This window comes from Motacilla alba, chromosome 1A (genome assembly GCF_015832195.1).
Source record: "Motacilla alba alba isolate MOTALB_02 chromosome 1A, Motacilla_alba_V1.0_pri, whole genome shotgun sequence".
NCBI lineage: Eukaryota > Metazoa > Chordata > Aves > Passeriformes > Motacillidae > Motacilla > Motacilla alba.
Window position 1 is genome coordinate 26,054,461 of NC_052031.1, and position 144,179 is coordinate 26,198,639.

At 38.5% G+C, this 144,179-nt stretch overlaps 2 protein-coding genes across 2 annotated transcripts; both read left to right on the forward strand.

The window, feature by feature from the left end:
• The first annotated feature begins 63,894 nt into the window (after positions 1-63,894).
• On the forward strand, positions 63,895-92,560 carry BMT2 (base methyltransferase of 25S rRNA 2 homolog). Its single transcript, XM_038154361.1, has 5 exons — positions 63,895-64,138; positions 75,610-75,751; positions 82,439-82,612; positions 86,003-86,117; positions 89,330-92,560. Exons 1-5 carry the CDS (start codon positions 63,910-63,912, stop codon positions 89,957-89,959), a joined length of 1,290 nt encoding a protein of 429 aa, XP_038010289.1. The 5' UTR covers positions 63,895-63,909; the 3' UTR covers positions 89,960-92,560.
• Positions 92,561-94,235: 1,675 nt separating this feature from the next.
• TMEM168 (transmembrane protein 168) lies at positions 94,236-117,030 on the forward strand. The gene is made up of 5 exons (XM_038154448.1): positions 94,236-94,317; positions 97,409-98,674; positions 107,486-107,628; positions 110,070-110,344; positions 115,117-117,030. Exons 2-5 carry the CDS (start codon positions 97,481-97,483, stop codon positions 115,662-115,664), a joined length of 2,160 nt encoding a protein of 719 aa, XP_038010376.1. The 5' UTR covers positions 94,236-94,317; positions 97,409-97,480; the 3' UTR covers positions 115,665-117,030.
• The last annotated feature ends 27,149 nt before the right edge of the window (positions 117,031-144,179 follow it).

Below are 144,179 nucleotides of genomic sequence, written 5' to 3' on the forward strand. Positions count from 1 at the left end.
GCACACTCTGTCCAAATAAAATCCAAAAGACTGGCACTCCATAAGCTTAATTCACAGTCCTAAAATATCATGCCATCCTTTCTGAAACTAATGTAAACCATCACATTAACTCCTTTCAAAAATTCCAATGAAGGGTTTGGCTTGGAGATGGAATAGATTAAGCAAGCATATTGACTGCAAGTACTTCAAACAGCAATTTTATTTAGAAACAGGGGTTTTCAGCTGATGCTCAATGCATATTATTAAATGACAAGTTGAAAAAATACTTTAAATGACCTGCTTCTGGCTCAAGATAGCTTTGTACATATTCTTCATTCAGGGTACCAAGAGTACCAAGCACCTTCTCAGAGTTCCTGGAAATGTGACTTATTTAGAATTTGTAAAAAAAAAATATGTAAAAAGAGCTTATTGAATTAAACATGATATATTGTATTTATATGTATGGATGGTAGCATAATGCTTTTCTAATTGTTTATTAATACCTTAAAATCTGGCTAATACAGCAATGTTAATAGTAACTATCAAACTTGTTTACTAATTCTTTAATTTTCTTCAGGCTACAACAACTCTCTTCTTAAGAAAGTGCCTGAGCTACTGGCCATAGGCATTTTTAGGATAAAGGGATTATTAAAATTCCCTGTCATAACAGTGCACAAAGAACTGCAAAAGAGAGCACACAGGCAAAGCCAAACATGGATTCACAGGAGGTAAAGCTTGAATAACATAATGTCCTTCTATGAAATAGACTGGCCTGGTGGATAAGGGGAGAGCAGGTGGTTTTTTCACCTGGACATCAATAAAGCTCTCTCCCATGGGCTGGGTGGAGAGACAGCCAGCTGGATTTCTGTGCTACAAAGCCATTGTGGGGGCCAGCAGCTGGCAGTGCACCCAAGGGGTGATACTGTGTACAGTTCTGCTCAGTATGGGCAGGATGGTGGGGCAGAGCGTGACCTCAGCGAGTTTTGCTGGTCAGACAAAACTGGTGGGAGTGGCTGATGCACCAGAGGGGTCTCCACTGGAGAAATGGCACAACAGGGACATCCTGAAGTTCAGCAAGGGGAAGTGCAAAGTCTTGTACCTGGAGTAGAACAAGCCCAGCAGCAGTACTTGCTGGGGACTGACAGGTGAAAAGTAGAAAAGTATTTGGGTGTCCTGGTGGACACCACATCAACCACGGGTCAAGAGTAGTCATTGTGGCAAAGACTAATCATAAATCCTGTGCTGCATTAGGAGGATCACTGTCAGCAGGTTGAGGGAGGTAATCCTTCCCTCTATTCAGCACTGGAAGGGCCACCACTGAGGTATGGAGTCCAGTTCTGGTCTCTTCAATATAAGAGAGACATGGACATGCTGGAAAGAGTCCAGTGAAGGGCTATGAGCATGATTGAGGAATTGCAGTATCTCTCCCATGAGAAAAGGCCAGGAGTGCTGGAAATGTTAAGCCTAGAGAAGAGATGGCTCCAGGAGATCTCATCAATGTATATAAATAGATGAAAGGAGGATGCAAAAACAGAGACAGACTCTTTTTAGTAGCATCCAGTGACAGAATCAGACTCAAGGGGCACAATCTGAAACACGGGAGCTGCAGGCTGGCCATCACCTTATGTGAAGGTGACTGAAGCTCAGCAGAGGTTGTACAGGGAGACTTAAGGGGTTTTCATATTCAAAGACCACCTGGAACCAGTACTGTGCAACATGCTCTGGGTGGCCCTGCTTGAGGAGGGAAGTTGGACAAGGTGAACTCCAGAGGTCCCTTTGAACATCAGCCCTTCTGTGGCTCTGTGATTCTGTGAACCAGAACTCTATTGTCATGGTCAACAAGTGTCAAGAGAAGAGTTGTCATGTCTTCTGCAAAGACTCTCTTACCCAGGGATGGTGATGCTGACAAAGTTGCCCTTCTTATTGGCTATACTCAGGCAGTCCCAGAGGCAGTGGGAAGCTCAGACTCTGTTCAGCCTCCTGATAAAGCTCACCCCATCCAGACCTCAGCACAGACCTCAGACAAAAGGCCAAGTAAAGATTTTTGCTTGAAAGTTGTTTATTTATAGAACTGTGATAAACATCTGAGGATAATAGACACAGATTCATTAGCTTTCCATGCCATAATGAGCGTTTCTCAAATGATGGCAATTGGTTCAAATGTTTTTCTCGTTTTCCTCACATTTCTTTAACAGATAATCACATCTTAAACATCTGATCCTAAATGTTCCCTCCCATAGACCTAAGTTCCATCATCGCAGTCTGTTTTCAGACTCAGGATCTCTTCTTATCAGGTATTACATATTTTTCATTATGCTTTAGAAAGAGAGAAAAAAATATGGTTTTTTTCACAGTTGGTAAAAATTAGTCAGTAAGTCAGATTTCAATGCAGCTTGCAAGTTTTCTACAGATTTCAAGTGCGAAGGGGATAACTCCCCATTAAAAGATCTTTGACATTGTTCCATACCCACGGCATTAATGTAGTATTTATTTCCATCAAGGAATATTTCTACTTCCATTTCCTTTTTCAGTTACTACAGTGACATGAAAAAGTATGAAGTTCCATCTTCATTCAAGATGACAGTAATATCAGTCCCTATAGCAAGGTTCTTTTGTCATTTCATGACTTTAAAAAATCCACTTAAATAAACAGCAAGGAAGAAGTGTCTAGAAAAATTAATAACTCACAAAAAGATTGCATATTTTTCTGTGAACTGCCATTTACAAATCCCTAGGATGGTTTTCATCCAACTGTGATCATAACAAACCTTTCCATCTGTGTATTTTTCTATGAGAAATTTTCATCAGAATTATTCCCCAAAGGCCTTACAGGCTCAAAAATCTCAACATAGCTGCATCATTCTCACAGGAAAAGTGATAAAAGAGTTTAAGAAAAAGTCAAGATTTTCTTAGGCTTTATCAGACATTCCAAATATTTTTTTCTTTGAAAACACTGATGTTATCAATACTATGTCATGATGTTCTTCTAAGTTCTAAAATGTGTTTTCTTGCATGCAATTTGTGTGGAATATTTGTCACTTCAAATCTTCTAAATTTGACACAACTTTATAAACAAGGATGATTATTCTGAAAAATAATAATTCTACATTTTTATTTTATTTCTATTATATTTCCTGGAGGCACCAAAAGTTCTCCCCAGAGAGCTGCAAATTAAACACTTCAGTATTCCAGAAATACTGGAATATTGATGTAGGTAAAATGAGGCCATAAGAAAAAAGCCTGCTGTTTCCTAAAGTATTTCTTGTTCATGTCAAATAGTTGCCTGTGGTGCTGGATACAAACATATTTGACAAGTGATTTATGGCAAAGTCCCAGAGAAAAAGAACTTGTTAGAAGAAAAGGATCTAGATATACTGAATCTCAATTCTTTTTTAACCTTAAAATGATCATTTGACTTTTATTGATGGAATTGGAACAGCTATAGTATATTACAACAAAATTTTGTATATAAAGGAAAGTCATTACAGTTTCTTGAAACCAAAGTCTCAGTGAAATGAAATTCAAGAAAGCACTTCAGTGCACATCTGAACCCATTCTTTTTTACAGAACTGATTTGCAAAAATGAGGTTTCGGTGTTTCCTGGTTCAGTACACAATTCCCCTCTCTTCCAGAAGCTTGCAAGTGAAGAGGTAAATGGAACTAAGGGAAAGAGAATCTTTCCAAGAAACAGGAAGACTGAGGAAGGGAATAAGCACTATCTGAAAAAAGCATCACAGCTTCTTTTAAAAATGAAACATCTTTTAAAGCAGGCCATCCAATAAAAATATGCATTTTCCTGCTTTCTACTGAAATAAACACATTGAAAGAAAAACATTTAGGTAAGTTTTAAACTTTAAGAGTGTGCCTAGGTGAGGCACTGAGTAAACAGACCAGCAGAATCAAAGCATGATGCAGGTGGGGAATTGCTCTTGCAAGAAGTAGGGCTTAGTTGGAAGAACACAAAGACAAGCAATGTGCTCTGAACTGGACAGATATATTAATCTAAATGAGATATCTGACTTAATACTTTTATTTATTATTCTCTTTTGAGTCAGCCAAACAAACATTTTCATATTGGGTGTACCTTGCAAATCCAGTAAGACACATTTCTCATGTGAGGCACTTTGCCAACAATGGAGCACAAAATAGTGTGTCCTATATCTAAGAGGTAAAAGAGACACTTTGCCAGATGACATCAAAAGGAACCAGTATCAAAGCTGGACATTAAAGAGTCAATCAGCACAGAAAAATAAATTTTCAGACACCATAGCACACAAGCAGCATTTAAACACCTTGGCCAGTGCATTCCTAGGACCAGAAACAAATCCTTAATTAAATGGGAGATGCTGTCATTTTTGCCACATGATAGAAGCACATCAGTCATGTGTTGATGAAGGGGCTGTGGAGGGAAGGAACGAAGTGAGCAGGGAACACATCAGAGGCTGGTGAAACCGTGATTTCAGTCACCATCCCACTCCTTGCTCATGCCTTGCGGGTACTTGGAAAAGAGGCAGCAGGAACAGGCTGTGGGCTATGCAAACTGTGAGGCAGACTGTATCCATATGATGGGTCATACTTTGGGCTAAATTATCAGAGTTTTAAAGAAACAAATTGAGAAGCCTACAGGTGCTGCTGAGAAGTGACACTTTTTTACATTGCCACCTGTCAGAGAGAATACAGCAGCACCTTCTTGTTCTAACAGAGCAGACTGCATTGAAGTCATGTGCTCAAGACAGCACTAAACCAAATTGATAAAATAAAGGCCAACTAATCCCATAGTACAGAATGAATTTGCAGTGCAACTCAAAAGTAAGTTGAGATAGAGAGATAGTCTCACCCATGCACTGGGACATGGAAATCGGAGTTCTTAGCCCTCACACTGGTCTCCTGGCTGATTTTGAGGCAGTCATTTCACCATCCCACACTTCAATTTCTACAGCTCCAAAACTCTCATCCAAATGAAGTGATTTTGAGATATGATTTTAATAATAAAAATTGAGATGAAAATTTAAAAGGAGATGCAAGCAGTGTATATGACCTGTTGCTAAAATCTTTATTGGAGGTTTAAATTTTAAAAAGTGTTTTACTGCTCTTTTAAGAAAACATTCAAAGGGTGAAGCAAAACTTACTGATCAATAAGACTTAATCTAATTCAAGGTCATTCTAAATGCAAGAAATAATTAAAACCAAAACAAAAATAACCCAGCTATGGTTGTGACAACAGAGCTTCATGATTTAAAATAAAAACTAACAAAACACAAATAAACAAGATCACATGTCTTAAACCTATTGGAATTACTTTGTTTACAGACAAAAGACAAAATAAAGGAGAAATTGCTTATATTTATGTATTTACTAGTTTTATTGTGGTTCTGGACTTCTGAACCTGTGAGAAAGAGCTGGTTTTTGAAAGTTCAAGGCACTTTCAGCTGGAAAGGCACAGTGATGGATTCTAGGTTACCTGGAACCATACAAAAGAAATATCTGGGGTTTGGAAAGTTGGAAAAAATAATAATAGTAATAATAATTTTTTAAGGGTAGGTTTCATTTCAAAAGGCTTAGAAAATAACCCATACTTCTAATCCACATCCTTGACTAATCTTCACAAAAAACTAAGTGGAGATTAGGAGGATCAGAAACATGATGACTGTTGGAGACAGGGAATGACGGCAGCTTTGTTCAGAGGCTGCTGCAGAGAGAAAGGGTCTGGGCACAGGTCTTCTCCTGTGTGTTCATAAAAACCCCTTGCATGCTGCTAAATTGCAGCCCTTTGCTTTAGATAGCCTGCAGGCCCTGCTAATGAACTACAGCATGCAGAGTGCTATAATGTCATCACAGGCATTAATGTCACAATTTCCCCTTCAACACTGTCATAGAGCTCATGAGTGAAGCAGTTTAATTTCCAATAATTTTTGTGATCAGTCTGTAGTAAGAGGTACCTTTTTACACTCAAAATTTCATATTGCCACAATAAATAGGCTACAATTTTCTTTCAAGAGCTAATTTAATTATTTAGACTTGTAGAATTACAAGTGGTGCTACGCCTATAAAATTTTGTAAGATACAGTTTTCATTTCTGGAAGAAATATTCTAGGAGACTTTGCAAATACATTTCTGGGAGCTGTGATTTGATTTTAAAGATATTTTACAGAGAGTGGGATGGGGGAGTGAGTTGGACGAGATGAATAATATGGAAAAAAAATTATATTGCTGCACCAAAATGCAGTGGTTTCCAAGAGGAAGGTGATCCTCTGTAATGCATTTTATAGGAACTCTGTACTCAACTGAAACTTTTTCTGATGTCTAGGGGGGTGCAGCAAGTAAACAAAAGTGTAAATTTGATGTTTACTCAGCATTTATACAAGGGGTTGTGCACTGTGATACAAAGCAAGGAAAGATTTGATTTCTGATTTCATATTAGTAGGTCATAAATACATGGAGCTCTTATGACCAAGGAACCACCATGATTACCAGTTCCTAATGAATTCTTGAATTTTATTTGATGCACAGATTTTTGTTTCCTTGACAGGAATGTTGTCAGACTAGGTTTCATTAACCACGTTTGCTTATTAGACATCTTTGCTCATCAAAATCCTGAGTTAATTAAATGAGTCTCAAATAGTGAAAAAAATATTCTGTCTAAAACAATTCAAAATGTCTGGCTGGAGGGCTCCTAATGAGACAAGATATTGACAATAGAAAAAAAAAACCCTTGCCCCTGTGCAAGATTTTGAAAAACATTTTTAAGCATAGCTTAAAATTGCATTAAATAAAAGAAAGCCTGAAAGCTCTTTGCTGTGGTATTTTTTTAATAGCAGAATTTGCCATAATTTTGAGACAGTCAGGTTTCCCAAATTCCAAAAAGGACATGAGTGTTTTCAGCCTAACCTTTTTGAGGTTCAAGACTCTGCCACAAAGCACACGTCTGTATCATTAAGACAGCAGTTCTCAGCAAGTGACAGAAATATTTCCTTAAATACATCAGCAACAAAAGGAGGGCCAAGGAGAATCTCCCGCCTTTCCTGGATTTGGGGAGAAACAGAGTGAGTGACAAAGGATGACAAATTAATGCTCTTCTTGCTTCAGTCTTTAACAGTAAGACCATTGAAGTATCAACCCCTCTGAGCTGGAAGACAGGAACAGAGCATAATGAAGCCCCCATGATCCAAGAGGAAATGGTCAGTGACATGCTGCATCACTTAGAAACAAACAAACCTATGGAGCTGGATGGGATCTGCCTAAGGGTGCTGAGGGAACTGGCAGAATAGCTCACCAAACCACTTTAGCAGCAGCCACAGGTAACTGGGGAAGCCCAAGGTGGGCAGGAGTGTTGATCTGCTGGAGGGTAGGAAGGCTCTGCAGAGGGAGCAGGACAGGCTGGATTGATGGGCCAAGGCCAACTGTATGAGGTTCAACAAGGAGAAATTCTGGGTCCTCTCCTTGGGTCACAACAACCTCAGGCAGTGCTTCAGGCTGGCAGCAGAGTGGCTGGAATTTGCTCAGTGGAAAAGGACCTGGGGCTGCTGGTTGATAGCCAGCTGAGCATGAGCCAGTGTGTGCCCAGCCCCCCTAGTGTGATCAGCAGTAGTGTGGCCAGCAGGAGCAGGGCAGTGACTGTCCCCCTGTACTCTGCTGAGGCTGCACCTCAAGTGCTGTGTCCAGTTCTGGGCCCCTCACTGCAGGAAAGGACAGAAGAGGGTGAAAGGTCTGGAAGGGTGAAGGGTCTGGAACACAAGTCCTGTGAGGAGCAACTGAAGGAGCTGGGGGTGTTCAGCCTGGAGAAGAGGGGGCTCAGGGGGGACCTTATTGTTCCCTACAACTGCCTGAAAGGAAGTTGTAGCAAGGTGGGGGTTGGCCTCTTTTTCCAAGTAACAAATGACAGGACAGGAGGAAATGGCCTCAAGTTGTGCCAGGAGAGGTTTAGATTGCATATTAAGAACAATTTCTTCCCTGAAAGGGTGGTCAAGCACTGGAATAAGCTGCCCAGGGAAGTGGTTGAGTCACCATCCCTAGAGGTATTTAAAAGATATGTAAATGTGGCACTCAGGAACAGGGTTTAGAGGTGGACTTGGCAGTGCAGGGTTAGCACTTAAACTCTAGGATCTTAAAGGTCTTTTCCAACCCAAACAATTCTAGAGTTCTATGATTCTGTGAAATAACACCTGACTTTCTCACAACAGAAGTTGCTGAAGGACAACCAGCATTTTCTCAACTCTTTTAAAATGCCTTTAAAATAAATATTTATTCCTATTTTTCCAACTATAAAAAATTATGGCCATTTTCCCTTACATTTTTAGAAATAGTAGCATTACAGCATGCCATGGCTAAAGCACACTGATGCTGTCAGAAATTATTAGATCAGTGAATTAAAGATGTCAAAAAGTATCTCTTAACTGAAGGGAAAAAAATTTAGTGTGAGACATTTTCAAGCCAGGAAATGACCACCTTTTCCTTAAATGAAAATATGCTGTTAACTTAGGAATCCTCAATTAAATTAGAAACTCATAGCAACACAGGAAAAGAGATGGGCTACAGAGAGATACCTTTGTTAAATAGATTTTATACACATTGTGCCATGTACGAGAATGACACAAGGGAGATTTTTGTTAAGGTTTATTTACCATAACAGCAATTTACCCATGGGATCAGTGCTTACATGAAAATCACATCCCCATGCCAGCCAGTCTCCTTGGTGGGGGATTAATTCTCCCAGCAAAGTCAGGCAGTGGCTCTGTCACTACCCTCTGTGGACTGTCACTGTGGGGCAAAAGCTATATTTTATCCAGGTTGTGCAGGAGCCAATAACACAGAGCATCTCAGCCTCTGTTTTTCCTTGAATGGACAGTTCCCAGTAAAGGTAGGAAATGCAGACCACGCTCTCAGGGGCCAAGATTTGGAACTCATCGATGCTTTTGTTCACAGTAGATTTTTCTGTCTTTCTCTAGACCAATTTAGTTTTATATTATTCTTTATTCTGTCATCCTTATCTGAGAAAAATAATAGAAGCTAGTCTTTTCCAAAAAGCCACCTCAGACTCTTACATTTCTTTCATTAAAACTGAGGCCTCTATTAAAAGGGCATTGATATTAAATTACAACAATGCTCCTAAGGAGGTACATACATTTATCTGAGCACCCAGAGACATGATTAATGTGATTTCAACCAATGACAAGGTAATGTAAAATTAATATCACCCTCACATATGTTATTTTTAGAGTATCTACACCAGTAGCAAAAACATCATGGGGAACTGGGCACAGCTTTCACAAACACAGCATAAGATGTGAAACCTAAGAAGAATATATTAAGTTACTGGCATCTGTTTGTCTAGAAATAGAATCATCTTACAGGATGCTCTGTATAGACAAGGAAAACACACACTTTTGAAAATGAATCAACATTTTCAAAAAAAGACACTGATTCTGTGTGTGATGTTCTGGCTGCTCAGTGTGGACGCATGGATGCTGCTTTTCTCCTTGAATGTCCCTCCACATTTCCAGCCCTCCATCCATCTGTTTTCTGTCACATATAAAATGGAAAGCATGACCTCATATACTGGGAGGTCCCAGACACCAGAGCCCATGTATTTCTCTCCCTTCTTGGTATCTGCCCAGTGCTGAAAGAAAATAACCATTTTGAAATATGTTGATTTTAACCATACATTTCTCGTAAATGTTGGAACTTTTATTTTACTCACTAAAACTCATGTGAAGTGATACCTGAGACCCACAAAATTTCCCAGGTTGCTGAAAGGCAAGCTGTCTTACAGACCATAGAAAAAAATATTAGCACGATCTCCAGAACTTGCAACTACAGTCACAATATGAATAAGCATATTATTAGTTTTCTTAAGGTTCACTAAAATCTTCAAATGCAAAACTTGTATCATAGGGTAGGATACAGCTGGTAAAATCTCAGGAAATTCCTGTTGTAATTTTTTTCGTTTTCAAGGTAAATTAAGTTTCTACAGAAAAGTATTTTGTCAGGATGTTAATGCCAACAACTTACCCAACTCCACAAGACATGACAGTATGAACTTATATTTTCAAAAAAAGGTAAAGACATGTTTCATGGTATTACCAAAGGGCATAATTCTTTAATTCATGTTTCTGAGACTCTTTTGAAAAGTTCTGTGTGCATACATTACTGCTTCTATTAACAATATTAAATTATTTGTATTTAAACAGAAAAAGAAGAAACCATGCATAATATTGGTTATGAAGGTTAGGCAATAGATATTACAGATGTCTACTTATTTCATTTGCTTGCTAATATTTTATCATGAAAATTCAAATGAAATTGTGATAGCAGTATATTCCCATATATTGGCTTACATCTTCCTCACACATTTCTTTGCAGCTCCAGCCCAGAAAAGTATCAGTGTGATAAATTCTACTGAATTCAAAATGATGAAAACACAAGTTCAAATCAAAACATATGTATGAGGTTTTACCTAAAAAGAGATGGATTTGTGCACCTTTTTATACAACATTAAGGGAAAAAATACATCTATTGCATTAGATGCCTAATAATTTCAATAACTCTGTAGGATCATAATACCTGTGCTTGGTAGGACTCTGCAAAAGCCTGGAGATAAGCTGGTATACTCAAGTTCAATTGCAAGAATACTGTGATGAAAGTTGTAAGTGAAATTACAAGTTTGTCAAATAAGATGAATTTTACTTCTTGTCTTTGCACCATATTAAGTTTCATCCTTTCACTCTAAATGAAATTCAGTCATGACTAAGGACAGCATGTGGATACTGTTCTGGAGCAAACATTAATGAAAACAGGGTTTTTCAAAAAGACTGTCCCGTTATCACAGTGGAGCTGGGTTTTGTCACTGAGAAGGGCTGTCATGTCCTGTGGCACTGTATAATCAGACACCAAGAGGACCACTGATAATCAATACCACCCACTGAAGAGGTTCTAAAAGGTTTGGAATGTAATGGACTATGATAAACCATTCAAAATTCCATACACTGTGTTAGAACAAAGTCTGGAAGAATGCTCCAAATTGAATTCTGTGGAACTTTATCATTATTTGTGGATCATGTTGTACCTGTGCAATGCTTTAACTGCTGTCTCCTAACTTCCATAGAATATTGCAAAAAGCAAGGTAACCCTGTTCTTTTGACTCAGCAATTTGTGGACCTTTTCCACATGTTTGTATATAACTGTTAATCTATTTTCTGGACAGAGTTACACCGATTAATCTTTTTCTAGCAATTTTCTTCAGGTTCAAGTAAGTATCTCATGTTCGAGTCAAGTTTGTGCAACCAAACCGCGCTGCATGTTCTGTTTGGTTTGGTTTTCCTAATCATTTCAGATTATTGTTGATTGGTTCCTAGGCCACAACCAGAAATACTAGAACATAAGCTCAAAATACTCATTTCTGCTCCTCAGTGGGAAATCAACTTGGGAGAGATAGCTCAGAAGTATATCTGTGCAGATGAATACGGAGTGCAACATCTTCTCAGAAATAATCAAAGTCCCAAAAAAGAGACTGGAGTCGGTTTTCATTCCATCCTCCATAAGGTGAAAGAGGTGTTAATGAAGGATTTTAATTTAATTTTCCTCCACAATGGTTCCTGGGAGAGTTATGTTGTTGACGATGTACGGTAAGACAGCAAACTTCAGTTATGTTCAAATTATTGAAAAGTCAAAAGTAGTCCCAGAATTTGGTTTCTGTTATAATTTATTATTATGATTGCTCTTCCATTAGAGTGTAATTGGACAGGTCAAAACTGCACATTAATTCACAAATTAATTAATTCCCAAACACTTAACAGTTAAAACTTGTGACAGACCTTCTGTTTGTATTAAACCCACATGAAAATTCATAGATTCATGTCAAGTCATTAAAATGTTGTGAACAACCAAAGACTATGTCTCACAGTGCCTTTAGGCCTCCATTTCACTCTGCAAAGATGTCATATTTAAGATTCATTTGTGGTCCACAGTTTTTCTGCACGAAATCTCAGCGTTACTGTTAAAGTAGGAGACGGATGGACGGATGGATTTTTTTTCAAAAATGTGAACGTTTCATCTCAAAGAATATCTGATATCAGCTATAAAGCTGAGGGCTCATCCTTGAATAGGTCTAACCCTTTCTGGTGCTCTGCCAAGTCATTCTTTATCAATTACATTCTTTGTTAATTACAATTTCCACCTGTTTTGCACGATGGAAAACTCTCCAGTTTGAACAACTGTGGTGGCCAAGGGAAGAGGAGAGGGGAGCAAGCTGACTTGTGCACCTTCATCTGCTGCACTGCTGCTAACAGAGCAGAGGCAGTTCTTACAGGTAGCCTTGGGGAAATACTAGATATTTTCCTTCATCTCAAAACAAAGAACACATTTCTCTTCAACTGATGAGAGACAACTATCTTCATGTTTAGCATTCTTCCATGAACAATGTTAGACTGGGATCTCCAACCATCCATTCTTCATTCTATTCCAAAGAAATCAGTTTGGTTTGAATTGCATCATAACAAACATAACAAGTTTTGCTGTCCTTTCTCAGGCTTTTGTAAATAAGTCCCCTTTTTTGAGTAATCATGTTTTAGACATAAATTTTATTTTTTCTTTAAACTCTGGCATCACTTAGCTCAGATAAGAGAAAAATTAAGTGTGAAATGGATTGCAGATTCATCTGACCCAGTAATCCTGGGAATGTTTATGTGTTAAAAGCTTTGAAATGTTTTATACCCCTCCAAAAAAAAAAAAAAACCCTCACAAACGGTAACCTTGGGCTCTAAGTCCATTTTTATGGTGACTGATACAAGTAAATGAAAACCCAATGCTTTTTTTCTTGTCTGCTAGACTTCCCTTCACTTTGTAACTGAAATTCAGGCTGCACTGAGACAATAGATGATTTGTCATTGATTCACAAAAAATCTTTGGATTTTTTGCAGCTTCAATGTCTGTTTTCTCAGTTACCTGGTTATGGTGGGAAATTCATATAAAGTCCACATGTGTATTAAAAATATGAGTTTTCTTACAATTAAATTTGGACCAACCTTTGTATTCAATTTTCACTATTTGTTTGTGGGTTTACATAATCAAGTAGTCAAATTGCCATTGACACAGGATTTCCAAAATTGGAAAAATTGAAACTTGCCATCTTCCCTAGCAAATACTAGAGATTTTAATTTTAAAATCTTTGTTGCTGTTGTTGTAGTAGTATCAGATTTTTAACTGAACACTTTATTTTTAGGAACATTTTATGGGCCAAGTTACTGATATTTCAGTAGACCTTACAGCTCTAATAAGGGAGTAGAGTCATCCCTATTTCCCAGGGATATAAAATCTTCTCACTCTAACCTCCCATATTTTCAGGCCATTCTGTTCCATTTAGTGACTCCCAGACTGAGCACAGCAACTTATGGTCTGAAAAGAAAACTAGAAAGTTATTCATCTCTGCTTCAAAAGTAATAAAAATGATGAACTGAAGCAGAAACAATGAACTGTCATAGGGGAGACTATATTGGAGCTGAATATTGAACTGGGTTCTCCTGGGTCTGTGCTAACCATGCTAACACCTTACCCTCCAATGCACTCTACCCAAGGCAGCTTCCAACAAAAGAAAAGTGAAACTTCCTGAGATTTTAGACAGTTAGAGCTCATGAAATGCTCTGGACTAAATGCCACCTTGGCATGCTTGAAACTGCAAAAGAATCACTCGCGCTGAACTCCTTTTAAAATTCACCTAAATACAAGGGGTCTAATTAAGACACTGGTCAAGGGCTTTTCCCATGGATTGTTTACAAAATTATAAACTAGAGGCAATCAGATGATTGAATCCTGATGATTATGAAAAATAGGTCATTTGTAGAATTTCCACTCAGGGGTCCTGTTTTTTGCCATCTGACTTTGCAAATACAGCCTTGTGTTCCTCTTCATTCACAAAATGTGTATAAGGAGCAGGCTTCCAACTAGACTTATGCCAAGATAAAATTCTGTCATGCACCAATTTGCTTCATTCCTGGAAAATTTCTTCTGGAGGGGGAAGGCAATCCCAAACACCCATCTACTCTCGAAGCAATAACAATGCAGGAGCACCACGCATGGGAGGTAGAATCTACATCAGATTGCCAAAACTACTGTGTCTTTGCTTGGTAATCCTCAAAGGGCACAGCATTTGGTGGATATCTGAGAGGACATGAGAAGCTTGTTCATAGCTTAGCCTCTGTCTTTGTAGATCAAAGAGCAAACATGTTTGGCTTGCTCTGAAACACACACAATCTGAAAAGTAACATTTTCTTAGGAAATTAAGACGACTAAGTATTTGTATTAGAAAACTATATCAGTCTTAACCTCTATATTCTACCAGCAGAATGTCTTCATCAGGCTAAAATATTCTCTGCATCCAGTTGAGGAATGTGGCTGGGCAATGGGAAACTCTGCAGGAGGAAAAGAGAATGATATTTTCCTTTTTCCTTCATATACCAGTTCATGTTATCTGTTTCCATGCTCCCTTTCTCCAGAGCAGCAGGAGAAATAAACAAAAAAAAAGACAAGAAATGTAGCCCTTAGTAAATCTAGTGATACCTAACCAGAGAAAGGTTTTCATTCCAAGTAGGGATTGTAATTTCCCTCATACAAAGCCCTGAAGTGGTGCAGAGAAGATGTGGCCATTTCAATTTGGTAAATAGACATATGGGCTTTTTTCTTCCTTAAGCCATCAAGAATAGATACAGGTTTGTAAAACTTTGTCTTGTAATCTTTGCAAGTACATGTGCAAGACAAATTTAAGAAGCTGAGACTGTCTAGACTCACCTCAGCAGACTGTGCCTTTCCACAAAGGCACTATCCATCAGCTGAATAAGGTAATCCAAAACCAGCAGGAGGTGATCTGCATTTTTCTACATTCAGGAAATAACTGCACGAAATGAACTTAATTGTTCTCCCATTTGCTCAGTTTTCAGATGAATTCCTCTATGATTTCTCTTTAGAGCATCCTGAATGAGAATCAAACCCATGGTTTCACACAGCAGCAATGAATCCAGGTAAACTGGTCTGCCATTCAACGGTGGTGAAAATGGGAATACTATTTTGGAGCATGCTATACATGCTATGCAGCTGCTATATATGTATTATATGTCCACATGCCTTCAGTCACAGTAAGGGAAGGTTATTTTCAGCAGGTGGTGCTTGTGAGGGATATCAGTTGTACCAGGTACACAAGCCCTTCTCCTGCTCCCCCAGCAGGGCAGGGATTACACAGAATGCCTCTGCAGGTCCATCTTGTCCTTCTCTCAGCTCCTCCTCACAAGAGCTGGGATCCAAAGCAGCACTCCAGTGCAGCAGCTTAGGGTCCTGAGGAAGTCATGCATGGATGTCTGCCAGGACTGAGACTGGCTCCAGTGCCTGTTCGCAGCTGCACAAAATCCAGCTCCCATAGGAAGCACCAAAAGTGAATGCCTTAAAAGCATCTTTATGGAGATTTTTCCCATAGTCTTTTGGGTAGAAATACCTCTGAAATACTGCAGAGGCTTTTCTTGCAAAAAATGTTCAACACATTCACCTCCTTGCCTGGGGGAACTGCTCTTTAGTACCCAAGAGCTGTTCATGAGTGGATCTGTACCTCTGTGCTTATGTCCTCCTGTGAGCATTTGTATTTTTTCTCAGCTATTAACACCTTGGTTAATTTTCCAAGATTAGAAGCAAGGCCTTAAGAATGACAAATGACAAATGCTACTGAAGATAAAAAGGGAGAATTAAGAAGACAGGTCCCAAAAACATTATCTGTTTTGCTGGGATTTGGTTCTGCTGAAGAGTACTTCCTAGTGGATAAGAATAAGAAGTCATCACCTTTTCCAGATGATAGGAATGGATAATAGCTGCACTCTTCTGAGTCTCTTCTGAGTTTCTGCTCTTTACTTTTTTCCAAATGAGTTCCTTTTAAAAATGTCACATTGTAATGCTGCTCAAAGGCTACTTAATATTCTTCTTTTCTTAAAAAAACTGTGTATTCTCTGACATCTGAGGTTTCTCTAATCAGCTCTGAAAATGGCCCTTCTTGTACATTGTTGGGTTTTTTTACTAAATTAGAAGGAAACACACAAAAAAACTCCTCTAATCTGTATATTTCCCATTTGACATGAGGAAATAATGAGCTTTGGAAGCAACACTTTAATTGTTGAGATTCTTCTGTTGACTAAAATATTACTAAAGATAAAGGATTTGCTGTAGTCATGTTTATAAAAAGTACTTACAAATCTAAGCATTGTACAGAATCTGACTCACTATCTTCAAGCTTAGAAGCACCAAGCATGTCATTATGAACTTCCTGCTCATGATATGCAACATTATCATGTTTAAACTGGTTTTAGTGGCATTTTTCAAACAGTGAAATAAAACCTGTAAGAAAACAGAATGTGTAAATCAGTGGAAAATACTATATTTCACAGTGTTTTACTCCAAACAGGGATAAAAATGTAAAATCAGAATTATATTTATGCAGAAGTAATATTATTTCTTGATATTGGAACACCTACTGTTTGACATAAGAACATTAGAAAATATTGATTTGAAAAATATTACATTAAAATGGACACTTTAGCATTCAAATCTACAGCAATTCAAAATTATAGTTGAATTGAGAATTTTGTCTCATAAAGATGAGCCATTTTTCTTCACTTAGATTTAATTAAATTTAATAAATTTTAAAAAATATTCCATTTAAAATGGTGAAACATGTTTTTCTAACACTTAAAAATTAATAAAACTATAGTGAGAAGATGTTTAACTGAAAATAATTATGATCCACTTTAAAGTAAAATAATCCTTGAAATACCTGCACAGGTGCAAGTTTTTCGTACATTTTGAACCTGTAAAACTGAAATAGGGCAGAATTTTGCATGTGTACAATTTTAAATGGTATGAACATACCTCCTAATTTCCAAAGCTGCAGGTTAGGGCAATAACCATATTTAACTTTGCTTATGGAGGAACAGAAGCACTGTTGAGGGTGTTGAACTAATTTTAACTGATTTTTTCCAAAAAGTCTACTTACTGTCCTTCTCTCCACAAGTATACCTAGAGCTCTGGAAGGCACAACACTCCAGCTCCATTGCATGTGTCCTACAAAAGCCCTCAAAACCACCAAGCACGGGAGCTGTGGTGTATAGATGCATCCATGACAATTTGTTGGAGCGAAGAACAAAAAGCAGGATAGTGAAGAATGTACAGGAGGAGCATGGATCTTTGCAGATTCTGCTGTTCTCCAGTACAAAGTGCAAGAAGAGCAACACCCACAAAGTTTGCTTGAGTTCTAGAATAAACAGCAAACTGGGTTCCCTACTACTCCTGCAAACTGTGATGAAATTCCCTCCATGGATCCTAACGAAAAATTCCATGTTGCTTCCCCAGAAAAATGAATGAGGATTGTATCAATAGCCTCAAATAATAACAATAACATAGTTGAGACAAATGATAAATTCCATTTTAATATTTTAATAATTTTAACTAATATATATTTAATGATTTGTTAATTTTCTTTCAAGTATGAAAATTGTAAAAATAAAAATTTTACCTTTTTTTTTTTTCTTAATTGTTATATTTGTGTTTATGAACAGGTGGTATTCTATATATGCCATAATTTCAAGAGTTACTTGGTTCCTACCAGAACAGGTCCATTCTGATAGGTATGAAAAGCAAGACAGAAAGCAAAATCTTTGTGGTTTATTTCAGTCTTTACAAGTCCTAGACACTGAATTTCTTGTAAGCTGAAGGGAAAAGGATGATGAAAATTGCAAAGATCATAAGGATGTTTGGTCTGTCTGAATGAAAATGTCACAATTCCCAAAAGACAGGAAATCTTAAGCTTATAAAGAATTCACCCTCAGTGAAAGAGATGAATACTTTAAAGACTCATCAGCATCTCTCCTGTGACATGCTCTAGCCTTAAAATGAACTTTGGTTTGGCAGAGCTGCAGAAAAATTGTGTAAGTGCTAGAGCAGCAGCAGTGAGTGGGTTAGTAAAAGGGAGAACAGGCAGCGAGCAGGGAAAAGCAGAGGCATTTATACGTATTATTTATTACATATATCTAAGATAACCTAATTCCACCCAGTACCTGCCACAAAGCACTGTGAGGGATCTGTGGGCACCCCCTGGGCTTGAAACGGCTGTTTCTCTTTTATTGAGTTCATTTCCAGTCTGCTGTTTCTTCAATTTCTGATACACAGCATTTAACCATGTGCAGCAATGGGAACCTGAGTTTAAGTGAGCAGTGAATGGGTTCCTAAAATTTTATTAGGTTTGTCACTTCAGGGAGGGGTGTACATACATTTCCATAGAAAAGCACTTACCAGAGGCACCAGGAGCTGAAGCATAGAACATTAGACCAAAGAGGGAACTAAATGGACAAACTTATCTGAAGACTTCTTTTTCTTTTGCTAAGCATCAGATCATATCAGCTTCTCTTCTTGCCTCTTGCAAGCACTTTCAAAGCATACTGGCAGTATGCCAGTGTGAAAGTGCTCCAGTATTATTTTGAATAAATTCTGTACCTCTTTAAACTTTGAATCCAGTCAAAAGAATAGTTCTTCAATAACAATGCTGCATTTCTTCCACTCTCTACTCATCTCCAGAGCCAGACTATTTGTTGCATGATGCTCTGTAGCTCAGCCTGAGCTAGCAGCAATCTAGAACCATTACAGCAATCAGATGTGATCTGCTTTATCACCAGCAAAGGTGTTCCTGGAAAAATTTCAGATTACCACAATTCTTATACTAAGTTGGTGAAATTTTACATGATATTTTAAAGCATGTCTTGATTTTCAGTTCTAGAGTTGTATTTTCAAGCATGAAATCTATGTGGCTTAATTAGCAATTTTGTTTCATTGAGCAAGTGCATATTTTGCCCAAATTATGAAGGTTCAATACAGAACATCAAGGTTGCATTTCTAGCAAGAAAATTTTGCACGTGTAGCCAAAAGCCAAAATTTTAAGCTGATTTTTACTGCATGATGAATTAATAAAAAATTAGCTGTGGCCAAAGAGAAAATTTTGATCGCCCATCCTTATGGCTGAAATGTCTGCTGACCCCTCCTGTGCCGAAGCAGCCCCTTTACTGTGTTCCCACCACTCCCTCTGCTGGCAAAGCTCTCATCCAGGCTGCAGGACAGCAGCTTCCCCTGGTTATCTCGCTGATGTTTCACGTGGATTAAGACACAAGCTGGTGGCTTCTCAACTCATTCAGACAGTGCAAATCCCATTAAAGTTTTCTGCTTGAGTTTTAAGAACCATATTTTTTTTTTAATTCTGTAAGAACTACCTCTTCAACCTAATAAAGAAGCCAGCATTAAATATGCATAATATTGAAAAGACTGTATAATAATGCTAATTTGAATAAATAATTTGTAAATACAAATAATATTTCTGGTTTATATACTTCCTTTTCCTGTAGTCCACCACTATATATACACCTCAGAAATGGTCCTGTTTTTTCTCAGGCCAGGCTGCTAAGGGCAAAAGCCTCATCACAAATGCAAAGACAGGACTTGCCATTCCCAGTTACTGTCCAGCTAAGAAAATTAAACCTGTATTTGCTTCCTAAGTGGGGAAATTTACAGCACTGAGTTATATAAAAGAGCCTTAATGCCTATTAACTCACTTCTACTTTTAAGGTTTTTCCCTCCCCTCCACTGGAGACAGCACTGCCCACCTGCTGCAGCCCTCGCAGACCATCCTCCCTACCTGCTGCATAGCAATGTGGCAGCCTCTGTGTATAAGAAATCCCAGAAACACGGTAGGAATCTGATGACAGAAGACCTGCCATAGCCTGGCTGGCCAACCAAACTGGTTTGGTACCAAAATCATCTTACATAATTAAGTCACTTTAATGATGGCTAAAATAATTTTTAACATTGAATTACAACTTCTTTCCCTTGCCACTTGTTCTTCCCTGTACCCATCTGACCTCATCAACCAATGCCAATGGCTAAAATATTATGAGAAATCACAGATTTTAAAGAAAAAGTGATCACCCTCAAACTTGCAGCTGAAAAGAAGATAACACTTCTGTTTATCCCAGTGTCAAATCAATTGTGTTTATTGGTTACATTACAGAGATCGTTAACAGGGGTTTTTGCTATGGTACTGTGTTGGTAACTCACACTCCAAACCCACACCAAACATGTAATTCCTCCTCTCATCATGAATAAATCATTTTAGCTGAGAACAAAAGGATGATGTGCAAAAGCAGCATGACTGACCCAAAAGGCAGAATGGCAAGTGGTATGTCTGAGAAATGAAGGGAGAATGAGATACAAAGCACTGAGTGATGATGGACTGACTGGTGCTCAAACTAGAGCAGGCTGCTGTTAAACCATAGTGTGCATTACTGGGAGGATAAGGAGGTCTCTTTATGTTACCTCTGCTAAACAGGCTCCTACTATTTTTAACATTTTAATTCAGGTTGTAATTCAGGTCTCTCCCTCAGACACACACGCGTCCCTGCCGATAGGTATGCCCACAGTATGTGTGATATAATTTTCCCTTGCCTAAAGTGAAAATTTTTATGCAGTGATTTCTTATTCCAAGGCTGTTGTTATTCTAAAGAAAGGTAGTTCCAGTTACATGATGGTAGGGAATTCATTATAACTAAAACTCTGGTCTTTATTCTGTAAGTATCTATGCATGGGCTTTTTATGCTTGAATTTTATTTATTATAAATGAATCATACCTATTGCAGCTCCCACGAAGCAGAAACATGCCTCCTCCAGTGATGTGGAATGAGAATAATGGTGCAAATGGAACCTGAAGCATCAGTCCTGTCCCTGTCTGACAAAATAGAGGAAACCCTTGCAGCATGTTTTGTCCTCTTCAGTTTGTCCTGTATTAGAGCTTCTTAGAGTAAATTGAGGACTGCCAACAATAAAAATAAAGATGGGCACCAGAGACTATTCCCAGAGCCCAATCCCATACCAATATCATAATCATTTGGTTGCATTTTTCCATCCTGAAACTTTTTCTTTGTCCAAGTGGTTGTTTTTCTAGCTGCAGAGTGATTCAACTACAGCTGAAGGCAGAGCTAGCTAAACCAGCTGAAAAAAAGAACATTCTCCTGGTAGAGGGACAGTGTGGATCCAAATGGCTACAAATGCAGGAACGGATAGAAATCAGAATTTCCTATCCCTGGGTAAGTGCTTCCAAATGTCAGCTATAAGTATGACCATGTTGATAATGAATTAAACAACAATATTTGCTGCAAAGTCTCTGGATTTTGTCTCAGTGATGGGGAGCCCAAAACTGAACTGCTCTGTTCAGTGTGGAGTTGTTGGCATCTCAGTCTGGGAATGGGAAGAACCAAACAGAGAAAACACTGTAACAGTGAGAACGATGCAATGGCTAAAATCCAGAATTTAGAAGGAAGGCGGAAGAGCTGGGATTGTTGGTGGTGCTCGTGATAGAAATACGGGTATCTCAAAGACTGACTGCTGCTAAGAGGGTAGGATCTGTTATCAGTATCTGTGGTGGTAAGACAAGAAACAGTAGCCTTTAATCAGATAGTTGGGTGAGATAAAAAGACACATTTTCTTGCAGCAAGGTAATTATGCACTAGAACAGCTCACCAGGGGAAACAGTAAATTCTCCATCACTAGAATTCTTGAGCTACAGGTTGGATACAGATACAAATTCATCCAGCCTGGTGCTAGCAGAGGATTTGATGACCCTCAGCTCCCATTTCTAATGTTGTTTTTCTAGGTGTTAGGATTTTCAGAGCACATCTGAGGGGTGAACTGAGGTAAAAAGTCACCTTAACTCTGGATTGCAGTAGATGTTCTTCAGGGAATATATTTTGCACATGTCCAAGTGAAGTAGGTGCCTGTATTTAGGTGCCTGAGGAACTTTCAGAGTAACCTTGAGAACATCTCCACAATAAGGCAAGGACAAAGATGCTCTTTGCAAAGATGATTTAGACTCAACGTAAACTGAGCTGAGCACAGTAATATCCATTCTCAGTGTATTGGCATGTGGCAAGCAGAGAATTTTAGACTTCAGTGAAGCACAACTAGCTAATAATAACAATTGCATACTTTAGTTATGGATGTAAATTTGTGTGGGTTCCTCAGGGCCAGTAAAGCCAAGAATCCAAAAAATTTTCTTTTCCCAAGTCTGCAACAAAATCATGCATTTATATACACAAAAACACACAGTTAATTCTAGGTGGATAATTTCTTACCCAAGTGGTAAATGTGTACAACTCAGGCTTAAATATGGTATAATTCAGGCACAAACTCCTTTCCATACCTAAGTAAGGCTAAGTATCCACAGTCTATCTGTTCCCCTTTTTCTTCCTGCTCTGCTTCATTAACCAATCCAGCTCTTATCCCAAGTGCTCCAGAGGCAGCTCCTCTTTTAGATTCTTCATGAGTTCAACTGCTTGAATAAACAGAAACCATAATTGCCTATTGTACATATCAGGATTTCCTTCAATATACCTGTTTTAAGTACAACATTGATGGTGCATCCTTAAGTAAAACTACAGTGTTCAGGATTATACAGACTTACCCATTTCTCAAAGGATAGTGTAAGTATAGATTCATGGTCCAACACATCCAAGTATTTTTCTCTGCAACTCCCTGAGCCATTACCTGTCAACACACTCTTGGTAAAGTGGATCTTGTTAGTGGATGTAATTTTTTGTACAAAAATACCTGTATCAGTGGCACCACATGTGATGAAGATACACAGAATATCATTTGAAGGATACCCCTGTTCTTCTGTGACTTTATTCATCCAAAAGGTCTTGTGGAATAGACATAATTAGCATTGATCAAGTATTTTATTTTTTCCCAGAATTAAAGCACTAATTGTCACATTACATCCCAGCCATTACTTCTAGCCCAAATCCAATCTCTCCTTACCCCTACATTCCTTCTCTTTCCCCAGCCAGGAGCTGCAGCCCAGCCGTAGAGCTGGGACAGCAGCAGGCCGAGGGGGAGGGCCTCACTGTGGGTTTGCTGCCATTGTGGAAGGGTACTTAGCAAGGCTCTGGCCTCATTCAGTTCCTTTTGCCAAGAGCCTGGTCTCTGACCATGGCTCATTCAGGCACCAGGATGCTATATTTCCCTCCGTGTGCCCTCCTCATGGCTGGGTTTTTAGCTCCACAAGTCACATTTTATCCTGCACACATGGCCACGAGTTGCAGCTGTGTGTGGGTGGATGCTGGAGTGCCAGAGCAGACCAAATCTCCATCTCATTAAGATTTGTGGTCATTCCTACTAATGCAGCAATGTTACTGAGACACTTGGAGAAGGGTGGTTTGTTGACATATTGCAAAAGCATGTACTTTTGCTAACAGGTAGTTAAACTATTAAAGGCAATGTTCTCATTCCTGTAAATGAGCTCACTGCCTTAGTCTAGGAGAAACGATGCATATAGACAGGAAATTGATTCAACAATTTCTTTTTTTTTTATAAAGTCCTATTAGTTTGCCAAGGTTGAAGGATCACATTTATATATAGGTTGCTTCTGGGAACAGACTTACTTTGAGTTTGTGGTCAGATAGGACCAAAACCTGCTTCCCGTAGGTATGTTTTCCCATCTGCCAGGGTAACTTCTTTCCCTAAGTTACTTCTGAATAATCATTTATTCATCACCTTCTTTTCTTTTTTTTTCTCTGGTCACTGGATACTTTATTTTTCACTTAGTGCAATATTTTTAATGCGCATTTCAAATCTACTTTTTAAACTCCTTGGTGATTTAATGAAATTCATATGACTTTGATTTCTTTCCAGAATTGCAGCCTAAAACATATTCCCTGTCCTCTCTTTGATGTTTTGCTTTAGGGGAATGTTCTTTAGATGGACTATTCTTAAATGACACCCTCTGTGGAGACTCTATTCCTTTCTGTAAGTACATTTTAAGTTCCTTCTTAATACTGAACTCTAGTATTCACCTTTAATGTCACCTTGCTTATCACATCAAAGTAGCATTTGTCCGTAGTGCTCCACTGAGGTGTAAGAACAGTATGTCTGACAAACATCCAAAGATGAGTATGTGAGTACATTTCAGTGGGGTATCTCCTGAAATCACACCCTGCTTGAAACAGAACTGACTGCACTCCTTTCCAAATTAGCAAATTTGTGTCCAAGCTGAAATAACAGGATCTCTTACCAAATTCTTGTCTAGAGGACTAAAACTCCTCAGAATACCCTGTGGTGAGATATATGAAGCCTGGAGAGAAGTGAACTCCTCTGAAGCCTTGCAGACTGTCTCCTGGGTGGGAATGGCAGGCTGGAGCAGCTCTGTTAGTCAGCACTGCCTCTCCAAGCACAGGTCACAGAGGCCCCCGTGCTGCTACACGTGTGCTGACTGTCCTTTGCGCTGGAGTCTCGCTATTTTTGAATCATAGGAAGGTCAGATATTTCAGATCACAATCTCACTAGAGATGACTAAGTGTTTTCATAACATATGCATTCCTCAGTAGCCAGCTACCACTGTAATTTCTGCTGTTCAACCCCTAAAGACTGATTCTGAAATAGCCTCTTCCCCAGGCAAGCACCTCCCAGCTGAAGAGTTCAGAGACCCGGGCAAGGGCAGACCAACGAGTGCTGCTGCAAAGGCACCTCCAGGGCTGATGTGGTTGACATTGTTTTGCTTACACTTTCTGCTGCAAATCAAGATGACACTTAGGAAATTAATATATAAAGCCCCTTTATTGACCCCCTACATCCCGTTAGCAGCTCAGAGACCAGCTGGGAACACTTGCTTGCCAAAGCTTCCCACTAACATCCCAAAAGCATGAAGCTTTTAATCGGACCACACAGAGAGAAATTTTTAACCTTTTTTCCCCACACCTCCTCACTTTTCCCTCACCAGTGTTTCTGGCCTTGGTGTTTTATAATCCAGTAAAGATGCATTCTTAGAAAAAATTGTCAAATCAATCAAATTCTAATGCCCCATTTGAATCCATTCAAAAAAACCAGCATACACGAAATAAGGGTTTTCATTGAGATTTTCAGTGATTAAATATACACCAGAAGGATGTCACAGGGACACTGCACCAAAAATTTAATGTTTGGAGCGGGAAGTATATAATATGTTCTTTAATAGAACATTTTCTCTGCACTTTGACCTCACTGCACTTATTGGTAAAGACAATTTTTTCAAAAATAATTGCTATTGGAGCTGTTCATAGTATTAGTTTTCATAAATTCATCCAGTTATAATTAATATGTGCCTTTCAAGGACCTAAAAGGGAAGGCATTCAATATTTCTTGCCTCTAATTTTGGTATGATCTGATTTTCCTCTGGTTGCCTTTCCAAACACCTGGGGCCAGCCATATGAGTAAATTAGATTGTGCTAAAATGCATATTAATGAAGCTCAAGCAATGACTCCCTAAAGGGACAGTAAAACTATATATAGCTTCTTTTTTTCCCCCCTCTCTGGGTAATGTGCCTTTCAACACATTTAGATCCAAGTAAAATCACGCCATTCTGGGATAGCCAAACAAAACAAAACAAAACAAAACAAACAAAAAAAAACCACCAACAAAGAAACTGTTAGAACAAAAACTGAGCACGTTTATTTGAAGTAGCTAAATGATCACTCCTTTCAATACTTGCATTTTAAAATAGTTTGCTATTAAAAATTAATTTTCTATTAATTGATTTATTCTATGAGAAAAATAGAATATCAAGTTATTTGGGTTAGTAAGAAGTGGCATACTTTTAAATTGCCTATGGCAACCTCTGCATTCTCTTCTCCATTATAAAAACCCAATTATTCATTATAATGGATAGCTTTGGAGGGCGACAAACAATTATCACATGTAACACAGACTGAAGAGTTTTGGAAAAGGACACAGTACTAAATCCCAGGTTAGAAAGTCCAGCGGGGCTATCAGGGATTGTCTACAACAGCATTTTAGCCTGGACAAGGTGAGTGTTTTTTAAGTGGATCATTGCTGGCTGTGCCTTGGTTCACACCACAGAGTGGTCAAAGAGCACATGGACCTGGTTCCTGGAGGAGAAACTAAACTGGAAGATCCACACAAAAGGCACATTGAAAGTGCCCTGACTGCTAACAGGCATTCAGCTCACAGAAACAGACTAAGACTGAAATGGAAACCTCCTAAATGTGTGGGTACGGGGTCCTCAGAACCACTTTTAAGCCGGGTGGATGCAGAGGAAACTGCTTGAATGACTAGGGAAGCCCAGGTTATCATGCCAGAAAAAAATTGTGTTGGTTATTAAAAAAAGGATTAGAAAGGATGTGACTCACTTATTAACTGCAGGAAGGGAACAGAACTACCCAGTCACAAAACAAGCTGACATGAAAACAAATATTAATTACTTACATGCTAGAAATTAGAAGGAAGATCTAAACACAGATCTAAGGATTAGAAAGAATATCTAAACAAAACTGAACTTTTGCAGCAACCTTTCAACTGGAATAACATAGCTCAGGAGAGCTCCAAATGTTTTTAAAATGCCGTTTGTGGAAGGAATTGTATAATATTTTTTTATTTGTATAAGTGTAGGAGGCAGAATATGAGAGTTTAATCTGTTTGAAAGTGATGATTCATTTCTAAGCATTTTCAAAGCACTTGTCTAAGTTCTCCTTGCTATAATCAAACCACTTTTTAAACAGGTTCAAGTAATTTTAAGTGCCTTTCAGTGTAAAAAGAGGGGGAAATATAAGATAACTTACTACTAAAAAAGAATTCAGCAGATCTTTAAGATGAAGAATAATATTTCTGCTAAACAGCGTATTTGTTAATTGCTTACAGTAATATCTGCATTTCTCTCTTTTAAGGTACTGTAGTACCTGTATATAACGGATAACAATTTCAAACATTGTCTTTACAAACAGTGTAATGGTCACGCAATTGCAGCTGCATGCCAGTAATTGCTAGTCATCAGTCCTGCCCAGTTATGTATTTATTTTTATTGCACATTGTAAAGCATATCAGAAGAGGCAATCAGGAACAGTGACACTCAGGTTCAGTGGCTACTTTTCCAAGAGTTGCCTGTCAGCCAGAGGCTTTGCCATGATGATTTTCAATTAGAAAGAGGAGATGTGTATTCAAGAACCTTCCATAGAGTTATTCAGGTTTTCATTTTCTTCTGAGCACCCCTTCAGAGTCAACAATTGAAAACACAGTCTAAAACCTCTCTCTGTATTTAATGAAATTTACTTCTTTTATTCCACTCCTCTCTCTCAGTGAAATGAAAATTTTAACTGTGCCAAAGCCTTACTTGTTACTTCAGGAACAGCATTCAATTTTACAACTATTGACATTTCATTTTGAGAGTTTTATTATTACCATTATTTGCTTTCTTCCCCTACTGCTTGTGCTGTTTCCTTCTCTCTCCTCAAATACCACCAGCTTGTTTTTCGCTTTGAAGACAATCCCAGCCTCCCCTTGCCACTGTGGGTAATGTTTGGAGCCCATTGATTTCCACACCAAGAACTGCAGGAACACGTATCTGCTATCTGCTCCCCTCTCCCTCCTCACTACTACTTATCTCCAGGAGCAGGCAAAACATGTCTGTCTTCTCCTGAGGCTGAGCAACTGTTCTTGAGGTAGGTATCCTGGTAGGAAGGGATCACTTGTTTCCCCTGCTTCCTCTGGACACCCAGGACACTGGCAAAATCTGACTCACTTAGTGAACACTTCTGTGTGAGCCATCCTTGCTGTGGATAAAACCGGAATTAACACTGTCCCCTCCAAGAGGTAATGATTCTGCAAAAGTGTTGGCATTACTCATGATGAAATGGGAAATGAAATGGTAGAACAAAGTCCACCCACATATAGGTGCACACACCAAGAATTCTCTCACCCAGAAGCAGTCCACATTTCCTGTGAAGGAAAATATGGAATTTCAGTATGTTCTCCCAGGAATGAACCATTAAATCAGAGCTCTCACAGAGTTTCCTGAGACTCTGCTCTTATTATATAACCAGAGGATTGTTTAATTAGGCTTTGAAAAATTAAAATGCCAAAAATAAATTTGTGTATATTTTAATAAATTTAGAATTTCAAACTGAAAATAGTGAAAAAGCAAGATTTAGCTAAGATTTTTTTACTACATCTGACAGCATCTTTCTATAAAAGTAACTCCAGGTCAGTTAAATTGCTCTTGGAAAAATTAAAACTTTTGCATAAATATGTAAGACCTTTAACTTCTCATCTTTTATGTTTTAATTGCATGGCAAAACATTTTGCTAAAGTAATTTTGTGCATTTAACTTTGAAGCAGTTTTAAAAAGTCAATGACATGGTTTGAAAATATAGCACATGAAACGATATTTCCATCAACATGCAGCAGTTGCCATAAACAGCCTTAATTTCCAGTCTAAATTAGTGCTCTAAATATATTCAGACAAATTAATGCAATGGAAAATTATAGAACCCAAATTGTATATTTATTTATTGCAACATGTTTCTCTTGCATCTCATCTGCCATTCATACAAGGTTACTTCAAGTTTAGCAATTTTTCCCCTTTTCATGCTCAAATTGAGAGGAAGACATGTCTCCAAATGTTCCTAACTGAGTTTAAAAAACATATTTTGGACTGATCTGTTCAATGATCAGCAATATTATTTCCTTTACATCATACATTATAATTTCATTTAAATTGTTACTGCTGTGTTCAGCTGTTCAGGACTTTAAGTCAACAATAAGTAAAATTGCTTTTTCAGATTATGTGTGGGCTGGTTTTGAAGCAGCCAGCTCCAGAAAGTGAACTGAGGTGCAGAGAACCACCAGTACATGTGCAGGGTTTTTTTCACTGTCTGTCTCCTGGTAACAGCTTTGCAGTTGGTTTTGGAGTGGCACACAGTCTGAACTGGGGCACTACTGAGACTGGCTTCACTGAGAGAGGGCTGTATTCTTTGAGGACAGGATTTCTAATAGCAAAGAAAACCCTCTTAGATAATGATATACCATTGCTCATCTCAGGTTGGGACAATAGAAACAGATTACCTCCCCCAGCAATTGCAAATGCTGAAAATCAAAAGTGGTGGGTGGTAAAATTTATTTCATTGTCCTAAAAAAGAGAAGGCTTTTACTATATTAGAAAGTAAGGCCTGGTTTCTATGGGACAGCAGACTGTCCTCCGATTTTCCAGATTATTTTAAAATGAAGCCTTTTTCTCTTCTTTTAGACATTGTAGCTTACTATAAACAGAAACTGTAATTGTTCAGTATGCCACCTGTTTGACAGAAGGGAATGAGGAACAATTGCTGGCTGTGGATTTCACATGGAGCTGGAAAAGACAATGAAAAATGTAGCAAGTTATGTTTTTTATGGGAAAATTTTAAAAAAAAAACCTATTTATGAGCACCAGAATTAATAGCTCTCTTTGAGATATATTTTTTTGTTTCAATTATGTCTCACAATTGAATTACAGTAGCCTCACCTTTCTGGCACTTCTCAAATCTCTCACTTGTCGCACTACAACTTGGTGTGGGGAGCTGGGGGTGGCAATGGGTACCAGCACACTGAGGATCTTCTGCCCCTGCCTGTCCATGTGAGCCAAAGAGAACTGCTCTGCTCATCCCTGGGAGGAGAAGGCTTTGTGAGCAAAATATGTTGTGTGCTGGTCCCTTATAGGAACTCCTTAAACATCATTAAACTGATTGCATTCCCAGATGTGGCTCATGCTGGTTGAACAGGTCAAAGGCTGGTTGTGAGGAGCTGAAGTAATCACAAACATGAGACTGGGATAAAAATGCAGAAATAAGAGAATAAGATACATATAGTAATAACAAATTAATTAAAAATACAGTTGAGTCACTGCAAAATCTGCTGGCTCTTCCACATCACCTCTGTCCCATCTTCCAATCACTTCAATGGTCCCTCTGCCTGATTAAAATACTCACCTTGTGTCATCTCTGACATCAAGTAAGAGGAATTTGGAAAATCCCCCCCAGGCTTTTTTGGTCTTTTGTCAAGACCAGGTGCCTCCAAAATATCCAGACTTGCCCTGCACACCAATTGGATTTTGAGATCCTCAAAACCACAGAAAGTTTGTGGTGAATGACTTCAAGCTGGGAAACCAATCCCAGCCTTTCTCCAATCTCTTGGAGCAGTGCATTTATAGCAAATAAATAGCTGTTGTATTAAAACTTTGATATTAATATCCCATCTGGGGAAGTCCCTATTGGTTGTGCGATTGACCACAAGAAGCTGGAAGAGCCATTACTGCCAGCACACAGGTCAATCATGGGCACAAAAAAAAAATCTTTTTATGGGTAGCGTAGGGCCACCCAGCTCCAGATGTACAAAGACTCCTTTTTCAGATGCCTTATATGCAAAAGCACAAGGAAAGCTATGCCCCATACACTTTTCATGCAGTGCATGGGATTAAAACCTGTAGCAGAGGTAGCAGAGGAAATTTTATCTTTTCTCTGATATATGGCAATCCTAGCAGCTGTGCTGCTTTGCAGGTCCTTCCAAACCTGTGCCCAGAGTGATGCACTGACTTTGCAGCCATGGTATCATCAGGAAGGTCTGAGTGAGACACACTGAATCACACCACACATCTCCCCCCAGGGTAACCCTTGGTTTGGCCAGCAGCAGGACTGGGGTTTGTGCCCAAGGAGAGGTCCAATGCCCACCAAACCCAGGGTAGCAAGGCCCTGACAAGAGCCAGAGAAGCACACCTTCCTGTGCTTCACATATGCTTTTGGAGCTGGCATGCTCTGGGAAATGAACACCAGTGGACATTTTAACCATCAACCACGGCAGTGAAGATGACAGTCAATATGTTTCAATCAAATTTCCTCAGAAAGAAAAGTTGGCCATGGAGGAAAATGGAGCTGGGTTTAAGCCTGAAGAAATTATTTAAGGAACATTTTTTGGGGGTTTGCAAAATGTCATAAAAGCAGGTACATAAGCCATGTACAGCAGCTGCCATAGCATTTCAGTCCTTCACACATGCCATCCTAAATTGCTCCAGAATGGTTTTTCCCATTACAAAGGTAAAACAAATGTACCAACATCTCTTAAATAAAAAACACATTTCCCCAAAACTCCATAAAGCAAACAAAGTTGAAACAGTTTTTCAGATGGAACTCTACTCAAGTACATAACTGTGGTACTGGGTTGATGGTGGCTGGACACCAGGTGTCCAACAAAGCCTCTCCATCTCCCTCCCCCTCAGCTGGACAGGGGAGAGAAAAAAGAATGAAGGAGAGATCGCTCATCCACTACTTTCATGGGCGAAATCAGCTTAATTTATTGACAGTCAAATCAGAGGAGGATAATGAGATATAAAACCAAATCTTTAACACCTTCCCCACATCCTTTCACTTTTTCTATGTTTAATTTCACTCACAATTTTTTCTCCATCCTCCTCCACAGCTGCACAGTGTGACAGAGCATGGGTGGTCAGTTCATCCTACATTGTCTCCGCTGCTCCTTCCTCCCCAGAGGGAAGACTCCTCACACTCTTTCACTGCTCCAGGGTGGGATCCCTCCCATGGGAGACAGTTCTCCCCATACTTCTTCACTGTGAGTCCTTCCCATGGTCTTCAGTTCCTCACAAAACGGGGTGCAGTCCTTCAGGAACAAACTGTTTCGGCTTGGGTCCCCCCCAAATCACAAATCCTGCCAGGAGCCTACCCCAGCATGGGCTTCCCATGGACTCCCAGCCTCCTTCAGGCATCCATCTGCTGCAGTGTGAGTGCTCTACAGGCTGCAGGTGGTTCTCTGTGCCATCCTGGATCTCCATGGGCTGCAGGGGGACAGCCCGACTCACCAGGGCCTTCCTCACAGGCTGCAGGGGGATCACTGCCCTGGTGCAGCTGCTGTTTGGGCAGGCTTTTTGCCCCTTCAATACATTATCCCAGAGGCACTACCACCATCGCTGATGGCCCGGCCTCGACTAGCGACGGGTCTTTCTTGGAGCCAGCTGGCATTGGCTCTATCCTACATATGGGAGGCTTCTGGCAGCTTCTCATAGAAGCCACCCCTGTAGACCCCAGCTACTGAAACCTGGACCTGCAAACCCTACACAGGAATCTTTCCTGCCTCCCACCTCCCTGCCCCCCTAGCTTACCCAAAAACAATGTCCTGGGGAAATGAGTCATTCCTGTAGGTGCTCTTTAAGATTGTTGTGTTCAGGTTTTTGGTGAAGTATGGCAGAAGACATAAGAACCACTGGGTATTTGAATTAGTGTCAGCAGGTCAATTACCACAAAGAATTTCTGGTCTAGTTGCTTGCAGAAAGATGTGCACTTCTTAAAATCTCAGCTATTTCCTGTTTAATTTATTTGCAAAGCAAGACATAACAGGGTAAAAAAATCAGTTGAACACAACAATTTTACTGGAGTTCACCTGCTACAACAACGTGTATGAACACAAGGCTTCTAGCAAGACAAGCAAGCAATCCTGGAGCTGTTTTTAAAGATATCTGCTGTTTGCAGCAATGTAGGATGAGCACACAGTCAGTTTAATAGGTTTCCTCCTTGACCAATTATTTAGCCTTTTCTTTTGTTTTCCTGGAATTTCGGGTTGGTTTGTTTGTTTCCTTTATTTAGTACAATCACTGCCTTTAATAAAGGGTGTATCCCCATACTTCTGCATCTTTGAGTTTGGAACACCATAAATCCCTGCTTTCTTACTCCTGTTTCAGTGGCTCCTCTCTATCCCCAGTAGGTTGTCAGGCAGGAGAAAGATGAGAAGTTAATAGAAGTTCCAGCAGATCAAAGAATAGGCCATGTCAGGTCTCCACTGCCTCCACATCCAATATTGTGCTGCAGTCCCCAGGGACCAAAGCAGAACCTTTTATATGAGAACTTGCACCAAAGAAGTTCCAGAATGCCAAAAAATGGATGAAAGCCAAATACAATCTGTAGGCTTGGGATTCACAGGAATAAGGGGAGAATTGCACACAATACAGAGTTGCTGTATTAAAAAAAGGATATAGAAAATAAGATGTCTGAGTAAAATTAGCTAAAACTGCATTGTAATATTCAAAAGAAAAATAGATCCTTTGAAAAAAATTTCCTTTCATAAATCTTGTATTTATTTCCATATCCTTTTTTTTTTTGCTTTTATTCAAATACTTTATATATACTTAAGATGCAATTGATATTTAAATTTTTTTTCAATCCCTGTGAGGTTCAGTAGACAGAAGCAATTCAATCAGAAACAGAGAATGATGTGAAAAGCAGTGAGGGAGTGCCTATTCATTCAGTGCACAAAAAAATTAACATCCACAGGACAGCTGTTAAATAGGGAAGATATTTTTTCATTGCTTCAATAGTAAAAACCAGACTGATTTCATATGAAGCAAGCATGATATGCTCAAGAAAGATGGGTGACAGCTGAAATTTACTAAAAGGCAGCATGGGGGAAAGTGTTCCACCTTTTTGAAATGAAAAATACCACAGTAAACGACTAAAGCTCTTCCTTTACTCGCATTAATAACTTTTTTTTAAAAAAAAACCAACCTTATTTTGCCAATAGAACAATGCACAAATCTAGCTGCACACTTGAAAAGTAGAAAACGTGGAGTAAGATGTCATAATTAGTCAAAAGATGTCATAATTAGTCAAACTTACCTGTTTATATCCCAATTAGAAGGAAAATATCTTACTATTAATGATCAGCAATTAAGTAAATAGCCCAGAAACAGCCTTCCTTAAAGACCATAGGGCCAACTCTAGTGGAGGGGATCTGGACAAGCAAAGTAGCAAAAGAGACACTGCAAAATTTGCAAACCCACAGGAGCCCTCAAAACCAAGACAGGTACTGTCACTAGCCAGATGGAGTTGGGTACAATTAATATCTTCTATTGCCAATGAAAAATTGAGTAGGGGGATAAGAAACAAAGGCAAAACTGAAACAAATTTCCCCTCCCTTCTCAACTTCACTCTTTCATACATGCTCTTTCACCTCCTCCTCCCCAGCTGTGCAGAAGGATGGGGAATGGGTATTGTGTTAAGTCCATCACATTCTTGCTGCTTCTTACTCCTTACACTGTTCCTCTGCTCTAACATGAGCCCTTTCTACAGGTGTGCAGTATTTGTGAAACAGATTGCTCGCTGCTGGGACAGCAGGGCAGGGCACAGCACGCATCAGCCTTGAGTCACTTCCTGCCTCCGGACAGCTCCTCCAAGCTCAGCATGGCCGAGGCTGGGGCTGAAATACCAGATAGCTACATGCCAGCCTGCTTCTTGTCAGAGGAATTTCTTGTCAAGATGCTGTGACAGCTAAAGCTGGAAAGTAGAAACAGGAGAAGCCACAGGCTGGGGAGGCCTTTTCCAACATGTTGAGCAGAAATATGGGTCTGGTCAAAGCAACTGGCTTCTTTGCAAACTCTGAATGGTGAGAAATAGCTGAAACCTAAACTATTCAAATAGCTTCATCTTCTAATGCATTGCCATGATACACCTTATTCTCAACAAGAAGATTCTGCATAATGAATTTATGATCCTTAGAACAACTGTCTGGAAAGAGAATTTAGAAGTAGGGCTCATCAAAATCCTCTCCACAGCTCCAACATAGACTGGGGTAAAACCACCTTTTTCCCATGGGTCCCAAAACTTTTTACAACATTGAGGTCACATATCAGCCAATGCAACACCAGATGTAAACTCTCCTCCCTCAAAGGGAGGACCACATTTTCAGGACAGTATAACAAGAAGTTTTATAACTGGTTTGAACTGGGATGAGAAATATGGCCTATTGTTCTTCATCATCTAATCAATGCTTCTGCCGGTTGAGGGCATTAAAGTGACAATGTATCTGCCTCATACTTGCATCAAAATATAAAGAAGACATCAGCAGAAAAAAGCTTATATTCTTCTTCATATTACACTAGAGCAAATTTCCTGTATTTTGGAAAAGAACGCATATTTGCACAAAATCCACAATAATGAAAAAATAAATTTAAAAATTAGATTTTCCTCCCAAGCCCAAAATGAAATATGGAAAAACAGTTGGGGGGAAGTTGGAAGGGAACATTTACATGAAGTACTTTTCCTCAGAAAAGTGACAGAAATTTAAAATAACATCTGAAATTCTGCTCTTAAAATTGCATTTCAGTTTCTCACCCATTTTGACATACTAATTATAGAAAGACAAGTTATTTTAATTTAAGCTTGCACATGAAAATTCCTATAAAATGTACAGATGTAACACCCTGATGTGTTACAATGGTTTATAGGATGGTTGGCTTTGTGTATGGTGATGACATTATATATGACATTTATATTCTAATAAAGTGGTTGGTAATAATAACAAAGCTTATATAGCCTCAGTTTTAGGGTTGTTTGATAACAAACATAGTGTAGTTTTAAAAACTTAATAACAAATCTACATAGAGACAGTGTGCTGCCAAAGAAAAATGGATATGTGTTTGCTTTGTGGCAATGCTATAAATTGGGGTTTTTTAAAATCCTATTTCTGGGCTACACAAGCTTTTTACTTTTTATTTTCTGCTTTTTTGTTTTGCTATTATAGGAATACATAAACAAGAAAAAACCTTTTTCTTAAGTACACTGTTTTCATCAATTTAAAGATGCATATATCCTTAGTTAAGAATATACAGTGCTGGTAATACTGATAAGTAAGTTATATGTATATTTCTTACTCTTCTACTAGAGATTAGTTTTCATGAACAAGAAACTACTGGAAAATTTTCATTTTTCTCATGTTTCCTAACCAGGATGGGGAAGAATGCAGCCATGCTGCCACCAATTAATTTTTATACTGTGAATAAAATAGTAAAAAATGTTACAATTTTTAACAGATAAGGAAAAAAAAACCACAATAAAAACCAAATCTATAAAATCAAAAACCCTGAATGCAGCTTCAACACTATGAAACCACTATGAAGCCACTATGAAAACACTATGAAGAGTTTTCTGACAGTTTAACAGCTGAAACACAAGTGAGAAAAGAGAGCATGTCACCCACAAGTAAGCAAGGGAAGATAATGTAAGGAAAGATAGCTGATGATTACCATGTAATCATGGCTGGCAAGAAAGAGACAGATTTTACATCCGGATTTCTGTTGACTGGAAGACTCAGCGAAAGCCCATTTCAGCCCAGCTGATGGGATCTGTAAGGAGGAAGAAGCCACACACACCACTGCCTGTGCTCCCTGCTCGAGCAGAATGGCTGCTCAGCAGGAAGGACAGAAAATCTGAAGCCCGAACCCCTTTCTCATTCCGAGGGCGCTGAGTGCAGAGCCAGCTGCTGTTCTGTGCAGCACAGCTGGATGTGGAGGGGGCAGAAGGACAGTGCTGCGGGGCACTCCTCACACACAGGACAGGAGGGGCTCTGGGAAGGAGCTGTTTCTCCTGGCCAGGGAGGTGCCAGCACGGCTGAATCCACTCCATGCTTCAGCTGGTGGTACCAGAGGGCTCTGGAGCCCTGCACCCATCGAAGCCAGGCCCCTGACACACAGAGCCCAGCTGAGCTGGAGGCAGCAAACAGGACAGCCAAGCCACCTCTCCAGAGACAACAAGTGATAACTCACCTCACAATCCCTCTGCTCCCATAAATACATAATTTTAACTTTCATTTGTGAAGTAACCTTATAGATTTACTTTGTTTGCAAAAAAACAAAAAACCCAAAACCCAAAAAACCTGACAAACTCCAAACTCTTTCCCAAAATTTCTGGGATGATTATCTGAAAATAAATAAACCATAATTTTACTGTTCTTTTACGTTCTCTCTTATGTGTCACCCACAAATTATCTGTGGATGATTTTTATATAAGTTAAATAGAACCAGTATATTCATATACCAAAATGTATCCCTTTGATGCATCCCTTTTGAGTTTCACTGTACTTTTTCCTATGAGAAGGTAGAAACAAGGATATGTCCTTTTTAGAACAAGGATCAGCAGATTTATTATGACTGCATTGGAGTATTCAAAGTGCCTATTACCCACGATATAGCATTTAGTTTCAATAAAATAGATGAGGTTATTTAAGTCCATTAAAAACCAAGAACACAGATCCAAGAGTGGGAGAGGCCTGAGCTGAAGAGTGCAGCAACAGTTGTTTATTAATTAGTGAGAAAACAGAGCCATTAAACTCCAGCAAGCTCAGATTCCTGTGCCAACGAAACCAATCCAAACTGTAAACCAGGAAAGTTCAGCTCAGGCTTGAGAAAAGTATTAAAAGCTCCAAAAAATGATTTCAGAAAATTTTACTCTTAGATGGGTATGGCCAAAAAAAAAATTAAAAGTTTGAAGGGAGAGCCTGGCTGAACTGTCTTCTCCCAGTTACTTTTAGCTAGCAAGATAGTCTGATAAACTGGTGTCTGCTAGAATCAGATGCAAAACATGTTAATTCTTGAATTAATTTTCTACACAAGTTGAGTGGAATCTGAGGTATAAAATAAATGTTATACTACCCTTTATGAACCAGTCATTCTTATTAGGGCACAAAGCAATTTAGGTGATAGGCTGAAAATTGACCAGGGCAGAATGCAGAAAAGACCCAATCAAAACAAAAAGCAATTTGAGTTTACTGAATAATCTATGGGAGCAAATGACAAATTAAAAAAGCTAGAGAAAATTATATGTAGGTTTTGCTATCACAGCACAACTGGAAGTGCTGAAAGAAAACAAACAAAACATTACCAAATAATTAGTGTGGTAACTTCACATTCAGCCTTCAATAGTGAAGGATAGAAAAGATATCAGCAGTTTAAATAGGTTTCTGCATTAACCCAGCTGGTTTTTTGTTAAATAGAGGAAAGCTAGGACAAACCAAATGGCCCTGCCAGGTGGCACAGGTGGCACCTACAGCTTGAGCAAGGGCAGATGAAGACAAACAGTAACTCAAAGCTGTGATTGAGGCAGGCCCATGCCTCAAGCTTCCTTTTCCCTCTGCCACTTTGCTTGGAGACATGGGAACTCTTGCCATGGGAGAAATAACTGATATAAGTTCCTCCAAATCAAAGATTAATTAAAAAAATTGGTTTTTTTTTATTTTTTAACAGGAAGATTTAGGCACACCCACACTTGTGTGCCCTGGCTCTTGCATATTATCTCCGAGGCAACTCCTGCATGTTCAAGAAACACAGACACTATAATGAAGGTGACTGCTACAAAGATGCTGATTTCAAGTCTTACTTGCCACCATCAGAGCACATAAGTGTTTCATTAATGTGTCTTTGCTCCATCACTAGTAACATTAGCAGTGCCAGTCTGAAATACAGCATCCCAATTCATCAGCTATGTACAAAGCTGTGAAAGCATATTAATATTATTTCTATTTTGGCATATACATTTCACAACACCCTAAGTAAACTCTGAGTGCTCAGTGGGCACTTACTGGAATTCCCAAAGGCACTTTGGTGCCTCGGCTGTTAACTGGAAGGATAACTTCACAAGTTTGATTGCAAGTCAAGCCAGGAGTTATTCTTCAGACCTTCATAAAGATTGCACCACCATAACACAAGCAAACATTTTTCTCATCCAGCATAAAGTCTGCAGGCATAAATATAACCCAGAGGGTTCTTTTGAACTTGCAAGGCTGAAGACTGCCTAGAGAGAAAACAGAATAGGCTTTTTTCCTTCACAGTTCTGAAAACAAGTTCTAATCATTTAACTACTAGGCAATAAATTGCTGTAAGTGAGTAAGGATCAAACTGAAAAGACACAGAAAATGATAATTTGTAACAGGATTATCAGTGGCTGATTTATCTTTGAATATACATTAGAGTATATACATTACACCAAAAACAGAAGTCCCTAATGTTAACATTTTGGTACCTATTTCTCATGGGAAAGAAGCCATATTATTATTATATTATTATTGAAGTACTTAGTAGAATATTCACTGCAGTTGCTTATTTAATTTCTATTTTAGGTCAGTCTTCCTCTACCAGAAAAAAAAAAAAAAAAAAAAAAAAAAAAGACCAGAAAGAAATGCTTATTAGGGCCAGGAGCTTTTTGGAAAGAAATATAACATGTGAAATTAATTTAGTCTCTTTCTGTTTTGAAATATGTTGCAAACAGATTGTGATTTTCTTCAACACATTCCACAAAACTATTCAAGGATTCATTTCAACAATAATTGACATCCTGAACCTCATTAGTAAGTAGTTTGTTGCCAGTAGTCAGTATTAAAAATGGACTATTTCAATAGATTTGTCATGTTGCTTTGTTGGGCTTTTTTTTATACCTTGATTGCACTGATAGAAATCAGACAATAAATTTACCCATGTGAAGTCAGGAATTCATTACTATGTTTCACCAATACTTTTCAATATTCAGTTAGTCTCCATTTTGGCGATTACTCCCACTAGCTAACTTAGTTGCTATCCCTGCAGAAAAATCACCAAACCACTATGAAAATAGGCTACATGAGTTTCTTAACAAATGGGGTAACTGAAACATCAGCCAATCTTAAGTCATTGTACAGCTAAATTTGTTTTTGTAGGTGTTTTTCCATTTTGTGTATTCCTTTACCTGAACATCACAGAGGTATCACTTTCTGTTTGTAGAAGTGACTGCAGTGGTAGAGAAGGCAACACCAGGTTTCTCCACCTGCAGACCAGAGCAGTGTTATCAAAAGCAAAGTGGGGCTTTACTGTCAAAGTTCCAGTGACAAATAAGGGAACTCAACAGAAACAGGAGCTCTCCAAGAGGGTATTCCATAAAATCCTATTTAGTTTTTTTACTTTTATATATGTAACTTCCAGAGAGCCGTGCTGTGCTGGCTTTTCTTCAGAGGGAGGGAGGGAGCTGCAGCACTTCACCTTCTCTGCTGCTGTGGCTTCAAAGAGCCCATTAAGAGCGCGCCCAGAGCTGTGCTTTGATAGCAGTGCCTCATTCTTGAAGAGGGGCAGACAATGGTCTGCCCTTCAGCTCATACAGGCAGAATCCCCCTGGATCACACAGACAGACCTGCCCTAGGTCAGACTCTGGGAAATTGAACTCTGCAGCTTCTATTATAAATTGCAATTTAGCTCCTTGTAAAGTCACTGCTACCTTACTAAAACAAGCCTCAGCACCCCAAAAGTCACTTCAGTAGCATAAGACTTACTAGGCTCAGTGGATGCACTGCCCATACAGGAGCTCTTTATAGGGCTGCCAAGCACGAATCTAAAATGTACCACAGGATTATGTTTTGGCTGAAGTTTAAAAAACTTCGCAGGTAACAGTTTCTATCCTCTCTCTTATTTAAAAAATTAGGAAAAAAAATCATAGGATTTGGCTTAATATTTAATTGTGCTGTTGTTTAGTTGGGTTTTTTTTTTTTTTTTGCATTCTCACAAATATCTGGAGTAACCATTAAGTCATGAAGACTTAGTAATCCTCATCTGCAAAGGGAGGGTTGCCACATTTTAGTAGTCCTCCTCGTAACTATGTAGTACTGTAGTACTTTGTACTTCAAGTCAGGTGTGAGCTGAAGTTCAAAAAAGTGAACTGGATGGGGTCACCTAGCAAAAATTCAACATAACATTTCCCTTATGATTTCTAAAAGGGGGTTCATCTCTTCTCAACAAAACACTGTGAAGCTAAAAGCAATCCATCAGTCCTTATTGTTTCCTTCTGCTAAGATGTTTTCTTCTTCTGTTACTCTCTGTACTGGAAGACAGCAATTAGATTTTGAGACATCTAAACACTGATGTCACACCAAGCTGCTACATGAATTACAGCTGTTTGTCAGAAGAGGGTGTCTCCCCATTCATCACCCAGCCCCTCATTGTGAAAGTCAGAGCTGCAGCTTGGATTTCAGCTTCTCGTGACATGACTGTGCCAGCCCTCCCGCAGGCTGCACAGACCTGACCTTTCAAATGTAAAAATAGAAAACTGAATTCCCTGGAGAGAGAATACAGCTAGAATTTGAGGCAGGAGGATATTTACTTTGTTTTTCTATCAATTAAATAGATTCCTTAGACTACATATGCCCTTCAAACTCTCTTAAATTAATAACATTAAAATCTTAATTGATAACCAGCCCTTTCTACTTCCCCCAGGCAATTACAACAACAGAATTAGACTCCGGTAACTCAATTAGACATTAGCCTATCCAAGGACTCTCCAGGAGGTCTCTAAGAAAGATTCTCCATGAGGCTGATGAAAACAGCATTAGGATTGCTTCGTTGAGGTCAAATAGCGTATGCTTTCAATAATCACTGAAGGCACAATCATGCCTCGTTGTTTAGTCTATAAACCTCTCCACTTGGCACTTGAATCTCTCATCCATTCTCACACAGAAATTGTGTAGATCTGCTAGGTGCACTGTGAGGCCGATCTTGTGCATTTTTCCCTTCAGTCCTGGTTCTTCCCCAGAAAACAGGGCTTCAGACACATATGTGAAGCACAAGGGGCCAAGTAGAGGCAATCCTGAGCCTTATTTCAGCAACCTGCCTTGCTTTTCCCCTTCTGCACATCCCCCCCTTGCCACTTGAATGCAGAAGCAGGGCTTTACCTCACATATAAAACACAACATGAATATGAAGGAGGTGTAAAAAAAGGGCAGCTCCAAACATCTGCACAGGCAAGGCTTCAGACCTCAGTCTAAGCAAACTTTGGCCATTTTTAAATTAATCCTTAGTCCCTGGCCTCTAAAGGGAGCTCAGGATAAGTCACAGAATCATCAGTGCCGTACATTGGGAGAGGCAGGTGCCTCCAAACAGTGCTGTTCCCTGGAAATGTGATGTGTTACATGTTGGTTTACATTCACTAGCTAAAACCCCGTGTCCTTCTATGGAACAAGAATTTTCTTGTTTTGGGGAAACTCCCCACCTCTGTGTTGCCACCCTAGACTCACAGCTATCTGCTCTCCAAGAACCTCCTGGCTGTGGTCATTGCCCCCTGGTACCCCACAGCTGCAGAAGGGGCAGGAGGTGCCTCCCCTGGTGAAACAGGCAATAACCAGTGCAGTTTTCCAGGCTGAGAAAGCTGATGCCCTGGGCTTGCTCCCAATCTCTGGGCAACTGCTCCATCTGCTCAGCTGTTATGCAGAAAGTGGGAAGCACAACCAGACAGAAGGCAAGGCTTCTAAAATTATGTGTGTTTGCAGACACTTAAAAATGGGTTGGAGTTCTTGATACAGGCTCACAACCTCTTTTTTAAGGCTAGGCATTAGAACTCCAAAAAGTTCAGACATAACTCAGTCCTCAACATCCCCCATCACTAACTCAGAGGAGATTCCTGTTACACAAGGGCTGGTTCCAACCCCATCCTCAGGCACTTAATTCTTCCTGTTGACTGGATGAGGAGCATGGATGCTTGAATATATGATTGCAATTTACTCCAAGCACTTAGAATTAAGGCACTGGAGCACCTAATTTGTGGGTATTAAGCCCTTTAGTATATCTGCACACCATCAGTAACTTACTGACACAAGCAAAATTGATATACACGAGGGTTAAAAGGATTGATAGAAACCTACATTACAGATCTGTGTCAGATGAACCAGATTGATTTTTAAATTCACTTGATTAAATGGATGTACTTTTTCAAGACTGATTCATTTAGCAGTTTCTCCCTTTAAGGCTTCACTGGTATTTCACACACAGTGACTAATTACTTTTCAGAACACTGTGTACTTGTTCTCTGCTTCTGTGGACTTGAGTGACTTCTGCACAGTCACTATGTCTGGGTAAAGTGGGTATAAAGTACTATTCTGCTTGACAGTACTCCATAGCACTCTGCAGGGGTGTGTGAGGGATCACAAAAGGGGCAAGAGAGTGTCTGACAACTGCTGTTGGAGGTGGAGCTGCAAACAGTGGGAAAACACATTGCCAAAGCCACTCCAGTTGGTGGGGCTGTTTTTCTTGGCTCTGTGGGGTGAAAAAAGCAAAGTCATGGTAGGAGCAGATCCTAGAGGTGGTTGAGCCCTGGCTGTGGAGAGCACAGAGGAGGAGAAGGAGGAAGAGGAGGAGAAGGTGGAAGAGGAAGAAAGGGAAGAGAAAAGGGAAGAAATGCAGCCCTTCACCACCTGCCCATTCCACCACTGCTGTGCCATAGGGCACCAAACTGTCTCCAGGACACCAGTAGGATTTGTGAGGGACACAGATGACAAGTGATGATTAAACACCTGATCTTCTCCTTTACAGCATTCTTTATGCTAAACTCATGAACTCTCTGCTTTGCCACTGTGCCTGGGGTTTACTTCCCCCCCCTTTCTTAACTTCATAAGCAGTTTTTGTGCAGCTATGTCTAAGGTTTTCATAGTTTACTTTTTCTCCCATGCTTCCCTCATGTATAAGTGGATTTCATTACAAAAGTCCGCCATGTCTTCCAAAAATCTGCTGAACATTTCAGCAAGTGCGCATCAGTGTAAAAGTTTGTAAAGTCTTCTAAAACCTCCTAAAACTTCTCCTTCACATCAATGCCCACAGAACCTGGGCAGGCAGCAAGTTTGGCTGGCAGTTACACCATTGTCCATTCTGCTCACTTCCAGCTTGTGCTCCCTGCTACTATTTTAAAATTTATTTATTTATAGTTTATTTTTTATTTCTGTGCTGTGCTTTAGCTTACACACAAACTGTTTACTTCATGGGACAGGGGCTGAACTCATGTTCACAGAATTGTATAGTTTTAAGGTATCTCCAGCTATGAAATACCTGGTTTTTACCATCCACTGTTTCCTTATGCAAAAGGAGTGTACTCAGATGTTCAGATGCTCCCCTCCAGAGGAAAACGGGGCTTGTGGACCAGCGTCAAAGTGTGTTTGGAATGGACAATTAGTGCAACTGAGAACTCTCTTAGGCTGTGCCTGCTTTGACAGGCAGGGAGATTTGCATTCACTCCCCTCATGCTTACCCCAGTGGCAGAAGCACACAGGATGCAGTTCTGAAGAGCTGACACAGCTGGGCATGAGCCAACACAGCCCTGGCTTTAGCCTACACTTTCTTGTCTACCATGGGCAGAGTAACTACCCTAGACAGGACTCCAACAAAGACATTCAGATCTCTGAATTCATCCAAGTTATGGTAGCCATATGCTGCCCTAAACTGATTGTAATAATTCATTAAAATTAATGCACCATACTAATGTATTTGTCTAATACCAGTAGTCTTATGCTGCCAATGCTGTCATGAGCAGGAGGAAGAAAGCCTGTGGCCAAAAGAAGCCCTGTGGAAATGCGTACAGAGGGGATCTTATTTCTTAAGCTTCATGACTTTGCTTATTGTAGTGGTTAAACTCACATGCCCCATAATGACAAGAGAAGCAAAAGTGGGACAAAACCTCCCCAGAGATATGTCTCCAAAGCACTGAGATATATTCTTTTGCACTCTCTTTAAGTGTAGGAAACCTGTCTGATGAGCCTGATGTTAGCACCAGCTCACCCAAGCTCACACAAGAGGAGCCTGGTGGCCCTAAACCTTCTCAAGCCAGACTGCTCATTTCAGAACTGACCTTTGAGGTCCAGCTACTCTCTTGCTTTGGAGTTGCTAGAAATGTTAAAATTCACTTCAAGTGTGTTCACAGATCTTCTCATAATGTTCTGTACTTAACAAAGAGTTCTCTGAAAAATTAATTTTCGTTTTCTTCCATGTAGCCAGGCAGTTTAGAGCTACAACTCCTCTGTTATTTGAAGGCAGCTTGAAAATGTTTCTGAAATGTCTAGGGCTGTTAGTGCTACCACATGCTCCCTGCTAAAGATACAGGAGCCATTTGCAAGTATATGTGACCTCTATTCTGACCAGTACATGGCTCAGTCTAAGGGAATAAACAGTAATAGTTCAGTGAAGGAGAGATACGTGCCAAGACCAGCTCCAACTGGGCTCTGCTGCTGACTGAAGGAATGAAGTTCCTGCTCCAGAGTACTCAGCTACAGGAGGAGATATCTGCCCACATTGGGATGATGTAATGCTTACAGAACAAGGTAACAGTGTAAACCCTTGTCATACTCTAATAACTGACTTGAACATTAGATGAATAACATGTGAATCATAGTGGAAATAAGCATTTTTAAATTGTTACAAACATGAGCAATAGAAAGAAAGGTAAGAAAGGTCATGCCTGATCTCAAAGAGATGAAGCTACAGAGACAAGGACTTCTCAAGGTAATGTAGCTAGAGAGGATGGGAAAGAGAGGGTGTGGATAAGGAAAAAAAAAGTATGAAAATTTAACTAAGAAAGGAAAAAAGCCAAGAATATGAAAACCTTTTCGGAGGTAAAATTACAAATTTTAGAAAATATGAAATGTTGAGGAAATTCAACACATGCCAGTTAAAAAAAAACTAAAACCAAACAACAACAAAACCAGCACAAATAAAAAGAACAGAAATAAAAAGCTCCCCAAACATTTGCAAGTGGTTTTCCGACAATACTCTTGGATCTTCCTGTTAACACTTTGTGTTCATTTCTAATGTACTTTTAAAATCACAAGATCTGGTTAATCAAATATGGATAACACAGACATTCTCCTTGCTAAAAATCCCAGGAAAAATACTGTGTAAGTTCTAGAATAGGACTGGTATCTGCTTTTCCCATTAGTCTTACAATTACAAAAGGTAAATTAATATGATTTCAATATATAATGATTTTATTCTCTTATTCCCAAACAATAATCCATTAGAATTCCTGATCTAGTTTGTCAGACACCACTCGTATGAGTTGAAAACACTTGATAAAAGACATTCATAACATTTAAATAATCACTGTGTGATTAATCTCAATTTTGAGGTTGTTCTCCTTTTGGATTGACAAGGTTAGCACTTCCAAGGTCCCTCCTCTTTGTTCATATTCTGATTGGACTAATGACTTTGACACGACATAGATTTTGTTGTCCTACTTTCTACTACAGATAGTAGCTCACCTCTTCCTCCAGCAATTAAGATTTATCTTGGAAAATTACTAAACTATACACTACACTGAACATAAGTCAAAACAATTTTCCATTCAGTTTGCAGGCCCCAGAGGAAACTGCTAGCATGTGCATATTGCACTCTCCATAAATGAGTGCATGAATTATACATCAACGTTATACATCTCAATTCTTTTTAGATTATGAGGTTTTTTATAGAGTACATTAAGATTATACAGAATTTAGCATGCAAAGTCACACAGTCTTGCTTACTGCATAATAAAGGTACCAGATCATATCTTCAGAGAATATCACTATACCATTTACACAAATAGAAACAATAGAAAGCTTCAAAAAGCAAAACACAAGGAGTTCACCTGCATATCAGAAAAGCTCCAAGGCCCCACTGACAGACCATCAACTGAAAACAGCAAACATAATTGTATCATCATAGGCCTTAGGTGTGTGAGTGACTATCCAGTCTAGTCTACTAGAACATCTAAACCTCACACCTTTCCCTGAAAATCTGTGAAAGTTAGCAGCAGATGTGGATTCTCCAATGCATATTTTTTTTCTAATCATAAGTCAAAGTCAGCATAAACCTTCAAGGTTATTACACAGGCTACAATTTTATGATCCTGGAATCAAATATTTCAAGCAAGGGAGAATCCACCTTTCTGAAGAACTAATCCAAATGATCACTGTTTTCTTGGCATAACATGAAAATATCTATTTCCAGAATGTAAACAGCTATATTCTGAGAAGCAAATTTCAAGGACTGCAGAAAGAGCAAGAACATAAAAAACAGAATCCACGTTAGTAATGCTGGGCAAATGGGAAAGAAGATTATGAAGAGCTTTACCATTATGTACATATGTGAAAGAGTAATAGGGTGAGGATTGGGGCAGAAATTACCAATGGTTGAGAAATTACTACAGTCATTTGATATTGAACAGAGTCAGGAAATCCAAGCACGTGTTAAGAGAAGATGAGCCATTAATATAGGTAGACAAATTCAAGTAAAAGAAAACATGAGGACATTCGCATTTGGATGATGTACTGGGAAAAGAGAATTTGACTGCTTTTTCTGTATTTAGGGAGAGCAACCATTGAAAGAATGGATTTGAACATAAATCCCCCTTAAAAAATGGATTTGAAAATCAATGTCGGGTGGAAAAAGACACTTTCAAACTACAATCCCCAAAAGTCTAATTTTAGCATTCATAAGAAGGACTGCCACTAATTTACCAATACCTTTAAAGCAAATGGATATACTGAACAGTAAAAATTGAAGACTTTTTAGAGATCAGAAATTACAAGCAGAAAGGCAAATCTTGAAAGAATTGCAATTGGTTTGAATTAAGTGAATAGGTTTAATGGGTTTTTAATTAAAAGAATTGTCATTCCAAAATTACAGTTTCATTCCCAGTCAGAATGATACATTTAATGTGGAGTAAATCCAAACAATTTTAAACCTGTTTTTTATGCTTGCCCCACAACAATATCCATTACTCACATGAGTCTGGTAAGTACCTTTCATTCAGATGAAGGAAGGAGTAATTAAATATTCCCATGTATGATGACACCTGAAACAGAAACTCCTGCCTAAGGTTAAAGTCAGTACTGTAAGCAGTTAAGCCAGTTCAGTCAAAAGGCTTCTCTGATTTCTCAGTTGATTGCCAGGCAATGGGTAGAGGCATAGATTTTTTTAGCTCTTTAGCTTTTAGATCCATATTAGAGGCTGAGGAAAACCAAAACACTAAAAGCAACCCAGCACACAGCACAAATTTTGTTCATCGGGAGCAAATGCAGGGCTTAGTGCTGTACAGAACCAGCTGGAAAGTCATACTTGGCTATCAGTTAAAAAGTTGCTTGTGGAAGTCTATTTGTACACTGAGTTAGGGGAATTAAGCTAATAGAGCTGCAAAAAATAATTACCAAGGATTATCAAAATCTGCTAATTACTGAAGGAAGCCAGAAGAGCTTCCAAATATTGGCAAACCATTTATACCAAAGGACAAAGAATTACTACGAAGCCATTGTTCAGAAAACATTGTTCATTGTTTCACATAAAAAGGCATAAACCCCAAGAAACAGAACCTTGCAGTCCTCCTCTGAACTGGCCTCCTAGGTCACAAGGCCCCCATGAAAATGCAGTGAAGGGGAGAAAGATGCATCCACATATCTAGCAGATATTTCTATGCTTATGTCTGCATAAGGACCTTTGCTCCTGCCTTGGACCACACCTTTGGAAAAAGACAACTGGAACTAACAGTAGGCCTGGCTATGCAGCACCGTTCAAGTATTCGAGTTTTTATGTCATTTTTTGTGCCATTCCTTCAAATCATAAGACACAAGAAAAAAAAAAAAAAACGCAAAAAACCAACCAACCAACAACAACAAAAAAACCAAAACAACAACAAAAAATACCTGAAAAACCACAAACCACAGCATCTGTCATTTACAGTGTCCCTCCTATTTTTTGCAATAAAAGTTGCACATGTGTTCATTCATAATCAGGTCCATGAGCTTTTATACATGAAGGCAGACCTCAAGTTCCTCTTCTCTCTAGCACAGAGAGTAATGAGATCAGAAGTGATCCTGGATCAGTGACCAGGAAAGTGCTGCCTCATCCCCTGACTTTTCTGTTGTGATAGTCAGATCCTTTGTACCCGAGTTGACAGCTGCTCTCTTAACCCAGATGCATACCATAAAATGTCTTTAAGGGCCTTATAGAAGAGAAAGGTGACCTTGACCCTAATGTATTTATTTAGTGGAGAGAAGTAAAACTGTGAAGGTAAGATAGGTCACATGCTCATGGAAATTTCTGCACTTGATGAGATGTATTTTTGACAGCACTGAAGAAGTCAGGAGAACAACCCCCCTGTCTGGGATTCAGCCATCAGCAGGGATGCATAGGCACCTCAAGGACACAAAATACCAAACAGCAACAAGATTCTTACTTTCTGCAAGCTCCCACTTGTGTCACCAGGAATAGATCTTTCATGATATTATCCCTGCCTTTGTTGTAGGTTGTGTGTAATAGAGGAAGTGCTGGGAAAAGGATGGCAGTAGAGTTTGAATGCATCTGACATAAATGCTACTTCATAAATAAAACAAAAGAAAGCTTATTATTGTTTAAGCTCAATCATAATTTAAAAAATCAAAATATTTGTTTTCTAAGGAAAAATATCCTCCTCAAAAGGAGAAGTTAGTAATTGAAACTTTGTTCAGCTTTCCAACGTTGCTCTTTTCTAATGTAAAGACTTCTCACAAAACCAGAGTTTTTAATTCTCCCACTGGATATTTGATAAGAGATTATTATTTACTAACTACTTAGGCCTAGAAGCAAAAAATTTCCTTCCAGATTTTTACTAATCAAATTTTTTTACTTCCAATTTTACTTATCAAATTTTTTTTTGCTCCTTTTCTGGGAATTTGGAGCAAAACTGTTACTAGAGCATGCAATTTAAAGACTGTATATTTTTCTTGGCATTAGCCACATAACCTGAACTTGTACACTAAAGCAGCACCAAAATGTGTCTGGCATCATGTTGGTATTTGTCATCCATTATGTGTTTTTTTCCAGAAGATATATTAGAGATGTAAAATCAGATTAGGTAAGGGTCTGCTTTTCCCAAATTACTTGTAAAGCAATTGGACAAATATATAGCTTAGGTTTTTGGGGGTTTTTTTGGTCTCATGTTATAGGCAGATCCAGTATTTTTATGCATTACATAATAAAACCACTGTAAACAGTGAAAACTCATGAAAGCCTGTGAAAACTTTGAAGCTGTTTGGAGTTAGTAGATGAATTCAGTCTGGCAGCTCCTAATTACATCATCAGCTGTTTGCCTGGTTTTAATCCATGATGTTAACATCTTACTACCCTAAGCAAATTGCTAATACCTCAAGCTAGCAAATGTATTAGTCTTTAGTATTCTACCCATCTACTAATACTTAGTTCTAGACCTGTGTTTTAAGTAAAGCACATTTCATGACTGATATCCTGCTATCTCTATGCATGGCTATATGGAAATGGAAAGAAATATGCATATAGATGGAAAGAAATATGCATTCTTCATTTAGGTTTGCTCAGTAGTAGTAATGTTGTAAAATTATGGAAAAGAATAACTTGTATTTTTAAGATCTTCTGGCAGACAAGCTGATATGGGGGAGTTTAGTGCCTACTATCATCCTGGTTTTGATGCATCTGTGACAATTTTCTGTGATGCAGAAAATACTTCAGGGGCCTAAAATGGTACATAAAACCACTCTTGGAAGAGGGCAAAATCACCCAAGCTCATTTAGAATTAAATATGGGACAGTTGTTTTAATTTCAGGACATTCTCTTTGTTTTACATCAGCAACAGTCTCACATGACTGAAATATCATAGGTTATTCCAGGATAAGGAACCAGAGTGAAACCTCAGCTTTTTCTTTTTAGACTTAAATTCCTTTTTAATTCCATCGGAATCATTCCCCAAAACCTTAGGATTACTGTCAGCTGTCCAGGATTCCATTAAATTTCAAAATTATTTTTAAGCCAGGACACAGTATTCCTAAGTGTAAGCAAAGTCGCATGAAACAGAATTATTTTTCTGTCCTTAAAAGTCATATTCTATTTATATATCTGGTACAATACTAATTTTTTGCAACTTCATCACATTGTGAATTCCTGTCTCATTTGCTCTCCATCACCCTCAGGTCTTCCTCTGCATTTCAGCAAGTTATGATTAAGGAACTGGCCTTTAGCAAAAATAACTAACTCAATCAACACTTACCCAGAATTTTGGGAATTCAGACAATCCAACAGAATATTACTCAACTCTCCCAACTCCATCTTCTCCAGTCACACTGCAAATAAGCACATTTACTCCCACCACATAGTAATCCTGTTATAATTATTTCTCAGAAAACCTTTGCTGTGGGTTTTTGCTATTAAAATAGTTTGCTATTTTCCTCTTTGTTGAGAAGAAATAGAGAAGAACATTTAAAAAAACCTAAGCCAGAGGCTCCAGTCCTGTCAGGGACAGGTTAAAAGTTCCTCCAAGCACCTGCCACAATCCTGCCATTATTAGCCTTTGCTCCAGCACCTTTTCATTAACAACTCCCACCTGAAGCACTTCGTTACCATCTCTGGTTTCCCTCCACCCCCACACAGCTGGAAAATTCCTGCTTGGTAGCAAGTGGACCATTTTCTTCTGCTTGGCAAGGGCACTACACTATTAAATTTGGAATATGCTGCAGTTATATTTTAAATTGTATTCCTGCAATCAATAACATCACAAACCTACATATAAAGCAGAGTAAGATGACATTCTTAGATTACATGATTCTAAAAGTTGATGCTTCATGAAAATCAAGAAAATAAACCCCAGTTTACAATATTATTTACTTTTTATCAACAAGCTTAACTGCTGCAAATTCAACTTCCTGATTGGAAAGGCAGTCTCTCCTGCTGATTGCATTCCTACCAAGCAGCAAACCTGCAAAAAAGGAAACACCACGGTCAGCTTGTTTCTACTCATGTTACACTGCACATGCTGATAAAGGCAAAGGGATCCTCATCCCTGGAAATTTTCCAGACTTGGCTAGACAAATCCATAGCTGATCTGATTTAGTTCCAGAATAAGTTCTGCTTCAAGCAGGAGAGGGGGTAGATGGCATCCACAGGTTTTTTCCAAACACTTCTGGGAATCTGGTCTGTCTGTGAAAGTGGTAGGAAAGTCAATTGTATCCGAGTGCTTTAAAGATGTCAGATACTGAATGAGGCAAGAGGAGAAAATTAATCTAAAAATAAAAACAGAGTCAAAGGATGCTTTGTTTTTCCTGTCTCACAACAGCAACAGCCAGGAGAAGGCAGAAAATACAAAAGATCTTTTTCTCTCTGGCAGCTTGAGTGGGTGACTCACAGCAAGTAATGAACTCTTTGCATACTGCTCCTGTCAGCATTGAGTGAATTTGCCTTTGAGCCTTGACCTGAGCCATGTAACTGCAGACAGAAAGAGGGAGCCTGGCTTCTTCCTAGAAGTTTCATCAATAAGACATAATACCAAGGACAGCTGAGGACAGCAATCACCGAAACTTAGACTTTGCAAAGCACTTAAAAACCAAGTGACGAGAAAGCAGGTTGAGAAAATTCCAGCATTCTCATCTCCCACAGCTGCTCTGAATTGCAGCCTGCTGAGTCTCTCCCAAGACTTTTCTTCCCAGAACTCAGAGTGCCTTTGGATCCTTCTACACCTACCTACTTCAAGCCAGAAAAATATATGATGTGTGTTCTCATACTTCTCTAGCAGCTAAGTTCCCCACCAAAATTTGCAACTTTCCTTGTGACTTCTAACTTACAAACCAAACCTAAAGATTGAACAAAGGCAGCGGTTGCTTGTGGGAAGCAGGACACAGGATCTGAGTATGATTTTGTAATTAACTCATTTTTGGTCAGCTACTATATAATGTAATTGCACACAATCACCGAGGCACTGATGGCACATTTCCCTGAAAATGTTGTTCATTTTCACAGTGCTTATATACCTGGAGAAAGCTGCTCACATTCACACTCTTCCAGAGTAATAGGAAGACAAGGTCTTGCTGCAAAGATTTGGGTTTAAATTTCCACTTGTGTTTTCAAGGACTGATGCACTTGTGTATCAGCTAAACTTGCTATTACATTTACTAGACACACGCAGTTTAATTGTATTTCATTAGACCTTCATCCATGGGTGCTGGCCTCAAGTCTCCACAGCTTAGACACCACCATACCATGTCTTGCTTCTCCATAAATAGGATTTTTTCATATGTATGTAAAAGCAATGAGCAGTAGGGCTGTGACATCTGCTCCAGTGCAGCTGTGGCTCCAGCTGATTTTCTTCCCCCGGGTAAATGAACAGCAGAGTACTTAGATTCTGGGGAGAAGGTGGTGGGAGGGTGAGTTCACTGTAGACAATACCTTCATAAAGGCCAATAATATCAGGTATTTGTTTTCAAACAAGTTGTTTCACAAGAAGTATAATTTAAGAAGCATTTCCACAATTTCTCAAGCTTAAGAATGACAAACCTTTTCTAGTCTTTACTGCACACAGTATGTTACTGCTTGCACACCAGGCAGAACAAGAACATCTTTTGCCTGCTTTGCATGGCTCAAGGCTAAACACAACCTCTACATTGTGCAGGCTTTATGACTGGAAGTTTCCCTGATGAATTCACCAACACAAAGACCAAAGTGACTGTTAATATTCAATGCAGGGCTGGTGGAAGCTTCTAGGTTCATACCCTGAAATGGCTCAGGAAGTGGCAGGGCACTTTCCTCTTTCCTGAGAATTCCCTCCTTAATATTTAAGAATAAAATATTTTGTAAAGAGAGGTGCCTTTATTTTGTGCTGAAACAGTCCTTCCTAAGAAGTCTCTTCCTCACTTAGCCTTTCTAACTCCCTACTTCAAATCTACTTCAGTTCAGTTTAAGAGCAGCAAACTTCAGAGTAGCACATAAGTAGGATGATCTATGGATGCTGAGAAGAACACACATGTCCCAGGCTCCCCTGTGACTGTGGTGAATTAGTCCTGCTGAACACAGTGTTTCTGTTCATCACTCCTAGAACAGCCTGCAGACACCACTACTGACCCAGCTGCCACACAGGCATTTGTCCATTTGAAACTGTCCCTGACAGATATGAAGCTGAACTGAAAACCACTAATAAGAAATGAAGTCTTTTTAATTCCAGTTAGGATAGATCTGAATCTGTGACTCTGGCATGAAACAGAATGAGTTCTGTGAACATCCTGCAGGAAGTTCTAAGGAAAGCTGCATGACACCAGTGGTTGCCTCCTTTCTGGCAGCCAGTCTCTGTTCAAGGTCAGGTAAGGGCACAATAAGTGAATACAAAAGTTCAAGGAAAAAAAGAGGCAACACCAACAAGACTTGGAATTTTAACTGAGATGAAAGGAGTTTATGCTTATCTGAAAGATGCAGATGTTGGTAAATAAACACATATGTTTTCATTTGAAGACAGAACCATTGATCTGTTTGCCCTTGCTATGTTTTCTAATTGACCACATCCGGATGATTGGATTTAATAGTATTCCTGGCATGGGATCTTTCCTCCTCTTGGTTTCTATTTCTCAAATTTTTACAGCATATTAGAAAACAGTTTGCAACTCCTTTTTCTGATTGCAGACTACTCTTACAATAATACCTCTTGTTATTTTAAACACATTATGAGCTTTAGAAAAATGTTCTGTTCCTCTCTTTTCTGTCTCTACTATATTTATTTGGTCACTTTCCATAAGCTGGTAAGAAATCTACAGTTTTTACTTAGAGGAGATCTGCAAGTACTATAATTCATCTTCACCAGTATTAATCAAAAAATACTTGTGAAACTACAGTCTCATAAGTATTATATTCACTTCCATAAATTCAAGTCAGTCTGGTGAAATCTAGAAAGACAGCTATTTAATATAAGTTTTAAATTTTGCTCCTCTTCTGTGGTTCATTAGGTCACTTCCAATCATGTACAAGGCCCATTGTAAATTTTGCTTTTTTTAAAATAATACTTGGCTAAAGTTACCATTTCAAGCTACTTACTCTTCAAAAATGAAGTATGAAAACCTGATTTATGGTCAGTTGTTCTTGTGGCACTCATGACCACATTAAACACAATTACAGGAAAGGTGAAGTGCCAATAATTTGTATATAAGATTGAAAAATTAGCTTGGTATTTTTTGGTCTGTTTTATTCTGTTTAGTCTGGAGCCAACTGTTTGTAAAACTGTGGTAAAAAGAGTATATGCAGAGTATATGCATATATATATATATATATATATATATATATAATATATATATACACTATATGTATTTATTATATTATTAGTATAATTAGTATTTAGTATATTACATACTTAATAATTAATATGTAATTAATTATATTAATAATATATTATTAGTTATACTTAACAATTAATTATGTAATTCGTATATTAATATCTTGGTATATATTTTAGTATATGCAGTGATCACAAGTCACTTACTAAGCATATTGACCCAAGTCTTGCCACTGAGTTGAAGAGATTCAAATTTAGACCTGATAAGCACCTGCTGTCAGAAGTGGTAGCTGCTAATGTCAGTCATCTCCAAGACCCAGCAAGCACATGTGAATTCAGCAATCTCCAGTAGTGAAGGAAGACCTCAAACTATAGTCATTTGCTTGTCACCTTCATTTAGGTACCAGGTTCTTCAGGAAAAGGAGTCTCAGAAACATTCACAGATTATCTGGTAACTTGATATATCAGATCAGCAAGTATTATAGTCACTGAGCATGTATCCCAGAGTGGAGAGAATTTAGAAGATAATTTGTTTAAAATAAAATTCCATTAGAAATCTGACTCAATGAAGATTAGCCAAGTCTTTTGGAAGTCTCTTACCCCGTAACAGTAACACAGGCATTTTGTGAAGTTCCTCTCTTCATAGACTTAAAAATCTCACAAAGTAGATCAGATTGCAAAAAGGAAATCCTAGCAACAAAGTCTCAGCAACTGAGAGCTTTAAAAGCTCACCCTTGTGTTGGTATTTCTCTTATTCAGGATAAAAGAGGAAATTGTAGGAGTACAACTCAAAATAATAACAGGATCAACCTCTGTATTCCTTCCCAACAGCCCAAAGATTACATGGTTCTATTACCTTTAGAGGGTGTGTTAGAAAAATCCCTACTTTGTATTTTCCGGCTGAGCTTCTTCAGAAAGAAGTCTAGTTCATGTCCTCCAAAGGCCTTAAGTAATGTAACCTGAAGAACATCTAATGTAGGAGATTCACTGGCAAGGGCAATTCACATCATAGAAACATTTATGTAGTGCTCTTAACTGCTAATGTTGGCAACCCATTCAATTCCCAGGAGCAAATGTTTCTCACAGCAAAATAAAATTGGCTAAGGTCCCATTCATGACCATCTGCATGAAATGGCTATTGCAAAACTAACGAGTCAGGTATGAATTTGAAGTACAATAGCCATTTGTCCTTCTCTCACTGCTCAGTCTCCTGCAGGTTACGCTAGGGTGGCTACAGAAGCTGCTGCTCACAGCTGTCTCTCATTCAGAGGTTTTCCCTCCATTATTCATGAAGTAATGGCTGGGCCACCACAAATTACACACGAAAATTAAGGAAAAACTTCAGGCAGAAATCACAACTAAGAATGTATTTTTGTCCTAGGTAATCCTAGGCATCCTAAGGAATGTCAAGACTATAGAATAAACAATACTTGTAGATAGCCTGAAAAAAATGTCAACAAGGATTCATAGGATGCCTCATGCTGGATTTGAGAACAAGGTGAAAATACAAGGGCCCCCAGGAGTACCCACCAAACATGATCTAAATATAACCAGTGTCCATACCAAATCCAATGTCTTTCACATCTCATTGGAGATGCTTCTTTCATAAATGAGCTTTCACAGGCCAACAGAATTCTATTTGTCCCACACAGGCAACTTCTTCTGAAATAGCTAGTTGTGTAAAAATAAATACTCACATAGACAACCCTCCAACAACTGTAAGGTCATACAGATCTTCTGATATATCTGTTAGTTTTTAGACTTCAGTCTGAATTGTAAAAAAAAAATGGATGTAGCCTTTTACCAAAGGAATGTACAATCTGCAATATTTTTAAACCAAAAATTTCTTTCCACGTGTTCACACAGGAGTGAAAAGAAAAGAAAAAGAAAAAGAAAAAGAAAAAGAGGAAAAGAAAAAAGAAAAATAAAAAGAAAAAGAAGTTAATAAAAAGACTGGCTTCAATATTATTTTTAAAATAGATTTTTGGTTATGCTTCTAGTTCTGGTTCAGGGACCTCTTAGGTAATGATGGGTAAAATTCACCTTCATGAGTACAAACAGAACTTGAAAGCTCACAAGTTATTTCAAAAAATTTGCCACAACTACTTTTTTTGCTGCTCCAAAAAAATAATGATTTCTATGTCTCTTAAAAAATACTGTTTCTATTTATGTAGAAAAGCCTCCAGGAGACCATTCTACCTTCTAAAAAGGCAAGGACATCAATACTTCAAGTACCTGTCAGGCTGTGTGATAAGCCACAGGCTGCATTTTGCTGATCATGCTAGGCTCCAAAAGAGGCAAATACTTTATACTATGTAATTATGCTCCTGCTGAGAATACGTCCTGCTAGCTGACAGCCATTTCTCCTGGATTTAAAGGAGTCATTCAGAAAAAATCCACCTGTCATGTTTCAGCAAGCAGGAGGGCTGTCTCTGCTTTTTACAACCTTCTTACATTACCTCCCATGTTATAATTGTATCTGTTTTGTAGTACCTTGTCATAATGGCTTCCAAAATGAAGTCTTCTCCTTGGCGACCAGCGCAGAGAAGTGAGTAGCCAAAACAGACATTTTTACTTTTCATTCTTTATAGTATTTCGTTCTTTATTACCTTCATTCTTTACAACATCTCCCTGTAATGAAGTCATCAAAATTTGTAAGGAGCGTTTGCACTGGTTTGGAAACTTTTCTGACAAAGAGTATCACATGCAATGTGTTTCAAGCAACATGTGAAACAGCAAATGGGAGGACTTCAATACTGGATCCCCAGCAAAATTTAGCCTCTTTTGAAAAACAGAACACATTTTCTGTAAAGATAAGGGATTCACTAGATTACCACAACTCTGAAGAAATTAAGATGTACTGCCCCTGGAAGAGCTGAAAAATATGTAGATGTGGTGCTTAGAGACATCATTAGGTGGCGGACTTGGAAGTGCTGAGTTAATAGCTGGATTTGATGAAATAAGAGGTATTTTGCAATCTAAAATTTTTCTAGGCATTAATGAGTAATGTCCAGGAACACCTTTGCACACAGAGAGAGGATATAGACAATTTTATCAGCCAAAAATCTGAAAGACTTTAGGTGTTAACTAAAATCTGAACATCAGTAAGAAAGGTATGTCGCTATTAACTGCTACAGTACCTTTCTGTTCTATTTCCTATCTTTTTCAAATATTACAGTCTATCAGTGTATCCTCAATAAACTGAAATGGTTATTTAACTTTATCACAACCTAGCTTTAAATAAGCATTTCAGAACTGCCTTCTTCTTCTACTGTTTGTAGAATTATAATTCATACCTCAGGGCAGCTGCCATCAGATCATTCTTAAGCCATAGCAATGGAGATAAAATTTTGACAAAATCTAGTGTGGAGGACGCTCACTTCATGGTATTTGTGTCACTGCTGTTTTATTAGATGTTCTGGAGAAGTAAAAAGAAACCATTCTTCAAACAGATAATATTTATCTGTGGTGCTCATATGGGAAAATTAATGCAAACCTATGTGTACTTCCAGTCAAAATTTCTGAAGCAGCGTTAATATTAATGACTTCATTTCTCCCTACCACCATTCTTTAGACTCCTTCAAAATGACAAAAAGGATACTAACCCTTTTAATTTTATTGATAACATCTTAGATACTACTGTCACTGAGGCCAGACTTAACGAAAGCTAACACAGGATCTGTGCACCAACCAAATACCATGTGTGCAGGACAAGCTAGAGCTTTGGCATTCCTCGCTCTTTCTGAAGTGTATCACACTGCCTGCAATATGTTGTCCTGAAGATAAAGCTCTGTTTGATGTTGTATGAATAGACTTTGTTGTTCTCTCATCTGCTTAGCAGAAAATTGACTTGAACTTCAGTAGAGTCCCAAATAAGCCACATGACAGCATTCAAGAGGCAGGAGAGATGAAAAGGAGTTGGGCAATCATTGGAACAGACAAGAACACTTTATTCATCCTAGAGATGTATTTCTTTTATAGGTCATATCTAAAGATACCTGAAATATCTTCTCCCACACCCTCCCAGGACTTAGGAGGGGAGAGAAGGAGAAAAGTGAAATGACACAGCATCACATCCTGATCTATACACAGCATCACAGAAACAGATTATTCCTCACAAATTTATTTATTTTCCTGACTCAAAAATTCACATGAACCTTAGCCTTTCTCTCGGTAATTTTTTAGCGTACACTACTAAATCAGACTTTGAGGTCATCTTAGTTTATGAGTCAGGCTACCATACCTGCAGTACAAGATTACAGCAAACTGCAGTATTTCCCAAGTTGAAAATGACCTACTGTACAGCTATATTGCTGTTGAGAGGTACTAAAATTATACACAGCTGACCCACACAGGAAGGCTGAAATTTTAATCCTGAAATTTGACTTTAGACTATCTAGTCTTAGTCTTTAAGACTATTAGGTTTCACAGATGCACAAATAATCAAACATAAAAGCTTTTGTACTAGTACCAAACTTTCTTAAGTTACTGTGTCTGAATTGATTATACTGCAAGTTTATAGAGAGCAGCTGACAGAAACATGAACCAGTGCTAAAACCACATACTATTTTGAATGACACTGGAAGAAAACCAGTTAGACCTGCTGGATGTTTTGACATCTCTTGCTAAATCGAAGTGATTTTATGAGTTAATCCTTCATGGCAGCAAGAAATCAGCTAAGAAGAAACTAGATCTAGATAGAGTGGCTAGTAGTCTTTGTTAAAGTTATCATGATACTGGCTCTGGTTATTGAATAATTCATACATTCCAAATAACACGGGAATGTGCTCAGACTAAAATCTATTTTAAAAAACCAACAGATTTTAAAGGGAATTTAGGATTGATTTTCAAAAAAATTATGTTTATATTTAATGATCTTTGTTGCTAGAGTATTAAGTATGTTTGTGATGCTCATGTTGCAAAGAAGTTGCAATGAATACAGCAATTATTAAAAAGTGCATTGTCTGTTCAGCAATAAAGTCTTGTTTTACTTTCTACTAATGCACATAACGTCCAGGATAATTTAGGTATAAAGTGCTTTGCTGCTTTTCAGTTAATATTTCAGTAGTTTCATAAAATTTAACTCCCACTTTGCTATTACACAAGTGAAAGTCTGAAGTGACTTCCAAATTCTTAACTTTTCCCCCCTGTGTCAAAAGAAACAGCTCCTTTCCATGGACAGACACAGACAGTACCTGCTGGCCAGAATGGAGTTAGAGAATATACTGGTTATCAGAAATGCTGGCTGCTGTTACAACTATTCCTGTCATTTTGCAACACAAGCTAGCAAGTAAAAGACACAATTTCAGTCAATTACACCTTTTATCAGTATCTGATTCTCATGATCTTAAAGATACTTAATTAAATTCCACAATGAGCCCCTATTTGGGGGGTACTTCCCTATTTGGGAAGTATTTTAACCCTTCTACAAGCTGGGTGTCTCTACCCACTTGAGGAGCAACTTTAATTTGTCATGCAGTAGAAAAATCCTCTGCTTTCTAAAAGCAAAGTGTTTATTTATGTAAATATTGGGACTTCAGATGCAAACCAAAGTCAATATCACACCTATTTTTTTCCAGTAGAATACACAGGGTACTAAGTAAAGAGACTACGGGTGTGTACTTACTTTTAAAGGTGTCAGTCTCCAGAAATGGAATCCAAGATCTGTAGTTATAAAATTATTGTTATGGGGTAGCAGTTTTAATTACTATGTAACTTTAATTACTAAATTACTGCAGTGTGTAGTCTGGAGAATGCAATAATGGACCAACTCTAAATAACCGCATCAGTGCAAATTCAGGGATGTGATTTCCACTTTTTAAACCAAATTATGTTATTTTCATGGCTTATAAGACTCCACAGTTAATGAAGAAGAAAATCTTAATTTCAACCCAAACATTCTACTGCTGCCTGTTTGTCTGCCATTCAGATACATACAGCAAAACCATTTCCGCATCTAACAAAGTCCATTTTATTCCTTTTAAATCACCACCGTGTTGCAGTGTTCCATTAAAACAATTACATGCTTTCAGTAATATTTTTGCAGATTACATTGCATTAGAGACTCTTATCATGATGTCATCACACTGGACAGATTCTTCTCTTTGATGTTGTTTTCTCGGTTCTTTTTCAAACAATTAGCATCTTTAAGATAGAAGAGATGGAGAGGCTGGGAAGACCTGATTATCAAAACTGCCACTGAAAAAGACAGAAGCAAAGCATTGCTGATTCACAGCTCACAAAGTTTCCATGTCGCTTTTCCTCCACAATTTCACTGGGAGAAAGACTGAAACTACAGGCTACTTTCACCCTTCCCTCAGGAAGGGAGAGCACTTCCACTTCATATAATCTCATGGTGAAGATGTGGGTTCAGATCCCTGCAGGCAGAGTAGAGATGTGAACTGGTTTTCCCAGATCTCCTGTGAATGTTCCAGCCACACAAGTACTGGAAAGTACTGTCATTATTCGTCCTCCCAGTCTGTGAACCAAGACTCTTGATTCCAATGCTCTTCATGAAAAGTGATGGACTTTAAAATATTTCAGAAATGTCAAAAGAAACCAGTTTTCCCTAAAGTGGCTTTTAAAATTAATTAATGTATTTAGAAAGTAACTAGAGGATCATTAATCCATTTTCTATATTCAAGGTAGTAAGTCCAGCTGCGCAAAACCATTCTTTCCCAGAGAGTGAACTTCCATCCCCCCTATCAGGACACAAGTAGTTTATTGCTTTTAACCCCTTAGAGTAAGTGCATGCATCCTTATTGCTCATTCTATTCTTATGCTTCAGGGACAAATACATTTATGTTCATCTTAACTTGTTCCTTGAGTCTTCCTGTAACGTGTTCAAGAAATGTATAGGTCCGACATGGTTTTTCTCCACCCTGACAGAGCACTGGGACATCAGTTCCATCGGGCCTTAGAGAACCAGTCCTGCTTTAATTGCCCACTCCTCTGCCCACCAGTATCTCCATGGAGCGCTCTGGGGAAGCATTTTCTTCAATCATTTTGTGTTTGAAACCTGTCACTGGGACCCAACTCCCATCACATATTCCAGGGAAAATATCTGTGTGTCTTGTGACTGTAATGCCTCTTCATCAAATTCATAATTATTTAATTGTCATTTATCAATTGACATCCCATAAATGCTCCCTACTTGCTCATTGAAACTAAACGTCTGTGTTACTTCATTGTGATAAATTAAAACTACTTCAAATTTAAACCCACTTTGCTAGTTTTAGAAAGAAACCCTGAGAACTGAAAAACAACAGTGATAACATAATTCAAATACTAACTTATTATTCTGAGACAGTCTATTTCACATAATTTCATCCCAGTATTCCAGTTCTACAATTCTAAAATTGGAAATTTTATTCCAGTTCTACAATTCTAAAATTGGAAATTTTAGATTTCCTATTCTCCAAATCACAGACACACTCATATTTTGACTGTGTAATCTACACTTCCAAGCCTGGAGGCTCATGCCTGGGAGTGTTGTTGCCACAGCAGTATTTTTCAGGCATCCTCCAAATGTCTCCATCTCTCTTCTGTCACTCTGATACTCCTACTCTTCTGAGATGCCTCCCTCAGTGCTCTCCTAGTATGATGCCACACACAGAACACTGGCCCATGCTTTTTCTCCTCAGCCTGTGCTTCCCCAAATCCCACACAATGGAAAAATGTAAAGAATATTAACCATCATGCAGGCTCCCTGTCCCAGTAATTATCACTGTAATCTCTTTTTACACCATCTTAATCTTCTTAGGTGAACTTGCATATAAAACTAGAAATAAAAATATTTCAGAAAGATATAATTAACCCCAGCATAAAGCTCTATTTCTGATTCAGATTTAACTTCCTGAACTAGTTTGGTATGGAATACAATAATCCACACTAGAAAATGAGTCTTGGATGTTTTCAAAGTCAAAGTAAAATTCTGCACAGTGGTATGTTTTTTTATTAACACACAATCACTTATTTCAGTTTCAGAACTTAGGAAGGAAAACGTAACTAAAGGAAAAACTCAGTCACTACATTGATTTTTTTCTTTCTTATTAATGATGTTAGTAGCAAAAATTTAAATTCTCCTTCCTTTATTCTCCTGTATTTTGAGGAGAAAAAAAACCCACCCAACAAAACAAAATGGAAATACTCTTACAATAAAATGCATAACACATAGTGATGAAAACTAAAATACAATTAAGTTGTTTAAACACTCTCTAAAAAATATCAGCACAGAGAAAGCTGGACCTTTGAGCATTACATGGGCACTTCGAGGTGATGGGCGAGATCAGTATTTGCGTACCTCACCCAGAGTAAGTGAACAAGGGATGAATTTGCAGTCAGCAGCAATGAAAACCTCCTCTTTGGACATTAGCGTTTTCCCTTGATAATTGCACCCTCCAAAGAATTTTATCAGAAAAGTAGAAAACCACTGCGTTCTGTGATTAGCTGTAATTTTTTTTTTTTTTTTTCCAGCAGGACCATCACGGTGCTGATAAGAACCTGTTATACATCCCACTGCACAAAGTCGTGTGTCACAGACTTCTCGTCAGGATGAAATCCCAACCCTACCTACAGGCAGATCTGTCAGATTTAATTGTAGCTGCAACTACCCCCTTAATGTTTTTTAACATCTTCAAAGAGGACAATTAGCGGCTTCTGGCCACGTCAAACAAGCAGCTTCGTGGCATATTTCCCTGCCATGATCTCGTAGGAAATGGTTTTGTCTATCCCATTTCCAACAATTGCTAAGAGAGAGAATTGAAGTGTTTCGGATCTGGGGAAAGGCTGCGGCCGGGCATGGAGAGCTGCAGCCAGAGGTGCCCGCTGTGAGGGGCAGTTTTGCGGGCCGTAGGTGCTGCTCCTGCTCCGGCGGTGCGTTTCCACCCAAAGGCACGCCAGAAACTGGGCTGCGCAGAGAGAGGGCCCAGCAGCTCCATGGAGACACAAAAAAGCTGAACAAAACTTGTGTTCTTCAAGCGCCCGCGCCCACACCACGGCCACCAAGCCGCCCAGGTTTGCTCGAGTGTGTTCTGAATTCAGATTTTTTCCGCCAGGCCGTTTGTAGGTGGGGAATGGGTTTTGCCACCCCGCGGCAGAGCTGTCTGTCACACGGGGGTCTCTCGGGGAGGCCGTCAGCCGGGGTAACGCACACAGCCTACAGGGGAAGCCGCACTGCCCCGGACACTGGCTCTGCTTTCCGCCTCACTGTTTTGCTAAGCACCGCGGAGTGACCCGCTCCATATGTGCGGATGAGAAATTCAGTCGGCAGTAACCCGTCCCGCAGCCCGGGCCGCAGCCAGCGCAGCGCAGCGCAGCGCAGCGCAGCGCGGTGCCGAGCCCATACGGGAGCCCCGGGGCGCGGACTCCATGTCCCGGCAGCCCGCGCGGCGGGGCGGTGCGCGCATGCCCGCCCGGCGCAGCCCCGGCGCGGCACGCGCCTCCCCCTGGGCCGGGCGGTGCGCGGCGAGCAGCGGGAACACCATGGAGGCCGCGCCGCAGCCCCGGCCCCGGCCCGGCGGGGCCGCCGCCGCCCCGCCGCCGCCCCCGGAGCAGGAGCGGAAGCTGGAGCAGGAGAAGCTGTCGGGGGTGGTGAAGAGCGTCCACCGGCGGCTGCGCAAGAAGTACCGGGAAGGTAACGCGGGGGAGGGGGCCGGGCCGCCCCGCTGCCCTCGCCGGCCGGGGATCGGGGTGTCCCCTCGGGTGGGGAGCCCGCCCGGTGTCGGGGGAGGGCGGCCGGGAGCGGCTCCGCGCTGGCTTCTTGCCCCTCCTCGGGAGAGCGGGGTCGCCGCTGCCGTGGGCTGCCCGCAGCCCCGCCGAATGCAGCCGGTCGGGTCTGCCGGGCTTGTGCCGCTTTCCTGGAGCTGCTGGCAGCGGAGCCCCCTTCCTGGCGAGAAGGGAGCTTCCCGGCCGTGTAGCAGTGTTTTCCAAACTGAGGGTCTGCAAGCGTGAGAATAATAGGTGGTGAATGCCAGAAGAGATTGAATGGTGATCTGGAAAGGCACAAGTCTTTGTCAATTATTTGTGCCTCCTGTCTTTCAGTCGTAGCGCAGTAGTTCAGGCAGGAGCACTAACTGAAGGGGTTTGGGTAAAGCTGTGTAATTACTCGTAGTCTTTAAAAAATCTACTTTGTCGTCAGTATTAATGCCCTTATGCAAGGTTTTTATGGGTTGCAGTGGAATGTTTTACCCTGAAATGCTAGCACAGGTCGCAGAAAATTCATCCATCGGTTCTTTTAGTGAGCCTGCAGCTCACCTCCAGAAGAACACACATGAAATGGGAGCTCTTCCTCTTGTAGGCACAAGTTCTTGCCTCTCCTCTGTGTTTGCATATGACAGTTCAGTTAAAGAAACAAGGTCATACTGCCTTCTGGACTCCCAAAATCTCCCCTGGAGCCAGTTCATGGGATTTGGGCACAAATAGCGACCTATCTAGATACTGATCAAAAGTCGCTGTTTATTTTGGCCTTGGTGAGGCAGAACTTAAGGGAGGATCTCCCTTCACTCAAATGTTGGGGGAATGAACATAGTATATTTAAACATTCCAGTCCTGGCAAAGTAGCCCAGCTTTTAGCAGTACATGTTTCTGTGTTATTTCAGAGTGCCTGTAGATTAAGACAGACAAGGATTGGCTTTGTTAACTTTTTTTTTAAAGTGAGCAATCTCTGTAGCAACTGATTTTATTTTTTTTTTAGATGAGAGCCTAAATAAGGAGGAAGTTTTTGTAAGTCTATTTCTTAGCAAAAAGCAGGTTTGTGCTCAAGGGTAAGTTGTGTGTAGCTGGTTAAGTGAAAGAGCCAACAGCATTTTCATTTACTTCCCATGGCTTGTAAATCATGCATTAGGGAAAACTTTACAATGATTTTTCTAGTCACTCGAAAGTAGCAACGTGATATGTCATTTCATTGAGAGTTAAAACCATTTCATTGAGTTAAAACTAAACAATTAATCACATCTGTGCAGCAAGAAATGCTCTACCCATTACCTACTCATCCAATAGCAGGTGGTCCTTCCAAGTTACTAACGCTTAGTAGCCAGTAGTACTTCCTATGTTAGGTTCTTTCAGCTTAAGAATTTTAGTTTTGGAGTCTTTTCTACCTATGTCTGCCTTTGCTTCTAAAGGCAGCTTTGAGAATCTCCTTCTTAAATGCCTTTAATGTCATTCTGAAATTGTAATACCAGGACATGCTTGATCTCTAAAGGTCTTTTCTTGGAATTTTTTTTCTAATACTTGGTGATGCTGTATGTTATTCTAATACTTGGTGATGCAAGTGTGTTATCCTGACAAAATTAAAGTTGACAGTTTGTTAAATAGAAGTAAAAAAAATCAATAAGTAATCTGTAATTTTGCTGTACATTTTGAATTATGGCTTGAGTATAGAAGAGCAAAGAGCAAAATCCCTTCATCCTTGTTTATGTGTTTATAGCTTTTTACACAGGGAAAGCCTCTTGACTCCACAATTCAGTGTTCTCACCTGCATATGAAACAGAAACATAGTTCTGCATTATTCTGCAATCTTTTATTGTCTTTTATTCTCTATTCTTTTTCTACTCTTGTCTCCCCATGTTTTACTAGAGTTCTATGAAGCTAGTTTCCATTTTGTCTAAATAAGCAAACTGTACTAGAATTGCTGTTGCATGGACTTCAGTGCTTTGTCTGTAGAAGCCGAAGTAGAATCCCATATTAATTTTGTTGGTAGATGAAAAATCATGTTCATTATCCTGAAAGCTATATGATTATTTTGTACAGGGTAAAGAAGTCTAAGAAAGCCCTTTGTACTGTAATATGATCCTAAGTTACTGTCTTCTGTTAGAAGTGTTGAAAGGAAATAGATGCATCCTTGATACACTGAGATGGACGTGTGTTGATAGATTTTATTTGGACTCGATTTTAATAAGCTGATTTCTTTGCTAATTCTTTTGCCTGGCTGAGGTTATCAAGGTTTGTGTTTTAATGGGCCAGTTGTAACAGGCAAGCCAGGATTGAGTAGCTTGTAGCTGCACCATTGTTAAAATTTCGTTTCATCTTCTGCAATGGTTCCCTTCTTTTTTGAAGATGAGCCAGTAAAAAAGTGACAATATGCTCCAAAATTGCAAGTCAACATGTTTTTAAAGAAGTTGCATACTTGTCAGAAGTGCAAGAGCAAGATTTCTTAACTAGAGAAGCGTTGCAGCAAATTTTTTGCAGTTACTAGGGAATTACTAGAATAAAGTTTAGTCATCATGTCATTTACAGGGTTTGATTTTGATTTTTTTTCTTGGTAAAAAACTGGAGATTAATCAAAGCTGAACCTTGGCTATTTTTTAAATTTCTGCACTTACTGAATCACTTACACTTGTAGGTATGGTGCATGGATTTTATATGTATTTCTGTACTGTGCCTCATGTCATATCACAGCCCCATGCCATTCATGGCAAGCATTTACCATCTTTTAAATGATGCAGCTGAAATGCTTTTAAGTTTGCACTGAAGTGCATTTTTTTGTTTTTTTCAACAATTTTAGGTTTTTTGCTGTGTGACTAGTACTTATCTTTTCTGTTGTTTGGATGTTACCAGTATGAGTTATAGTGGGAATATTTCAATTTTTTTCTCTATTTCCTTTTCTTCCCCTTCCCTTCTCTTCCCCTCTCTGTTGTTAATAAGCAGATGAAGGGAAGCATGTCATCATAAATGCCATGGCAGATTTGATATTTTGAAATTGTAGGCTGTTTTTTTTTCTACTGTGGCTTCTGCAGTAGTATTCTATGTGATATTTAATGAAGTTTAGCAAATAAGTGTAGGTTTTAAATTAAAGTGATTGGTTCTTGTCCACACTGAGTGAATGTGTCAACTAAATCAGCAAACCATTAAGAAGTTGTTTTAGGCTACTTTTAGGTAGTGATAGAGAAACAGTACTTATAAAGTAGTTCCTAAAAATAAAAATAATTCCTGAGGTTAGCCTATAAACTTTCTCATAATAAAGAAAATATTAAGTGAGAGTAGCTCTGAGATGTAACATGTTCACTTAGGAGTCTCTCTCATTAGTATCAGGCTCATGGGATTTTTTAGTTTTATTCCTACTTCCTATTCAAACAGACTCATTTAATCTTAATTATTTTATACACCACAGTAAAATCCGAAGCAGAAACTGCTCTCAAGTAGTGAGTTATTCACTTACCAGAAATTTCATGGTAGTTCTGAATGCTTGACACAAGCATTTAGAAAGTATAGAAATTAGGATTTTCCATAATGTTGGAATTTCTGTTACTACATGGAGCTGGGGCAAAAACAATATTTGATTGAGTTGCGTTCTGATGCTTGGTACCACAGGTGACCCCAAGTTTGACAGAGCTTTCCTCTATTTGAGCACCTGCAGCCGTGGGTTGTATGGGCTGCGTATATGCATGAATGTTTCATATGCAGCTTGTAGGCTGATGTGTGTCCAGCCTGACAGACAGACCTGTAAAAGCTGATTTAGTGGTTCCTAAGGAACTGCAAGATCTGCTGAACATCTGCTATGTGATGTATGTTCGTTTGCTTCCAATTGCTTGTAGTAAATAGGTTTAATTTTTAGTGGGATAAAAATCCCTTCCCCTGATACAGAGGCATCCTGTTTTTCTCTCAGTTGTTTATTACCCTTGTAGTCATGCAGAGCTGTATTTATCAAGTAAACGTTGTCTCTGTAGCACGACCCTCAGTTATAGATGGGTTTGTGTATAGTCTGAAAGATGATTTACAAGACTACTTTTCCCTTAAAATTCTGTAATAAGTACAAGTGGAAAAAATTGCTGAGGTATCTGTAAAGGTATTTTTGAAATGTTTTCCTGTGTGTTCACTAGAACAGTTAATTTCTCCTAACATATGCCTGCTAAGGCTGCTGAGGCTTAGAGAATCACACAGAAATGTTGTTTGTCCTGTTACTAGTTACCACATCACAGAAGCTGACAAAAACATTTCTAGGTGGCAGTTTGATTCCTTAAAAGAAATATTTGTTGAAACATCAAATAAAAGGAACTTTTTAAAAGATTTTTTCAGAAAATCAGGGAAAATTTACAGGACCTGCCTGATGGTAATAAGTAACCCAAGTAGGTAAGTGGTTTAGACATTTAGACAGAAGGGTTGTTCTGAACTCAAGTTGTTTTGTGGTCTCTTCATCTCATGTTTTTCGTGAAAAACTGTGAGAGAGCTTAAGTTCTTCCTAATGTGAAACAGGAAACATTTTGAAATGGTGTCGTTTTTCACAGGACAGGAAAAACTTTGTCATTGAACTCTACACGATAAGTTAACAGTTGTTACTTCTTTTTGTTAAATATGACTGATTTACAGTAGAAATAAACCAAAGTTTTCAAGATATTAATTTGTGTTTTACCCCTTGTAATTATTTCTTGGAAGAGGAAGACATTTTGTAATACTAACTGTTGAATTTTCCAGCAATAGAAACTAAATTTTATTTATTTAAAATGAAAACTGATTCTAGTTTATGACTTGAGCATTAAAGTATGATTGCCCTTACAGTTTGCACACCACAGTTTTGCAACAAGGCTTTCATTAGAAATCACATAAGATTTACATTTTGGGGGATTTAATTGCTGCTATCATTTAGTTAGCTTGTAAATTTGAAAATGTACTGGCTACGGCATGGGCTTGCGCTCACTGAACAAACAGGTCTATGACACCTTCCCTGCTCCTTTGCTGCCCTGGCAGGGAAGATGGTGTTCCTGTTACAGGGGCAGCATAATGAAATCTGTACCTATGCATCAGCATAAGTTTAGCTCCTGCATCTGCAAAAATTACCGAAATCAGTAGGTTCTGTTGAGATGTTCATGTCTGTGTTGGTTGTGTTAAGGTACAGCACAATGTCCATCCCAGAAAGTCAGGTTTGGGAAAGAGGAGAGGAATGAAGATTCCAGAAGAGTAGATCCAACACCTGGGGTAGTAATTGCTTAAACTATCACATACATGCTGTTTTTGTGACGGCCATCAGAGATTTACAGCAGATCAGAGACACAAATTATTCTTCAGAGTGATCTAAGCTGACCCCCAGTAGATGCTGAAATGTCAGGTGGGCCCTCAGAGTCTGTTTCATATAAACAGAAGGATAGGAAGTTTTTGTGAAAGGTCAGATGTAGAAATCCACATTTGGTCAAATGAGTCCTTGCCATGTAAGTTGGAGGATACTGAGATAAAGTTAGATTCTTGCACTTGATTTTTTTAAAAATATTTTTATTCTGAAATAGTTGAGGTAACTCCTAAGAAATGTGAAGCAAATACTAGTCAGATATGAGAAGGAAAATATTAACTCTGACTGCTTGAACTTTGTCCAAGTTGAAGTTCATGTTCTGTATATAGACATGTAAAATTGGAAAACAGAGAAGCCAAAAATACTTAATGTTGTTTGCAAGGAGTGCTGAATATGCTTTTAGTAAGACAGATGTTCAGTAAGTTTATCTTGTATACAATGAAAATTATGAATGTCATAATATTTGCTGATATTCCTCATGTAATTAATTTTTCTTATCTTTGCCACAGCATTCATACATTATAGTAAAGCTAAATCTCAACTGACAATGTTAATGAGGAAATTTTGTCAGATATTAACAGGAACTTGATTTCAGTTTTTGCCTAGTGAACAGTGTAGGAATGCTTTCCTCATTTACTGTTTAGCATGTTATAGAAGCTAGTTTACTGTTTCCAGTAAGTGAGAGGGGATCTTAAGAGGCTGAGAATGAGATCAGTGCTTTTCATTCTGCAGTGCAGTGCCATCAACAAACAAAAAAAACCTCAAAAATCTTGCTAGGCATTGCTGTGGCTAGCAGCTGGTCATCTAAAGTTATCCAGCATTGTCATGGACACTTGTTAATTATGGGGATAGGTTTCCTTTTTACCATGAACAAAATTTAGTAATTTTTATTAAGGTAGTGTTACTATTGTGCAAATATTAACATGTCTGTTTTGGTTTTGCCTTTTGTTGTTATTATGTATATTGAGGTTATTTTCTCTTCTACCAGAGCCAAAGTTCTGGTAGAGGAGAAAATAGAAAGGCAGTGTATTGTTAAATGAAGGTATTGAAAAGGGAGTGGATTGAATCTGGTTTTCTACATTACTAAGTTATCTACCAGTATGTAGAAGACTTCAAACCCTTAAACACTTGCGGATGGGTTTTGGTGGGTTGGGGCATTTTTGGAGATTTTTTGGAGGGTTGTTTTTTGTTGTTGTTTTTGTTTGCCTGGTTTTGTTCTGGTTTTTCCAGTTAAAGCTACCTTGAATTGAGAAAATTTTATTTTCCCAGAAGGAAATAATTAACCTTTTTCTCAAGTTGTTTTTTTTGGGGGTTTTTTTTGGGGTTTTTTTGTTGGTTTTTTTTTTTTTTGTTTTGCTTTGTTTTTATGGGTGAGGTTTTTGTGTTTGTTTGTTTCTGGATTTTTAGGGTTTGTGTTAGATTATTATTACTATTTTTTAATTTCTTTTTTTGGAGGAAGTTGTTGCTTGATATCTAAACCTGTATTACATGTACCTGAAGACTTAAATGCACAGGATCAGTGCCAGTTAACTTTTGATACGCAAGGTCTTGTTTGGTGATGGATGAAGTATTCTGTAGTTAGTTTTGAGATCACCAGAGATAACTGCTCTGTTTTTCCAAAGAGCACCACTGGACTTACGGAAAATAGTAATTCCAAATCTCTTCTTGTAGGTGCAGATAGTACTTTTATAACTCTATGTGATAACTGTTATGTAGCTTGATAAAACAGAATTCTTCAAATCAGTTGTTTTTGGTTTCATCCCATTCCAAAATGAAAAATACTGCCTTTAGCAGAACTGAGCTCTATTTCTTTTCTATTACAAAAGGTTGTGTTTTCTTAAAATACCAGTTGACAAGATTTGTTCTGTCAGAAGTTGAAGAAAAACTGCCTAATTATTTTTTCTTTATTTTATGAGCATACCTTAAATGACAGTCCAGTTTAACACTCTACAAATAAATGACTTTTTAAAATAAAAAATATTTTTTTAAATGGGATGGAAGAAAGCTGAATTTTTTTTCCTAATAAAAGACTACCTGGAGAGAAGAATTATGGTGTAGGTAAATGGCAAACCTGATCTTCTCATGGTGCTCTGAGAACCTCTGATTAGGACTTGTAAATAAATGCAGAGCTAGAGAAGTTCTTACAAATTTTGTATGATTCTTCTCTTTTAAAAATATTTTTGGCTGCTGAAAGCTGCAGCTAACATTTGGTCTCCATTACTGTTACCCACAATTAAAATTATCGTGTAATTAGGATCATTTAAAAATAACTTCTACATGCCTGACCTGTTCTCTGTGTGACAGTATTCAGCAACTGCTGATACGTCTGTGGTTGAGTTCAGGGTTATGACTTGGCTGTTCTGTGGGCAATATTTATGTGGGTGGAAATTACTTAGAAGATTCATCTGTTCTAGGTAAGTAATATTGGATTTTTGTTACTGTAAAGTCTGTGTTATGAAGAACAAGTCGATCGGTCATTTGTTCAGTGACTGAATTCTAGGAAGCAGTGGGCTTTGACCTTTTTTGTTTTTAAAGGAATAGTTAACCTTCAAGGTGAAGAGTAGGTTATTTATTTATTTTCTAGGTAATTCTGAATAAAATAGAACAAGCATTAATTAATTTTGAAGTAGCATGGGTATAGTGCTTTGAGAGGTGTGTGAAACTCCTACTGTGAGCTAGTTTTGCCAGTCACACTTTTCAGCTGGACAGTGGCATATCTGAGTCCTTGATGGAGATCTTAGGCCTGTGAAGATCTCTGAAGGTTCAGCACTCAAAACAGGCTTTAAATTGCATAAAAGGTAATTGGTAAGTGTAGAGTAGAAGTGCTTAGTGCCTTCAACTTTATGGTATGGTCATGAGTATGAAAAGTTTAATACACAAAATCAAATATTAACTTTGGGATGTGGTCAAAGATCCAAGACTTTTCTTTTTATTCTGTTAGATTTGCCTACCACAAACTGCTATTTAATTTAAAGTTACTGATTGCTTAATAGAAGACTTTATGTATCTTATTTCTCTAGTAACTACTAGTTTTGTCATGAAACATTCCTGCGTATTTTACTGCCTGGTTGGTTACATAAGCAAAAATTTATTGATTCATAAATAAATGTTTAATTCTAGAGTTAATGCCATATTTGCACCTGGATTATAATGTGTTGCTTGAAAAAATTAGTGCACAGTGTATTATAACATACTGATTGAAAAAAATTAATACAAAACATTTCTGTGTTCTGGATATCAATTTGAAATTGAATGCTTCAAGGCTTGTTGTAGTCACTATCTCAAAATCTCAATGGATAGGAAGCACTGTTTGCATTTTCAACTCAATATTGGAGCATGATTCTGGATTTAAAGTTCCTATATCTGATGTTCTTGTTTGTGTCTTCTCAAAGCTCACTATGTTAAAGTATGGGGGAGGAAAAACTACAGCAAAACAATGCACTGCCATGCTACTTGCTTAAACAAAATTAGATGCCAGACCTTTTAAAGGCCCTGCACAGCGGTGCCAGTGCCTTACGATGACCCATTATCTGCAGTTGTTTGGAGCTTGTATCCATGAAAAAGCAGAGAAATGGGCATTGTGTCAAAATCAGTATTGACAGGGGGTCAGCAGCAGATGCTTAGACAAGAATAAGTGAAAAATGCTGCTGGAGTATCACTGTGCTTGCTTACCATTCTGTCTTTTAGTGATTTTGTGGTCTAGGAGCTCCTGAGTTAGAAGTCTCATCTTTGAATATGGAGTTTGTCATGGATTTTCTTCCTGTAGTTTGCCCAGCTGCATGAACTTCATGAACTTTAGGCTTAGTTATACATTTTATGAGGAAATAACTTTTTTTTCCTTTTTAAGCAGCTCTTTCTGTCTTATATTTTTGGAAGAGCCAGAAGTTGTTCCATATTTACCTTCCCTCTGTCAGTTGTGATCTTGTGGAAGTTTATTCTCTCCTTGTTTCATCTGCCTTCTTCCCTCTATTGCAGTGCTCCTCATACAAAAGCAGGGCTGCATCTGTGCGCCTATGTACACAATTTCTGTATCTCCGTATTGGTAAATGAAAATAAACCAGAAGTGCTCACAGAATTGACTCAATATAGGATGGGTGGCAGAATTACTTTGTGATGAATTTTTCACTTTTGTTCTGCATCTCTCTCTTCATGGTCTGTATAATTCAATTTTATTTTCTTGTCAGCTCAGAGCCAAGAAGCTGTTACTCTTAAAGGCAGCTCTGTTGTAACCCAAAGTTCATATCCCAGTGTGCTGGTAGTCAGCTCTGGGTCTGTTGCTGTATGTCAGTTTAAGACTCTGCATCTGTGGATGTTTTTTTTTTTTTTGTCCAGAGTAATAACTTTCTCATATATGCTTGTTGAATAGCAAGTAGAATACATAATTTCTTGCACAGCTTCCCCATTTTGGTAACATTAAATTTCAGCCACTCCCTTCCATCTCAAATGGGTCTGTTGCTGTATGTCAGTTTAAGACTCTGCATCTGTGGATGTTTTTTTTTTTTTTGTCCAGAGTAATAACTTTCTCATATATGCTTGTTGAATAGCAAGTAGAATACATAATTTCTTGCACAGCTTCCCCATTTTGGTAACATTAAATTTCAGCCACTCCCTTCCATCTCAAATGCCATCTCAGACTAGGGAGTATAAACACCTAATTTTAAACATGACTCACTTTGATGATTGTACAAGTGTACTAGATGCTTATTTCTGAAAATTGCTATGACATCCCTAAACCAAACCTAAGTAGGGAGTAACCTGGATGGTTGATTTAAATCTTTTAAGTATACATCTATACTTGTCCATCAGGGCCAGTCTTTCTGTAAGCAGAGGACAAATGAGGTGAAGATTGTTGTTGCTTTGCACAGGAGGGAAAAAATAAAAAGGTTGTCTCTGGAAAAAATCCTTGATTTACTGCTAATTGAAACAAAGTCCATCAAAGAAATTGCTGTAAGTGTGTTAGAAACAGCAATCTCTTACTGGTGTGAGGACAGGCCTTACTGTGAGCTACATTCAGGCTTTAAGAGACATTTATTATTAGCTTGTGGCTGATATACTTTCATAGTATTTCCTTTTCATATAAAGATGCTACAAGATGGAACCATGTTGTGAAAAGTGTGTTGTTTGTCCGAGTTAAAGCTTAAAATATAGCTGTGTTCTTGAAAAGTTATTTTTAGCTGTATTAGTTTGTAAGTTCAAAAACAGTATGTATTTTTTATTCTGTAGATAGTCATATGTGCACACATTTGTGGTTAAGAAACACAAAGGAAATTAGTGAACATCATACCAGGAAAGCATCTTTCTTAGGGCAGAAATATCCTTTCAGTAAGGTACACCAAGGGTTTGCATGCTGTGTAGGAAATGGGGCTAGCCATGACTAGCGTTTATCTTGTTTTTGTTTAGCAGTACATTATGCAGGCTAGGAGACGTGGATACTTCATAGCTAAGAAGGAAAATCATCATGTTTAATTACTTTGAAGAGCCAGAACTTAACCTGCAAGACTTCTTTTCAGTGAGGCGAGGAGCATGGAAATAAATCTGTCCCTAGAGATCAGCAGAGGAGTTTGTCTGAGATTTCCTGATCAGAGTTGGTTTGATTCTTCAGTACTATCCCTCGAAGCTAATTTACTGGGCCTGGCTAGATTAGACAGCAATCAATAAGAGCTTGAATTTCTTTTTCAGTATACCCAAAGAAATCTATACTGTGGGTTTAACTTTCATGACTTTTTCATGTGCTGTCATCTACAGTACTTGCCATGGATGTGAATGCTGGTAGAAACTTTTAAATCTTTCATTTCTAAAATGTTTGTTGTGTTAAATGCCCACGCACAGAAACCTGAAAGCAAAACTTCCCAGGGACTTTAATTTCACAGAACAAATGAAACAAAATCCATGATATTTCTAGTTTTTCAAGTACTGACAGCCCCTTCCTACCCCATAACTTGAAATTTTGTGTTAATGACTACAGAAAGGAGAACTTGTTTTTGTTATGTGCGGGTAAAGTAAGCTCTTGGTGCATTATGTAACTTTTAAACTGGACGGGGATTTTGCCATGGAGATAATGAGAGACTTTGTATCTGATGTGCAATTTTTTGTTTTGTTTTGTTTAGTGGGAGACTTTGATAAGATCTGGCGTGAGCACTGTGAGGATGAGGAAACTCTGTGTGAATATGCTGTGGCAATGAAAAACCTTGCAGATAATCACTGGGCAAAAACTTGTGAAGGAGAAGGCCGAATTGAATGGTGTTGCAGGTAAATAATGTATTTGAAACATGCAATTGTATGCTTTTTCTTGCAATTATTTATATTACCAAGCTTAATTGTTTTTTCCTTTTTGCCAGTATTTATCATTTGTCCTATAGCACATTAATAATTTATTCCTTTCTTAAAGAAATACCTTCTTAGCATTCCAGCATTCTAAGGAAATAGTTATGAAGTGTTTTGTTATTAGGTGATCCTTTTTTGAAGTATTTTCAACAATTTTTTTTTTATTTCTTAAATACTGAAGCTGCTTGCAGATAAACCTGTGGAGTAATTTTCCTTGCTTCTGAACCTAAGCTGAATAAATGCAGTGAGTGTAACTGAAGTTTAATTTTCAGGGGTTTGGTTTGATTTGTACATATAATAGTGTTTGATCTCTACATGCAGATCTCTGGTGCTTAATTTTCAGTTCTTAATCTCCTGTGACAGACTTTACCACTGTGGAACTTGTTTTAAATGCATTTGAAACTCTAAAATTCCTATTAGTCATAAACAACTAGTTTTTGTTGGGATGTCTGAACTGTAAAGTCATGAAATGAGGTGCTAAACTATTTTGGTCCCTGAGGAAAATAAATAGTAAAAAGAGGAGAGATGTTGGTCATTGAGAATTCTTGCATACAGTTGGCATCCAAGACATACCACAGAATCTGTACAGCAGAATAAAACAAAATGCTGTTGAGATTTAAATGGGAAGAGAGTGTATCAATGTCTTGCCATTGGGAAGGGAATGACTTCAGAAAACCAGAAAGTAATCTTGTGTGCCAGTCTGTAGGTCCTGCAGGTGAGTGTTGCCAGGTGCTGAGCAAAGAGCAGTAGATGTGGTATTGCTAAATTTAAATTCTCTTGAGCCCGTAAAACAAAAAAGAGAAGAGGGAATTGACTGTGAAACAGTTGATCTTGGTGGCACCTTGAGCTCTTCTACGGCTTCTGGAAATGGAGCAAGTAATAATAAGCTGAGGTTTTTTCCCTGGCATAGACTATTAAATATTTGAAAAACATTCCTTTACTTACCAATGTTTTATTCTTTAGCTTAGAAAAAAAAAGTCATAGTTAAGTGTTTCTTTATAGGTGCCTTTCTGGACACGCTTTGTGTATCTGTATCCCAATGACATGAGAGGTGTCTCAGTTATAAAGAACTAAGCCCAGAAATGGACTGAGCTTTTCAATGGCTTTGTCAGGGATAAATCAAATAGATTTTATTGAGGTTGTAGTATACTCTCATTTGCTATTGACTTTGTTTGGTAGGGGTTTAATATTTTGTTGGTTTTAGGTCTTGTTTGGCGGTTTTTTGTTGGTTTTGTTCTTTTGTTTGTGTGCTTGTGTTGTTTTTCGGTAATTGGCACGGCACTGGCTTTCACTCCTTTGTGATCCCCTGCTGCCTATTTCTGTGTTACAGGCTTCCTGAGTTGCTAGTTGTTTACTTGTACTTGTGTTATTCATACTTCTGTGGAAATGCTGGTACTTATATTTCTCCTTACTACATTACACTCCCTTGAATCATATTGAATTCTAATACTGTGATTTCTTGCAGCATCTTCCTCCCACCTTGCCCTGGTTTGGCATCACTCTCAGATCACTTATGAGGAACTGAAACTGACTGTTCCACAGTTTTGCACAGGTTATCTGTGAAAAAAATAGTTGTACTGGATCCAGGGCAGATTCTATGGAACATTGCTTGGTATTTTCTTACAATTTGATTGTCAACTAATATTTGAAACATTTTAAATAGAGCTGTACATTCTTACTTTTATTTCAGCTAAGCAGTTAGCCTGTAGCTTGTGGTAAGTTTGTCTGTTATCCTGTAGGGCAGGATAATGTTTCTTGTGGACAGTGATGACTTGTATATAGAAGGTTTTTTGTGGCCCCCACTTGGTTTCTGTTATAGATCATTTACAAAGTAAACATTGAAGTAAATGTCCAGTTGGGGCTTTGCAGCCTGAGCTCATATTAGGAAGAGAATCCACCCATTAAGAGACGCTGAAATGCTTTGTCTTGGTATAAAGCTTCAGATCAAGCACATAGCTTTTCAGTTTGCAAAGTCAAGGGATCGGGAGTTTTTACATTAGTAGAAAAAGAGTGAGTACTTTTAACTTCTCAGATTATACTGAGGCCTGGATTGCTAAATACCAGAACATATCAGATTGACTTTGTGTTCTGCAATTCTTTGTTCCTTCTCACGGGGCCAGGAGGTGTGCCAGACAGGTGGCAGGTCCCGTTGTTGTTACTCCACCCTGTGCCTGGCTGCAGGATTGCATGCAAGAGAGCTTGGCATGAGACTTATGTGAAAGCTTTTGCTCAATGCTTATTACTATGTTACCATGACAGCAGGAAGGTAGCTCTTTCATATTAGATGAATTTTAATTTGTGAGTGGAGTGCTGAAAATAGATTGGAACCACCAGTGTATGCCTCCTGAAGAAATAAGAGACTGAGTTTTGTTTTATTTTGAAGGATGATCTTTTCAGCAATCTGAAACTGAGAAGTGTTTTTTTCCATTAGTTAAAAGGAAAAAAACTACAAAAGACTTAATGGGTTTTTGTTCTTTCCTTCATTTTCCTTGTAGTCTCCTAGGAACTGATAAAATAAATCAGATAGTGTAGAATAACCACTAGAGAAGCTATGCATACTTCTCAGGATCAAGAATAACAATTTTGTTTTTCTTTCAAAAGCCTTTTTGTTGGAGACACTGAAAAAAAATCTGACAAACTCATAAACCAGATGACATAAAACTTAATGTTTTACTTCTTCATTGGTGTTGATTTAAAGAACATGTATCCAGACTCCAGAAACTGTAAAAAATGGAAAGCAGTACCTGATAGACTGTGCTGGTGGCCATATGCTGAGTTGTATAGAGCCAATTTTGTTTATTGTTTCAGGAGCACATTACAGAACTGTTAAGTGGGGAGAGGGATGGGGGAAGACGGATTAAAATTTTATCTGCTTTCAGATCCAGGTTTATTAGGCCCTGAGGGGTGGTGTAAAAAGCCTGGGCAACACACATTTGTTCCTTCCTTTCTTTATATACATTTAGAAAATTGAAAGCAAGTAGAAAGTGGTATTTGCACATTAATACTTCTGTTTCTCTTTCATTTATACTACAACACAAAACAGTTTAAGATAGTGTTTACCCTGAATAATTGTTGTAACTCTTTAATTTTTGCTGGCATAGATAGGATGATGAACCTTTGTACACCCAATGAATGCCAGCCTGTTCTGGTTCTAATTTATAACAGAATGAGCCAGACCAGCAGGTTTGCTTCTTTCTGTTGCTTTTGCCTCAGTGTTAAGACTTGTGTTGACTTGACTGTTTTTCTAAAGAACAAAAAATCTTCTTTTCTAATTATCATGACAAAACACTATCTAGGCCTGTATTTTTTTAAAAGTCTTTTGACTGTTTAATGAGTAAAGAAATACAGTTCTGATGAAATTAATGACAGGTGAGTACAGAACTGTTTGGAAATATTTGCAGAGAATAGATGTGAGCAGCTTATCTTAAAAATGTGATTTACTGAGAAGGATTCTGTCAGAGTTTGTTTCTGTATCCATAACTAATTAATACTTTTATTAGCAGTCTGCTAGAGTAAAGTGTATTTATTAAATTTGGAAATGAGACCAAAGAGAGAGGAACTGTCACTCTGAGAGCAGAATTAAAATTATTGCAGTTATAAACTATACTAGACATTATCTACTGTATTAAATATCAGCTCTACAAATAAAGGCCAGGAAATAATTGATTGTGTCAGCCTTTCAAAAAACCTATTTGGATTCTGAAGCAGGCCATAAACTGAATATGAAGTGGTCATGGGATGCTTTTGCAGTAGAGGCAAATATCATACTTAAGTGTGTTAATGAGATTGTCTACAAGGTATGTAAAGTACTACTCTGACTTAATTTAGTATTGCTCTTAGCCAAAATATCACCTTGGCCACTGCATTTAAAAAATAACAAACAGCAGCTCAACTCCAAGAATGATAAAGAAATTATCAAAAACTTTTTGGTTTTTTCCACAAAAGCCTTGGTGTTCTTTTCTGGAAACCGGAGCTGTCTAGTCAAAAGAAGAGAAGGCTAAGTAATCTGTTAGAGGATCTTTGAGAGTAACAGAGCTCTGCTAGAACTGGAAAGCTGATCCTGTTTAATTGGAAATTAAATGAATGAGTGTTGAGCAAGTGTTGGATGAATGAGCAAGTCCCTTCCACACTGTTTGGCAGGGTTTTTTGATGATTGCAATTAGTCAAGCAATTCACTGCAAGGGGAATGGAACTCAGGAAGGTGGCAGAAACAGCAGGAGGAGAACCATTTAAAATGGGAAAGGACAATGTTCAATGTTCACATTTATATGACAGTCTTTAAGTTTTTTGCTGCTAAACACATTGTTTGCTGTTGATACTAAATATTGAGGAGCTGTTAACTCCCTTGAAGGCAGACAGCCTCTCCAGAGAAACCTCAACAAAATAGAGGGCTGGGCAATCACCAACTGTATGAATTTTAACAAAGACAAGTGCCAGATTTTGCACCTGGGATGGGGCAGCCCTGGATGTAAGGATGGACTGGAGAATGAAATACTGGAAAGCAGCACCATAAAGGAACCTGGGGCTCCTGGTCGATGGCCAGCTGATGTTTGATTAACAAAATCATATGTATTCATATTGGTTTTTTCTGACATTTCCTTTATGTGTCCAACCCAAAGGCAGACAGAGCAGAGGAGTCAACTGAAACAGGTTGTTTATCATTTGAGATTTGAAATATGGAAAACAAATTTCACTGAGGAAATACAAAGATTTGATTTTCTGATTTCTTTGTTATAGCAAAGACATTAACTTCACACTTCACCCAGAAACCTAACCTGTCTCTCATCTAGGAAACTGAGGCAGTTTAGACCTGAAATATTTATTTTGCAGTTTGTGTGAGCTGTAGCAAGTGTCAGCTCAGATAGCATTTACATTGCACAGTTCTTCACAAGCAGGTATGTTAATTGTAGGCTGAGGGATTTGGGCCAGTTCAATCTCAAGAAGAGACAACTGAGAGGGGACCTTATCAATATCTACCAGTATCTGAAGAAAGGGTGTCAGGAGGATGGATCCAGGCTCTGCTTGGTCATGCCAGCCAGTGGGACAAAATGCAACAGACAGAAACTGATACTCAGGAAGTTCTACCTGAACAGAGGAAGAAGTTCTTTACTATGCAGGTGACTGAGCACTGGAGCAGACTGCACAGAGAGGTGGAGTCTTCCTCACTGAAAATATTGGAAACCCTCTGGACACAGGACGCAATCCTGTGCCATGTGCTCTGGGATGACACTACTTGAGAGGGAGCTTGGATCAGATGACCCTCTGAGGTCCCTTGTAACCTGACCCATTCTGTGATTACACAGAATTTCTGACCCAAGGTTCTTCTTTCCTATCTATCTTGAGGTCAAGTTACTTCTATCTGTACCTGTTTGTGTATGTTTCCATCTAAGAAACTCAGTGCCACTCCAATGACTTTTTTTTTGTTGTCCTTCACATCTTATGTGATGAAGAGACTGGGTATATTTGATGCCTAAAATACCACCAAATCTTAGATAAGTCCTGTGTATTCCAAGTCTTTGTCACTATTTATTATTTATATGCACCATTATACCAGCGTGTCCATCCTTAAATCTGTGATGTGAAGTGTCATTATCTTGTTCCTGCTTTGTATAAGATTATTATTAAACTGCACTTGAATTTATGTTTTGTGGAATGTTCCTTCAAACCTCTGCAGTTTTGTTAGAGGAAAATGGAGTGAATTTCAAGAAAGCATCGTAAGAATGAGTTGTTCAGAAAACATTATTCAAGCGAGTATTATTTCCGATGAAATTTCCATGCGAAAACTTGGATGGCAGATTTAATTAAACTGAATTGTGCAGGGTGAATCCGGCTTTTTGATTTCACAACAATATTTTTCCAGTTCTAGTTACATTTTGTGGATGAAATTCAGTTATTCTCAAACACAGTGCTTGCTTCTCATACACTAATGCTGACTACTGATTGAAGAACACAAGTGCTATTTAACTTCTTTTGTAACATTAATTTCTTTAAACTGGCTAATATTTCTGTTCAAATATGATTAATTATTTTGTTCTAGTTCCTGTAAGAAAAATAAGTAAATATGGGGAAAAACTGAAAGCTAAAATAAGTCTTCGACAATAATACAGCTACTGTCTGTTACTTAAAACAAAGAATGCCCAGTCAAACTCAATTAAAATGAAAATATAAGTTTGCACATAAATCTGGATTAGGTTTCTTTTCCCCTAGTTTATGTGCCAGCAAGACACACATTTCAAATTTGTGTTGACAGGGAACTAGTTGATAACTCTTTGCACTATAGTGGAGAGCTGAGCTGAAGTTTACCTTCTGGTGATGTTCTGACAAGACTTCTGCTGTCTTACTCTAAAAGTCTATCCAGATAAAAAGTCACTCAGCTGTGACTTATTGCCTAATTTGGGAGGGATAAAAACCCCGCCAACCCACCACTCATACTGCTGGATGTATCACATATTTTTTAAAGCTGATTTACCAGAGTTGAAATAAACCCCAGCTTTTTTTAAAAGCTGACAGCGCTTGTTGTATCGTTTAACCCTCTGGTGTGTATCTTAGCTGTAGTAGGGACTAACAAGAACATTCCGTTTTCCTGGGGAATTTTTCTTTTTGTCTTTTCAGTGTATGCCGAGAATATTTTCAGAATGGTGGAAAAAGAAAAGCACTTGAGAAAGATGAAAAAAGAGCACTTCTTGCTTCTAAAACCACTCCAGCTTTAAATGTTCCTCAGACTCCCAAGATTGAAAATCCTTTGCCAAACTTTGGCTTGACAAATCATGAAGCTGTGACAGAAGAGTAAGTTTTTCTTTTGACTTTCTTCCCCCTTTTTTGAGTGTTAAAACTTATCCCAATGCTTTTTTTCCCCAGAACATGTTAGATCAGTCTGATGTATTTTTAATAATTAAGAAAGGCAATTTTCATGTGAATATATACATTTCAAGAGCTGTTTATGTTGTAGTATATTTTGGTGAATGCCATAAAAAATTGCTTGAGAATGACAACTTAGTCATCTTCATTTTAATGCTAAAGCAATTTCACTTTAGTATGTCATTGGTATGCAATGCAATTTATATTAAACCTTGAGGTGAAATAAGGGAGATGTTAATTAAGTTAGAATCTAATGGCTGTTCAGCACTGTTGAAAAGTCAATTGCTTATGTAAGTACTAAGTGCCAAATGTAAATATCAGAGTACTTAAAACTTTCTCTTCATAAATAATTGCAGAGAAACTCTTGATGCCAATTACACACTTCAAAAGCAATTTGGAATTACAACCCTTAACTTTTAATGTGCTAGCTTTCTGATGACTGGCTCTGCAGAACTTGTAGTATCCTTGAGGTATTTTCCAGACAACAGTTTTAATTTTGTTTGTGACCTTCACTCAAGCAAAAATTTTATTTTTGGCATCCAAAACTAACTTTATTATTTCTGAAGTCCCACTCTCCATTTTTTTTCCTAAATAATGTGTCATGATTATGATTATATGATTATGTGTGATGAAAAAAAAATCATATTTTGCAAGTACAGTGAAATAATGAATTCATAAGCATAGAATCTATAAAAGTTATACTTATGACTTGTTTCATATTCTTTATAGATTAGTTCTTAGAACTTCCTGCAATAGTGTTTTTTCTATTGTGTAAAGAGGTTTCTTTCCTTTATTGCAGCATCTCTGCTGTGATCAGCACTTACTTGAAGCTAGGTGTAGGATAAGTTAGGGAAAGAATGACGTGTTACTAATGTTATTAGTAGGTGTGTCTGTCCTTAGGAGCTGGTGTCTTTTGTGTCTCTCATGTTTGTTTAAATCGATAGGTTTGATGATCATATTTACTTTAAAGCTTTCTACCAGTGGGAGGCATTGTCAGGATAAAGCATTGGTTCTCTCTTTGCATCTCTTTGGTCTCTCTTTGATCTCTGTCCTCATTCTTTCTGCCTTTAATAGTGGCTGTTGCAGAGCTGACTTCTCCTGCTTTCTTGCTACCAGTTATTTGTAGCTTTCCTTTTTGTTCTGATGTGTACAGAAAGGAGTTAATAAAGAAGTTTTATAAATTATTTTTAAAATATTTGTTAGTATAGTGAGTGCTGATGATTTTTATTTTCATTCTCAGAAGTTTAAAAATATACACACCTCGTAAGACATACCTGGCAAAGACAAGTTTTATAATATTTCCCTGAGTAAGCTACAAACAATAGTAAGTTCTTAGTAGCCATAGAGACCTTGAACAACAAGGCATAACTGGTCTAAGTTACTCCTCAGAGAAATAAAAATGCCTTTTTTTTTTTCTTGATGCCTTACAGAAGAAATTACAGAGTTTATCAGAAAGAAAATGAATTCTGTATTACACAAAGCAGAGATCTCTCCTGAAATGCTTTATCAGGTCTACACTGATCTAGGAGTGAAGTCTCAAAGCTGGTACAAGGGATATGGGGGAACCTACGCACAGTGTGTAAAGACTGTCACTCCATTCTGGTCATGTAACACTACAAGAGTGTGGGTTTGTCTATCAGTATGACTAAGCCTGTGACTCTTTGTTTTACCCTGGTAGGTGTGAAGTCAATAATTCTGTTCATCACAATATAATCAAGTAATATATAAATATATATAAATAGGGTAGCTTTTGTAAATAGGAAGACAGAATCCATCATAGTGATTTTTTATCTGTACCATAGGTGAAGTGGCTGTCCTGGAAATTAGAGGCTTCTGGGATTTGCTGCTTAATTTCAATCTGTATAAGTATTTCATTGAACACTTTAAAGGGAACATGTTTAGGTCTCTAGAGGCTATCTCTTCTTTATGGGAAGTCTTCTCTGCACTCTAGCATCCTTTTTCCTTTTGTTATGCTTCCTGTGGTCCCATGTGTCCATTGATTTGTTGTTACCATATTAGACTGTCATATAGAATGTAAACATTTATACATTTTTGTGTGTGGGTGAGGAAGGATCTGCCATTAGTGTCACCATTTGCTGGACAAGGAGATACACTGGTCTGAGAAACCTCAGACTACCCTTATGTGGCAAAAGATCTCTGATTTGACTTCCATCCATGTTTGGGATTTATGGCTAGTAGGATCTGCTTACACAGTATCCAAATTCCTGTTCCAAGTCTGGAAAAATTGTTGCTTTCATCTTCATTCTGAACACTCACTCAATACTGATTGACTTACAAGGCAGCTTAGTAATGTTTGCAGCTTTAACTTTAAGGTAATTGTTGCACTGTTTGCCTTGCTCATGGTGTTATTTTGAGAGACGTGTGCCCTGGATATCTTCTGTTCTATGTAGAGGCAAAATGTTTACAATTGCCATTATTTTGCCAAATGCAACAAGACATTTTCTCTTGCTTTTCCAACATCCTCTCTCTGGTAGGTTACTGGGAGTCTAGAAGGAGAGACTCCTTCCGGCTCCCAGAGAGCCCGGATCTCTTACTACTGCCTAGAGGCTTTCCTTTCTGCTTTGTTGTTGCTATGAGTACATCCATGGCTTGGTTTTACTCCATTGGCCCTGCACCTCTGTTTCTGAAAGTTTTTTGCAGTTATCTTTTTCTCCAGGGATAAGCCTTTCCCAGAAACATGACAAGTTAATATTTTGGAGATGCCAGTTGGTTTTGGCTGCAGAAACTTGAAGCAAAAAATATTTGATTTCTGGAAGGTTATTAGTATTCTCATCTCTGTGAAGTCCCTGTGAAAGCTGTGACTTTGTTTGCCTCTGTTAATGGATTTTGGATATCCCAAGATGTTACAAATCATCATAGAATTTTTTTAGATTGCAGCCTTGTAAATAATGGAATTTATGTAGTTGTTCTCTGTTTCCCTTTCCAAGTCATGAAATTTTAACTCTGGTGTCTAGTGTGACTTCAAAATCAGTAAATACTACAAAAAGTTAAGTGAGAAACACAAAATAATATGAGAGCCTGTCTAGCAGGCACACAGTTTGCCATTTTATTTACTTACTACAAGTGCATAGTTATTACACCTTCTCTGAACAAAACTCTTCTGCTTGAGGACCACCTGCTTTTATTGATGGATCTTGGTTCTTTAGGTAACTCGGCAGTTGAAGTAAGGCATTCATTTCTATTAGTCACTGCTGTGGTGTTCTCTGAGAATCTTTTCCACTGGTTACCTGAAATTGTAACTCAGAATACAGCTTTAAAAGTTACATTTGATAAAAGTTAATTCTTGCTACTTCTTAGGTTCCTTCACTCCTTGGCAAAGATCAGATTACTTGATGTTGGTAGCTGCTTTAATCCATTTCTGAAGTTTGAAGAATTTCTGACAGTTGGCATAGACATTGTTCCAGCTGTTGAGGTATGTAATGTTTGCTGTATTTTGTATAAACTTGATCCTCAGATTTGTGGAATGCCTCAAAATAACTGTAAAAGAGTACATTTAATACTTACATGCTTTTTAAATATTTACTGTAGTAGGAACTAAACACTACATCCTTTTCCATGAACAGGCTCTAAAATCCTAGTTGTGTTTTCTTTTAAAAATACTTTTTTTTTCCCAGAACCATGCCTTTATAATGGCATTATTAATCTTGAAAATTTTAGTAGCCATCTTTTAACGGTATTTCAGACGAGTCCTTGCATCTTAAAAGGTATAAATAATGATTAAGCAGGCTTGTGCTTGGGCAAGAGCCTCTCAGAAGCTGCATTCACTGACAGAAGGAAATGATCAGTGACTGTATTTGTTGAGTATTTCTGGGGAGATTTAGTATTCAGAAGTGCACTATAAGGGAGCATTTCTGTGTATTGCTAGAAATATTTTTGAGCTTCCAAAATCCAGAGGACAAATTTATCAGCACATTTGGGGTAAATTGCTTCATTTCCTCTAGGCAGTAAGGTTCTCAAATGCCTTAATTCTGCTGCCATCATATCTTCTTTCTGTCTTTTGTTCCTGACCCAACTTCTGTCAGCACTAATTGTATTTATCAACCACACAAAAGGATAAAGTAGAATGCAAATGTTTAAAAAAGACACAGAAATACATTTCTGACAGAAAACAGAAAAGCATTTGATTATACACACCTTGACTACTTACAGTTAAAAATCAGGCTCTATTAAAATCTGTGGCCTAGGGGGAACCCTCTTTAGAAGTGGAAAGGTGAACAGAAATCTACAGGTGAAATAATAGAGTTAACTGTAAAGTAATGTTCTCTTATTTGCTGCAGTGTAATTTACATGCTAAATGCCTGGTAGTTTGTTGTTGTTACCATGTTTAGTCCATTAACACCTCAGTTGTATTTTTGCAAATATGCTGAGAGATACTGAAAGGTATTCTTTAAAAATTTGAGCCTGATAAATTGCTTTCAAAAGCAATTCAGTGTTAGTTCCGTCTAAAACACAAACTTTGAGTAGATTTTGTCTTGCCTAATTTGAAACACAGGCATTATGATTACTTTCCATGACTTTGGAGGCTGTAGGACTGTGTAGGGCTGTTGGGCATGGCAGAGGAGGTAAAAAAGACACATGCCACTGAAATGGCAGCCTGTGGCATTTAAAATGGTAATACATGGCAAGGGAATTTCTAGCTATGATACATAGATCCTCAGTGTCTCCATCTCAGGTTCTAATTACAGTCAGTGAAGATCTATTAAAAATAGACAAACCTAAATATCTGCCGTTGCTTGATGGTGAGGTGAATTGGGTCACTGTGTATTGACTAATTCTGCAGTGACTATAATGGCAGCCTAGGTACCTAACATTATATGAGTTGAACCTAAACATTAATTTTTGAGTATGCCTAGTTAATATTTTTCTGTCTACTAATCTGTTGTTCTGCTTTCCTAAGAAAACTATATTTCTTCTCATGAAAATCAATTTAAATGTACGGTGACCAAAACCTTTATTGGGAAAAGTCCTAAAAAAGTAACTTCTGTGGATTTAATGGAGGAACATATGCAATTTCTATGTACTAACCAGTTCTTTAGATTCTCTCCCAGTAGAAGGGAACAATAAGATAATTAATTTCTGGTTGTCTGACATGGTTAGTATCATAGCTTCATGGTAGGCACTCCTAGAGAGCTAATGTACAAGTGGTGACATACATGCTTACTCTGGGGCCTGTCTCAGGCTCACCAACATCTTTGATTGTCTTAGATGCTTTGGCTTCTTCAGGGCACCTTGAAGCCTGGCTAGCGAATGTTCTTGGAGGGACAGGGAGCACAGTTTGAGCAGTCAAATGCATCTGCTAAAATAAGCTTAGTCCTACCTCCACAGCAGAATTAATGAGCCCTGATGTACTGAAGATGACTCTTCTTTGAGCTGCATCAAAGAAGAGCATCATAACCTTTTGAATAAATTTATCTTTTAAGGCCAGAAGTTGCCTGGGCTGATTTAAGGTTTTCGGAAAAACAACCAGAGGTTTATTGTGGTAGTTAATGTCATCTCCTGACTTGAAAAAAAATTTTTGAGAAGTTGTAGTAAAAGCTGAAAAGAAAATAAACTGGTAAAAAATTCTAATTTAGCAGATTTCTTAGGTGAGAGCCTAAAGTAACTTTTAAAACAAATTGAAGCGCAGAGGCTTCTTACAAAGACAGTTTCTTAAATAGTGTTGATCAGAGGGTTAAATAGTTCTTTCCTTAATAAAAATATATCATCCACCTTCATACAGAAATGCTTTGGATATAGACTAAGTAGTTGAGTAATACTTCAGTATGTTTGGAGGAATAAGAAGGATGTAATTGTGGCAATACAAGGAAAGGAACTGAAATGTTAGTTATGTAACTAAAGGATAAATGTCTTCAAAATTTTTAGAATCTCTGTTTCACATACAGAGAATGCAAACTGTTGAATATGGAAATATATTTGCATTGATGGGTTTTAGGTTTTGAGAGAGAGGGAAACTGCTTACCAAGAAAAGATTAATATTTTCTTTAGTTAAGCAGCATGCACTCACTTCTTGGTGTCCTGGGGTTAAGTACACTGAGGGAAACGTGCATTATTAGAAGCTAGGAGGATGGAAGGGTACTGGAGTTAAAAATTAGAATACATATATCAATTGTTGAGGGTCCCTTCCAACTCAGAGTATTGTGTGAAATATCTGTGCAAATTATCCACTTAAGTGGGTTTGTGTTCTTAAATGTCAGTGCATGCACTGATAACTGTTGTTTTGGTGTCTGTGAGGACTTAAACATTAGTTCAAGACTTGTATATCAAAAGTTCAGTAGCAGATTCCAGTTTAGCAGCATTTTTGTCCTAAAACTGATTACAGATTCCACTTGAAACATACCTTAGTCCTGAAATTGTCTTTAACAGTATTTCTGCATTATTAATTTGTGTTTCTCCTCCACTCAGATATACTTGCAGTCTAAATTGGTTTTTTTCAACTGTATATGTGTGGCCATTAACTTTTTAACTCTTGAAGTAAAGTTAGTAAAGTTAACTCTTAAGTAAAGTTAGCACGTCACTCTGAACAATCAGTTTTAAGGGAATAATTTATTTTTTTGTGGATTTTGGTTGTATTTGCTCTTTAAACTAACCTCGATGTTTGGTTTTCTGTTTTTGTTACTCCACCAGAGCGTATACAAATGTGACTTCCTAAATCTTCAAATTCAGCAACCTCTTCAACTGGCACAAGATGCTATTGATGCCTTTCTTAAGCAACTGAAAAATCCCATTGATTCTCTGCCTGGAGAACTGTTCCATGTTGTCGTTTTCTCGCTCCTCCTTTCCTACTTTCCATCGCCCTATCAACGATGGATATGCTGCAAGAAGGCACATGAACTTCTCGTATTGAATGGCTTATTGCTTGTAATAACTCCTGATTCATCTCATCAGAACCGCCGGGCCATGATGATGAAAAGCTGGAAAATTGCCATCGAGTCCTTGGGTTTTAAACGCTTCAAGTATTCCAAGTTTTCTCACATGCACCTGATGGCATTTAGGAAAACTTCCCTGCAAACAACAAGTGACTTAGTTAGCAGGAACTACCCAGGGATGTTGTACATCCCACAGGATTTCAACAGTATAGAGGATGAGGAGTATTCCAGCACTGCCTGCTATGTTCGGTCAGACACAGAAGATGAACAGCTAGCTTACGGTTTTATGGAGCTGCCTGATGCTCCCTATGACTCAGACTCTGGAGAAAGCCAGTCTAGCTCTATTCCTTTCTATGAGCTGGAAGATCCTATATTGCTTCTAAGTTAATGTAGTCGTTGAAATGCCCTTTCAGTCAAACCTCTTGCTTAACTAATTTTGCTATACTAACGTGGGCTCAACACAGAAAAATGGTTTGCATAAAGAAAATGCAAAGGTTTACAGAGTTTGCTATTTTTTTCTACTTTTGAATTTTAAAATTTATTCTTGTATGAAAGTGAAAAAAATACAAGTTTTATGCAAATGACTCGTGTCATAGCATAAATTGCTGTTACTTTCTTTAGATTTGTATCACTATTTTTTTTTCCAGAAAGGTACCATTCTTTTCTTTAGTGCTGTGAAGCGTGAATTCTATTTAATTTGTTAAATGTTGTTTCAGTATTTTAACTCAGTGTGGTTGAGCTTAAGGCACTGGAGTTGGTGGGCTTCTGAGAAGTATATGTAGGAAGAAATAATTTGCACTTTAATTAAATGTGCAGATAGGTTAAGACACTTGGTTACAAATGTCCTTTCTTAATTATGGAACAAAACTTTTTTTCTTCCAAAATTTGTTTCACTCTGGTAAAGCCTGGGCTGGAGAAACAATAATGCTTGCACATTTGATTTTTATGTTTATTGCAGCCCTTGTGACATGACACCAAAACACTGGAATATATTCATCCATAATTCTACATACTGTGTAATTTCATTGCATAAATAGCAGTTTCTGAAGAGCTTTTTCCCCAGAGGAGTATGGTACGTCTAGACAATTATGTTTCACTTCAAAGCTGGAATATGATTTGCAGTTTTATGAATATACAAGCACTAATGTATATCAGTATTTCCCCAACTATGGTGTTCTGTATTCTTTTCCAACTGTGTTTTTTGGGGGACAGAGTGAGTTTTGTCATGTTTTAAAGTAAATTATTTATGCATTTTAAAAAGAAACAACTTTTTCATTAATTGTCCTTATTTGTAGACCTAAGTTAGCCAGTGACTACAAACTGATTTTGTAAGAAGGAACATAACTGTACAGGTTTTTCACGGATACACATATTTGCATAAAGCCATGTAATTCAGACCACACATGTGAATTTAACACATGCATTTTCTTTGTTTATTAGGACCCAGCTGACTTCTGTTCAGTTAAATGAAAACTCCATAGCTGAGTGAAAACTGGTCTGCACTGTAAAGAGATTAAACATCTATTTTTACATCTATTAAGTTTTTAACTTGTGTAATGAATCTGTGAGTTTTTGCAAGAAAAATCAATTCTGTTCAGTGGTTAAAAAAGAGGATTCATTATTAGTTTGCTTAGATTTTCCTCTATTTAAAAATAATGGCTAGAATTTTCAGATTTGGATATTAGGCCCTTAAATCTATAAGTGCCTAGTAGTAAATGATTAGAACTGGGTGCCAGATCATGATTTATTTTGGACGTTTGAAAATTGGTCAAAAATATTAATACAGTTTCACAGGTTATTGTGATGAAATACCTTACAAGATTAAATATCTTACATTAAACTGCCACACTGTATTTATAATATGAAAGTTGCTGGATAAATTGAAGTTGTAGTGTGGATTTTACAGTGCTTGCCACAAAAATGAAATGTACTCCTTCCATTGAAGTTTTGCACTGAATGTGTCAGTTTGTCCTACCTGTTTTTCTTTTATAGTATTTCCTACATAGAGTAATCACATTGGTCCAGCTGACACTCAGATGTGATCTGGACTGTGGTGCTGTATTCTTTAACATAAGCTTTTTGTGTCTCTTCTTAACTTTAAAGCATTCCCAAATTCCTAATTCAAATTTGTTAAAGAAAAAAAGAATTAAGGTTAGACATACAAGAGTCATGGTTCACACTTGCTAATTTTTGTTAGAGAGAATACTTCTCTAATGAAATACACAATGGCTTCAAAATCGGCTTTTAGTCAGTATTTTCATTAAAATGTTTGTCATTGAAAGCCTTTCTTCCCAATTAACCACTGATTCCAGCAGTGCCGATGTTAAAATACTGCTGCTGTAAATTCAGCTGTTTATGGGAGGTTAATAAGAGCATTTTTCAAAGTATACATAATATGTTAACTGATACTCGATTTAGAAGCTAGTACACCATCAAACATGTGTTGGCGTTGATTACTGTAAATTGGTTTGTGATTCATACACAAAGAAATGCAATTCAGATTAAGATTTATCCCCCAAAATAGCTTAAATACTAAGATTGAAAGTTTAATCCTTTTTGGGAGGTTGGTGACAACACTGTAGTTTGGGGACCTGAGATTCATAACAGCTTGGTTTTCTTGCTGATCATCCTGAATGCCCAAAGTGGGTTTATTGGTTATTTGGTTTTGTGGAGTTATTTTCATTTTTGGTTTGGTTTGTATTGGTTTTTTTTTCACAAGGGACAGTAGATTGTGGTGAAGAAGGAAAGTGTGATTTACATAAATACTTACATCTCCCTTAATAATAAAGTGGTGATATCAGGAGTTGTTGTATATTTGGCTTTGGTGCAAGAATATTATTTCTAGGTTATGAAATATTTGAAAATTATGACTGTGCAAGGTGCTGGAGAAGAAAAGGAAGAAAATATGTGTTGGCATCTCTGTTGTCTTTTATGTCACTACTTTTGTGAACAAAGCACATTTATTAAAAAAAATCTGAAAAACTGGAAACATTTTTAAATTCTTTGGGATAGAGCTATTGTCTTTTCTTTCTGTGCAATCTGTTAATGCTAAAATCCAGCAAAATCAATGCAAAGCTATTTGCTTTATTTTCAAGGAGATAGTTGTCTTGGGTTTAATTTATAACCCATAAGGATGTTAAGTTTGGTATTTCAGTTTCAGCTTCTACGTCTCAGTTGTGGTCTTTGCTTTTCAGAAGGGTTTTTTAAGTTCCTCCACTTGATTTTGGCACCATGTTGCTTTGCCTGCCCACTTAGATGTGACCACTTTCTAAAGCACTTCCTCTCATCCATCTCTACATGTTCTTAATTTCTTTTCCATCTCACTGACATACTTTTACAGCTCCCTTTGTATGTTGCCCCTTTGATATTATTGCATTTTTCTACATTGTGATTCTGCATACTGGAGGTGTTGGGAAAAGGATGGCAGTGGGAAAAGAAATCCAAAGAACTGAGAATTCAAGGCTTCTGCTCAGATACAAGTTCTAGGAAGCGTGGATTTCAGCAGAAGTGAGGTATGTCCCTGGCACTGCACACCTGATACACTCTGATCTCTTAAGTGAGAGGGAAAATGGCTAAATAGCATTTCACAGCTGTGCTCAGTGTTGCTTCCTGCACATCCTTTCTGCCTCATTCTGTTTCAGGAAGACTGCCTGAGTGGCTTTATAAGCGTGATCATTCTAAGGTTTTTTAATCATATCTCCATGTGTCAGCAGCAGGTTTTCTGCTCATTTTTTCCTTCTCTGTTTCCCTCAATTGTTTTCAACCTGTAGAAGAGCAAGTTATCTTTTTAGAAAGGGTTCGTTCCACAAACTTGCACAGAAACTTAGTTGGGTTGTTTTACCCTCCAAGTAAAACATTCACAAAGTTTCCGTAGTTGCTTGAGGGGTGTAACAAGATCATGGTTGGATCAATACAGAACCAATTAAGTGTTGTGACCCCCACTAGGCAACTGAGATTTCTACTGCAGTGCTTGTTAAAGGAAAACCTCTTAGCTTGTGGATCTTTTTGTTTTGTTGGGCTTTTGTTTGTTCCTTTGGGGGGTCATTGGTTTTGTTTGGTGTTGTTAACCCGTGTAAGTTTCAGGCCTTTGTGCCAGTTTTATCTAACGTTTCAATAGGTGTAATAATTTGGGGGATGTCCGAGGTTCTAGTGAACCTGAATAATTGAGTCAGGAATGACAGAGGGGCAAGCTTAGATGTTTAGGCTGCCCTAGTGCTTGTCTGGGGGCAGAAGGTGCTGCTTGTGATGGAGGGAACAAAGGCTTTCTCCGCAGCAGCCCAGCCCACCCGCAGTTCAAAGAGTGCCTGAGCACCCCTGTGATCCACACTCCTCGTGTTTTGCCTCTCCCGGCCGGGCCGTGGCCTTGCTATGATCCAGAACCTTCCCGCTATCTGCTGGCCTGCCTGCGAGACCAATTCAAAATGTGCATTTCAACTCCGAGTGCGGAGGAGCGCACTCCGAGGCCAAGGAAGCGCACGAGGCACGCCGGGCCGGAGGCTGGGGAGGGCTTAGTCTGCCTTGCAGTCCTGATTTAAGCACAGATTTCCCGCTCCCATGCCTGAGCCCCAGCGTTTGTGGGGTTGGTTGGGGCTCTCGGTTGGTCGGTTGGGCTCGTTCAGAATTCTAGCCGGCCGCGCCCGGCGGTGTTTGAGCCTCGGCGCGGCCCGTAGCGGGAAGCGCGGCGCTGGGCCCGGGCATGGCGGCGGCCGGCGCGGGGGGCGGGAAGGCTCCGGGCCGCCTGCTGAGGTGAGAGCGGGCCGGGCGGGGCGGGAGCCGCGGGCTCCTCACCGAGCGCGGCCGGGCGCCAGCACGCACCGGCGGCGCGGGGTGGCGGCTGAGGGACCCCGCGCCCAGTGCCGGCACTGACCTTCCCTGGCCGGGCCGGCCCCGCGGCTGGAGCGCCGGCCGGAACGCGCCCTTCCCCCAGAGCGGCCATCCCCGCTGTGGGCGCGGTGCTGACCTCGGGAAACTAACGCCGTCCCTCACCGGGGGGTTAAATCTGGTATCTGATGTGTTAATGTGTTAAAATCTGAATAGGACTTTTTCTTAAAAAAAAAAAAAAAAAAAACAAAAAAAAAACCAACAAAAAAAAAAAAAAAAAAACCTCTTACAGAACTGCTTAAAAAAAAAAAAAAAAAGAAGAGTGCTATACTGGAAGAATAAGCTAAACTGGAAGAATAAAAGTGAAGGAAAGTGGATTCACTGTTTTTGATAGATCTCACCTGGGCTTTTAACTACTGAACCAGCTTTGGGGTTTGGTTGTTTCTTCAACTGTCTTAGACGAGTTAGGGTTAAAACTACATTGAGAGCATTGTTTGTTTACATATATTAGATAGTTTGGTCACCAAATGTTAATGAGGCTCCAGGTTTTCCTTGAAATTATATTTGCAAAAGTTGACAAACACTTAAAAGTGCGAGTCCACATGTTTTGAATCTAAATGTGATTTGCTGAGATCTGTAAGTCGTGTCCAACCTGAGACCTTAAAGCCATTGGTTTAAAACAAACACAGCAGCGCTGCCCCCTCCCCAGGACTTTGAACAGTCCTTGTGTAAACAAAGTATTGACAGAAATTACTAGGAAATAGCTGTGTTTTAGAGAACAAATCCGTTATTGGTTTTTATCTTTTAAATTGAATTGCTGTTGTCTTTTTATTTGGTAATAGCTGCGTGATGGGATACATTAATCCTGAAAATGCACCTTTTCCTCTTCACAAAAAGTCGACCATGTATTTTGGTTAAAAAATGCTAATGTTTAATAGTGTGGTTTAGGAGTACACATTTTTGCTAGTTGGCTAGAAGGTGGGGTCAGGAAGAAGAGATTGCATTCACAGACTGAGCTGTCATTTTGCAAATCCTTTTTCACTACTTGTGCCCAAGCAGATTTTGTGTCTTTGCAGTAGGAACAGAGGTGTAGCCCCATTTTTTCCCGCACCCCAGCACCTGGCAGGGGAGGAGCAGAGTGGTTTCTGTTTCACGTTTCTGGTGCTGTGCTGGCAGCAGAACTCCACTTCGCAGGAGCTGACACAGTGAGAGTTGAGTTCCGTCGGAGTGGCTCGTTGCTTGCCTAGAGGGGAGTTCGCTACTGTTAAGGGTCCCATGTTCTTCAGAGTAGCAGTAGTCTCATGTCGGTGCTGTGCGTTGAAAGATGGGAAATCGTTTCTCTGTATTCGTGGTTTGAACTGGAGAGAGTGAGAAGCAGGGGGAGGGCATGTGCAGCAGCTGAAATAAATAGTTCAAGTTGTCCATGAAATGAATGTTGATTGTATTACAAGAAACAGTGAGATTGATTCAGTGCTATGAAACCTAAACCTGCAATATGAAAGCTAACTCACGTTTGTGTTATCTGTATAATGCAGAAACGAAAGGGTGAGAGGAACAGAAAGTAAGGAAAGAGATACTGTGAGAGATTAAGCACCCAGGCAACTCAGAATTAAGTCAATATCTGTAAAACACTAATAATAATGAATACTGTGAAAATGCACAGTTGAAATCCAAAGAACTTTAAACTTATAATAACTTCATGTAATAGTAATTTGCTTTAAATATATGGTGTGCTTCAGGTAAACAGATTTTTAATGCATAGCTCTTCCAAGTAATATCTTGCTTTGTTGTTGGGTATATATCATAATTTGAAATTATGTGTTACCAAATAAGTAATTTAAACAATCGGATTTCTTAGGCCTAGTTTTTCTCTGCAGCAATTACTGAAGCTGGTTTTACACTGCATGTTAGTCTTTGAATCTGCCAAAACTTAGGGGCAAATCAGTCATTTCACTTCATCATTTGTTGTTCACTGGTTTAAAAAATAAGAATGTAACAATCAAAAGAGAATAAAGTCTAAATTTTGCATTTGAGTCAAGGTGTCTTTTAACATTTCCTCCACCAATACAAATAAAAGCAGTAAGCTGCAACCTAGCACTGAGTGTTCTTGGCACACTGGTTTCTCTAGCATACCAGTCACTCTTCAGAAGACTCTGTAAGATGGGCAATTAGTTAATTACTTTAAAAATTATAGAGGCTACGTATAAGTCTTTTTATGTGTTGGAAACTCTGCCCATAACATTACAAAATGCCCCTTAAAATACTTCTGTCTGTTTGTAACTATATTAAAAAGAAAATCACATCAGTTAAATGGATCTGATTAGAAGGTGCTTGTGTTCTAAATGTAATATTTATCCTGATCAGATTGTTTGTTTCTTACTTTTGGAGGAGGGAGGAAACTGGCTTGAAGGGGTGCAAATGAAGGCTTTAATTTTAGATTAGGAGAAATCTCTGAAAATCATGCCAAATCAGTTGTTACATCTGTGTGTCCACTCTCCTTTTGTGAAATGGAGATAATAATATCTTTTTTACTCTGGGTTAAACTCATTAGCTGAGTGGGAAGTTCTTTTTGTAAATGATATACTTATTTGACTGCTAAAGGAAGTCTTGTAAAGCGTGCTGAAAAGATTTAGTAGAAAGTGAGAACTTACCAAATGTAGCAGTGAAATAAAATAGTGTGTTAAAATAATTATGAAATGTTCCAGAAGCAAGTGGCTATCATACAAGGGTTTTGGATATCCATAGATATCTAATACAGATACCTAATTGATGGGTTTTGTGGAAAACTGCCCAAGCCAGGATTGTTTTCCTGTCATTCAAGTTATGAAATAAGGTTTATGAAGAACTCATTTTATATTGGTTTTCACACTTAACTGGTCTTTTTAATGAGGTGTTTTTTTGGTTTTTTTTTTTTACTCTAGATATTAAACTTTGTGTGATGGGATGGGTCATATTTATGTTCTATATGTTTATAAGGAATTATTTGCCACTAAAACTTCTCTTAATTCTCTTCCAGGACTTCAAGGATTCTGGACCACTGTTACTGAAATGATACTACAGAAGGCAGCAATTGCATTGTGTTTGTTGGATGAAACCCGAGTATTTGCTGTCAGTGAAGTGGGTGAAACCCCTAGCTGCAGTTTACATGTGTAGGTCACTGCGCTACTGTGTTAGCCACTGTCTCTATGCGGCAATGACAAGGCTAGAAGAAGCAAACAGAGAAGTGAACATGCACTCATCTGTCAGATACCTTGGCTATCTTGCCCGAATCAACCTGCTGGTTGCCATTTGCATGGGCCTTTATGTCAGGTGGGAAAAAACTGCAGATGCACTGATTTTGGTAATATTTATTCTGGGGCTCTTTGTTCTTGGAATTGCCAGCATACTGTACTACTATTTTTCAATGGAAACAGCAAGTTTGAGTCTCTCCAATCTTTGGTTTGGTTTTTTGCTTGGCCTTCTCTGTTTTCTCAATAATACTGCCTTCAAAATGGATGTGAAAGAAGAAGCTACAAAATATTTGCTTCTCTCTGCCATTGTTTTAAGGATATTATGTGCTTTAGTTGAAAGGATTTGTGGTTGTGTCCATCATCGACCAACTCTGCTGACAACAGTTGAGTTTTTGGAGCTAGTTGGATTTGCAATTGCCAGCACAACTATGCTGGTAGAAAAATCTGTAAGTATTATTCTGTTGGTCTTGGCTTTGGCCATGTTGATTATTGACTTACGTATGAAGTCTTTTTTGGCAATTCCAAATTTGGCAATTTTTGGAGCCATTGCATCCCTACTCTTTTTTCCATCACTGCAAATCCCCACAAACCCTTTTGCCTTGGCGTGTTTCTTCAGCTGCCTCATTTCAGATCCCCTTCTCGACGTTTACTTCAGTGGACTTTCGGTTACTGAGCGGTGGAAGCCGTACCTGTACCGTGGTAAAATCTGCAGGCGGCTTTCTGTCATCTCAGTTGGAGTCATTGAACTAATCTTTTTCATTCTTGCAGCCTTTAAACTACGGGATTTGGACCTCTGGTATTTTGTGATACCTGGTTTTTCTATTTTTGGAATTTTCTGGATGATCTGTCATGTGATTTTTTTTATAACTCTTTGGGGATTTCACACAAAACTCAATGACTGCCACAAGGTGTACTATACTCACCGAGCAGAAAACAACAGCCTGGACAGAGTCATGGCATCTAAAGGAATGCGTCACTTCTGTTTGATCTCAGAGCAGCTGGTATTTTTCAGCCTTGTTGCGACTGCTGTTTTGGGAGCAGTCTCTTGGCAGGTAAATAATAATCTCTTTATCTTGATCTCCTCTTGACAATAATCCTGAGAATTGCTGGGTCCATAAAATTCCTAAAATTTGATGGTGTGCTGTGGGTTAGCAATTCAAAGTTGGAATGCATGGTTTCACTGTCATGGGCTTTGCACTTAACACTTTGAGCTGCCTGGTCTGTGACCTGCTAAAGCAAGTGCAACTTACCAGCTTCCTTATGTTGGCAGATGGGAAAAGGTAAGTGCTTCCAGGGCAAAAGAGGTGAGCAAAGTATTTTGCATTTACCTACGCGGGAAATTGTTTTGCTTTTGAATTCGTTGTGCCATAAAATTTGTTTTCAGAATAAATCACTGTGTTAAACCCTAGTAATGCTTACTAAATCTAGGGCTTTTGTTGTGGACTATTTTAATTAGATTGAAATGTATTAAATAATGTCATTTTCAGTAATTTAGCTTTGCTTTTGATCAACTACATGGAATCAGAGATCAGCTGATAAATTGATAAATCATTGGTATAACATGAGCTTTAAGTGTCTCACTTTCAAATCTGATTATGTACCCCAAGATATGATATCTCAAAGACCAGTAATTAAAATCACACAGTGTCCTTTGGCTTTTCATTTATGAGTTAAGGATGTTGTCTTTTCTTTGGCAGAAAGCATACATTTCTTTCAAAATGTTTGTTCAGTGCTCAAGTTAAGACACGTGGTGTGTTGTCATAGTTGCAGCAGGGCATTCAGAGTCTCTTTTCTTTTTCAAGTCGATATAAACCACAATAACAATTAAATTTGTGTCATTCACATCTTATATAAATTTCAAACGTATATTAATGTATATAAAGTGTCCTTTTACAGTAGATCAGGTTTACAGACATCTTTTTACTGTTTCCAGAGCACTGCCCACTCCTGTGGAATTTCTAATCCTGCAGATTTTCTCAGTTTAAATAACCTTGTGGATGAATGGTATTAAAGAAATAAGTGGAAGATTAAATTAACACTTACTTTGTGACTATGTTGGGTTTGGTTTGGTTTGCGGTTTTGTTTTTTGTATGAAGAGCGTGAGAGGTTAACAGACAAGCCTGCAAGGAACACTGGGTAGTTTTGCTTTTTTTTGGAAGATTATCAGCACTCATAGCTGTGGTGTTTCAACTTGCAGAAAGGGCAGAAGAAAACAGAACCAAAAAAGTAGAGATAATAAACAATCCTTATAATAAACAATAAACAATCAGTTCAGTGCAAAAGTAGAGGATAATCAAGTTGGCAAGAAGCAGGTTGGAGCCAGGTAGGTAGGAATAGTTCCTCATATGGTGCTGAGCTCTGGGGCTGAGCTCATGCCATGTGTGGTGCCCCATGATTGAAGAGGCTCAGGAGGCAGCTGGACAAAATTCACTGGGATCTCTGTGTACTATCTGGATACTGTGGTCTTCAGGGCAGCCAGGACAAGGGGCGAGAGATGGAGAAATCTTGACTCCGTGTTTCAGAAGGCTGGTTTATTATATTAAAAAAGACCACACTCAAACTATACTAAAAGAACAGAGAGAAAAGATGCATCTGAAAGCAAGACAGGAATAGAAAGGAATGTATAACAAAGGCCTGTGACTCCCAGAGAGTCTGAACCAGCTGCCTCCTTGATTGGTCACTAAGTAGAAACACCTCACATTGGCCAATCAAGGAAGCACCTGTTCCATTCCATGCTAGCAGATTGTAATTTGTTTACATTTGTTCCTGAGGCCCTCTCAGCTTCTCAGGAGAAGAAAATCCTGACAAAAGGATTTTCATAAAAATGTTGCGGTGACAGGAAACCACATCTGGCTCAGGGAGTTCTTAAGCCACTAGTGGTTAAAGTACGCAGGAGACATGTTTTTTCTGTCCTTACGTCTTTCCTAGGCATGCATTTGGCCTCTTTGGAGACCAGACATTGTTCTGGATGGGCCTTTGGTGCAGATTAATACAGCCATTCATGTACTCTTACATTAAGAAAACTTTTTTACACTTTACATTTACATTTTTAATGTATTTTTCCTTAGAGTTTCCTAGGAATGCCAAGTATTCCTTGGTCTCCAGTTCCTGAAAATGTGTTTGCTCTTCTAAAGATTATTTAAAACATTTTTTGCATATGTAAGATGTAAGAATTTTCAGTCTTTGCAACATTAGTTTGTGATTTCTGAAGTTATTTCAGTATGTGTGAATTATATTTGAAATCTGTTGAAAGTGACCTGGAAGATGAAGCATTTTTTGTTTATACCTTTCCTCACTACTGAAAGCTTTGATAAGAGAGGTGGTATGAAATCACTTTGTGGTCTGCCATTTGACCTCCTATGGATAGAATTGCTAAAAATGTGAGCCTTGGAAAGGTGCTTCCTAACAGTCAGCTATAAATAATTAGCAATAGCTTATAAAAAAATCTCAGTTATAGCCAGAAATGGAGTGGTGGGAAGGTGGGGGGAGTGTGTTCCCTTTCACGGAAAATGTTTTGCAGGCACATTATATATGCCCTCTTAACATTTCTAATAACTGTAATATCTGTGCTTCATATGACTCTCATGTGCATGAAAAGTCAAGACCTAAAGCACCAGTTGTCTGTTAATTTGCGTCGAGAAGAATGCTATTTTATTAAAAATGCCAGAAAAATATCAAATCTTCTTTTGTGGAAAGCTTTTTAAAGTGAGGTGAATTAACTTGGTGTAGTGGGGACAGTGGTTTTCTTACTGATGCAGAGCTGTTGAGGCTAAAAGTCCTGTCAGTCAAGGACCTTTCTTTGAGGGGAACATAGCCTCTGTAATGAGACATGGGTTTAAAGTCTCTGTTCATGGTGCTTGGGTGTGTGCTTGGGGAGAACTGTAAAAGTAATGTGTTAAAGTTGGGTGCATTAAAAAATGGAGTAACAGCTCTTCTTTCAGCTGGGACATGGTCTGCTTCTGAGAATAATCCTTCTTGTAGCCGCAGAGGAAAGATGTCTTATCTTGTTGGTAAAAATGTACAGACATTTTCTTTGCAGAATCTGCAGGAAATGGTCAGCACCTGCCTTTACATTTGTGTGAGTAATTTCAGTCTGATCAATAGGCTCTTTAGCACCAGCTTATTTCAGCAATTAATGATGTGCCTGGCTGTAATTAGGCCCTTGGATTGGACAAGATCCAGAAGAAGTCACATAAATGACTCAGATATTACTTCTTCAAGACTCCAATAAAATGATGAAAACTTTGCAGATTAAGAGCTTGTAATTTTCAGACAAAGATCTTAGAGAGGTTTGGGGCACTCTTTTTCTCAAAAACTTAAAATCAAATTTTTTTAAGTGCTCCTTGCCAAAGTAACTACAGGTTTTCTAACTTACTGGCCAAAGAGAATTATTATCCCTGGAAGGCTTGTATTAAGTATTACCAAGAGAAAAATTAACTATGTTAAAGCTGGTAAAGTAATGGAATAAAGTACATTATTCAGAACATTATTCTTGGTTTTTAGTGGATTTTATGGGTTAGTAAAATAATAATATTTGTTACATGCTTGAGTACTCATATTTAAATGGACAGTACCATTTAACTTGAATTATTTATAGGAGACAAAATAAGTTTACCGTATGTAGAGTACTTTCCTTTTTGGAGAAGAGCTAATGATTTTGTAGTTTTTATTCTGGTGTGGTTGCCTGTATATATAGCAACATCTATATTTACTTAGGCATACCTATATTAACATCACAGGTTAAGTAACTTGAATGCAAATAATATCCAGTCTTTCTCCTTCTCTTTACCCCTGCTTTTCTTCCTGGTTTGTGTTTTTAATCCGATCCTCCTTAGGCTTTGGTTGTTTGGAGTTATTTTTTGTTGTTTCTTTTTTTTTCCCCCCAGAGTCCCTGCGGCATCCTCTGGCCTCTTTCCATATTTTCTCAAATATCCATGCCACTCCTGCCTTTTTTCATCTGTCTGTCTGGTCATGTTTAGTTCCCCCCTTTCTTTTTGTCAGTGACAGTTTTTCCTCTTCTTGCTGATTTGCCTTCGATACCTGTGCTTTGCTGTTACTACACTTTTCTGTTGAGTTTCTTTTCTAATACCTTTATTCCCTCTTTTCCTACTGTTCCATCAGCTCTTAAGCTGCATCTTAAGTCGCCATTGCTCCCTGCTCACCATTTTTTCTCAAACTCACCCTCTGTCGTGTGTACTTTTGCTGCCTGTCTGCCTCTCTTCTGTGTGTGTGCTCAGCCCTCCTTGGCTCTCTCCCTCTCCAGTCCTGTCCCAAGGCCTGCTGAAATCCACAGTGGCAGCACACCTTGCTGCTCTCACCACCCCTTCGAGTGCTCCTCAGTCCTGAAGGGCGTCTCTGGTGACAAGAGAAAGTATTCATTGTTAGTCTGAAGAGTCTATTTATTATGTGTTTAGCTTGCTGTCAAAATTTCATTAGTTTCACAATTCACGTTTTTGTATTTAAAAACATCAGAGTTTTTAGCGTGCTTTTAAACTGATAACTGCTTGTGGTTTTGCTGGAACAAATGCACGTAGATAAAAGCACAGGCTTTCCCATGACTAGAACAGGAGTCAGAGATGGTAAACACAGCACATTAAATCTATCTGCCAGTCATTGTGACAACTATTTTCTGTAAACTCTTTCCTAGATTTTACCCCTGCTGTTCTAATAGTCAGAAGTAAAGGATTATTTATTGATCTCCATGGACTGTCTGTTCGGTAACTTGGTATAAGACTGTTTCCTCTGGTAGCTGATGTACTTTGTAGCTTTACAAATTTTGTCTTTAAGCTTTTTTCTACCTGTAATATACGTAACTTGTCCTCATTTGAAATAAGCTATTCATTGAATGTTTGTAGATTAGTTAGCATGTTACCCTTTTTCTCCTGAGCCTTCTCTGTCATAGAGGGTGTTCTTCTATTATACTTCTTTTGTTGGGAGGGTTTTAGGTATCTTTGTGTGTCTGTGTATAAAAACAGGTAAATATTCAGCTTGGATAATGGAAAGCAGGACAGTGTTTTTGCTTGGAAATGCACAAAGGCATCTTTGTAAGCTTTCTCGGTTATTGGTCTGTTAGATATAGTCCCAGGCACCCTGCTGTGTGAGCAGTGGGTTGGACCAGACAATTTCCTGAGGCTCCTTCTAACCCCAACCATTCAGTGATCCTGTGACCATCTTTGTTGACATACGTTTAGTGTTTCATTTCTGTTTTAAACAGAAGGGCTCTTCTATAGGTTTTTGTAATTGGCTTCCAATTTCAACTAATATTTTATGCATTTGGGGTTTTTTTCTTCAGTCACACATCCATAATTAAGTACAGTTCCAGAGTTATTCTGCTTCAAACAGCGGTTATTCTTTGGGATGGAAGTTGCCCTATCCATGAGCATAAAATGATATCTTGGCTATAAAATACCTCTAAATTCTTCTGGTGTTCTAACCATTACACTTAACAAGAAACAGTGCTCAAAAAAAGAGAAAGTGGAAAGAAATTCCTACTGGTGAAATCTTACCACTCTTTCATTGTCTGTAATTCCAGTCATCAGAGGCAGAAAGTAGATTGTTTTTCCTTTACCTTTTCTGTGTTATTTGAAATGAGACTTAGTTGTTAATTCCTTTAAAACAAGACAGACAAAGGCAAAAAAAAGCCCAAAAAACCCCTTGAAGATTAAGAGATAAAGTGATTTCAGTAGGATTGCCTAGATGGTCCCTGTCTTCTGTTTGCTTTTTTGAGCAGTCTGTCTGGAATCAATGGGCACTTGGAGTTCAGGGTCATACTGCAAGTTCACATTGTTAGTGCAATCAAAAACAATGAAAATTGGTTGAACATATGAAAGAACAAAATCCCTTTCTGGCATTGCATGGCCATCTGCTCCATTAAGGACCAGTCATCAAATCTTTGGGATTTAATAAAGCACTGAGTTTCCATCTGGAATTCTAGCTGTTTATCTTAAGGGAGGAACCTGTCCTTAGTTTTACTGTAATAATTAAATCAGATATTTTTGCTATTTGAAGTTCTTATTGTTTAGGTATTTTAAAATGCTACCTGTCATTTTTTTGCAGTGCTGGATTAAAATATTTTATTATCCTACAAAAGATTTGTTCAAATAATCATTAAGCATTTTTACATTTGTGACATATTTCTTCTAAATCAAAACTGCTGAAAAAGTGCTGACAGCAAGTGCCAGCATATTTACATTAGATGGATGTCTACAAATGTAAAATATCCAACATTTTCCATATTCCATAGCATAAGATGGCCACTAAAAGACAACACAGTTGAAACCTCAGATGGAGCTGAGTTGATTCATAACACTGTAGAGCTTATTTCCTATTCCTGTTGTAATATTTGGTACAAACTCAAAAGCAGGATACAGAGCAAGATGGATCACTGAGGTGATCCTTTGTGTTTCTGTGTGAGACCCTTATTTCACAAGTACTTGGGAATTTTCTTTGCCAGTATCTTCATATTAGTAGGAGCGTTCTCAATAATTAAATGTAAATATTTTTTAGGAGTTAAACTGAGTCAGAGTGAGTCATTGTGATAATTTTAGTTTGTGTTGTGGCAGAATGTTGTGGGTTTAATTAGTTGCATGTGTTTAGGGGATTGGAGAAGTGCAGGGAGTATTTACAACAAGAGGGCATTGTTGTAATAGGACTACAATAAAATTCATGTAAAGTAATATAATATTTTATTAATTATTTAATAGTAGTTTAATAATTATTTAGGATATTATTATTGCTCTTGCTTTTACAGGCAAATGCATTTTTTATTTTGTAATATGTTCACTGTTATCAAAACACTAATGCAATACAGCAGTAGTTTGCTTTAGCAAAGTCCAAGACAATATATTTATATGTAGTGTAAAAGCTGAACTTGTCACAAAAATACTTCCTTTTTTTTTTTTAACTTAAAACACATTACTCTTCTGGAATTTACAGTGGAAAACTGAGTCTCCAAGACTTGAAATAAATTTAGCTAGAAAACTCCGCTCTTTCAACAAAGTCTTATACTTCATAAGGTTTCTACAGAAAAAATCTAACTAGAGCTTTGTAAGTTTTTGTTGCTGCCACTCTTCAGTGCGTTGGGGAAACAGAGCAACAAAAAGGAACACTTGCTGCTGATACATTTGAAACAGAAATTATATTTCCTTAGTTAAAGGATTTTTTTTCTCCGTATTAACAACAAAACAAATTGAGGTGGTACCATAATAGTTACAGTGTTTTAAGCTTTCCTGTCTTCTGGTGATTTCAGGTAATTTATGCTATCAGTTAATAATGCTGTCAGTTAGTTATTATTTAATATCAGATTGTGGTGTTTATTTGTGATTAAAAGTATTGCTGTCACCATTTCAAGGACACATAGGTGAGATCCTTCCATCAGAAGTGTGATAGGACACTTTTTAAAACCAGGACAGGTAGCAAAATATTCTTTCTAAGTTCATTAGATGGGTAAAGCTCTTCTTTCAGGCAAAGAAATTGTGTTTAAAAACTGAATGCAGTTGAGCTCGTGCCATGTGCCAACAAGATCTGCATTGGTTTAGGTGTCATTTTTTTCCAATATAATATACTTTCCAAATTATTAATAGTGTTAACTTTGTGTTAAGTTGAACTGCCAGTGCCCATCAAGTCACTGAGTCTTACACAGCAAGGCAATATCCAGATTAAAAAAAAACAAACCAACATTAATATTGTAGATTAGTACAAAGAGCACAAATAAAACATAGAGGGGGTCAGAGACCACGGTCTTCTTCTCAAGACAGAAATCTCTAGCTATGAATTTACTTTGTTTGCTACATAGCAAACATCAATATTTAATAAATGCACCATGGATAATAAAGTTAAAATAATGTTCTTGTTTAATTGTATATTATAATACTGTTTCTATCCTTCCTAAAAAATTTAATACCTGATTAAACCCATTCACATCATGCTTAAATAACTAAAATGAATCCATATCTGTTCTGCCTCTCAGAGATACCTGGCTTTTCAGAAGTCCATCTTTATTTTACTAGTACTATTGATTGATTTGTAACTGTTGAAATTTCTTGTTTGTTTGTTTTTTTACAGAAATCAGCTATGTATTAGTAAGTGTAATATTTTCCAAAACTGCTTTTTTCCTATGAAGCAGGAAAGCTTAGTATGGGGTATTAGCTCTGTGAATGCTATGAAGTCCTGGAGAGGATGTTCCTTTACTTGTCTGGTATTTATGTAACTGACAAAGAATTGTCTTTTTAATTGAAATAATGTTCACAAATTATCTCAGAATTCATCTCTTGTGTGGTATGTAGTATTCCATAAGTTAAATGTATATTTTTAATGATCATGGAATGGTTTAGGTTGGAAAAGACCTCTATGATCATCACATCCAGCCATGAACCCAGCACCGTCAATCTAGCACTAAACCACCTCCCAAAGTGTCACATGTACACATCTTTAGGTACCTCCAGGGATGGATGCAATACAGTGTGCTGTCATCTGATGCTGCATACACAATATCTGTGCTGTGCCTCACTGATTAAGGCCTGACCCTGCAGATGCTTACGGATCTTCTTATTTTATGCACACAGTTGTTTTGTGGCATTTGATTTTCTTGCCTCAGTTGGTAAACTAAGATATGATCACAGTTTTTACAGCTAAATACTGTGCTGTCAGTGTTTTCAAATGCATTCCTTTCAAAAGAGTGATCCTTGCTTACCAGCCACCTTTTCCCCAAGCTTTTCATTTGACTTTACAGTGATTCACCAGGTAATATGTGGAAAAATAAATACACATTACCAGTAATACTTTGCATGTTTCAGGGCTCAGTTTTGTGGGATCAAACAAAGAGATTTTCATACAATGCCTAAATCTCTTCATTTTCTTTTTAGCCGACCAATGGGATCTTCATGAGTGCATTTCTGATTGTTCTGCCTTTGGAGTCCATGGCTCATGGGCTTTTCCATGAGCTGGGAAACTGCTTGGGAGGAACGTGTGTCGGGTATGCTGTTGTGATTCCCACCAACTTTTGCAGGTATGGTTACTGTCCATTTCAGCTTCTCAGTGTGTAAATGTATTGTTTGCTCATGGAGGCAATGCAGTGCTGTTGCTTGGATTTTCACCAATTAAATGCAAATTCAAGTAATAGGCAGATTTTCTATTTCTCCTCTTTCTCACCCTGGAGTGAGTGACTCCACCTTTCTGTCTAGGTAATTTGCTTTTAGAAAGCTGATGAATACAGACCAGCTGTGCATAGGCAGATTTCACAGCCCATATCTCACACAAAGGAGGACTGGGGCATTTGACTGAGACCAGGTATCTTACATGAGGAGATGTAATAAACCAAAAAGATCAGTTCAAAATAATTTTGAATTCAGTTAAATGAGGTAGTGTCTACATTTAAAGTTCATTAAAATTAGATTTTCAAATGGACTACATGTCATGTATTGATGTTGAGAATTTGAAGCTGTTTTTTTTTCCAACATAAATGGTACTATATGAGAAATGAAAGAATATAAAGGGATTATACTATTATTATTTGCCCATTTGTGTGTTTTTCTTAGAAGCTTTAAACTTGCAAATGTCGCTTTTGCCATAAAATTAAAATCAGTGTGTGCACATTTTTTGTAAGTGATAAACAAGAGCTATATAAATTATCTCTTCAAGTCAGAAGAGAAATAGAGTAGTAAGTTGATATGAGAATATAACTGCCCAATAATCAAGTTCAAAATAAAACTGCCCAATTTATGAAAACTTCACAGCTTCAGTGTGTGTAATGGATTTAGTGGATAAGGAAGAACTTAACATCAAAGAAACCACAGATAGTATGCTAATCTTAAATAACTGTATCTTAAATATTGTAAAAAACACATTTTCTGAGCTTCTGATTTACAGTCTTTCAGCTGTGCACCCTGAAAAAGAAATCCTTGTCAATTATTGTTACAGATTTGAAAAACAGTTTTTCAAAATTTACATCACAATAAAAATAAATTAATTTTGTTTCCATGGCAACAATTTAATTATTTCATTGTATTATATTATTCTGGCACAGGCAGTTCCCTCTAATTTTGAGCAAATGAGATACTCTTGAGCAACTGTTTAGGACCTGACAGAACTAAACTTACTTATTAACAAAGCTTGACTGTTTCAGTGATGGACCCAGTCTTCACTTGCTGAGACAAACAGTAATAATGAGCTATTCAATGTAGATATATTAGTGGAATAATAATTTTCATAAAAGCCCTAGACAGGTGAGAAGGTGCAAAATTTTATTAGCTAGACCAATAAGGAGACTAGGTAGCTTTACACACTGGCTTGCAAACAAAATACATGAAGAATACACACACACATATATATATATATATGTATATATAGGGAAAATAATGTCATGTTTTGTATTAGCAGAGTAAGACTTATCTCCATATTTTCACTCACAAAACCTCTCCATGTCTGTAACTGAGCATAAATGAGGCCAATTTGGCCCAGCTGTCAGTCATGTTCTTTATCATTACCATTATTACATCAGCTGAAGAGTGATGAATGCTTTTCTCTTTCTGAAAATATATTCTGAAGAGTACTCCCCTAACTGGGTGTCTTGCAAGACCAAATTTCCTATTACTATGATTAATGAATAGCTGTGTAGACCTAAAATAAAAAGTGTATTTTTATTCAATATTTTAGATACTCTATATGTTTGGGGTTATTTATTATATATGTATCTATATTTTATGTAAAATATAGATAACAATACAAATAAAATTCATTTTGGAACCCAGGGACTCTTTTTTTATTTTTCTTATCTATGCATATTCATATCTGTGTAGACATAAATATGCATACATGGTTTGTTCCAGGTCTAGTTTGTAACTTCCTTAAAACTTTGATTTTCTAAGCTGTGAATGCTGTTATCTGAAACATTTCTCATGCTGAAAGAAGAGCATCTGAACAGCACAAGCAAGAAAGAATTGCTGTATTTGTGTGAGTTCTATATTTCAGAGTATCTGAGCGAAGTGTGTATGTGGATTTCCCTTTCATCCATTATTGGAAAGTAGTTTGCATTATGGTTTGTGCAGATTAGCACTCATTTTCTCTGTGCTTCTTCCCAGCTGTTCATGAAAAAGAGCTTGTGTGAAGGCAGTGCTCCTCAGTGGGACTTCATGAAATTGTTGGAGCCTCCCTTCTTCCTGTCACAGCTTCCTTCTCTCCCTCTGTCTCTCAGTTGCAGGAATAGCATAGGGTTGAGTAAGGACTATGCTTGGAATTGAAGTGTGACAGAAAGGAGATAGTGGTCCCTCACTCAAATGCAGTAATTTGAGTTGTTTATAAACTGTAAACTTAAAGTGAATTTGAATTTAGAACAGTGCTACCTTGTAGCAGACAAAATATGCACAAAGGAAAATATCAGCAGCTATTAAAAGTCCACTTAGTGTGAAATAATTATCAGCCATAATCATTAGCTGTTCTCCTTCTCTTTAGTCCTGATGGCCAACCAACTCTTCTTCCACCTGACCATGTCCAAGAGTTAAATCTGAGGTCTACTGGCATGCTTAATGCCATCCAAAGATTTTTTGCTTATCACATGATTGAGACATATGGTTGTGACTACTCTACGAGCGGGCTGACCTTTGATACCCTTCACTCCAAGATCAAGTCTTTTCTTGAGCTTCGGACTGCAGATGGACCCAGACACGATACCTACATTCTGTACTACAGCGGGCACTCACACAGCACTGGTGAATGGGCACTGGCAGGTAGGTGATCTGGGGATTTGTTTTTGTTAATTGTTTTGGTTGTTGATAACCTTTCCTAGTCAATTCATTAATTCTGTAGAAAATCATACTGTATTGCAAAACTTTGAAGTTTTAAATGTACTTACTACCGGATTGTTCAGAATGGCAAAGAACCATCAGTGTTTGGAGAACAGTCTTTATACAACTTCCTGGCAGGGAGGGAAGAAAGAAAAAGTAGGAGTATTACAGAGCATGACTGTTGAGAGCTTCAGAGGCTACAAGAAATTAAGAAAACCAGGTTACAGGGTGACTACCTCTGCTAGTGGAGAGAATGGAGAAAGGCAGAAGCCCCTTCCCTTTGGTATGCAGGTAAGTTATTGTTAAGAGGTAGCTCTTTGCTTCCCTTGCAATGTATGGGAGTGGGGTATGTTCCTTCATGAACTTTATGTCATTTTAGTATTTACTGACTTTGATAAAAATCCTTTTACATCCAACTGATCTTCCACTTATTCTCAAAATTGTCTGCTATTGACTCAAAATGTATTCTTTCAAGTTTAAACACAGTTTCATATTCCCCTGATTTTCCTCCCTCATGATTTTTGTATTCAACAAGTTAACTTTAAAGATTGCTTTTTTCCCTGCATGGAATTAAAAGTGGAAATTACACACTCCTGCTCTAAAGACAGATTTTTCCCTCTATTTTGAGGAATATTTGTTCACTGTAATGAACAAGCATAATCTTTTCTCATTCCTTGGACATGACAGAGGGGATTACAGAGTGTTCTGTGACACTGTCAGTTGACTGTCATGAAGGACTGCATTTATGTCTTTAAGATGTGCTTTCCTTTTTTTTGTAAAAGAGAGAATCAGTAAAAAAACAGGAGGCAGATATATAATTCACTCTACAAAAACAGGTCTTCAAACATATAACAAACCTTGTATCATAAAAACAGGTATGATTTGCTGACACTGTGGACTTTGGGAGTGATTGTGGGCATAGTGTAGCCTCAAGATTGTAAACCTCTATTTAAAGTGCCAGTTTAATGCCTTGGCATAGACTTCACCATTTCCCCATTTGTTGGCCCATTTGTTTGGTAAACTTAATGAAGCTGTCAAATCATTGCAAGGTTTAGCCTTGCTCTGCTGCTATAGAGAACTGAGGTCACCGCACGCAGAACAGGAATCTCATAGTAAATACATTGAAAATTTGTAACTTTTTTCTTCCTGGGATGGAATTAATTCTCTTGGATAGCACTTTGCTTGTGAGCTTCAGGCTCTTTGTCAGCAGTGTCTCTCCAGGTGCATGTGCCCTTCAGTAGGGCATGCCCTTCAGTGTGCTCATGCTGAGGTAGGTGCTCAGGCACAGGTCAGTTTCCATCTGGAGCCTCTGTAGCTGTTTTGGTGCAGCTCCATCCTTGAACCTTTAGACCTGATGAAGAGCAGTGTGTATTTTCTCTCAAGGGCTTTATCTGTATCAGAGATTTTTAAAAGCCACAGCTTTTACTGTGACCTTAGTGCAAGTGATGAGTTAGTGGTGTATGTAGGGTGGCCAGATTACTTCTTTGAGAAGGGGGTGTTTTGCCCGTAAGAGCAGCTGCCACCCTGTGCAGTTGCTGAGTGTCCACACCTTGTGTGGAGCAGACTATCAGCAAAACTCCACCTCCCACCTGTGCTCTAGCCAGCAGCATAGACGAAGTCAGCTTTCTTGCATGTGTAGAGCCAAATGTTGCTGCAAAAATTGGACAGCTTTCACCCCAGTCCTGCCTTACTACATCTAGCCACCTTGTAGTGTGACTGTGGAGCTCAGGTTTCTTTGTAGCGTGTAGGTAGCTGTAACCTTAATTAATATCCCTAACCTTAACCTACATCCTTTAGCCGTAGCCTAAATTAATAGCCTTTAGGAAAAGGGCCAAGATAACTGTTAAAACTTTGAGTGTTGAAAGATACAGTGTGTAAACACAGTGGTGTTCAACTTCCTCACAAAGCTCCTTTTCAGTTCTCTATCAAACACATCTTCAGCTTCTACATGGATACATGTATAGCCACATAAAGGAGAGCATAGGTCTTTGTTCTGGTTTGAAAGCAAAACCAGTGAGGGGCTCCAAGTCAGAAATACAGTTTATTAGGAAAAGGGGAAAAAACCAAAATACATGCAATAAAACAAAAGAAAAACCACTGACAGAGTCAGAATACAGCCTGACACCCCACTAGTTAGGGTGGTGGTAGCAGTCCAGAGGAAATGGTCTTATTGAAGTGGTGATCCCATAGAAAAGATCTGGTAGCTCTTGTCCTGTGGAAACCAGTGGGTAAGAGCTGCCTGCTCTGTCCCAAAGCCCAGACTATATCCAGGTGGGCATGGTTAGCTCCTCCCCCCGGGCAGAGCATCTCACAGTGGGCCGATATCGTTCTGAGTCATGGGGTAGGTCCTTGATTACCCCTTAAACAGAAATGGCTCCTGGAGGGAGTTATCTCTGAGTCATGGGAAAGGCATTGATGGGCCCATTAACAGGAGATAAGGAAAAAACAATGCCCCTCCTGGTTTCAGCAGCTCTTGAGGATAGGAATGAAATATATCTTTATATTGTAACCTAGGACAGTCTTGCATGCTTTTTTTTTTGTGATTAATTTTAGTTAAATGGTGGGATGTAATGTAGTCCTCCTTCCAGATATCACTGCTCCTGCATGTAACTTGGAAGTAAATTGAAAATATAAGGGCTGTAATTGTGCCCCATATGTTGGCCACTGGCATTTTGTGACAGATGGAACCTTGGCCATCAGCTCCAGTAATGTGTACTATCCTCTGACCTGTAAAGAGGATGAAAAGAGATGACAACAATGAAAAAAAACAAACATTCATCTGATTAAAAAAGTAGTTTTTCACTGCTGGCTTATGCTGTGGTACAGCACAGTAGTAGCAGTGTAGCTTTGCTTTGTAATGACATATTGCAAAGGGGGCTTACTGAATTAATTAATTCAGTAATGATGTTTCTCTGTTGTTGGAAGCTGAGATACAGCACAGTGGTGCATAAAAGAAACTGTTAACTAGTCATGCATGAAGTATGAGCACTCAAATGACCTGGGGGGTCACGTTGTCTGAGTGAAGGCAAAGGCATGAGCTGGACTAATAAAGCTTTGTCTCTGTTCCTTAAACTGTTGGCTTACCTGTTGTCCTGCTCAACCTGCCAGAGAGCCAGTGGTAGCATTTCTCACACAGCATGCCTAAACCTTGTGCTGGGTGATAAGCCCATGTGTGTGAGGTCCATAGGGTTGGAAGCCAAGCGTGTGTTTGCTTGTATCTGTGGAGGATGAGATGCTTTTCTTTGGGTGATACTATCCAATGCTCTTTTGAAATCACGTGAACTCCTACACAGCTACACTTTAATAAAGTTTATTTATAAGCCTTTAAAATGTGAAGAAATAAAGAATTTTTTACAGATAATTCACACAGAAGATGTACCTAGAAAAGGAAAACTACTTCTGTATAAGTCTCTGCTGTAAATAACTATAGCTATTTGAGGATCATGTACTGAGACAAGTCATTACTTTAGGTTTGTATCCTAGAGATTTTCTCTGGTAATAAATTTTCCAGTTTTTCATATTCTTGGAGAAGTGTGCAGCTCAGTAATTTTGCTTTTACTTTAACTACAATAGCATGCACAATGCATTAATTCTGAGATATTAATTTGAAGCACTTTTTTGTCTACCTTACAGGTAGAACATTATGTGCTGAAATATGCAGCTAACAACATTTTAAACACTGCTTAATTATATTCCCTAGTGAAAAATCACTCTGGAATTAAAATTCAGGTTTTTAAAATACCTTTCTTCTTCATTTTTTAAAGTTGATATTTTGAAACTTGAGTGTTTTTGTTGTAAGCCTGTATTATAGCTTCAACTATCCAGGACTGATGCGTACCAATTCTTTACTTTTGTATCACTGGGGAGACAATGGAGAGTTGTTTGAAAGATGTTGTCCTTAGGTACCTGAGTAAGTAGTCTGCCTTTCAAAGCCACATACTGCAGCATCCAGTACACTTAAGCAGAAGGACTTCCCGCTGTAGATAACATTTCAGGTTTAATTACAATCTCCTCTTTCAAAGTGCTGTTGGAACAGGAGCTGAGACAGAACATGAGAAGTTGGACACTAGTTGCAAGGGTCTTCTGACTGGACAGGAAGAAAATATTGTGGAAAAATTCCACTGAGATTTTTGTTTCATTGAGTTGTAAATTGATACCAGTTTTTTTTTAAGCTCTGAAAACAGCTGTGTCTATAGAGAGAATATCTTCATTCCTGCTCATGTGAATTTTTGTGCTTGCTTTGATTCCCACCATTTGAAAATGTATTTTCTTCTAAATTCATCTCTTAGACGAGCCTTTTTTTAATATTCATAAAAACATACTAAAAAGGAGTCCTATTCCTGTTCCTAAAATTATTAAGATTTAATACAAAATAAACTTTATTTCAGATTTTTTCACTCTTTATCTATATTTTCCAGATTTCATCAATCGGCTGTAATTTCTTTCACTCTGTAAAGAAATTCCTTTTTTGTTATTGTTGGTGGGTTTTCTTTCTAATCAAGGGTAAGTTAATGGCTTCATCTGCCACAGCAAGTCAGTTAATACCTCTATGGAGATATGCAACATTTACAGATGGAAAGGATGAGTTGAAAACATCTGTTATATCTGTCCAAATTGTTCAAGTAAAGGTTTTGAGAACCAGTCAAAACAGGTAAAGTTCTGCAGAAGTTTCTGTTTCTTCATCCTGATATTCAATCTTTTTGTTCTTGTGGCAGGGGGTGATGCTTTACGACTTGACACGCTGTTGGAGTGGTGGAGAGAAAAGAACGGCACTTTTTGTTCTCGGCTGATCATTGTTTTAGACTGTGAGAACTCTCAGCCTTGGGTTAAAGAAGTAAGGAAAGTAAATGACCAGTATGTTGCTGTGCAAGGAGCAGAAATGGCCAGAGTTGTAGATGTTGAGGAAGCAGACCCTCCACAGCTTGGTGACTTCACCCGGCAGTGGGTTGAGTACAACTGTAACCCTGACAGCAACATCAGCTGGTCTGAAAAGGGTCGCACGGTGAAAGCCATGTATGGAGTGTCAAAGCGCTGGAGCGACTACACTTTGCATTTGCCAACGGGAAGCGATTTTGCCAAACACTGGATGATGTACTTCCCACGCATCACCTATCCATTGGTACATTTGGCAAACTGGTTTTGTGGTCTCAATCTATTCTGGGTCTGTAAAGCGTGCTTTAGGTGCTTGAAAAGATTGAAAATGAGTTGGTTTCTTCCCACAGTGCTGGATACAGGACAGGGCTTCAAACTCGTCAAATCCTAATCAGCAACCAAAGAGAAAATGAAGTGAGAGCTTTGTGAACTTTCTCACTGTACCATACTTTAAATTTTTTCTATGACTATTTTTCTCTAAAAAGTCTGCTCTACTCACTTTATTCAGCTTTTTGAGCAGCTACAGTATATGCAACAGTTAGAAATTGCAATCTTAAACAGAAGAGGGTAGAACTATGATATTTTGAATTTTGTTACATGTACATATGTAAGAGACCTATTTAATATGACCATGCATTTTGGAGACAGGTCCCATGTTCATATGTCTCACTTAAGCAGCCTTTGTTTAGAGACACCAGTTTGATGGACAGGAGTTCCTGTGAATGTTACACGATGCTTATCTGTTGTTTATGTTCACTATACAATTTAAATACAGGAAAGGAACCAAGCTAATATTCCAATCAATTTACGTGTGCTTGAAATTATGTGGTGGGATCACTGAGCCAAAAAAAAAAAACCCAGAATAAATAGCTACTGTATGTAAGTAGCTACCAAAAAGCTTTAGTTTTATTTGCTTTTACATCTCGTGCCCTGCCTCAGTTCTCTACTGCCATCAGTGGAAATTTGCCGTGGAAAACAAGGAAATTAGACAATCCTCTAATGCTCTGATACTTCTCAGATAGTGTGTTTTGAAATGAGTTTTAAAAATATTCAGTGTTACTTTCATTAAATGTCTTGCTGGTGATCTTTGAGCATACATTCCCAGAAGTTAATTTATATATGGAATAAAAACTGCAGTGAACATTTTTCCCTCAGGTGATCTGAGGGAAATCCCTTAGCTGATTCTGAATTTTCCAGGCTCTTACTAGTTTGTATTTTGAAAAGCTACTCTGAAGAAAACAAAGCAAAACAAAACCCAAAGAATTTAACAAAGAAAAGAATCCTTAGATAAAAAATGGGAATACAAGTATTGCCTTGCTTCCATGTTTATCTGAAGTCTTTGGTGTGCCTAAGATCTTGATTCTGTGAAGTTCTGAGTACAGAGCTGGACCAGTGAGTTCATTATCTATTAAAACCAAAAGCCAAGTTTGAATGGATTATTACCTTAGAGGAAGAGGGAATCGTCAGTATTCCTTAAGTCTTTTCTCCCACCCACAAGGTCCTGATTTTAATCCTTCCAGAGCTGGATGGGACTCTAGAAATCCTTTCCTTCAGTCATAAAAGCTACATAGCTTTCTTTATGCCATTTTCTGCCATTTTCTCAAGTACAGAAAATTAGGGGTGGAACAAGTAAGTGGCTAAGACAGTACAATTTGTGGTGGTTTATTTGCATATGTGTGTGTGCAATTCAGTAGACATACAGTTTACTTTTTTCTGTTACCATCAGTATTTTAATAAAAGTCTTAGGGAGTAGCTGATATTTGTCTAAAATATAACTTTTTTTTTTAATTTAAATATATGCAAATAGTATGTAGCTCTTTAAGTCTTTGCCATCATGGCTTTTTCTAATGCCATTTGGGCTTTTTAGCCAGCCAAGTTAGAAAATCTGTGAAAACTAATACCCATCAGTAGCTCCCAGAATAAATAATGAGAGCCAACAGCCAAAGCAGTTTGTACCCACCAACTCCAACATGGTGATTTTCTCAGATCTACAAGTGGCAGCCACTAAGTTTCTTCATTAGTATGTATTACACAATGTCATTTAGCAAGGCACCACCTCTCACACCGCTGTCCCTTTCTCTGTCCCCTTCCATAATGTGAGAAGGGGATAAAGAAATAAGAGAGAAATTACATCCTATGAAGACTAAATGTCTTTGGGTCTTCTCTGAGTAAATGCTATGATTGCAGCTCTGTCAGGGAATCAAGAGGTGGCAGTTGTCAGTAAGGACAGAGGGCTCTCACACCACCTGACTTCAGGTATCTAACTTAAGATATGGGAGATATGTGGGAGACAGAGGTAGGAGTCATCTCATTTAAATTCAGATGTTCAAAAACCAGATACCTGAATCCATGCTAGTGACCTGAAATGCTCCACTGCAAGGAGAAGTAAATATTTCCAGAGGAAGACTGGTTTGGTCTCCATTCCAGGATGACTTTTGAGGGCATTACTTTTGTTTTGTTTTGTTTTGTTTTGTTTTGCTTTCCTGTGCCAAAGGTCAAACAAACAAATCCCTTATGTCTCTTGAATAACCTTAGAGCACCTCTAAGCTATCCCCTGGAGCCTGAGCTGGTTACCTGAGCTCCTTGTTCAAGCACATAAAGTGGATACTTGAAGTTGGGTTGAACAAGGATCCATCAGGTTGCAGAAAAGCAGCGCTGCCTTCTGCAGAAGTCACTGTCTTCCATTCCTGGTCATCGGCTCTTGAGTATAGATGCATAAAGACTCCTTTACATTTGTTTGTAACATCATCATTGTTTTGACTTCTCTTTAAATAGAAGTTCACCTGATTGCACCATAAACTGCTAGAGGTTGAGCCTTAGAAATTTTTAGAAAAGTTCCCATAAATACCTCATAGTAACCCTGTGAACGTTTTGAATATTTGAAGTCAAGAAGTTTGTCCTTTCTGTTCTGGAAAAGCTTTAAATATCAACCATGACACTTGCCATTAATTATAACTGGCAGATCTTATTGGGTAAGTTTCTACCTGCTTCTGTTACATTTTCATGGCCATCATCTGTGTCTTTCTTTTTGTACATGAAACGGAACAAGAAAAGTGTGGGATTCCTGACCTCTCCTGAATCTGTGAACAGGAATCTGCTATGTAGTGCAGTGATGGACTTAGCTCTGGGCAGAGTAAATGCAACAGTTTGTCCTGCTGTTTTGCCTCTGGATATTAAATGGTTTCCAGCTTTCTTACCAAAGTTAGACTTTTGCCTAGGATAGACTGGGTGTTATTTAGCTGTTTGCTGAAAGGCACATAAAGAGTTGAAAAAGAGAGTAAAAATATTATTTGCAAAACTAATCATGTGTTTGCCAGATTTGTTTCTATTTACTCAATTATAGACCTCTGGTTTTCTGAATTTGAAGCAGTTCTGACATGAGCTAAGGTGTTTCTTCTTCTGATTTTGTTACTGCAAAGGCATGGTGAAAATGCTACCTTTAAAAGAAATGTTTACAGCTGTTCCAATTATGAGGCCTTTTTGGACAAAGAGACTGTCATGTGTTTCAAAACACAGTCAAACCAGGGCTATGGATGATGAGGAATTCAACTTCATCAGTTCTTCACTTCTGCACTGACTTCTATCAAGGCATCCTACAGTGACCCACATTCCCAGGTGGAATTTTTCTCCAGCTGCTGGTGCTTATGCCTCTCTGCAGGTCTCTGCCCAGCCTCGGGCACAGAGCATGTGCCTGAGGGACAAACACTGGGAGCTCCTGTGATCTAAGTGAGGAGTTCTCCTTCTGCTATTCCTATATGAAAGACAGGGCCTGAAGGAAATTTAAATCTAATTCCAAAGAATGTTGCATATGCTATCAGTTATGTACATGCTGTTTAGTGGTAACGTGTACAGATTTCTGGGTAGAGAGAAACGTTTTTGCAAGGTTTGTCTCTGTACTGTATATTCAGACATTTTGCTATAAAGTTTGTTATGAACTTGTGTCACAGCATGATTTTATGTTGACTTTGTTTCATTTACCTCCTGTATAGTAGCAGCCTTGCTGAAACATGCAAATGCACTGAGTCCTACAAATGTAAGTCTTTTAAAGGGGTTCAAATTGCATATTCACAGTAGTATTTTTCTCTGAACAAGTATTGGGGGAGAAAAAAGCCATTATTCTTAATTTTTGCACTACTAGAGTGATGTATTTGCAGTTCCTTATGCTTTGTATGCCTTGTAGTTGTTTTCCAGTCTTCAGTTCAAGTTTTTCCCAAAATAATTTTGTATATTTTGTAAAAGCATAGTTAATGCTTTGCTAGCAGTAAAGCGCCTCTGTTGCCAGCAGTAGACAACAAAATTGGATTAATTTTCTTGTTTATAAATACCTTTTGTGGGAGGATTTTTACTGAATATATGGTTTTTAGATATGTAAATAGATTTTTTGAGTGTATTTGTGATACTGTTTAAATATATTTTGCTGGTTTGGATGCTCATTTCCATTTCATCTTTTTCTTTATGTCTTGATCACTTTCCAGATTTCTGTGCTTCCTCTTGAATTACATGAGGATTTGCTATACAGCTTGCTTCACAGGAGGTTTTTTATAACTAGAAATTGCAACAGAGTTTATGGAAAATAGAGTATTTTGAAAATGCTCTAAGGAATATATTTGGTTTAATAATTTAACAGAAATGAGAAATACTAGCTTAAATTATTAATGCCTTTCACCTTGTCTTTTTTATCACTTATTCAACAAGCTAGTAAAAGTGCTGTTTATACTTCGAGACATAATTTTATAGAGATATAATTGAAGACTTCCTTTACATGAGTACTTGTAGTTAGTCAAATTTTTTATCTCCAGTAAGATCAAATTGATGGAGGGTTCCTGTGTGAGATCAAGGCTGGGAGAGGAAGTAGAAGGAAACTGCTGCAGCAGAATGGTGAGGAGGACAAATCCACACATCTGCTTCTCACAGAAATTGCTGGAGAGGTTCCTGCACTTGGTCCTCATGGAACAGTCCCAGCATTCCTCTCAACAAGCCTGGACTTGTTAAGTGAAGACTTTGGTGGGCAGTGGAGAAGCAGAGTGGTACTGTGGTAAGGGGTGATGGGTATCTCAGTGGGAATCCACTGTCCAGAGCTGCCAAGAAGGCGTGGCCAGTTCTTCTGGCACATTGACTGGCTGAGTACAAGGAAGATTTAGCAGCACCTTTTGGTTGGTTGAAGTTGGTTTTTTTTTAACTGAAGGAGTTTAATTTTGGCTGTTGTACTTTGTGATTTAATTCATTAATTTTGCAATTTACTAGTCAGTGTTCTTTTCTTACTAAACTTGTGTAGATCCTTTCTGTTCAGTCACAAATCCAGAGGTAACCTTAGAGAACAGCACAGCTCACCTTCAGTGCTGCCCAGTAGATAATTCTAAGGCTCTTTGAATGGAGTCAGACAGCCCAAGATATGTCTCCATCCGTGGCACTGGGTTTGGGGGTTTTGATAATTGTTTTTTGTTACATAGGAAATAAAAGCAAATAGCAAAAAAAAAAAAAAAAAGTTGAAAGAATATTTCTCCTTAGGTGTTGTTACAAAGATACATTATTATTGGAAAACAAGTGTAGCAAAAATTTCAACCCCTTGATTTGTGGCAAGAAAGGCACCAAGGTGTTGCTCAGTGTTACCTGCTGCACCAGCACTGCCCTCAGCTGGTGTCTCTTGGCTTTGTGAAGTCAAAATCAAGCTGTTACTGCTGGATTATAATGGAGACCAGAAAGCTGGATCAGTAAAGAGCCTCAGTATTACAGAGCTCCCCTTTACATACTCAGGCCTTGAAGGAGTTTAACTTCCTCACACAATCATAGGCACACACCTTAGGTGTTTGTGAGGGGTTGGTCACCTTGCAAGCAACAGTCGAAATCTTTAGGATACTGAAGAGGAAGATATTGCCTAGAGGTGCCTGCAGCATCCAGCTCCTTACTAGCTCCAGCTAGTGACAAGCTCCAGCTCACTCCTTGCCAGCACTGAATTATTTTCTCTATGAAGTAATTATATAGTCACTTCAAAGTATAGTGAAACGTTCTGGGCTCTTACCTCAGATACCACTCTGCAGAGAGCTAGGGATGTGCTAGTGCTGATGCTGATGGACAAAAGCAGCCAGCTCTGCTTACTCCAGACAGTTCTGTAGTTAATAACTGCTAAAACAAATCCCAGTGAACCTGGTTTACTATCCCAAATGCAAAGCCAGGATACTGTAAGACAGTCTGTGTCAAGAGTATAAAACAGACAACTTGGCTTCCTATGCAAATCAAAGACAACAGATTCAGAGATTGGCAATAGCCAGAAGAGAAGTAGAAACTTTTTGCAAAAAAAATGTTTGCTCTATAAATTCTTTATAAGGTCCCTAGATACTGTGGTACTGACTACATTATAAATGCATAAGAGATCCATTAAGGAAGATGGGGGGGTGGGGGGGGAGAAACTGACAAATCAGGTTTTTATAGCTGAAAGCCCTAAAGATTTCTTCTCCCTTGAAAAACAGTAGAAAGGTTTTTATCCTTAGACAAAGCTTACTTCTTTTCTTAGGAAGAAAGGAAGGAGACAAAGAAAAGGAAGTTAATAATGAAGAAAACAAAAAGCTAAGAGAAAAAGTAGTATTATCAGATGGGTCATGTTCAGTATTGTAGCCAGAAGAATGGGAATCATGGACCTAGAACTACAGAAGGGCTTCAGGACTGATCAGTTTAGTTTCTTGTGGAGGCAACCTGTGTAACCTCACACCAGAAGTATGCTGTGGCCCATCCCAACAAACTGACAGGATGGACAGGTAAATTTCCATTCTGGGCTCATGTCATGGCACCATTTGACATTCTGAAGATGGCTTCTAAAAATTATTTTCTGTGGAATACAGTGCCTGAAAACAGGTTAGGCTGCACAGCTACATCTGGGTGAGCAGTGGGACTTTTCATAGTGCAAGACAATATCGTGGATGTTACCTACTCTTGGGCACATTCCCCCAGTGATGTTTGTGCGTGGAACATCTGCTGCAGCACTGAAGAAGGTTCCATGCCATGGCTTGTGAGGAAGGTAGCTCAAACCACTTAAGCCAAGTCTCTGTTTCATTTTTACTCTCAGGTGGGTCTCCAGATGCTTCTCTGGATGAGGAATCATGGTACCTTCCAGCCTGAATTAGAACCTGATTTCTAATAAGAAAAAATGCTCACTAAACTAAATTGTTTAAAGACTGAGCATGTTGTGGTAAGAGATTTGATGAACGGAGACAGAATACAGTGCTGGCATACATGGACAAGGTGTGTAAACTGGAGAAGGACAGAAAGCAGGGCTGGGAAGAGAGCCCTATAAAGGAGCAGCATCCTGCTTGTCTTGCATCCAGACATACCACAAGACTGCTTGAATTAGGAAGTGAAGTATTTTGTTATTCCTGCTTGTTTGGCATAGGTGTGCAAGAAGAGATAAAGCTGTATAAAACTGAGTACCAGGAAGGATTCAGGTGATGGACCTGCAGCCTACCTCAGCTACAAACACAAAAGGGCACAATGGGCCATGGCCACTCAGGGGCTTGTTCAGATGAACAAGCCAGAACAGACTGGTACCACCCACAGAGGAAGAAAGGAAGAAGAAGAAAGTTTTTGGACCATCCTGATGCACAAAAATGTGTACATAAACATCAGGACTAGCTGCTGGAGACTTGTAAGAGATGTAGAGAGTCTTTCAGGCATCTTCACTTTGGGGCAAGCAATTTGGGGATGCTAGACTTAAGCTTAGTAAGTGTGGGGCTCCTGAACATCTGCTCCAAAACATCACTTGGATATTACAAAATTGTGTTATTTAGAGACAATTTCTGTGAAGGGGACAAAAAATACCAGAACCCAACCATCAGAAACACTAGTACTTTTCTGCAATTCATTGCTGTGTGTCAAGTGCCCTGTGGCTCTTTTGAGGAAACAAAAGAAATTGATGGCAGCTGGGATGTTGCTACTCACAATTGCACAATGAACTGTTCCCAGAGAAAAGTAAACAGCTCTCACTCATGCACACCCTGGGGAGAAGTTTTGTTGGTCACTGCATGATGCTGGATATCAAGTTGCAGCTGGAGTATTGTTACCACTGTTCATTTTTCAACTTTTTTACCCAGCTGTTCTCTAAATAACCTTAATAGAGTTGAACTATGAGTCCTGCCACAGGATGGTGCAGACGCTTGTATTGATTTGAGAGATCTGGGACAGATTCATGGTAAAAAGCTGTACCCTGGGCTCTGAGACACAAAGCTAATAACCTAAGATAGCTCCATTTGAACCATTCTTAAAGCTCGTCCCATTTTGGTCACTCTGAGAAACATGGTGCTGGGCTGCATGGGGCTCTGACCAGTTCCAATGCAGCTGCTCTCACTTTACATCATCCTTTCCCCTAGAAAGTCTGCTGCCCTCCTGTCTCCACAGTGAGCAAAGTATGAAACAGCCCCCAAGCCCAGCACACTGCCTGGTGGTTGCCAAATGGCCTCTATGGTATGTCACGTCACGACTGAGGTGCACTAGAACATATCTGTTTGGGGATCCCAGGATCTTTAAGATTCATCAGTAAAATATTTTCATCTCTAGGCCCATATGAGATTATAGGACAGTCACTGTGTGACTCTAAATACCCAAAATTTGTCTGTGTGCTGGTTTGATCTGTAATGTTAAAACTGAAGTAACTACCCAAAACCAGCACTTTGAGGAGAGAGCTCATTCCCTTCTCACTGTCTCTTGTCTTCCAGTTAGTTACTGCTGTTTGTATTTCCAGTGAAACTAGGATGGTTTTAGTTGGGTTAGAGTTTTGATGTCTTCAGAATTTATGAGGCACTCAGCTTTAGGCCACAAAAAAACCCAAAAAAAAAAAAAAAAAAACCAGTCACAAAGCTGTCAGTTCACAGCTCATTCCAGCTCATCCATCTTTTACTTCTCATTTATTTATGTGGTAGTGTTTCCCACAGCAGAAATCCCCAGTCTGAGTGCATGGCTTAGATACAGCTCCTATTCAAGCTATCACAGATTTACCCCAAACCCCCCTCAGACAAAACCATAATGAGAATGGCACCAGCAGAGTAACCACTGAGCTTGCAGGCAGCTGTGTGAAGCATCCCAGTGTTCTCATGGGAGAATTCTGCATCTGTAAAGCTCTGGACACCCATGTCAATGCTTCTGCCTACAGGTTGTACAGTCTAAGAAGCACTGGTTTATTTATTGACAAGTTATAAAGGAGTCATAACATACTTCAAAACTTTGTGGGGTATGTAGTAGGACCCAGCTAGCACTTTTCCACCAAATGTTATTCTCACACCTAAACAAATTCAACTCCACTTTCAGCTCTCCATTTGGGTTTCTGTAGTGTACAGCAACATCCTCTTCCTTCACCTGAGCTGTGTACAGCCTCACATGCATTGCACAGCAAGGCTGCATCTTCAGGGCTAGAGAAGAGCTGCCCTCTGGTGTCACCCTGATTTTTTAAGACTTTGCTAAGCCTTCTGATGTTTGCATTCTTCTAAAAAAGTTTTTCACACACAAGTCTGTAAATAACTTATGTTTTGCATTCTTTCATGGAGGAGGAGAGAATTGATGGACTGTTGGTCTGTCCAGTGTCATTGGAGAGGTGGCACTGTCACCCTCCAATCCACTGTCACTTCTGGAAAACTATAAACGTTGGAGTCAGAAAATAAAGCTCCCCCTTTTTTTGTTCACCTGGAGAGCAGCAGTGTCTGTGTCATCTGGAGAAACACTGCTGGCCATTTCCCCCTCTGGAGGAGAAGGGGGGACCTGCCCCAGAGCCTCCACCTACTGTCAGCACGTGGTTTGGAGGTGCAGTGCTGCCAGCATTCCACGAAGGCAAGGTGTGCAAGGGTCTCTGAAGCCATCAGCAAGGCAGGACAATGTTGATGATCCCTAAATAGACAGAGTGGCTTTTGGAGGGCACTTGGCCTCCAGGCAGAGTCAGCTGGACACAATCTCCTTAAAAAGCTCAAGCTTGTAGGTGTGATTAGACGAGGCCTCCAAACACGAGCTCCATAGGAGAGCTGGTAAGAGGGGAAAGAGACTTTCCTATTTAACTCAGTGACATGTACTCCTGAGGGCATTGCAAACTGGCCTTGATTGCCACACTCCAGCTAAATTTTAAGCAGCAAACTCCAGCAGTATTTTAAGATACTTGGGATTAGGTTTCCCCACTCAGGAGAGTGAGATGCTTCTGAGTACAGCACATCACCTTCCTGGGTGAGCCAGCCCACCACACCAAGTGAAATGAAACACTTCTGCCATGAGGACTGGGGAAGGTGCTCCACCAGAGCCTGCTGTAACAGCAGGTGGGAGATGCTGTTCTCCCTGAGCAGCCTCAGGAAGTGAACTGTGACCACCCACACCACCGGGGATGAGCTGTAAATACCAAGTTTAGGTTAAAAAGAAAGTTCCTGTCTCCTTGCCAAACAGCTGTTGCTTTAGTAGGGCAAGGGGGTGTAAGATTCCAGAAGCAGCTTGTCCCTGTGTACAACAAAATCCCATCCTGTACAGCCTCATGGTGTTCACAGGAAAACTAGCAGTGAGTATTTACTTACCACCCTTCATCTCAGGAAACCATGCATGAATGCAAGCATGGGAAGCTGCATTTTAAATGTCAAAATATGCTTTAAAAGCTTCATATCAGATATGCTTTTCCAACTAGAAAAATACCAACAAGAATAATACAATGCAAGAAGAAATTAAATTACGTTTTTCTCTTTTCCCTTCATAAACCAATTTCCTCTGAAGTCCAGCACTAATATATTAAAATGTTTTTCACCAGTGGCATTTTGCACATCAGGAAGAGCTCATAATTTTATTTTGAATTAGTATTTGCATATTCAGTTAGTCACATCTATTTCCTCTCAAGATTAAGCATGCTTGTATAATTGATACACTTCTTCCCTGTAGTGTGACACAGCATGTGACTCAAAACTTGCCTTCATAAAGATACTCATGAATGCTAAAGCACAACACATGCCGAAAAACATATTGCATTCCCATATTCTCAGGCTGGAGGAAAATAGCTGTAGTGCTCCCTGACTTAGCTTTCTTCAGAGGACTGGGTGGTGTCTTTGATCTGAGAGAAAAATATTTGCCAGGAAATACCAAGAAAGTTCTCTCCACTTATAATTTTGTGAGTTTAAACAGTGTTGAGAGAAATTAGCTGATCAGACTGGGAATGTATCAATTTCTTGTAAGAAGGACAGCAACCCCAAAGACTGTTTTAGGCTTCTTTTTCATGGTTTTTGTTGGGGGTGATTTTTAAATACTGAATTTGCTTTAGGAAGTGAGCCAAACTTATACTTAGAGAGTTGCTCCAAAAGAGCACAACCATCCCCATGGGGTTTTTGTCCTGAACAGAATATGGAAAACAAGAACAGAGCTCTCTACTCCATCAAGCATTTAGAGAGGTATCACATGTCCAACCACCTTCTCCCTGTATTTAAAACTTCTTCCACCCTAACCCAGACTTTTCAAACTTTTGCTAATTGAAAAGTAAGCCTCTGGCAAGTATAAAATTTTAATATTAACCCACCTGAGACATCCAATGAAGAAGAAAAGTTTTTAAAGAAATTGAATCTGAGGAAAGGATAATTGCTGAAGCAATCCCTGGAATAAGTGAAAACATTTGCAAACCAGGACCCAGGTGCTGACCACAGGCTTAGAAGCAACTCTGCAGTGCTGGGGCACCGTGCTGAGTGCCATGCATTGCACTGTGCAATGCATTCTTCACAGGTCTATGCGTACCAGCCCTCAATGTCAGCTGTATGTGTTTCTCCACTTCTTAGCAAGCCTTAATTTCTTATTCAGATCAATTTCTCTAATTCTAAAATGATTTATAATACCAGGCAATGTCATTATATTACAAGACAGCTTAATTTACGAGCTCATTTCATGCCAAGAGCAAGGCAGTAGAATCCCTCATTCTAAATAAGATCTATTTTATGCCAAATATCCTTGCCAAAGCACTCTAATGAGCTGGCACCAAATGGCTTCACAGGAACATCCTACTGTCAGCAGTGTTTTGTGTTTTCCAGGCATTACTGGCACTGTATGCCAACTCTTCTTTTTCCTGCATGTGATTGTCAGTTTGTTCTACCCTTCTCCAAGTAGTAAGCATGTGAATTTCCTCTCTCAGCCACTACACACACTAAAAAAGCAGGTCACTTCAGTATATTTTACTTCAGCTTTGTCATGTTCGGGAAATATTTAACACTACAATTAAATATTTATATATTGAAGAGGTCCTGTGAGTGATAGAGGAAAGCGGTCAGTGTTGGAGTCTGAATCACAAATGCCAACAGAACACCTCTCATTCATACAAGACAAGAGAAAAACTGTGGGAGTCAGTTGCTCCAGGTGCTTACAATAATTATCCTGAAAACTGCTTAGCCAGAATGCTTTTTGCCTGTGAAAAAGCTGAAGATGGCCTTTTACTGGCCTAGTAGGAGCTGAGAGTAGAATACTTTAAGGCCTCTCTTGACAAGTATTTTCCTCTAAGTAGGAACCAAAAAATAAACTGAAACACTTCTTTATTTTTTTAGTCATAGTGAGAGAAATTCTAAGCTAGTTTCTTACAAAACTACCATTAGAAGAAACTTTTCCTAAGTAACAGAATAAACTCCAGAAAAAATTCCAATGTCTCTCCCCATTGCCCAGCAAATACAACACATCCGTGGAGCAGCAAAATGTACTGCCCTAGTGTTTTAACATTACAGGTAGAGTATTGTTACTCATGAGTAGTTGCACACATTAATTGATATGTTTTGTACTGTATTGCCATCCACAGGCATTGACAGCTGAGCTGTCAATAACAAAACATTTAAAAAAGAGAAACAAGGAGAGAGAAATAATTTCTTTGGATGCAGGGTGGATGTGTTTCCTCACATCTGTCCCAGCTGAAGAACCTCCTAATGGGACAGATCATGTCTCTAGAGATATAATAAAAAGCCAGCAGAGCTGGGGAAGTAGCACACCAGTACCTGACTCTTAAGCTCTGCAAAAGCCAGGCACTCACACCACCCAGAAACTTACTACTTCTGCTCATCAGCCAGCACTTGGGCCTGGGCAAGTTACTTGCTGGCTGGGGGTGGGACTGGCCTCTGCTGATGTAAAGAAAATTCAGCTGGTGCAGGTAGGACATGATATGATTTCAAAAGGGTGGAAGCAATTAAAGAACCTTGTTTACTCCTCCTTGCTGTTCCATTGTGTCTATGTTTTAGTAGAGTCCCTTACTCCAAAGGATTGTTTAGTGCAGTGATATGTTTGTGAGCATTAATGCCCTGTGCTGTAAAGAACCTACTTCTTCCCTCAGCTTCATTAATTGCTATAATGGACAACTTTCCCTCTGAAGACCCACCTTATCCTCCACTTCCCTGATCAACAAAGCCTTGTCCTGAATGGCTGATGCACTAATGTCTAATTAGCTGCAAGGTAAGGATGAAGTATGAATTTAGATAACCAAAAGGCAAGTTATAAGGTGGAGACCTCTATTTAACAAACTAAAATGTATGTGAAGGCAGAGAGGTAGAAGTTGTGAGCAGCTAGAAAGTTGCTCTCTCCAGAAGACCTTTATACTGTCTCTGATCACGGCTGTCAGATCCCTGCTATGATGAAAAGGGGTTATTTTTAATGATTAATAATTTAAAATAAATTCCACTGAAGCTGTTCATGCTTTCTGTAATTCTGAATGGCCAGCCTATGAACAGCTGGTGACAATTTAAAATTTACTTTGTGAATCTACTACAAAACATTGCTAGTCTGCCTTTAACAAAATATAAGAAAAATGAAAGAAGTCTGTTTTCTTGCAGATTGGAAGACAATTTATATTCCTGTGATTTATTAAGCTTGTGGCTTTGATGGGGTTATTTTATGCTTTAATGTCATATGCACATTGCTATTAAATGTCATGAATATTGCTATGAAACATAATGAATATTGTAAAATATGGGGTCTGAAGAATTCATGAAATGCGGCATACAATTTCATGAAAACTGGGCATGTGTTGTCTTGGAGTATGCCCAACTTGGAACATATTTCACTGAGATTTTAATTATTTTCATTATACACTGGCATCTATATTTTATGAAAACTTCAGGGAGTCTTTTAAAATACTTTAGATATTTCATGAAAATTGCTGAATATGAGAAGAGAACTTCTTTGGCTGAAAGTTATGTTTTTATAGAACTTTTTTTCAATTAAATAGATGAAAAATCCTTCTTCATTTTAGAAAATGAAGCAGTGATGCTCACTCATCTTGTTTTTCCAAGCCTATTTGTTTATGGTGAGATTTTCTTCAGTTGTAAGATGGTTAACCTCTCATCTTTCTCTTTTCCACCTTGTGAGAACCTGAGAACAACCTTGAAAACACTTGCTGTCAACACCTTGGAATCATGGAGTGGCTTGGGTTGAAGGGGACCTTAAAGATAATCTAGTTCCAACTCCTCTACTGTGGACAGGGATGCCTCTCACTCTATCAGCTTGCTCAATGATCCATCCAGTGTGGCCTTGAACACTGCCAGGAATGGGACATCCACTACTACTCTGGGTGACCTGTTCCAGTGCCTCAGCACCCTCACAGTGAAGAATTGCTTTCATATATTTCTGATCTCAATTTCCCCTCTTTCTGTGGGAACCCATTATTCCTTGTCCTATTACTTCAGTTCCTGATGAAGAGTCCTTCTCTGGCTTCTCTGTAGGTCCCCTTCAGGTATTGGAAGGTTGCTATGAGGTGTCCATGCAACCTTCTCTTCTCCAGGCTGAGCAGCCCCAACTTCCTCAGCCTGTCCCCATAGGAGAGTTGCCCCAGTCTCCTTATCAACTTTGTGGCCTACCTCTGGACTTAACTACTTACTAGGCGTTGTTCAATCTCTTCCTCCTTTGATTCTTCTCTCCTTCTTGTTCAGAATTGCAAAGGAGGAAATTGTGCTCGACAGCACAAATGGCTCACATTGCGTTACTGTGAAAAGCAGGCAAACTAACATCAACTTCTTCTTTGGATGACTAAAAGATACAGTGTCTCACACCCATCAGTTAAGAGACGTTTGCATCTTCCCTAGACTGGAAACAAAATTTGTTTCCCCCCTTTGTTTTCCACAAGTAAGCTGCCATATGGTCAGCAGTCCTCTCTGTGTGCTCCTGTGGCATATGGCCAGTGGGGGCAGGTGGTAGATTTTCTGTTGTGGACCATTGATCAAGAAGAGCTGACCATCAGCAGAAATAGCTCCCATCCCTTCAGCAGGAAAAGGAAGAAGAGATTTCAGAGGATGTTGGCAGGAGAATGCTTGGGAAGGCCATGGAAGAAATGTCATGCTTTGAATGCCTACAGGAAATAAGCTGACAATTGTTCTGTGGTTTCCATTTGCAGACTGTATCTACTGTCAGAAAGCACAGATGCACTTGTTCAAGAAGGCAAATGGAAACTCAGTGAGACACAGGCAGATTGATTCCCTCACAGAATGTTGCTGGCATGAAAGGATGTAGCAGAGCAGATGAGAAGGGAACGCTGCCTGGCAGTGTTACAGGTGTACCTTCAGTGTATCCTGCAGATAGGTACAAAGTTCATTCACCAGTCAAAATAACCCCTGTAGGATTCCCTTGTACAATTGCCTTGTTAGGCAATTAAATGCTCTATCACTGTGGCATAATTTGGAGTCATCTGTCATAGGTGTCATCTCAACAACCTACTGAAAAAAGTGAATCAAACTGCTTTAAATGACACTTTGTTTCTAGACTGATCCATAAAATTGCTTTCACTTGCTTAATCTAGCAAGTGGCACTCTAAAAACACTGTTAGAGCAGATAGGCTGGCTGCTGATGCAGTTTGATCTTGGACCTCTCTCTCGTCAGACCTGTGCACAAGAAGCTGTCCTCAGCTCTGAGGGCCTGGCTTTGTCAGCAGCTGAGAGAGGCTCACTGTGGGTTGCTCTGTGATCAAATGCCACCCAGTTTGTCAAAACAACAATAAAAGTACTGCTGGACATCTGGAGTTTGCCCAGCTTCCTATGGCAGTGACACTTAGTAACTGTATATGCACAAGTAGGTTCTCAGTAATCAATATAAAAATTGTTTCCTCAAGTTAGAGATGTTCGGTTCCTACAGGAAGTAGAATACGGAGGAGGTGGAAGGGAGCTTCAGGTGCTGGTTACATCCTGAATATCCTATTGCCATAGTGTAAAACATGGCTAGTGTGATCAAATCATCAGAGGGTCCAGCTAGCAGATTCAAATCTGCAGGTAACTAATTTCTTTTTGGTTTTGCTACTCGTGAAACCTGCTGCTTGTTCTTTGGAGATTCTACAATTTTCTTTTACCTCGCTGGTTAAAAAAATGGGCTAACCCAGATGCCTCTTGGTTCAGTACCCCTTCATGGGATGCTTCACAAGTCTGTTTGCAATCTGCCCTTCTTCCCCAGAGTCACAGAAGTCTGACCCTTGCTGGCTGACCGTGCTGGAGTACCACTCTTATGCTCTGCTGCTGCTGAAGCCAATGATGTGCAGGTAAAAATGCCCACAGTTTTCTCTACAGCTGGATAAGGCCTGAAGGCAAAAGGACTTCTTGGTCCTGTTGTGAAACACAGCAGAAGGGCTGCCATGCAATAAGGCTTATCTTTGCTGTGCTACATCAATAAGCAATGAACTGAAAGTAGCTTCAAAACAAACCAAAGAACAAACACTGTCTTGGCAGTCAGCACACTAATTGGTTTGCATTTTTAGTTCACTGTGGCTTCTTTTATGAGCAGTAGCTGAACTTAATGTGAAATAAATACCCTTATAAAGACACATCTTTAGTTTTGGATTTGTCATCTCATCCAAAATGATGCAGTGTCACGGGAAAATAGCTATTTTTAAACATTAATTCTCTATACCACTTTCTTGAACTGTTTTGTAAAGTAATCTTCAAGGCACATTTGTGTGGCTGTTCGTAGTATCCAGTGGCATGACATAGCCAAAGCAAAGCAGGTACCCTCAGCTGGGTATTTTTACAGAGTGGGTAATGCAGTGTCACAGGCCCAGCTCAGGAGGGCCCAGAACAGCCCGCATAACTCGGCAGCAGCCCTCTGCCCCCCAGCTGGCTGCTTCTGTGCTGAGCACCTGCAAAGGAAGCGGGAAGCTGGAGCCTGCCAGCATTATTCTTTACTGACAAAACAAAAAGTGGCTGGCAAAAGTTGAAGGTTGCTTTGTGGTGTCTAATGCCCTCCTCAGCTTGCTCAAGGCAGAGTCTGGGACATGGAGACTGAGGTGATCAGAGGGTAAGTTAAGGTAAGAGGTCCAATGTCAGGTCTCACAGAAGGACACCAGGTTCACAGGCTCATGATAGATGGGTTCTTCCAAGATCCTGGTACACAGTAAGAGGCAGCAGACCTCTATTCCCTACAAATCCAGTTCCTCCTATTTCTCCAGTTTTACACACCTGGTCATTCTCCCATAGTTGTCACAACACTTCACCTTTTCCCATAATTTGTCTTTCTCTTCATTGCAACCCCAGGTTTTCTCTTCCCCAGCTTTTGATCCTGTAGTCTCTGTCCGTGGCAAACATTAACAGGTAGTTTCTTTTTTAATTATCTGACTTATAACTCATATAAAGCAGATATTTCATAGGGTATTTCCTTTAAGTAAAAAGAAGAGACAGACAGTTTCCTCCAACAGTCCTTTCTAAATTCAACACTTTGAATTATTTCTGTCAAAGAGAAGCATGAACGTTACGTGAACCAGATGGTGTTGCAGTTCAGTGGCCACCCTGTGTCACCACCAGAGTCATTGTCAAATGGAGACTTCACAAAGCCACATTTTATGGACCCAAGAGAACTCCTCCAATATCTCTAAAGAGGGAATTAAGCTCTCCAAGCAGGTCCCTCAGAACTGCACAAGGTGCTTTGCTCTGGCTAGGATAAGTGCTGAGTAACTGAGACTATTTGAAATATTAGTGGATATAAATAAATTAATGATTTTCAGTTCACATCTTCACGAAAGATGGGACCTTCACTTGCTAGCACTAAAAAGTCCTGTTTTATGAAATGGAAAATAAATCTGAGGACTGCTGCCTGTATTAATTCACAAGTGCTATTCCAGTTAAGTAGAGAACATGCTAGATTTCAAGGTAGTCCTGAGTACATGTGTGTAATTTAGACTTCAAAAAACCCACTCTTTGCATTTGAAGGGCACGCCAGCTTCATTCTAGCAGTCAGCACTGTAATGTGATCTGCAGATGAAGCTGAAGACTAATTCATGAATGCACAGATTACCTATTATGGTGACTTGACCTCTTGGAAGGTTAAGATGCCCTGCTTCAGGTGTGCCTCTGCAGCAGCTGCTAAAATGTCAAAGATTTACAGAGATTACCCATGAAATGCAATCCTTCAGTTGCTGGAACAGAAGCATCTGAGACCACAATAAAAATGGAAGAATCAGGGCAGAAAACAGGAGCATGACAAGTCTCTGCATTGCAGCAACAAACTGGATTATACTGACCAAAAAGATTTGTGCATTTCAAAGAGGTTTTCTTGTGCCTACAGAATCTCTGAAAACTAGGTCACATGTTTTAGTGGCTAAAGTTAAGAATTCAAATACCATCAGCTGAAATAAATTAGACATGGAATTTTACCTTCTTATTCTAAACAAACCTAGCACAGACCTACTGTGTTAAGATCCCCTTCTCTGGCTGCATTTTCTGAGTGCAGGCTGACTTGGGATTCTGTCCAAAATTGCTGCAATGCAGTTTAAAAATTCCCATCTGTATTTCTGGGATTCCATCTGGGACAGGTGAGGATGAGTATAAGGTTGTGTGTGCACCTTCAGGGCATATCCTGCTGCAATGCTTAAGCATGAACCAACAAATGCAGAAAGGCAGCCAGACTTAACTTCACACTGTGATGTCCAAGACCATGGTGATGCTACAAGTTAGATTAAAGCCTGAAACTTAACAATACTACTAAGATAAAATCCTTTTACTATAAATTTTACTGCTGCTGTAAAAGAAGCCAAATACCTGAAATTATTTGAGGTCTGTTAATTTTTTATGAGTATTCACAAAAGCATGGAAAAGATAGGTATGCCAAAATTCAATTTAACCTGTGTTTCTTTTTCTTTTCATTTACTACAGGTTTGCCACATAAACAAAACTGATTTCTAGTCTGTGAAAAAACAACAGAAGCTTTATAATGTCAAGGATATATTCCACCTGGAGGAGAGAGAGATCCAGAGCAAGAGCGGGGAGTGTACAGAAGGTGGTCACTGACTAGCCACAGTAGTTATCTGAGTTATTTACCCTGAGAAAATGAAAACAAAATACTCTGATGCTACAATAGTATTTCTTTTTAGCCAACTTAAATAGCCACTAAGCATGTGATAGGTTGGCAAAAAAATATGATACAGCCTTTGCAAATCTGTTTTCTTTACATTATTTGTTCTCTGAATGAACAGAGGATCATGATTTTGCTGCATTATGGTTGTAACTTTGCCTGTTAAAAATGAAGTATGTGCATCTAGGCTAGGATAAAAATAAGTGGCTGAGATGATTTTATTGATTAGTATCATCATAGATGGATATCTATGTCACAGGAACAGTTAAATGCAGTCAAATATTCTGGTGGTTTTGGTTAAAAGTCTTCCATTTTCTACCAAAAAGGAAAATTTGCAAACATTCTGGTTTTGCTTCTTTTTTCATTAGCAGCAATTCTAAATACTGTAACAGTGCCACAAATAGAAGTGAAATAAAAGGAGAAAATTATAATGTTTTAATGCCTTGACTATAATGAATATAATGCTTTTGAGACCAATTTTTCAAGACTGCTCAGCTTCCCCAAATTGTGTATGAAAAACCAGCATTCAGTGCCTCCTTGGGAGGACAGGTCCCAGAACACGCAGTCTGGGAATAATGTAAAGCACTAGCACCTCCCAGAGGGTGCTGAGTGCTGCCAGCTCTGCAGCACCCCAAACAGTCTGTTCTCCCAGGCACTAATCTCCTTTTAGGAGCACAAATGTTGATACAGGTGTGAGTCAGGGCATGGCATATCTTGCAAATACTACACAGGAAAAACCTCAGGTGAAGCCTCACACGAGATCCACGGCTTTCTACACAAGGTCCCACTGCCTTCAGTCTCAGCCAGGGAAGATTTTCTGGTGAAACAGAGATCTTCCCACTCCAGAAACAAGGTGTAAGAGCTCCAGAAACCCAGAGCATTCGGCTCATGTTGAATCAGGAGTATAAAGCAGACACTTCAATTTCTAAATAGAAAATGTTTTAAAACCATTCAGTGCTGAGAAATTTCAGAGGAACTTGGATATTCCACCTTACTTGAGTTATAAGTTGTACCATTACTTTTGCAAGAGGATGAATATGTCAGAGGCTAAATCCTCACATTTTTAAGGAATTTGGTTAATTAAATTGCATTTAAAGCTGGTGTGTGAGTAAGCATAACATATTCCCAGTCCAGAACTAAAACTGATACATATTACTGCAGGAAGCTTGTTTTATTTTCCTGGTAATGACTAGACTCAAAAACTGCAATTATTTAGAGTGCTAAAATTCTACAGTATTAAAAAATCTTAAAATCTTCACCAGATTATCCTTGCCAATAATCCAGAATTTTTTTCTTTTAAAATGCTCTATGATCATCTTATTTTTAGCTGACTGCTGGCACTGTACCACAAACATGTCAACATATTCTCCCCTTTCCTTTTTAACCAGAAGGATCTAAATGAAAACATAGGCATGATGAGATGAATGGAGTATTTATTACCTAACCCTGAACTGCAGGAAGCGTATTCCACGGTGAGATAACAAATACTTCCTGTTATAGGATGATACTTGTAAGAGTAAATCTAGTAACATTTAATCAAGTGCTCTAAGAGCTTTGAAAGCCAGCAAACCCCAAATGATCCAAAAGAGTTCAAAGGAATTTTTTTCCTTCTTTAACGTCAGAGAAACAAATTTCTTATAATTCAAACAAAACATGGGAACATTCCTATTCCTGTGGCCACTGATTTAAATAGAAATAAGACAGGAAATCTGAAATATGAGGTGTTATATGCTGAAAGAATATGAGTTCACAAGAGCTGTCTCAAACTTGAAGTCAGGTAGAAGAATCAAAACATCTAATGCTAATTAATCAAATCACACGCTTGAGCTAAATTTAAAAAACAGTATAAGCTTATAAATAGCCCCAAAGACCATACATGTGTGCAGTTGCAGAATTTCAGTACCTCCACTATGTGTCTTCAGGGCTGAGGCCCAGAATTTAAATTCCTGAACACTCATTCAGCTGTTGCCTATGTCAGGAAGCATTAAACTCCTGTTTCATGAAGCATGTAGGTGTCTAAAGTGGAATTGAAATCAAACACATGTACTTAAATCCAGCAGTGCCAGTCAAAACAACAGATCCCCACAATTCTACCAGTACAGGAGATACAGAAACAGTGAAACAATCCAATCACAGGACATTAAGCTCAAAGCCTCGCCTTATAAAACACATTCTGTCCTTATGGCCCAAAAAATATTTAAGTATTCCATTTTTAAGTGAAACAATTTTGAGTAGAGATCCTGAGCACTCCTTCAACGAGGAAAAATTCCCTTCTTCAGGAGTTATGTCCTGTGAGTTCAAATCCTCTTCAGGGAAAGGGAGGATCAGAAACACTTCTCCAAGATCGGAAATGAGTGGCCTGAGACATGAATTCAAACATTTGACATTTTCAAAAATTATCATTTTTTTCTTGATGCATTTCTAAGAGAATTCTGAAGTATATCAATTTCTCACTTTCAGGGAAAAATACTTTGTTAAGTAAACGTAAAGTTATGAGCATTTATCAGTGCCCAAAATGTATATATAGTCTCAGAAAAAACACTTGATTTTACAAAACAGAGTATGTGAAAGATAAGCATGATTCCTACAGAAACATTAAACCTGATTGAAAGTAAGAGCTTCAGCCTTCATTTCCTGTAAACTGAGAAAAGCAAAATGAAATCTCATGGTAGTGCAGGTTGAGGGGAGGAGGTGCAGAGGACCCCAGAGTGTCAAAGTTTTGCATGTCAAACAGATCACACTAAGCACTGGCAAATGCCAGGTAATGTGTGCAGAAGGGAGCAATGTGTTGAGTTCTAAACTAACTTTACACCTCACCAAAAGGAGATCTTGACATTAAAACTGCAGTTCAGTGTGCTGTGACAGTAAACAATGCAGTCTCAGAAACAAAAAAGATTCAGGGAGAAGAGTGTATTTCAACATTTTTTATCTCTCACTGAGCTAGTCTCCCATAAGACTAATCTTGACTCACTAAGGGGAAGAACACATAAAGAACATACACGTGCAAAGACAGTCAGGAGAACAACTGGAAAACAAAGTTGGGAAGGACATGTATGGGAAGACAACCAAAGGATTGTAATAATTTGACTTAGAGAAGAATAAAAATACTGAAGAGGGACAACAAATAATGATACAAAGGAAGAAAGTTTCTGCCCACTTGTTCTTAAGAATACAAAAAATAACATATAATATATTTTATAAATATAATCATTAAGGTTTTCCATTCCAATGCAATAAAACCCAAGTGCTTGTCATCAAATTTTCTTTGGTTTGCAGCAGTCATGAGGAGCCCCAACTGAATTCAACATGTCCTTATGCCTCATGTTAGAGCAGTCCTGTTCCTCTTGCATTATATAATGCTATATAGAATTACAACAGAAAGCTGGTCTAGCCATGGAATCCATAGTGAATCATCTTCATTTCTGTAAAGTAAATACCTATTCTTTCTTTTTCAAGTATGTTTCTTCATGGATAATGAGATCAGCAGACAGCAGCTACAAAACTGCCATTCAGGTTAGAGATTTGTGGGGAAAAAATAATTTTACTTCTATTAGTGAATATAAGAGAAGCAGTTCAAATTGTAATGGAACAGGGTTGTTTCATAATAGTATCTGTCACAGTAGGAGAAACATTTAAACAGTATTAAATATAAAAATCTTGACCTCTAATCTGTTTGTAACTTTGGCCACAAAGCCAAAGTGAGTTCCAGAGGATTCTGTCCTACCCTACAGGTTGTCTTTAAGACCCGTGATCACATCACTGTTAGAATCTCAGCATTTTCCTAGATCAAATTGAGCTTGGTCAATGAGAAAATTAATTAACAGTAAAAGCAAAGATTTAAAATTATCTTTGGCAGGATATAAAAATATTAAATTGTTTAGGAAGAATCTGTTTTGCAACTAACAATGCCATTTTTCCATAAATTTATGTTAATCATTGTTATATTTTCCTCCTTTAACTATGTATTAATCCACACTTTTATCGGCATCCCTGGTTTTGCTCAGACCAATGTCAGAAAAGTCTTCATTGCTCTACCTAATAAAATAATTAACACCTAATAAAATAATTAACAGATATTACCTATAAAATAATCCTAATTAAATAATTCAACCTAATAAAATAATTAACAGATATTACCTATACCTATAAACATTCATTTCCTTACGATCTCAGACTAACACTACCAGTTAAGTGGGACTATTACTGGATAAGAGTCTGCAAAGCACACCATTGTCTTTAAAGAATATAAAGCTGTAGGGTCAGAAATAAAAAGGATCTTGGTCAAGTTGAGACACATGAGACTTGGATATAAAAAGCCTGAATAGAGTAAGAGGTGTTCTAAAATCTCACTGGGGCAGCTGTGAGAGGGAATTGATGAAGCTTTTGAATTGATGCAACACAATCTCATCTGCATTTCAGAGATGCAAGTTGCAGCTTTAGAGCTGTTGCTCTGACAGAACAGAGTTGCTTCATTGCAATTTTTCACTGGAAAGAGAGAAAAAACCCACAGAGACACAAGCATTTTGAGATAACCAAATTTTGGGCATTATTTTTTGGCATGTAGTTGTTGCATTTGCTGTCTGGGTAAGCAGGTCCATACCTGCTGTGCTTGTTTATGTCTCCTCCACTGATCATTAGGTCTTGTCACTATTCCTGCACTGGGAAACAGGGCAAACTGCAAGCCAAAGAAAGAGTTCTTGCCTGCAAAACCAAGATGGAGCAATAGAATAACATGGCTCTTCTTCCTAATTCCTTTTGCCTTTTGAAACCTACATATTTCTGAAAAGCAGCCTCAGTCAACATCCATGCTCATGGTCCAGGGGCTTCTGGAGAACCTACATGCGCTACAGTAAACCTGAATTGTCATGACTGATGTTTATGTCTAATCAGTCTAGCAGATGTGAAAGGATAATTCAGCCTGAATTGTTTACTTTCAGCAGCCTGAGTCATATAAGGTGTCAATTTTACTGAAGTTAATAAAAAGATATTTAATTCTCTAACTGCAAATTCATATAATGAATCAGACTGAAGAAACAGGATTAGTTAAAAAACAACAAATAATAATTGCCCGTATTTAAAAAAACAAAAAACCACTCTAACAAGTTAAAATCTAGTTCAGTCTTATTTTCCACATGCTAGTCAGATTATTTAAATTCATGAATAATGGATATATCTCTTCTATGATGTCCTTTTGCTTTCTTTAGTTTGAAAAGACAAACGTTATGCAAATGTGGTATCTTAAAAAAGTCTCTTGTCAAATAGTCATCATTTTAATTTTATGTTGCTAATATAATTGACAAAATACTTGATGCTGCTGAATATGGCTTTTCTTGTAAATCACTTATTTGATGGGCTTAAACAGCTTCTATGTGTTTGTGAAGTTGTAACCAGGCTACGAAAGAGCAATAGACAAAGTCTTAGGCAGATCATCCTGCCAGCTGGTAAACAGCCTTTCAGTAATTCAATCAACACTGTTAGATATCCAAAAAAAAAAAAAAAAAAGTTACTATTAGTCTCCCCTCCTCCTTCCCAAGTAGTCAAACCCACATGAAATGAACAGAGATTAAATTTGCAAATCTGAATAGAGATGTGCTTGATTTATATAGAATAACTTCAAGGATCTGCAAACATCTGTCACTATTAATCATTCTGCATCTCACCCTGGGACCCCTTCAGTCAATTCAGCTCTTTTCAAAATTTCTTATAGGGTCCATCATATCTGATATAAAATTAGACTGAAGGCTAATTCAAACATAATGTCTTCAAGTTTAGAGAAAAGAAGGTTAGAGTTGAGGCATGCCTTGTTCATCACTACATTACACCATTTCTGCAAGTGGAACCTTCCCAAATTCTACTGCAATAAAATTATTACAACCAAGAGGAAAATTCTGGCCAAATATTTTGTTTGGAAACGCTTACTACAAAGTTATTTGCCACTAGATTACTTCAAACTTTTCAAATACCACTCCATATTAATTCTACATTATTACAGGCACTGAATGAAAAATTCTTTTCTCAAAACTATCACTTTCAGTTTGACGAGACATTGAGGATGAAGCCAAAAGAAACATCCATTCAGCACCCGAGGCAGAGAGCTCAGAGACACCAGAACAAACTGGAATCCAACTGACTGAAGAGCAGCCCTGCTGAAAAGCTTCTGGGGTCATCGTGGTGGGTCTCAGGCTGTACACAAGCCAGAAGAGTGCACTCATAGAAAGCAAAAAATGCACACGCTGGGGAGAGTACAGACACCAAACTGCCGGAAGTGGCAGTGGCCTTGGTGAGGCACATGTGGAATAGTGGATCTAGCTTTGTACCACCTGGCTTGTGCAGAAAATGAACTGGAGAAGGTACAGGAGAGGGCTGATGAGGCAGAGGACACATGGGCTGGGAAGAGAGGTTGAGGGAAAAGGTCTTGTTTAGTCTGACAAGGAGGAGAGGAAGCTGAGAGGAACTGACTGCAGCCTACAGGAAGTGTCTGAAAGGGGTTACCGAAATGGTGGTGTCAAATTTTTTTTAAATGGCCTCAATTGTACATTAATACTGGACACTAAAAAATGCCAACACAGGTACATCAAAGCTATTTTGAATTTTATCTGGATTCCCAGACAAAACGACCCCTAATATCTACACAGCTATCTGTTGGTCTGAAAGTACTGGTATGGGTTATTATGGCCCAAAGCCATTTCTTTTACATTTCATGATGCCAAAATGTGGAGGAAACTTCAGGAAAGGAATTGTATAAAACTGCTTATGTCGACTCTGCTGTTTTCTCCTTCAGAACAGCAAATTTTGATAAGCCTATTTTAGGATCATGAAAACAGAAATCTCTTCTTACCTGCATGTTACAGCTTTGATATACTAACTACACCAAACAATCTTCAGAGAAACAACAACCAGAAATGAGTTTACATTTGCACTTCAATTACTTTACATTTTTTTTCCTTTGTTATTTCACCCTTTGACCTACACATGCAAATATACTCTGTATTTGGAAAAAAAATCTGCTTTGAATCTTCTCTGTGGTTACAGTACTTCTTCCTCATGCCTCTGACTAAAAGATGTTACCATTCTTTAACTGTTTTCATTCAGTTTAATCAATTTGACACATTCAAGGAAAAAAATCCTTCACTGCAATTGAGCTTAAGAAAAAACTCTACCCCATCTAATCAGCAACTCAGTGTTTCTGGTAAGTATCACTGAAAAGCATTAATTTAGGTGCCAGGATCTATGCCAGATTTTGAAAGTCATAACTTGGTCATTTGCCTGCAGTGATTTTATTTGTAAGGTTTTATACTTATTATATTTTACAGGTTGATTAGGAAATGTAATCTACCTGTCTTGAAAAGCCACAGCTATAAGCCTTTCATTTCCCACCTGTCCATTCTTCCCATATTGTCAATTAAAAAAAACCAACAAAATAAACAAAGAAACTCCAATAATAACAATAGAAAAAAATTATAGTAATATTTGTAAAATAACTCCACCAATCAAAAAAATTCCCAGCCCATACTTTGTGTAGGTGCTAAGTGGAACTCTGCTTTATTTTCCATAAAAGCACCATGTACTTCTGTATTTACCTAGAAATGTTTCTCAATAAAAAGAACAGAAATTTCTAGGGGAAAATAAATAGGCCTTTGGGAATGGACCTTCTGATGTTGCACCCAGTTCCTTCATTGTCTCCATATCTGAGGGAGACAATCCTCCTTAAAGCAGCAGTGTTGTCTGGATATCTGGTTGGAGTGCTGCACTTAAAGGCTGCACTTTTTAATGCAGAAGTGATTCAGTTGCATGATTTCTCCTTAATGCTACACTGAAAGAAAACAGGCTTTCTCAAAAAAATGCAAGGACTTAAATATTTTGGTAGAGCATGTTTCATGATTCAGAAGCACATTCCTTGCAAAAGTATGTAGCAAAATCTTCCGTGCATTTAGAGCTATGCTGTGTAGGGAGTAGAGTTGAGCATGTTAACACACTGATATGTATGGAAAATGTTAATGACTAGAAATGCACTGATATTTAGTTCTACCTCTCTCTAAGCCCTCCTGAGGCTGCCCCACAGCCAGAGCTGCCTGTGACCACAGCTCCAAGGCCCAGCTCCAATACAGCTGGGTGTGTAACCTCAGCTCACAGCTCTAGGCAAACTACAATGTGAGAAAGAGCAGTGATAGGATCTGCAGAGTGAAGCCAGGCAAGATAAGAAAGGTAAAACTACAAATAGAGGATCACTGAGATAAGGATCCTTGGGAGTTTAAGGGGCAATGAAAAACAACATATAAATGTATAAAACTTTTAGGGAAAAAACAGAGAATCAGAAGATGAAATTCAGCGTCATCAAGTATCTGTTCCAAGGAGAAAAAGAAGTCAGCCTTCCCTCTCTTGAATGATACCAGTCTGGCCAGCATTCATATAACTTTTGCAGTAATAAATGCATATTTCCTTGTGAGGTTGGAAAATCTGAATGATGACCTGTCTTATGCAGGGTTCACTTTGGGGTACTTTGTCTGATATTCACATTTTGTGACTGATATTTTGATCACCTAAATTCCAACTGAACTGTAATGCAGGAGAACTTTTAATGACCAACAAGCAAAACTATAATAGATCAAAGCTTTTTCTGACTGGTCATTTCAGATAGGATCTTTATTCTCTGTACAATCAAATGAGTTCTCATTTAGCACAGAAATCATGATGTTTTAACACTAGAGGAGTCCTCCTTATCAAAAAACTGGTAACTTTTCTTGGACAGTTGAAAGGCCTGTTAAGGGAATAGAAATGAAATTTTACCTGGACTATCAACCACATAGGATTAAAGTTGTAACAACACAGTGACGGTTCCTTGAGTAAGCTTGAGCATGTGGAGAAGCTATAGATACCAGATTCCAAAATCATCACTCCTGGCTCCTTGAGGGATTAATAATAAGAACAAGGTGTCCACCCAGGCAGCTTTAATACACATGATGTCAGTGTTGATCAAGAATCACCTAATCTATGAAGACCAGCCAGTTGCCTGAGCAAGTCTTACAAACCTAAGGGGTTTTCAAACAGCACTGGCACCATGAGTCTCAGCAGTTCCATTAAAAAAAAATTTTATGGGTGGACCTTATATTTACACATCTTCTGTCTCCAGAGCAAGGACAAATTCTATTGGAAAGGCATTTTTTGGAAGTCAGAAAACATGCTCATTATGCTATGTTCAGAATAAACAGCAGCTTAGAAAAGTTATGAAAGTGCTAAACTAAAGCCTAATTTCACCTTATGTTTTCTTTTTCTTTTTTAAAACAGAGGATGAGAAGCAAAACAAAAATTCCTATGCATTTTCATGGTCTTGAATGAAATGTGGTACAAACAATAAACATTGTTTGTACCATGATTACTCACAGGGTTTGCAGAATTCAGCTATACAGGGTCATTAGCATCATGTATTGCTTCTTTCCAATTTTTTATTACCAATGGAGAATATGCAACAGAGAGCTGTGGACAAGTAAACTGTGGAGATTTTTCTTTTGAACAGAAGTTTTTAATAATGACATCAGTGCATTTAATACATACAGTATGACTATGCAATATTATAATTTTTAAAACATGTCCTTGATAGTTTCTAAAAGTCTTCTTCTAAAAATAGGAAGTT

Excerpts from the sequence above, each read along its gene's own strand:
- TMEM168 (XM_038154448.1), top strand. The coding sequence starts at position 97,481 with ATGAAACCCGAGTATTTGCTGTCAGTGAAGTGGGTGAAACCCCTAGCT. Across the intron at positions 98,675-107,485 it reads TGGGAGCAGTCTCTTGGCAG|CCGACCAATGGGATCTTCAT; the intron begins GTAAATAATAAT and ends TTTTCTTTTTAG. Across the intron at positions 110,345-115,116 it reads TGGTGAATGGGCACTGGCAG|GGGGTGATGCTTTACGACTT; the intron begins GTAGGTGATCTG and ends TTCTTGTGGCAG.
- BMT2 (XM_038154361.1), top strand. The coding sequence starts at position 63,910 with ATGCCCGCCCGGCGCAGCCCCGGCGCGGCACGCGCCTCCCCCTGGGCC. Across the intron at positions 64,139-75,609 it reads GCGCAAGAAGTACCGGGAAG|TGGGAGACTTTGATAAGATC; the intron begins GTAACGCGGGGG and ends TGTTTTGTTTAG. Across the intron at positions 82,613-86,002 it reads CATGAAGCTGTGACAGAAGA|GTTCCTTCACTCCTTGGCAA; the intron begins GTAAGTTTTTCT and ends GCTACTTCTTAG.